At 41.2% G+C, this 144,179-nt stretch overlaps 1 protein-coding gene across 3 annotated transcripts; it reads left to right on the plus strand.

Moving 5' to 3' along the window:
* The first annotated feature begins 2,420 nt into the window (after window positions 1–2,420).
* On the plus strand, window positions 2,421–100,468 carry PRELID2 (PRELI domain containing 2). Of its 3 annotated transcripts, XM_055429930.2 has the most exons (7): window positions 2,421–2,596; window positions 22,656–22,713; window positions 25,282–25,355; window positions 26,874–27,034; window positions 57,909–58,014; window positions 92,036–92,105; window positions 96,069–100,468. In XM_055429930.2, the coding sequence occupies exons 1-6, from the start codon at window positions 2,522–2,524 to the stop codon at window positions 92,093–92,095; spliced, it is 534 nt and encodes a 177-aa protein (XP_055285905.1). In that variant the 5' UTR covers window positions 2,421–2,521; the 3' UTR covers window positions 92,096–92,105; window positions 96,069–100,468. The 3 variants fall into 3 exon arrangements, with proteins under 3 accessions (XP_055285905.1, XP_088694710.1, XP_088694711.1); XM_088838584.1 differs by lacking the exons at window positions 92,036–92,105; window positions 96,069–100,468 and adding an exon at window positions 78,172–80,892; XM_088838585.1 differs by lacking the exons at window positions 57,909–58,014; window positions 92,036–92,105; window positions 96,069–100,468 and adding an exon at window positions 36,576–37,255.
* Window positions 100,469–144,179: the final 43,711 nt, after the last annotated feature.

Consider the following 144,179-nt stretch of genomic DNA (forward strand, 5'->3'; position numbering starts at 1 on the left):
GTATATTGTCACCTTGCTTATTTAACTTATATGCAGAGTACATCATGAGAAACGCTGGGCTGGAAGAAGCACAAGCTGGAATCAAGATTGCCAGGAGAAATATCAATCACCTCAGATCTGCAGATGACACCACCCTTATGGCAGAAAGTGAAGAAGAACTAAAGAGCCTCTTGATGAAAGTGAAAAAGGAGAGTGAAAAAGTTGACTTGAAGCTCAACATTCAGAAAACTAAGATCATGGAACCTGGTCCTGTCACTTCGTGGGAAATATATGGGGAAACGGTGGAAACAGTGACAGAATTTATCTTTGGGGGCTCCAAAATCAGTGCAGATGGTGACTGCAGCCATGAAATTAAAAGACGCTTACTCCTTGGAAGAAAAGTTATGACCCACCTAGATAGCATATTAAAAAGCAGAGACATTACTTTGCCAACAAAGTTCTGTCTAGTCAAGGCTATGGTTTTTCCAGTAGTCATGTATGGATGTGAGAGTTGGACTATAAAGAAAGCTGAGTGCAGAAGAATTGATGCTTTGAACTGCGGTGTTGAAGACTCTTGAGAGTCCCTTCGACTGCAAGGAGATCCAACCAGTCCATCCTAAAGGAGATCAGTCCTGGGTGTTCATAGGAAGGACTGATGCTAAAGCTGAAACTCCAATAGTTTGGCCACCTGATGGGAGGAGCTGACTGATTGGAAAAGACCCTGATGCTGGGAAGGATTGGGGGCAGGAGGAGAAGAGGACAACAGAGGATGAGATGGTCGGATGGCATGCCCTACTCAATGGACATGGGTTTGGGTGGACTCTGGGAGTTGGTGATGGACAGGGAGGCCTGGCGTGCTGTGATTCATGGGGTCGCAAAGAGTCCGATACGACTGAGCGACTGAACTGAAGTGAACTTGCCAGATTAGTGTGACTCTGCGTGTCAGGGGCAAGCGAGATCACACAGTATAATGTAAAAGTCACTACCTCAGAGACCTCTCTGATTCATCCTAGCCTAAAGTATGTCACCTCTACTTTGACCTATTATCTTGTTTCTTTTTCTATTTTGTTTGTTGTTGTTCAGTCACTGAGTGGTATCAGACTCTGCCACCCCATGAACAGAATGCCATGCAGCATGCCAGGCTTTCCTGTCCATTACTGTCTCCTGGAGTTTGCTCACATTCATGTCCATTGAGTCTGTGATGCCATCCAACGATCTGTTTTACTGGGTGTTATATCATCTGGTTGACTCATCCCACATGACAGAAGGGACTGTGCTTTCCTTACTGCACTGTGCTTAGCACATAGTAGGTGATCAGGAATTCGTTTGTTAAATAAGGTATAGGATTAATGGATTCAGTGGCTTGTTTTTGTACAATCTGTACAGTCGAATGAAGACCATTCAAAATTCTTTTTGTATCCCTTGTTTCCTCGTCCCATGGTGTTTAACCTTTTATGAGCGTAGGAATTTCTTCACGGAGTCACACGCAGATACAGGCAATTTTTAAGTGCTTGAGACGCAACCTAGAGCCTCAGCGGCAACTGCCCAGGTCCTGTGAGGAATGCAATTATTGGCCTCTGTCACACTGAACTGGGCAACACTGGGGAGGGTTATATTACAGTCCCTAAACTCGGAGGGAGGGTAGTTTATGTATTTATTACATCTTTTTAATGCTGCCTCCAGTATTCTTGCCTGGAAAATCCCATGGATGGAGGAGCCTGGTGGGCTACAGTCCTTGGGGTTGCAGAGAGTCAGACAGACTGAGCGATTTCACTTCACTTTTAGTGCTGCCAGTAACGGCTTAAGTAAGGCTCCAGGCGAGGTGATGACAAAAGCCCCAGCTGCAAGGTTCAAGTGGAGAAGGCAATGGCAACCCACTCCAGTAGTCTTGCCTGGAAAATCCCATGGATGGAGGAGCCTGGTAGGCTGCAGTTCATGGGGTCGCCAAGTGTCTGACACGACTGAGCGACTTCACTTTCACTTTTCACTTTCACACATTGGAGAAGGAAATGGCAACCCACTCCAGTGTTCTTGCCTAGAGAATCCCAGGGACGGGGGAGCCTGGTGGGCTTCCGTCTATGGGGTCGCACAGAGTCGGACACGACTGAAGCGACTTAGCAGCAGCAGCAAGGTTCAAGACTCCCCAGCTGTGAGGTGGAAACTTGGGTTCGCAGAGGAGCCCGTGGCGAGGCCGTGGGGCGTGGCGAGGCCGTGGGGCGTGGCGTGGGCGAGGTGTGATCAGACCGGGAAAGGAGCCTGAGCCAGGGCGGGGCGGGGCGGGGCCGCGGCTGACGCCGCCAACCGACTCCGCCCCGGGGCCCGGTACCTCCCTCGCCTGCTGCCCAGACTGGCGGAAGGGGACGCGGAAGGGAAGGGGGGCGTGCCAACTGTCTGTTTTTCCGAGTGGACAATAAAGTTTCGAAAGTTTGAAAAGGAGAAAACCCCCACGCCCCTTAGGCTTCCTGGGCTTGTACGCCTGCGGCCCGGCTCAGACGGAGCTCCAGCGGTAGTGTGCTGGCGGAGGCGTGGTCGGCGCGCCGGGATGGGGGTCACGGTTGACGTGCACGAGGTGTTCAAGTACCCCTTCGAGCAGGTGGTCGCCAGCTTCCTCCGAAAGGTATTCTGCCCACTCGGTCTCGGCCGGGGCTCGCGTTCTCCTGCGCTGCCCCGGTGGCCAGGCCATCTGCGATCCGGGCAGCGTCGCCCGAAGTTCCGCTGCCCGGCTCGGCTCCCTACTGCCCGCGCGGAGGTCCGCATCCAGCTGCGGGCTTTGCTCTGGGATGTGCCAGGCGAGGGCGGGGGTGGAGTTCCTCGAAGGCTCCCCCTCCAGGATGAGGAAAAGGCTCGGTGCTTTGCATCACGTACACACCCTGCCGCAGCTGGAGGGAGAGACGCGGGGAGCCCAGGTTCTGGAGCCCGGTTGAGGTTGCACAGGGCTTGTCGACGTCTCCAGTAATTACTGAGTCAAAGCTAGTGGGGGCCGTTGATGCCGCCATCCTAGTTTACTCAGCACTGTCGTTCTACCACTTCACCCCTTTCTCTTTTATTAACAGGTGTGGGACTTTGGGCGCCTCCATGCCTTAGTTTTGTAATCTGTAAAATGGGAAAAATAATAGTACCAACTTACAAGTTGTGAGGATTCAAGTGAAATACTTCCCACAGAGTGCTTAACACAGTGACTGATGCTTGCCTAGTAAGTTCTTTGAAAGGTTATTCGCGCTACTGTAACTGTACACTCTAGTCTCAATAATCAGTGGCCCTCTTTATCTCAAGGGCTTTTCTTGGAACTGTGGCTTGTAAAGGTAGAATAGGAAATTCTTTGAAAAGTCAAGCATCCAGACCTGGGATGTGGGACCCCTGGGTTCTAGTCTGGTTCTACTTTTAGTTAGTTTGCTTGATGACGTTGGTCAAGGGTCATCTCCCTCAAGGCTTCAGTTTCTTCATCTAAAGATGTGGTCTTCTTTTTTTTTTAATTAATTAGTTTATTTTACTTTATAATATTGTATTGGTTTTGCCATACATTGACTTGAATCCGCCATGAATGTACATGTATTCCCCATCCTGAACCCCTCTCCCACTTTCCTCCCCATCCCATCCCTCTGGGTCATCCCAGTGCACCAGCCCCGAGCACCCTGTATCATGCATCAAACCTGGACTGGCAATTCATTTAACATATGATAATATACATGCCATTTCAATGCCATTCTCCCCTATCATCCCGCCCTTGCTCTCTCCCGCAGAGTCCAAAAGACTGTTCAATACATCTGTGTCTCTTTTACTGTCTCGCATACAGGATTATCGTTACATTCTTTCTAAATTCCATATATATGCGTTAGTCTGCTGTATTGGTGTTTTTCTTTCTGGCTTACTTCACTCTGTATAATAGGCTCCAGTTTCATCCACCTCATTAGAACTGATTCAAATGTATTCTTTTTAACCCCTGAGTAATATTCCATTGTGTATATGTACCACAGCTTTCTTATCCATTCATCTGCTGATGGACATCTGGGTTGCTTCCATGTCCTGGCTATTATAAACAGTGCTGCAATGAACATTGGAGTACATGTGTCTCTTTCAATTCTGGTTTCCTCGGTGTGTATGCCCAGCAGTGGGATTGCTGGGTCATATGGCAGTTCTATTTCCAGTTTTTTAAGGAATCTCCACACTGTTTTCCATGGTGGCTGTACTAGTTTGCATTCCCACCAACAGTGTAAGAGGGTTCCCTTTTCTCCACACCCTCTCCAGCATTTATTATTTGCAGACTTTTTGATAACAGCCATTCTGACTGGCATGAAATGGTACCTCATTGTGGTTTTGATTTGCACTTCTCTGATAATGAGTGATGTTGAGCATCTTTTCATGTGTTTGTTAGCCATCTGTATGTCTTCTTTGGAGAAATGTCTGTTTAGTTCTTTGGCCTACTTTTTGATTGGGTCATTTATTTTTCTGGAATTGAGCTGCATGAGCTGCTTGTATATTTTTGAGATTAATTCTTTGTCAGTTGCTTCGTTTTCTATTATTTTCTCCCATTCTGAAGGCTGTCTTTTCACCTTCCTTATAGTTTCCTTTGTTGTGCAGAAGTATTTAATTTTAATTAGATCCCATTTGTTTATTTTTGCTTAGAGGATCCTTCTGTGGTTTATTTTGGAGAGTGTTTTCTCTATGTTTTCCTCTAGGAGTTTAATAGTTTCTTGTCTTACATTTAGATCTTTAATGCATTTTGAGTTTATTTTTGTGTATGGTGTTAGAAAGTATTCTAGTTTCATTCTTTTACGAGTGGTTGACCAGTTTTCCCAGCACCACTTGTTAAAGAGATTGTCTTTTCTCCATTGTATTTTCTTGCCTCTTCTGTCAAAGATAAGGTGTCCATAGGTGCGTGGATTTATCTCTGAGCTTTCTATTTTGTTCCATTGATCTGTATTTCTGTCTTTATGCCAGTACCATACTGTCTTGATGACTGTGGCTTTGTAGTAGAGACTGAAGTCAGGCAGGTTGATTCCTCCAGTTCCATTCTTCTTTCTCAATATGCTTTGGCTATTCAAGGTGTTTTGTATTTCCATACAAACTGTGAAATTATTTGTTCTAGTTCTCTGAAAAATACCATTGATAGCTTGACAGGGATTGCATTGAATCTATAGATTGCCTTGGGTTCAGTTTAGTTCAGTTCAGTTCAGTCGCTCAGTCGTGTCAGACTCTTTGTGACCCCATGAATCACAGCACGCCAGGCCTCCCTGTCCATCACCAACTCCCCGAGTTCACTCAAACTCATGTCCATTGAGTTGGTGATGCCATCCAGCCATCTCATTCTCTGTCGTCCCCTTCTCCTCCCACCCCCAATCCTTCCCAGCATCAGAGTCTTTTCCAGTGAGTCAACTCGTCACATGAAATGGCCAAAGTATTGGAGTTTCAGCTTTAGCATCAGTTCTTCCAATGAACACCCAGGATTGATCTCCTTTAGAATGGACTGGTTGGATCTCCTTGCAGTCCAAGTGACTCTGAAGAGTCTTCTCCAGCACCACAGTTCAAAAGCATCAATTCTTCGGCGATCAGCTTTCTTCACAGTCCAGCTCTCACATCCATACATGACCATGGGAAAAACCATAGCCTTGACTAGGCGGACCTTTGTTGGCAAAGTAGTGTCTCTGCTTTTTAATATACTATCTAGGTTGGTCATAACTTTCTTTCCAAGGAGTAAGCGTCTTTTAATTTCATGGCTTCAATCAGCATCCGCAGTGATTTTGGAGCCCAAGAAATAAAGTCTGGGTAGCTTGATAGGGATTGCATTGAATCTATAGATTGCCTTGGGTAGTATACTCATTTTCACTATTGATTCTTCTGATCCATGAACACAGTATATTTCTTCATCTATTAGTGTCCTCTTTGATTTCTTTCACCAGTGTTTTATAGTTTTCTATATATCGGTCTTTTGTTTCTTTAGGTAGATTTATTCCTAAGTATTTTATTCTTTTCGTTGCAGTGGTGAATGGAAACGTTTCCTTAATTTCTCTTTCTGTTTTCTTATTGTTAGTGTATAGGAATGCAAGGGATTTCTGTGTGTTAATTTTATATCTTGCAACTTTACTATATTCATTGATTAGCTCTAGTAATTTTCTGGTGGAGTCTTTAGGGTTTTCTGTGTAGAGGATCATGTCATCTGCAAACAGTGAGTTTTACTTCTTCTTTTCCAATCTGGATTCCTTTTATTTCTTTTTCTGTTATGATTGCTGTGGCCAAAAATTCCAAAACTATGTTGAATAGTAGTGGTGAGAGTGGGCACCCTTGTCTTATTCCTGACTTTGGGGGAAATGCTTTCAGTTTTTCACCATTGAAGATAATGTTTGCTGAGGGTTTGTCATATATAGCTTTTATTACGTTGAGGTATGTTCCTTCTATTCCTGCTTTCTGGAGGGTTTTTATCATAAATGTATGTTGAATTTTGTCAAAGGCTTTCTTTGCATGTATTGAGATAATCACATGGTTTTTATTTTTCAATTTGTTAATGTGGTGTATTACATAGATTGATTTGCAGATATTGAAGAATCCTTGCATTCCTGGGATAAAGCCCACTTGGTCATGATGTATGATCTTTTTAATATGTTGTTGGATTCTGTTTGCTAGAATTTTGTTAAGGAGTTTTGCATCTATGTTCATCAATGATATTGGCCTGTATTTTTCTTTTTTTGTGGCATCTTTGTCAGGTTTTCGTATTAGGGTGATGGTGGCCTCATAGAATGAGTTTGGAAGTTTACCTTCCTCTGCAATTTTCTGGAAGAGTTTGAGTAGTAAGTTTGAGTAATAAGAGGTGTTATTTCTTCTCTAAATTTTTGGTAGAATTCAGCTGTGAAGCCTTCTGGTCCTGGGCTTTTGTTTGTTGGAAGATTTCTGATTACACTTTCAATTTCCGTGCTTGTGATGGGTCTGTTAAGATTTTCTATTTCTTCCTGGTTCAGTTTTGGAAAGTTGTACTTTTCTAAGAATTTGTCCATTTCTTCCAAGTTGTACATTTTATTTACATATAGTTGCTGATAATAGTCTCCTATGATCCTTTGTATTTCTGTATTGTCTGTTGTGATCTCTCCATTTTCATTTCTAATTTTGTTGATTTGATTTTTCTCCCTTTGTTTCTTGATGAGTCTGGCTAATGGTTTGTCTATTTTATTTATCTTCTCAAGGAACCAGCTTTTGGTTTTGTTAATTTTTGCTATGGTTTCTTTTGTTTCTTTTGCAGTTATTTCTGCCCTAATTTTTAAGATTTCTTTCCTTCTACTAACCCTAGGGTTCATAATTTCTTCCTTTTCAAGTTGCCTTATGTGTATATTTAGGTTATTTATTTGACTTCTTGTTTCTTGTGGTATGCCTGTATTGCTATGAACCTTCCCCTTAGTACTGCTTTTACAGTGTCACATAGGTTTTGTGTTGTTGTGCTTTCATTTTCATTTGTTTCTATGCATATTTTGATTTTAAAGATGTGTTCTATTAAGAAAAAAAAAAAAAGCACAGCCTAAGAGTTGAGAATTAGATTTTTATTGGGCTGACTTGCTGAGGACTTAAGCCTGGATATAGTCTCTCAGATAGCTGTGATGGATTGGCTGGAAGAAGTTAGGGAGGAGCCAGAATATATAAGTTCAAACATACAAGAAGATAGTTGACTGTCCAAAGATTACTGCTATTGAAAAAAAACCAGATATCTCAAGTTAATGGAATTATGAGTCTGGTCTCAATTGAAATTCCTTTGATAAGCTCCTTAACTGTCTAGGGCCTTTATCCTGTTTTTCTCTGTCCTGGATCCCCTCAGGGTGCACCCTCAGGGATGGCCTCAGAGGCTGAAGGATTTATGCCACAACATTGTGTGTTTACTGAAATGGCAGGTGACATTCTTTGTCCACAGATGAGAGTGTTGTATCAGAAGACCTTTCGGCTTACACATCTTAAGGAAGATTTGCAAGAATTCTATTTTATCTTGGGCAGCTACCACTGGCAATACCCTCTGGAAGCCTGGAGAGGGGTTTTTAAATTTATTAAAAAAAAATTATTTGACTGCATTCAGTCATAGTAGTAGCCTGTGGGATCCTTTTCTTTTTAGTTGCAGCATGTGAGGTCTATTTCCCTGACCAAGGATTGAACCCATGGCCCCTGCATTGGGAGCCTGGAGTCTTAGCCACTGGACCACTAGGGAAGTTCTGGGAGATGTATATTTTTTTTGAAAGAGATAAGACCTGACCTCCATTAGAGGAGGTGATACTGTTGGGGGCCCAGGTCACAGGGGAGTGAGTGGGACCCTGGTTATGATGGGGTTGCTATGGAGGCCTTTTGGGGGCGGAATGCCAGCTTGTTGACATTGTTAATTGATCTCATATCTAGACTAGTACCTGGCACTTCTTGGGTACTCAGTATACATCTTATGAGTAATGAATGGATAAACAAATAAATTATTTTTTGATCTGATGTAGACTTTGCCTTAGACTAGGCTTCTGGGCCCTAAAGAGAAAAAGCCACCACCCCATTTTTTCTTAGGACCGGCACTTTGAAATGTGAGTTCTCCAATGCCACTGCTTCTTTGGAAAGCCTTTCTGGGTTGTCCCCATCACAAGGTAATCTCTGCCTTGTCAGAGCTGGAGGGACACTTTGGGCCTCAGTGACCATCTTTGATAATATTGGATAGTTCTGCATGTGTCTTTTTCCTCATTGGACTCTAATAAGCTTCCTTGGGGTAGGAAGCTTATTAGTGGAAGGAAGCTTACTGCAGAAGCACATAGCACAGGGCCAGACTCATTTAGAGAATACTTGGCATGAGTTAGGCTTCTGGGCGAAATGCTTTTCTTGCATTCAGCAGGTGTTTAAAGACACTTTTTTTCTGGGTGGCAGACTCTGTTCTGGGTATGCTGCTGCTGCTGCTAAGTCACTTCAGTTGTGTCCGACTCTGTGTGACCCCATAGACGGCAGCCCACCAGGCTCCCCCGTCCCTGGGATTCTCCAGGCAAGAACACTGGAGTGGGTTGCCATTTCCTTCTCCAATGTGTGAAAGTGAAAAGTGAAAGTGAAGTCGCTCAGTTGTGTCCGACCCTTAGCGACCCCATGGACTGCAGCCTACCAGGCTCCTCCATCTATGGGATTTTCTAGGCAAGAGTACTGGAGTGGCTTGCTATTGCCTTCTCCGGTTCTGGGTATAGGGCACCATAGACAGACCCTCTTCTCAGGGAGCTGATGGTCTCTAGTGGGTGTGACTAACGCGGATAAATGATTAACAAGCGAACAGGTAACTCCAGCTGATGATGTGTGTTTACACAGGGAAAGTACACAGGTGTTTTGACGTTTGGAGAGTGCCATTAGGGAAGGCTTTCTCGAGAAAGTGGCTTTTGTGAAGTTATGGCCAAGGCATGAGAGGAGTTCCCTATTTTCCTAGGGGTAGGGGGAGAAAGTGCTTTCCTACATTATTTTTATTCCTGTTTATTCCTCCAAGATTGCTGGGAGAAATATCAATAACCTCAGATATGCAGATGACACCACCCTTATGGCAGAAAGTGAAGAGGAACTCAAAAGCCTCTTGATGAAAGTGAAAGAGGAGAGTGAAAAGTTTGGCTTGAAGCTCAACATTCAGAAAACAAAGATCATGGCATCTGGCCCCATCACTTCATGGGAAATAGATGGGGAAACAGTGGAAACAGTGTCAGACTTTATTTTTTTGGGCTCCAAAATCACCGCAGTTGCTGATTGCAGCCATGAAATTAAAAGACGCTTACTCCTTGGAAGGAAAGTTATGACCAACCTAGATAGCATATTAAAAAGCAGAGATATTACTTTGCCAACCAAGGTCTGTCTAGTCAAGTCTATGGTTTTTCCCGTGGTCATGTATGGATGTGAGAGTTGGACTGTGAAGAAAGCTGATCACCGAAGAATTGATGCTTTTGAACTGTGGTGCTGGAGAACACTCTTGAGAGTCCCTTGGACTGCAAGGAGATCCAACCAGTCCATTCTAAAGGAGATCAGTCCTGGGTGTTCATTGGAAGGACTGATGCTAAAGCTGAAACTGCAATACTTTGGCCACCTCATGCGACGAGTTGACTCACTGGAAAAGAGTCTGATGCTAGGAAGGATTGGGGGTGGGAGGAGAGGGGGACGACAAAGAATGAGATGGCTGGATGGCATCACCGACTCGATGGACATGAGTTTGAGTGAACTCTAGGAGTTGGTGATGGACAGGGAGGCCTGGCGTGCTGCGATTCATGGGGTCGCAAAGAGTCGGAAACGACTGAGCAACTGAACTGAACTGAGCAGCTTCTGGAAGTAGTTATGGTTGACTTCCATTCCATTGTCTGGAGAAGCTGAGGTTCAGAGAAGTTTAAGTAACTTTTCCAAGTTCTTATAGCTAGCAAGTGGGAGAGCCAGGATTTCAACACATCTGAATCCAAGCCCATACCCCTAATCACTGGTCCCTGCTACCTTGCACATAGTAGGCACTCAGATAGTCACTGAGGGGATACAGTGTTGCACATAGTAGGCACTCAGATAATCACCGAGGGGATACAGTGTTTAAGGGTTTAAGGGTATAGCTTTGAAGATAAGAGGGGGAGAAAATGCGTTGTTTCAGTTATCTCTTTGTTGTTGTTATTCGGTCAATATGTCCTAGTCCTGCTCTTTGTGACCCCATGGACTGCAGCACGCCAGGCTTCCATGTCCTTCACCATCTCCCAGAGTTTGCTCAAACTCATGTCCATCGAATCAGTGATGTCATCCAGCCATCTCATCCTCTGTCGTCCCCTTCCCCTGCTGCCCTCAATCTTTCCCAGCATCAGGGTCTCTTCCAGTGAGTCAGCTCTTCTAATCAGGTGGCCAAAGTATTGGAGCTTCAGCTTCAGCATCAGTCAGTATTCAGGGTTGCTTTCCTTTAGATTGACTGGTTTGATCTTGCTGTCCAAGGGACTCTCAAGAGTCTTCTCCAGAACCACAGGTTGAAAGCATCAATTCTTTGGTGGTCTGCCTTCTTTTTATGGTCCGACTCTCACATCCATACATGACACTGGAAAAAGCATAGCTTTGACCATATGCACTTTTATTGGCAAAGTGATGTCTCTGATTTTTAATATGCTGTCTAGGTTTGTCATAGCTTTTCTTCCAAGGAGCAAGTGTCTTTTAATTTCATGGCTGCAATCATCGTTCACAGTGATTTGGGAGCCCAAGAAAATAAATCTGTCATTGTTTGCATTTTTTCCTCATCTGTTTGCGATGAAGTGATGGAACCGGATGCCATGATCTTAGTTTTTTGAATGTTGAGTTTTAAACCAGCTTTTTTACTCTCCTCTTTTACTTTCAAGAGGCTCTTTAGTTTCTCATTACTTTCTGCCATTAGAATGGTGTCATCTGCATATCTGAGGTTGTTGATATTTCTCCTGGCAACCTTGATTCCAGCTTGTGCTTTATCTAGCTGTCATTTTGCATGATGTACTCTGCGTATAAGTTAAACAAGCAAGGTGACAATATACAGCCTTGTACTTCTTTCCCAATTTTGAACCAGTCAGTTGTTCCATGTCTGGTTTTAACTGTTGCTTCTTGTGATTATCTCTTGCTGTGTAACCAATCACCCTAAAATGATTCAGTGGCCTAAACCAATGGTAAGCTTTTAATTCTCATGTTTCTACGTTTCCGTGGATTGACTGGGCTCAGGTGGGTGGTTTCTAGGTGCCTTGTGTTATAGCTGTGGTCACTTATCTAGCTGGGTTCAGTTAAGATCTGGAAGGATTCTTTTTTAAAATTAATTAATTTGTTTATTTTTGATTGTGCTGGGTTTTCATTGCTGTGCCCAGACTTTCTCTAGTTGCTTTGATGGGCTTCTCATTTGGTGGCTTCTCTTGCTTCGGACCACAACTCAGAGTCTTAACCACTGGACCCCCAGGCAAGTCCTGGAAAGAATTCTTTTAAAATACTTAGCAAAGTGCCTGCTGCTGCTGCTGCTGCTGCTGCTGCTGCTAAGTCGCTTCAGTCGTGTCCGACTCTGTACGACCCCAGAGACAGCAGCCCACCAGGCTCCCCCGTCCCTGGGATTCTCCAGGCAAGAACACTGGAGTGGGTTGCCGTTTCCTTCTCCAGTGCATGAAAGTGAAGAGGGAAAGTGAAGTCGCTCAGTCTTGTCCGACTCTTAGCGACCCCACGGACTGCAGCCTACCAGGCTCCTCCGTCCATGGGATTTTCCAGGCAAGAGTACTGGAGTGGGGCCTGGCGCATAGTAAATAAAGACTGAGGAGGTAAGGTCAGGGAAAGAGGAGGAGAACACCTGTAGAAAAGGTCTAGAGATGGGTCAGTGCTCTTCTCGTGCAATGGACACTGCTCTTCTAGTGTGGACACTACATTCTTCCAGTCACAAAGCAGTCCTTCCAGAGATCCCTGGATGGGGCTAAGTGACTGTCTCTAGGAAGTCAGTGAATTCATTTGCTGTGAGAATTTTCACCTTCATTTAAAGTCATGAGCTGGAAGTCAGTAGACCTGGATTCTAGTCATTGTGCTTCCTTCAATACGAGCAGTTTTGGGGTGGCCTTGGGAAAGAGTTTCCACCTTTCCATACTGTGCCCTGGTGCAGATTAGAAAGAGGCATCATTGAGGTGGTCTACCCCATAAGCTCATAGTAAACGGGACTAGTGGGAAGTCTATGGGGCTGTTAATGCAAGTTCGAAAAAGTGCTCCTTCTTCTATGTGGTTGTAGCCCTGTGCTCACTGGCCTGCTTGGCTGGAAAACCTTGTGCAGTGAGCAACATGCACAGCTGTGTGAGTCAACCCTACCGTCTTAATTTCTTATATGTGAAATGTTATGCTATGTACCCCATCAATCTCCCAGTATTTTTGTGAGAATCAAATGTCTAACAGTTGACAAGAATTTTTCTTTTTTAAGCATAAGGTAGTAAGAGTGATCCTTTTGGCATAATACACTTTTCTATTTTAGTCTTTTTGTATTTTTTTATTCAAAGGAAAGTGCTTTGCAGAAGGGACAATCATCTGAGGATCTCTGGGAAGCATTTAATCTGATTTTGCACAATGGTATGTTTGAAGGCGCTACAGCAGTGAGGAAATTCTATTTTAAACGGAGTCGACTGATCTCTGGCTTTTGGTATGTTAGGGCTTGCCTTCCAAGTTATAATATCCTACTATTTTTAAAACCTTAGGAATGTTTGCTCTTCTTACACCTTGCCTGTTGGATACCACAGGCAATATATTAGCTACATGCTTTCAAAGTTAAGTGGCACCTTGAAAACAAACACCTCAATACTCTTTGTTCGTGGAGTGTAATGTTTCTCAATGAACTCTTCATGGAGGAATGCTGTGAAAACCAAAATGGATTATTCATCAGATGCTAAACTGTACTTTCTGTGAACTACAGTGTCAGTGCTCTTGACAGTGTGTTTTGGTTTGTTTCTTTGTATGACTCTCAGCTTTGTACGTCTCATCATTTACAGCTGCTTCCCTTCTTTTACTTAAAACCACCCAGAAACAGAGCACACTATTGCATAGGTGGATATGGCGGCTGCTAGGCTTCCCCATCTTTGAAAGCTCATGTGGGCTCTTTCAAGGGCTTGCCTTGCATGGTGAACTGAATTCCTATATTTTTTTAAAGGTTTCTTTCTAAACGATGTCCTAAATTTTGTCTACCTGGAATTGAAAGTCATAAAGAAGGACTCAGAGAGCATTGATTGTGCCTGGATTTTTCTTGTTTATTCTCAAATGAAACCAGAGAAGTTACAGTTTTTCTCACCATCGAGTTGTTCAGGTTCATTGTCTTTCTTTCTTTCTTTTTTGTTTAATTGTTTGGCCATGCCATGTGGCATATGCGATCTTAATAGTTCCTGGACCAGGGATGGAACCTTTGCCCCCGTGAATCGGAGGTGTGGAGTCTTAACCACTGAACCACCAAGGAAGCCCTTCAGGTTGATTTTCTTGTTATACTATAGGCAAAAAAGAGCCATTGTGAATAGAGTGTAAGCTTCATGGGTGGAGGTTTTATCATCTGTTCTTGATGTATCTCAAATGTCCAAAGAGATCCTGGAACATAGTAGATAGTCAGTAAATCCTTATTGGATGAATGAATGAAATATTCTCTTCTGGGATTTAGCCTTATGCAATTTCAGGCTGAAGTTGGTGTGGGATGCAGTAGCATGTCCTTACTTTGGGTACTGTAACAAAATGGACAGAGTAAAATAATTTCTTTGCTTCAACACAGTGGCTTCAGGTTTTATTTATTCCAGCCAGGAGCCTGATGTTCTGAACAAAATGGTTTGAATGTTTACCCTTAAACTCATAAAGGAGATTTATGAGTGGCTATTTCCATTTAGAGTAGAAAGTTGATTGGGTAATTAATAATGTTTCCATTTCTGATCCTGTCTTTTCTCCCTTGCAAATCTGGCACTTAAATGTGTGGAACATCTCTCTGTGCAGAGTTCCTGAGATATTTGAGGTGGACCTGTATTTCCAAAAGAAGTGGTCTGACAAATGCTGGGCCTGGGTTAACATGTGGCTATTTATCTTTTTGTTCACACTGTGATAGTCCTTCTTGACTTTTAACTTCCTCTCCTCGATTCTATTAGAAAATCAACCACAACAGGAAGGAGAAGTTACGGAAAGGAAGAGCGTGGGCTCTGACATCAGCCGGGGGTCCGGGAGCTTCTAGCTGTGAGTCGGGCAGGTCTGTTCACTTTTCTACGCCTCAGTTTCCTCATCTGCAAAATGATAATATCTTCTGGAGTCACTGGGAGGAAGTAAGTTGGATAATGAACACAGTACACACAATATTCATAGTTTAATGTAGGCGCATGTTAGGTGCCACACAGTATCTCTGCAGAGATATTTACTAACTTGGAGTAGTAAAGGGGAGAAAGTGAAAGTGTTCAGTCACTCAGTCGTGTCCGACTCTTTGTGACCCCATGGACTGGTGCCCAGCAGGCGCCTCTGTCCATGAAATTCACCAGGCAAGAATACTGGAGTGGGTTGCCATTTCCTTCTCCAGGAGATCTTCCCAACCCAAGGACTGAGCCTGGGTCTCCCACGTTGCAGGCAGACTCTTTACCGAGTGAGCCACCGGGGAAGTCAGTAATGAGCAGGAATAAAGGTGCGCATTTGAATTATGATTAACTTTTTAATTGACATTTAAATAGTACCAAAGCATACTTAGTCAGTCACCTAATAGAGATTATGGCTTAATCAGTGCCTGAAAGATAGGAGATTTTTTAACTGTCAAACAACTAATAGTTTAAACATTCTTTATATGTTTTCTAATAGAAATTCACAATAGATCTGTGTATCATTTGGCCTCGGGGAGATGAAAAGCCAAGTAAAACATAGCCCTGGCCTCAAGGAGCTCACTGTTATGGGAGATAAGTTATTTTGTATTTTTTTGTGATAAGTGCCTTCTTAAGGGTATATCACAGACATACCCTGTAGGGCAAGATTGATGTTTTAATTATAAATCTACAAGAGCTTTTAGAGTGCAGAGTACTCTTTGCTCCAGTGCGGTCCTTTCCTTCATGCCTGTGGGCAGGAAAGTATCTGGGAGTACTCATACAAATTATGAATTGGTTAAAGCATGAGCTTGTAAGGTTTTACTAATCTAGGAATATAAGAAACATCTTCTATTAATTTTTGAATACTCTTTTAAATATATCTGGATTGCAAATGGATACTAATAGTATACTTAATATCACACCACAATAAATTACAAGATAAAGACTGAAGTCTTGAAACTAAGTTTTCAAAAATATTGATTCTTTTTTTAGTAGCAAACCAGTAAGGTGCCCAGTGTTACACTTTACATAAAATTATTTCCTTGAATTCCTATAACAGCTCTTTGAGGTATGGACTTCTTGTTTTGTTTCATTTTCTAATTTCACAGATGAAGAAAAGAAGGCAGACTGAGATAAAGTAATTTTTCTGAGATTCCCATAGGTGAACTTCAACTGAGGTCTCTTGGATTCTAAAATCCTTTCTGTTTTCCAGACTGTCTTTATTTTAATTTTGTTTATTTCTTGAGCTTTCATCAACTTACAAAATGTTGCAGAACCAGAAAATTCCAGTATCCTTAACTTTCCCAAACTACTGTATAGTGTATAAAACGAGGGAGTTACCATTGATGCCATGTTAACTCTTATAACAGACATTATTCAAATTTTGGCACTTGTTTACTAATATGATATTCTTTTTCAGTACAGGATTCAATCCTATGCTGTGGGATCCAGGATCCCACATTGCATTTACTTGTCTCCTCCTCAGTTCCTTAGTGCTTTCCTGAATCATGGTTGCTTTCGAACAGTACCTATCAGTTATTTTGTAGACATTGTATCTCTAAATGCGCTGGGTTTGTGTCCGCCTTTAGTGGGGGTAGGAGGAAATGGGGATGACAGAGATTGAGATGGCTGGATGGCATCACCGACTCGATGGACATGAGTTTGAGTGAACTCCGAGAGTTAGTGATGGACAGGGAGGCCTGGCGTGCTGTGGTTCATGGGGTCGCAAAGAGTCGGACACGACTAAGCGACTGAACTGAACTGAACTGAAACATTAATGTTTAGGGAAGAGGATTTTCCTTTGTACAATTGTATAAAGAATTCTTTTTAAAGAATTTCATTATGTTGTTGCCCATCATTGGGACATTTTGGCATGAATGAGGGTGGCTGGCCATTGTTTAGAATCAGAACTTGTCCTACCAGAAGGGTCTTTGAGGATCATCTGGTGGTCTGTCGCCTGGGGTTCACAGGTGACAGCATCACGGTCTGCAGGTCCTGGCTTCTTGTCCTTTGTTCTTTCTACTTCATCCTCCTACTGAAAAGGCCAGTGAACAACCATTTGAAATGTCTGTTGACTTCACTATGTTTAGTCTTTGATATTGACATTTTGATTAATCACTTGAGCTTGGCATTTTATAATGTTTTATTTTACAATCAACTGTGCTTTTCTTCTAAGATAGACTGTTGCATGTAGCTCGTAAAGGGAGTTTGGCACAGCCCACGGTGATTTCTTTGTGTAACTAAACACCAAATCTCTTTCAGCAGCTCTGTCCCTCTGCATGCAAGCATTTGGCAGCAGCCTGGGTAGCAAAGATTCCCTTAATGCTTATAAAACTAATATGTTTAGGTCTCTGTGGCCTTCTTTGCAGCACTAATACAGATATATCAGTTGACTGCTTCCTTGTGCTTGTGCTCTCTTGGATAATGCTGTTTGCAAGTTGGTAAACAATGGCTCCTTTGGAGGTCATTGACTTTTTTTGGTGTGAGTTTTGTAAAAGGCAGGCACTGACTTCTGACTTTTTTGGGAAGTTGGCATTTTATTTAGATATTTATTAAGAAAATTTTTTTGGCTGCGCTCTTTGTTGCAGCACGTAGGCTTCCTCTAGCTGTGGCCTGCTGGCTTACTTGCCTGGTGCCATGTGGGATCTTAGTCCCCCGGCGAGGGATCAAACTCATGTTCCCTTCATTGGAAGGCGGATTCTTAATTTGGACCACTAGGGAAGTCCCCAAAGTTGATATTGTAATAGTTCCACTCTCTTAAGAGTAAGCTTTATGAAAGCTTATTGTATTTCTCTCTCATGTAAATAAGAAAGGTAAATATACCCAGTCTTCATGAATCTACTCCCAGAAGTATCTGACTGTTGTTCCTGGCATTAGATACTCTTTCTTGGCCTCACTTTTCATAGCTAAGTGTTTGTTTTAACGTTTATTGTGTCTTTTACCTCTTATTTTGCAGTTTCTGGCTTCTTGTCTTTTAATATATAAAAACAAGTGAAAGCAAGGTATGTGACAATGTAGAAGTCTACATTTTACCCTTGTTAGACTTACACACATATAATATAAGCAGTGATATTTGCAATACATTTATATCTTAAGAAAAGGTAGGGGACTAGTTTATATATTCTGTGAAGAAAGTAAAAATTGTAAGTAAATTCAAAATGAGCTCAAATATACCTTGAGAAATCTCTTGTATCACCCAGAAAGTTTGGCAAGTGTGCAAATTTCTGTGTGGTAGTTCTTAGCCCCTGCAGTCTGTGGTCCACTGGATGCACCAGGTCCCAGGACGGCGAGGGTTCTTGGCTGATATCTGGGTCATCAGACCACATTGCTTCCATGAGAGTCATTAGTATGAAGTAGACACCGGAAGATCCCAGGGTTGCCCTGCACATGTTCAGGCTTTATGCCATTATGGTTTTTTGTTTGTTTCTGTTTTATTTTAAAGATTCTTTTTTTTTTTTTAAATGTGAGCCACTATTTTTCAAGTCTTTATTGAATTTGTTACAATACTGCTTCTGTTTTTCTGGCTGTGAGTCATGTGGGATCTTAGTTCCCTGACCAGGGATCGAACCAACACCCCTTGCCTTGGAGAGCGAAGTCTTCGCCGTTGGACTTTCAGAGAAGTCCCATATGCCATTATGTTTTCAACATGAGACTCCTTATCTTCATGCATTTTAATGGATTTACTTGTTTTGAGGAGGATGAAATGAGATATAATACATATGGTGACCTCTTCTATAGCACTCTGCACAGATAGTAGATGCTCAGTAAGTCTTTGATGTGCTCGACAATGATCTGGCCTGATCCTTTCCACTGTCACACTGTGTTTGTAAAGGTGTCCATAGAAACATGGTCACCTGCTTCCTGACTTCCCAAATTGGCATTCCTGGTGGTGACCTTCTCTGAGCAGGCTTCCCTCTCTGGGTCCCTTGTTATCTGACTTCAGATAAATTTTTGTGAATTAAATCATGAACGTTCAAGTTACCACAAGATGGTGTCAGATCATTTCAAGTGATGCCAGGTAGGGGGAGCCTCAGCACAATAAATCTTTAAAGAAACTTAAAATAGATGCCTTTCATGTCACAGTATTTAGCTTTTGTAAATAGACCTCTGATTTCTTTTCCCATTCTTCTATGGAAGGAAACTTGAGGCTCCGTATCTATTCAACTGCAAAAGTAGTTGCACAGGAAAATGACCTGAGTCTTGCAAATGAGTTTACTGAAGTGAATAGTCTAGGATTTCTTGTGTTTGACTGAGACAACTTCCATATTACTTTGTAATTTATAAGAATTGTCTAGTTAGTGACCCTTAAATATTTTACCTGAAGGAGGGCATGGCTACCTACTCCAGTATTTTCACCTGGAGAATCCCTGTGGACAGAGGAGCCTGGCGGGCTACAGTCCATAGGGTTGTATTGAGTTGGACATGACTGAAGCGACTAAGCATAAATATTTTACAATGGCCCCTCTTCACAATTTCCCATCCCGTTATCCCTTATCCCTTATTTTCTCATTATTATATTTTACTTTTTTCCTAACATGTACATTTTCTAAGAATCTACAGTTTTGTTTGTTTAATCCTTTATCCTTAGTGCATGGAACAGTGCCTGTGTAGTCAAGAAAGTTGTTAAATGAAGAATATTTTTGCTATTATTTAAATCTATATCCTTTACCTTAATAAGCGAATATTAAAGTTATAGAAAAGCATAAATACAGCATTTGAGTTTGTGGTTGTTCAATCGCTCAGTCATGTCTGACTCTTTGTGACCCCATGGACTGCAGCACAGCAGGCTTCCCTGTCCTCCACTATCTCCTGGAATTTGCTCAGACTCACGTCTCTTGAGTCAGTGATGCTGTCTAACCATCTCATTGTCTGCTGCCCCTTCTGCTTTTGCCTTCAGTCTTTCCCAGCATCAGGGTCTCAAAGAATACGCTCTCTGAGTTTGTAATCTTTAGGAATTTCACTGCTAATTTTGTGCAATTATCAGAACTTGGGAAATTTTTATAATTACCCTTCTCTGGTGATTACATTTACAGCTTCTTTTGTAATTTAGTTCAGCCATCTTCCTGCTATTTACAGTGTATTTCTAATATTCATCAGTCAGGGTATATTGATGAATATAAGACAATGTGGAAACTAGAATTAGAGTAGAGGCAGTATTCTCATACTCTGATTTTACCTTAGTATAAAAGTTCACACTTAAAAATTAAGGGCATCTGTGTGAGTCTCAGATATCTTGCTAACTTCAAGGGTGTTGTGTGAGGCCCCCTTGTTGAGAAACACAGTAGTTAAACCTGATCCCCTGTGATGAACATTATCTGCAAAAAAACACTGAAAGTTAAACTTCGAGAAAACAGGCATTGCGATTTTGAGCATTTTTTTCCCTGTGGCAAACATGAATGAATGTATGAATAAATAACTATTTAAAAAGCCATGTTGGGGAGTTCCTTGGTTGTCCAGTAGTTACAAGTTGATGCTTTCACTACCAGGGTTGGGTTCGTTCCTTGGTCAGAGAACTAAGATACTGAAAGTCTTGTGGTGTGGCCAAAAAAAAAAACAAAAACGTTGTTGATTAGTTCTCAAGATTGCAGTTGTCCGGATGGAAGTGTGACTGGCAGAACTTACGGCCTGAGGTCTGGTTTGGTGTTGAGGATGCTGAGAATGGAGCCCACTGCCTTCTTCATAAATTGGTGCCCTTGGTCCCTGAAGGGGGTAAGGTTTAGTTTCCACATCGATCCTGGAGGTCAGTGAGGTTTATCTTCTAGATGGTTCATGCATTCAGCAGATATTCATTGAGTGCCTACTACATGCCAGGCACTGCTAGGTGGCGGAGATAGAGAAGCCCTGCTCTTTCAGAGTCTGTATTCTAATCCCTCGTCTTTTGGGGCCACAGATACCTTTAAGAGTGTGTGAAAGCGATGGACCCTTTTCCCTGAAAAATCAGTCAGTCAACCTCTTATACACACACACATACACACATGGATGCTCGCCGGCACACAGCTGCTGCGGGGTTGGGAGAACCCTGCCCACTGCATTTCCTTTACCATTTCCTGGGTTCAGAAGGCTTACAGCTCAAGCTTACCAAGTGGAGGGCCCTGTCTCCTGCCCACGCCCCCACCTGTCCGCTGCTCTGGTCTCCTGCTCAGCACCTTATGCTGCTTTGGATAAGACTTCCCTGTGATTTTCCTTTCAGATTAGATCTCACGATGAAGCAGTATGCCTCTGGGAACAGAACCTGAGGGGCGCTCAGCAGGCCTGGTGAGCAGCCTGCTTGTCCTACAGCTTTGAGGACTTCTACTTTCCGAGTCTCTTTTTTTGCATATGAGACATGGAAAGGGTGGGATTTGAGTGACTGAGATGTTTGAAAATAGGTTAGGTGGGCAGGCCTTGAAGGCAAAGGGAAGTATCTGTGGCTAAATTACAGTCTTGATGCTCATTAACTAAGTGATTTTAAGCAAATTACCTAGTTTATCCAAGCCTTATTTCTCACAGGTGGAAGGGAAAAAAAAAAAACCCAGCATGTAACTCAAGGAATAGTTTTGAAAAGTAAACTGAAATAATGTATTAAGCTGCCTAGGACAAAAATGGTAGCTATTATCAGCTCTTTTAACATCCAAATTGTGTTTCAGGGGAATTTAATCCATAAATAAAGTATTTATTTTGCATTTTTTTCTTTATCGAAATATAGTTGATTTACAGTGCTGTGCCAGTCTCTGCTGTACAGCACAGTGACTCAGCCATGCACATATACACACTTATTTATTGAGGAGCTGGCATAGACTTCAGTGATTATACTCCTGTGATGCTGACCCAGCCCACTAGGCAATAGTAAAGGACAATAGTGAAGGAATGCACTGTGTTTTAGGCCGGGTTTAATTTTGTGACTCTACTATTAACCAGCTGGGTGATCTTAAGTTTTCTGATTTTCTTTAGTTTCCATTTAGTTTCCGAAAGACAATGATATCCCATGACCCAGTCACAACAGAGAGGCTGCTTTTAAAAAAGATCATGCAAATAAAGCGTTTAGCACAGTGCCTCGTGCAAAGAATACTCCTGAGTTGTGTAAGGCTGGTTCAATATTAATAGTATTATTATTGTTGCTGTTTAGTGCTCAGTCATGTCCGATTCTTTGCAACCCCATGGTCTGTCCACGGAATTCTCTAGGCAGGAGTACTGGAGTAGGTTGCCATTCCCTTCTCCAGGGGATCTTCCTGACCCAGGGATTGAACCCTGGTCTCACTTATTGCAGGCTGACTCTTTACTGTCTGCGCTACTAGGGAAGCCCAGTATTATTATTAAGCTTAACCTAACCTTCCCTTCCGGAGAAGGCAATGGCAAGTCACTCCAGTACTATTGCCTAGAAAATCCCATAGATGGAGGAGCCTGGTTGGCTGTAGTCTGTGGGGTCGCTAAGGGTCGGACACAACTGAGCGACTTCACTTTCACTTTTCACTTTCACACATTGGAGAAGGAAATGGCAACCCACTCCAGTGTTCTTGCCTGGAGAATCCCAGGGATGGGGGAGCCTAGTGGGCTTCCGTCTATGGGGTCGCACAGAGTCGGACACAACTGAAGTGACTTAGCAGCAGCAGCAGCAACCTTCCCTTCTCCACCCAGAGCTAGGCTGCGGCCCCATGGACTGTAGCCCACTAGGCTCTTCTGTCCATAGGATTCTTCAGACAAGAATACTGGAATGGGTAGCCATTCACTTCTCCAGGTGATCTTCCCAACCCAGGGATCGAACTTGCATCTCCTGGGTCTCCTGCATTGGCAAGCAGGTTCTTTACCACTAGTGCCACCTGGGAAGCCCCTAGAGATTGCTTGGAAAAGATTTACTGTCCCTGCAAAAAAGTGGTTGCTATAAAGTAATTCATTTTGGCAAAAATGAATGGTAATTTTTCTTCGTGTGTTTTTATTTAGTATCCAAACCCCATGGATAAAAATGTCATCTCCGTAAAAATTGTGGAGGAAAGAAAAGGTAAGTGTTACTGAGTTTTGTAAAGATGTGTGTCTCTGTGTGTATGTGTGTGTGGCCTGTGATATTTTAAACAGATCTATTAACAGGTATAGCTCTGTATTCAAGGTGGCTGATCGGAAAGAGCACCGAACCGTTCCATCAGTAGAAGGCTTGCCTTTCATTCTTGTCGTCTTCTCCAGTAAGAATTGATGACAGCTGTGAGAGTTAATATTTTCAATACTTAATGTGTACCAGGCACTTTTATTTTTATTAACTTAATCCTCAGAACGATATAATTCCTTTTTAATGAATGAAGAAACCAAGGTATAGAGAGGTTAAGTAACTTAACTGAGGTTACATGGCTATGTCCTTTAATATATTCACATATCATTTTATGACAAAATAGGTGTGACTAATAGCATGTATATGAGATGTGACTGTAAAGTGATTGGATTATGGAGTCAGAACTGTACTTAGCAATATGGTTCAGCGTTGACTAGAGCAGGGCTTGACAAATTATCCTTGTGTTGCCTGTTGTAAATAAAGTTTTATTGGCACCCAGCTATGCCCATTTTTTTTATGTGTTATCTGTGCCTCTTTCCTTATCACAGCAGTAGATTTGTAACAGAGACTGTATGGCTCACAAAACCTAACATATTTATTTAGCGTCTGGCACTTTACAGAAGATGTTTATTGGCCGTTGGACTGGAGTGTAGGGGTCTTTCCTGTTCTGTCATTCACATCTCCGGTAGAAGTGTTTTCACTCTCAGTGTTTGAACTCGAGAGTTGGGCAATGAAGGAAGCTATAATGGTGCTCATTGTCAAAGTATAAACCTTTGGAGACAGCCAGGTCCGGTCTACCAGGCTCTTGAACCTCTTCTAGGAAAACATGAGATGCTGCTCTTCATTACGTGACTCTGAGGCCTTCTCTCTGCTTGGTGAAGAGAGAACTGTCTTTGCAAGGGTCTTTTCTGCATTTCTATGGCTCTATAAATATGATGAAAAACGATTTTCTCAGGTACCTGCACTCATGGGAGAAAGGTTTTATATGGTATTAGAGAAGTTTCCCTTGTGGCTTAGCTGGTAAAGAATCTGCATGCAATGTAGGAGACCTGGGTTCGATCCCTGGGTTGGGAAGATCCCCTGGAGAAGGGAAAGGCTACCCACTCCAGTATTCTGGCCTAGAGAATTCCATGGACAGTCCATGGGGTCACAAAGAGTCGGACACGACTGTGTGACTTTCACTTTCACAGAGTAGTTTGATTTCAGGTCCTGATTTTGTTCCTATCTACATGACCTAACTTCTTGGAGGCTCTGTTTCTTCATCTGTCAAATGGGAAAGTAATAACAGCCTGCCTTTAGGTTGTTGAGAAGAATCAAGCAATAGCACAGCATGCTTGTTCCAAAGTGGTTAATTATAATTTCTGCCACTGACAGGGGCATCTTTGCCTCCAGGAGTGGCTCATCCATTTTCTCTATGTGAGCTGCCGACATTGGATGAGATGGCCAAAGGGTGCCAGTGGGCAGAGGAGATGAACCAGTTTCTCATCCTCCCAACTTCAGAGCATTCAGGGTGTTTGCACCAAGGTTCAAGACTGTTATAGTGTTATAGTCCAAGCTTTGAGAAACCGTGAAGGAACTTGGCTGAGTCATGTAATTCACAGAGCAAAAGACAACACTTCAGAGTTTATATTTTTCTCTGATTTGCTTTCCTTTTTTCAACTCAAATTTATCACTTTTTTTTAATGCCCTTAGTGCTATTCTGTAAACTTTTTTCCAGAACAGAATAGTTGCAGCCACAGAGAGTCTGCTTGCCTATGACAGAAGAGTATGCCCGATGTAATTAATAATAGGTTTAAATTCGTAGCCAGAAATTGGTGCTTAAAAACTCATTTGGTGCAGCAGGTGACAGAATTAGATTCTCCATTGTTTTGTTAAAACATTCTTAGCTGGAGCTGAGCAGAAGGCACATTGGCCACGGCCACTGGACTGTTGACATTGATAGTCCAGAGCAGTGAACAATTTGTGAGTCTTTTTAAAAGTCTCATTGGAGACTTCAGAAATAGACTTTCTTATTTTATTATTTTAAAAGCTTTCTTTTGGCTGTACCCTGCGGCATGTTGGACCTTAGTTCCCAGACCAGGGATTGAACCCATGCCGCCTGCATTGGCAGGAGGAGTCATAACACTGGACTGCTGGGGAAGTCCCTATTTGCAATTCTTTTGTCCTTGACTTTAGAATGTGCTTCACTGGTGGCTCAGATGGTAAACAATCCGCCTGCAATGCAGGAGGCCTGGGTTCCATCCCTGGGTTGGGAAGATTGCCTTAGAGGAGAGCATGGCAACCCACTCCAGTGTTCTTGCCTGGAGAATCCCTTGGACAGAGGAGCCTGGTGGGCTCACAGATATTTGGAGGGATTTGGTCCAGGAAAGTGGTCAGGGAAGCTGGGTTTTGAGTTAAACATTTTTCTTTAGGAATGCTCCATATAGAAAATTGAGATTGACATTAAAACTTTTATTGACATTAAAATAAGAGTACATTTCCTTCAGTTTTTTTTTTTTTTTGAGTGTAAACATTTTCTGTTTCTAGATGTGTCAACAGGGATCATCTATAGAAAGAGGATTGCAGTCTGTCAGAATGTGGTTCCAGAAATTTTAAGGAAGGTAAACTCATTTCAAAATTTAATCAGATTTTGTGTAACACTGGGTGATTTTCAAATAGTCATAAAAAGAAATAGTGTTTTCTGATGTAAAGAAGTGTTAGAAATTTCCCTGTTCTCCTGTCTCCTAGCCTTTCAAAGGAAGACATCTGTCTCCTCTCCAACCTCAGTTTTGATAGGTGCTACCAGAGATAGTTTTTTTTTTTTTTTCCTGTATGTTTTGTCTCTCTTTTGTGGAGGGCACTTAGTGTATGTAGAGATGGACTACAATTATTTTAAAAGATACTTTGGATATTTTGCATGAAGTGACCATCTTTTCTGATCTGTCCATGGTTAGATATGACTCTTAAATAAGAATGATCAGAAGTGGGCAGGTGATAAATATTTCATCTGATCTTCAGTAAGGAAGAGAAAAGCTTCAGTTTCCATTTCACTGTCAGAGAATGGTTTTGGTAGTATAATATTCTCAGCACCCTCTGTGAGTCTTTTTGTGTGTGTTTCTGTAAAGTAATGGTGTTGATGATGAAATCTTCATGATAGCAAATTGTTTTTTCTCTTTGAAATCCTTAAGCACTCTGATGATTGCTGGAAAAAGGTGAGTGGAAAATTTTAATCACATTGCATTAACCATAGAGGGATTAGAATCATCAGGGAATAAGAGGAGAACGTCTTGATGCACATTTTAAAACATGTTTCATGTGATCTTTTCAACCCGAAGTGATTGTGTGTGTGCTGTAAAACCCAAGGCTCCTGCCAGGTAGCTTGCAAATTGTTTAGCTGTGCTGTATATAGAAAACATGGCAGCTCCATCACTTTCTAAACATGGATGAAGACTGTCACTTTCTTCTTGGAAAGAAGGCAGATATGACAGGGAAAATGAACTTTCTTTTATTTTCCAGATAGTATATTGTAGTATATGCAGCAAATTATGGCTGGCTTTTTTCACAGAGTGTGTACCCTCCCTTTGCCCTATATACACGCTTTGAATCTATTATTTAAAAAGCATTCAACTTTGTCTTGTATCTCTATTCTTAAATAATTTAAGGACACCTCTGACTTGTACGATTCTGCCTTTGTAGTTTTCCATGTTTCCTCCACCCAGGAAAGCATACATTTCTAGATATTGGACAGAGTTTAAAATGAAGAAAATATTTTATCCTGCATGTGAGTCCATAAGTGAGCCCAGTTAGAATCCGTCAATTTAAGAAGGCCATAACCAGCCCTAGAGGAGACATGAGGGAGGCTGATAATTTGCTTAGTGTTTAGCAGTTAGGGAAATTGGGCCAGAGACTGTACAGCCTGCATAAATTCTAGGCCATTTGCATGTCCTAACCCGCCTTTAGTAAGGTCATTGTATGTTTGGTTATCAGGGACTTACAGCCTTTGGTGAACCAGCATCCATATATCAGGATCGCTTGTCCTCTTAATTCCCCAAGATTGGAAGCAACTCTGGACAGAGTCTTTATATATTAATAGCTTGCTCTTCCTGAATTCAGAAAGCCGTTCTCCCTCTTTTGGACAGGTGAACATTTTAAAGGTACCTAATATCCAGTTAGAAGAGGAATCATGGTTCAATCCTCAGGAAAGGAACATGGCTATAAGGAGTCACTGCCTTACATGGACACAATATGCATCCATGAAAGAAGAGTCTGTCTTCAGGGAAAGTATGGAAAATCCAAATTGGTAAGATCACCTCTGTGTGTGTGTGTGTGTGTGTGTGTGCAGTGCGCACGCACGTGTGCGTTTGTGTGTGTGTGTGCGTTTGTGTGTGTATAGGTAGGGTGCAGGGAAGCACAAATGAGCACACTTATTAGAAAGCTATGATTTTATTCTTACAACCTCTGCTTAAAACTCACATAAATTATATAGTATTGACTTTTAATCACACGAGTAATCAATAAATAGATTTCCCTTTGGGGGGGAAAAAGCTCAACTCCTTTCTGATTGTCCTGTCTAATCCTGGTGCCCTTTTGCCTTCTCCAGAGGAAGTGAATGTTTTCAATGCATTGAGTATTCTTCTAGACCCTTAAGAGATAGCTTTAGATACACATAAAACCTGTATAATATAGTTTTGTTTATCCTTTTTACATACATGCGTTCATTCTGTTCAAATCACTGTGCACTTATCTTTTTCATTTTGTAGAATGTTTCTAAGCCTTATCCATTTGACGTCTGTGAAATCTAGATTTTTCCTTTGAACTGTTGCATATTGTTCAATCCTATCATTGTACTACCTTCTCTTTAGCTTTTTTCCTTTTTGACAGATGTTCAGATGATTTCTAATTACTCTTGATTATAAGCAGTGCTACTCTTCATTATAAACAGTACTATAATATTTGTGAAGTGTATGATCCTTGAATATGCTATATGTCAATGTTTCTCTGAAGGAAAATTGATTTATTTATTGAAATATAGTTGACATACAGTATTATGTTAAAGGAGAATTTTTAATTTTCAGGTTTATTGAGTTATTATTTATAAACAATGAAGTTCTTAGCATATAGTTCAATGAGTTTTGGCAAACACACACATATATATACAGTCACACACATATATAGTTATGTAACCACTGTCACAGTCAAGCTTCAGGTAGATTTTAAAGAGGTATATGCCAGGATAATTTGATGGGGACAGAGTATTCTTGCACAACTAGATATCCACCTTCAAAAGAATGAAGATGGACCTCTACCTCATGTGAAATACAAAGTTAACTCAAAATGGATCAAAGACCTAAATCAAAGAGTTACCACTATAAAACTGAGGAAAAAAGCATAGGGGTAAATCTTTGTGATCTTGAATTAGACAATCGTTTTTTAGTATGGCACCAAAAGCCCAAGCAACAAAAGAAAAAAAAAAATGGTAAAGTTGACTTCATCAAAATTAGAAACTTTTCTGCTTCAAAGGACACCAAGAAGGTTGAAAGGACAGTCCAGAGAATGGGAGAAAGTATTTGCAAAATCTGATAAGGGTTTCAGTTCAGTTCGTATGCAGAATATATAAAGGACTATTATAATTCACTAATAAAAAGACAACTCACTTAATAAATGGCTAAGACATTTGAGTAGATATTTATCCAAAAAGGTATACAGATGGCCAATAAGCATATGAAAAGATATTCAGCATCTTTAGTGTTTAGGAAAATGCAAATTAAAACCACAGCGAGATACCATTTTGAGCCTACTACGAGGGCTATGATAAAAAAGACACAATAACAAGTGCTGGAAAGGATGTAAAGAAACTGGAACCCACACACACTGTTGAAAGGAATGTCAATGGTGTAGCCACTGTGGCAGATGGTTTTCCAGTGCCTCAAACAGTTAAACAGTTATCACTTGACCCAGCAGTTCTGCACTGTATTGTACACAAAGACTTGCAGGAATGTTCACAGCACCATTATTCCTAATAGGCAGAATGTAGAAACAAGTCAAACGTCCACCATCTGATGAATATATAACCAAAAATGGTATATCCATACAGTGGAATATTATTCAGTCATAAAAAGAAATGGAGTAATGATTCATGTTACATGGGTAAAGTTTGAACACACTATTTTCAGTGAAAGAAGCCAGTTACAAAAGGCCATATATTGTTTCAGTCAGTTTATTTTAAACGTCCGCAACAGGCACATTCATAGGGACAGAAAATAAATTTAGTGTTTGCCATAGGCAAGGAGGACAGGAGATGGAATTTTTTTGTGGGATGATAAAAATATTCTGGAACTAGTGTTGATGATTGCGTAACTCTTGAGTATACTAAAACCACTGAACTATATAACTTAAAATGGTACATTATGGTGTATTATTCCTCAATAACAGAAAGTTATGTGACGGGTTTTCAGGGTATGCATATTTTAGGTTTATATAGATTCTGTCACCAGTATGGTTTTTAAAAAATATTTATTTGGCTGAGCTGGGTTTTGGTTGCAGAGTCTTTGTTGAGTTGTGAGGACTCTAGTTGTGACACACAGGCTTAGTTTCCCTGTGGCATGTGGAGTCCTAGTTCCTTGACCTGAGTTTGAACCTGCATCACCTGCATTGCAAAGTGGGTTCTTAACTACTGGACCACAGGAGAAGTTCCTATGACCAATATGTTAATGTATTAGTTTACACTCACATCAACAGCACATGGAAGCTCATTTCCTATAACATTGCCAGGACTTAACATACTTTTTTATTTTTTGCCAGTATAATGGGTGAGAAATGATTAATTCCTTTGAAGTGGGTTTATAAACAAAAACAAATTATACCAAGCACCAAATGTTAATAGTGATTATTGCTGTGAACTGATTTCAGAGGATAATTTACTGCATGTTTTACTATTCCGTATGGTTTGAGTTTTATTATTCACCTATCATTTTAAGGCAAATAAAGTCTCCAAACCCAAATAACTAAAAAACAGAAGTCTAAGATCCATCCAGAACCCCATCACTTGTGCGCATCATTTCTGCTCCCCATAATTTTGGTCCTATAGTGACAATTCTAGAATGCTCCAGCAGCACGCTGAATGCCAAGTCTTATTAGCATCTCAGGTGGGTTTACTCTGAACCACCCACTAGCTTTTTTTTTTTTTTCCTGTCAGTCTCCCTCATGCCAAGAACTTCACACAAGTCATAGATGTTGGAATAGAGCTCCTCCACCTTTTTTTTTTTTTTGGTAGAAGTAGTAAAAGGACAGAGTTCGCTGATTTTATGTAAAAAATACAGAAGTCTTTCATTTCATATATTAGTACCTCATTTCAGCCTCATTTTATCAGCTCTCTGGGTTATTGAGTCTGAAAAACTACTAAAGCTTCATCAGTTCTTTTTTAAAATGAAAATTGGCCCACATAATCCAGGGAGAACATCCTTCAGGACCTTTTTCCTTTGTGTTTTTAAAAATTGTTTTTTTTTTTTTTTAAATAGTCTGATTCTGGAAAAAATGATACATGTATCTTGTAAAAAATACTAAGCAATTCAAGAGAAAAAGAAGCAGTTTTCATTATCTAACAGTTGTGCCTACTTGCATAGTTTTCTTTGTCCAATCCTAATTGGCATTTAGATTGTTTCTGAATTTTTTGCTGTTGTAAACAGTGGTGTGATGAAATTACTTTGTTGTTTACTTGCTAAGTTTTGTCCAACTCTTTGCAACCTTATGGACTGTAGCCTGCCAGGCTCCTCTGTCTATGGCATTTCCAGGCGAGAATACTGGAATTAGTTACCATTTCCTCCTACAGGGGATCTTCCTGACCCAGGGATCGAACCTGAGTTGAGTCTCCTGCATCTTCTGCATTGCAGGCAGATTTTTTTTTTTTTTTTTAACCACTGAGCCACCTAGGAAGCCCTGATGAATTCATTGTAGTTACATGTTTCCTCACTTACTCAATGACCTTTTAGAGTAGATGGAGCAAGTGGGATTTCTGGGTCAAAGGTTATGTACATTTTATATTTTGATACATATTATCAGATTCCTCTCTAAAAAAACTTTGGCCAACTACACTTTCTCCTTTGTTTTTTTATGTTCTTGTCCTCTGCAGAACACTCTCTTTTTGGTTACTGACACAGCAGCCAGTATTTACTGACTCTCACTATGTCAAGGTCAGAGCTAGATCCTTCGCCTATAGTGTTTTGAAGCTCAGGTTACTAACCTACCCAAAGTGATAGCATCACTAAGTCACTGAGGTAAGATATGACCCCAAGTGGTGAGGCAGGAATATGGACAATTATAAAAGGATGGACTTAATTTCAAATTGTAGGTTGCTTTAGGTTCCAGGGTGTGGAGAATGGGTTTTGTTCCTTTGGCAACAAGTGGTCACACAAAGCTTTCCGAGCAGGGGACGGTGTGATGCGAGCTGTGATCCAGGCTCTGGGAAACTTACATTTTCTTTAGGTCTTGATGTGGATTTAGAAGGGTATTTTCGGCAGACATTCTGAATGACTGGATAATCTTGAGGGGGGGACATCAAAGAAAGAAGGACCCACTATTCCATTCCCGTCCTGGGCAGAGAGTGTGAGTAGTGACTAGTCAATGTGCCCAGAGGATGCAATATGGACAGTCCTTTTATAAAGAAAAAAAGAGGCTGTCACGGTGCTAAGTCTAAAATTAGACCTTCAAGCTGTGTGTTAGGTAGCAGGTGTGGGTGTGTGATGGGAAACCAGATGTCACTTTGTCCTGTGCATGGCCTGTCGGCTCAATTCAGAGATGGCCCACAGTGAGTCTCCCGTAGACTCTGGCTAAGCCTTGCTCCGTGTCTTTTTACATAAATCCAGTTTTGGCCTCCTGCTGATGTCTCTGCAGTTGGCATCTTCTGGGGCAAGAGCTCTGTCGGTCTTTCCCTGTCTGTGTATTTACACAGACCCACAACTGGGTGTTTCTAATATGCTTTCTTCCTTTGTTAACTTTGTAAGACATTTTCTTCCTGCAGTTTTTATGGAATGGAATTGGCATCCTTTCCAGAGCCTGGAGTGATGTGATATTTTGCATTCATCTCAGGTTTTCCAGAGTCCAGCTTAGCACTGCATGCCTCAGAGATGTCCTCTTATACTTACTCTCTACGTATTCCGTCCCCTCTTCTAATCAGGCTGCCTTCCACAGTAAATTACAGACACCCTGACTCACCCAGCCATCACTTATATACACTTGTTATATGCCAGGCACTGTTTTAAGTACTTGATGTATGTATGTATTTATGAATTTATATATGTAAATTCATTTAATCCTCAGAGAAACTCCATGAGGTTAGAACTATTCTTATCCCCCTTTACAGCCTGAGGCTTAGAGAAGTTAAGTAATTTATACTAGCTAATATGACCAGTAAGTGTCAGAATCAGCTTCAAATCCAGGCTCTCAAATTTATGCTGCTGACAATGACACTAGCCTTCCTCTCAGTAAGGAGCTCTGTTATCTCGTAACCAGGTGAGCTGCAGTTTCATAGTTGTTCTTTGGGCTCCACCTTTCCCTGTATATCTAACTTTTTTCCAAGTTGGGTTTGCTCTTAGCTGCCAGAAGAAACTAGGGTAGCACACTTATTTGTCCTCATTTAAGTGAGAGAAAGAGACCTGTGAGTGCAAGAGAACCCATCCCAACCGTGGTGAAAAAGGCCTTTCTCTGAGTCTCTGAGTCAGCCTCGGTCACCTGCTCCCTCCCGGACCAATAAGAGTGGTCAGAGGCTGATACGGGCTGACTGGCCCTCATCAATCAGCATCTGCCCCTAGAGCTGCAGTGTGGGTGTCGGGGAGCGGGTGTCCCCTTCCCTCTGAAACACATGAGCTGCACAGAAGACGGAGGGGTGCCTGCACACACACCCCCGGAGTGTGGTAAGCAAGACCATGGCACACCTTTTTTCCTCTTCACATTTCCTCTTCCACATGGTACCCATTGTCTCCGTTATGCTTTGGGAAGTTATGGAAACTTACTTCAGCAAGTGAATACAGAGGTAGCTCTGTACCAGTCATCAGGCTTCCCAAGAGACAGGAACCAGGAGCTGGAAAGCAAGTCCTAGGGCACCCTCACAGCCTCTCATCTTTCTATACCTGGCTCCTTTGTTCATACTATAGATCTGCTTCATTGCACAACCAGCCTGGCTCCTCCAGGCCTGTGCAGGGTCTTTCCTGTCCTGTGTCACAGTAAATGACTAGATTCTGGGGTTAGAAACAACCTTGGAAACAACCTTGGAAATATATGTTCTTGCAAAATGTACTTCACTGCTCTAAGCCTCAGTTTCTTCATCTGTATGTTGGGGATACTATCCTTATCTCAGAGGGCTGTTGTGAGGATCAAATGAGATTATACACACAGAGAGCTTAGAGCAGTGCTTGCCTGTGAAAGTGAAGTGAAAGTGTTACTTGCTGAGTCATGTCTGACTCTTTGTGACCCCATGGACTGTAGCCCTCTGGGCTTCTCTGTCTGAGAGATTTTTCAGGCAAGAATACTAGAGTGGGTCTTCGTTCTGGCATGAGGACTCCAGAGCACACACTCAGTAGCCCCACAGCATGTGGGATCTTAGTTCTCTGATCAGGGATGGAACCTGCATCTACATTGAAGGCAGATTCTTTACCACTGGACCACCAGGAAAGTTCCTCCAGGCAATAATCCTGGAGTGGGTTGCCATTTCCTCCTCCAGGGGATCTTCCTGACCCAGGGATTCAACCTGTGTCTCCTGCATTGCAAGCTGATTCTTTACCGTCTGAGACACCAGGGAAATCCGTGCCTGCCCATAATGGTCAATAAATATTAGTGCTCAACATCATGACTTTTATTGCTGCTATTATCCTCATCTTCTTAAAAATTCATGTAACTTTTGATTCTAATCCTGGGTGTGTACTGTTTTAATGTTGAAACATAATGGTTGTTTCCCATTATGTTTCGGGGAGGTATTCCATGTTGTGATTTTGCATTCTGCAGGCTCACCGTCTCTGGGGCTATAAGTCCCTCAGTTCGACAGTCATGGGAGTAGGAACCCTTCTCTTTTAGCTCCAGCGTGAGATTGAAGCACTGAAGGGCATAACATGCAGGGGTCAGTGTAGGTGTTTGTACGTGTGTGTGCATTCTCTGTCACTTCACTCATGTCCAACTCTTTGTAACCCTGTGGATTGCAACCCACCAGGCTCCTCTGTCCATGGGATTCTCCAGGCAAGAATACTGGAGTAAGTTGCCATGCCCTCCTCCAGGGGATCTTCCTGACCCAGGGATCAAACCTGTGTCCTCTGTGTCACCTGCATTGCAGGCAGATTCTTTATCCACTGAGCCACCTGGGAAGCCCACAGGCGTTTAACTTGGACTGAATTGCCCTGGATTTTGGGTTCTCTTCTTGGCTTACGCTGTGACCCCACCTGCTGTAGATCCAAGGCCGCATGGTGCTCTAAGGAACTGCCCGGATTTTCAGAGTCAGAGATGCTGGGGCAATGCACTGCACAGCTTGTGACACTTGGGCCATATTAGAGAATAGAAAAATGAATCCACCCAAGATAAAAAATATTAAAAGTCAAATTTTTTGGGAATGTACTTTATTATATAGAGTAGGATACAGGCATTTACTGGCTTCCCAGGTGTCACTAGTGGTAAGGAACCCACCTGCCAATGTAGGAGACATGAGAGATGTGAATTTGATCCCTGGGTCGGGACGATCCCATGGAGGAGGGTGTGGCTGCCCACTCTAGTATTCTTATGGAGAATGCCATGGACAGAAGATCCTGGTGGACTATATAGTCCATAGGGTTGCAAAAGAGTTGGATATGACTGAAGTGACCTAGCAAGCAGGCACAGGCATTTATTTACTCTTGGAAGTGGAGAATGGAGTGTTTTGTTTTAGATTTTTTTTAACTTAAAATTTTATTGGCGTATAATTGCTTTGCAGTGCTGTACAGTTTCTGCTGTACAGGAAAGTGAATCAGCTGTACATATACATTGATCCCTCTGTTTTGTATTTCCGTCGCTTTTAGAAGACCACAGAGCACTGAGTAGCATTCCATGTGCTATACAGTAGGTCCTTATTCGTTAGCTGTTTTATACGTGGTAGTGTGTCTGTTTCAACCCCAATTCACCCCACCCTTTCTTTCACCTCCTTGGTGTCCATTACTGTACCATTTTTCTAGATTCCACATATATGCGTTAATATACACTATTTGTTTTTCTCTTTCTGACTTACTTAACTCTGTATGATTTTTCAGAATGAAAAGTCGTGGTTTCTGTCCTCTGAAACCTTCCATTCCAGGATAAACATTAATTTCATGCTAACTTGTGTTTGCTTCTAGACTTTAAAAGGTACTTCTGTCAGTTTCTGGTTCTTATTATTAACAGATTTTTATTGTACCATGTGGAAATGTAATTGATATGCACAAGATTTGGTTTTAATAACATTTACTTTATCCAAGTAATGTAATTCTAAAAGAATCATCTTGTAAAACTGTTTTCTTGGGCTTTGCCCTTTCAGCATAATTGTGTGTGTTGGGTGGTAAATAAAAAGTTCCTGTTATCGTGAAGCAGAATTTAAGTTATCATGGTCAGTGGAGACTCCTGCTGTTCATGATAGTATAGAGTGGGGTTTCTTTTGCTTTTGAGTGACAAGACCATAATCCCATACTCAGCATCAAGCATCGTGATGGCCCATGTCTTCACCTGTCCATGTCTAAGAACTTTGGCTTATCCACTGATGCTTGCAAACCTTATTTCTGAGATACGGAGATTTCAGCCTAGTAGCCTGTCTATTAATAACATTGGTTATGTTGACTCACCATTTGTAAAATATCCAAAATGTCCCTGCTGGAATATAGTAAAAGAACCAAAAAAGCCCAAATCAAAACTTTAAACACAGATTAAATGACTGAGATGAGTAACTGTTCTTAGTTCAGTAAGCTTTTGTTACTATTGAAGTTACTCTTCATGCTGTTAAATAAGGTATATAACATTTTTACTTTTTAAGTTTCTGGATTAAAACATCCCAAGTCTCAAGTATTCATTTGGTGATTCACAAATAGTATAATTAATTTGCATGTTTCTAGGGAGTAATTGTTGGGCATTTCTTGTTGTGTATCTATTTTTTCCCTACTCCGATGTATTTTTTCCCCCCAGGAGAAAATTTGACAGGTTACTTCCTTGTGTTTGTTTGACAGTGGCCTTTTAGTTGACCTCCAAACTTGTTTTCACTGAAATATATTAAAATATTCTGATTTTGTTAACTTTACTTAGGAATTATTTCTAAGCCTTGATTGTGATGATAAAGGGCTTGAGGGTGTTGTTATCTAATAAACAATAAAACAAAAAAACCCACTGTATTCATGCCCCCAAACAAGATGCCTCTGATTATATTGACCTTAATTTCCCGTGTATCAGTGAGTGAGGAGACAATTAGCAGAATAAGCTGCTAGTTATTGAACATGGAAAACCAAGGCCTTTTCTGTAAATATAGCATCTGGGCAGGAGCCTTATTTTTCACTCAGTAAGAGTCCCCTGCAATAGATGTAATTGTCATCAATATAATCAGGGCCTTCTCTGCTTTCCCATCCTGCTGAACCCCCACCTCTGGCACAGTGCAGGGCTCACAGAGATGGCTCTGTGGCCATTTGTTGAATGAATGCCAGATAATCCTTCTTATAAGCTGAAAAGGGGACATGACAGGAGCAAAAAGGGCACTGGCAGGAGGGGCACGTGCAGATCAGGGAAGCCTGAAAGGGTTTGTGGGGAAATTTGGTGTAGAGGGAATCTTGAACCCAATAATACAGAATACTTCTCTTCCTCTTTTTCCTGCTTAGTCATTTACTTGCTGTTGGACTCCAGGAAGAGGACTCAAGCTGGCCTGAGCTCCCTTACAAGAGTGAATGAAAGTCACTCAGTTATGTCCGACTCTTTGCAACCCCATGGACTATACAGTCCATGCAATTCTCCAGGCCAGAATACTGGCGTGGGTAGCCTTTCCCTTCTCCAGGAGATCTTCCCAACCCAAGGATCGAACCCAGGTCTCCTGCATTGAAGGCGATTCTTTACCAGCTGAGCCAACAGGGAAGCCTTCACAAGAGTAGTGTGGAGATTTAATAAGATAATAAATGGGAATGCTCTCCACTTGGAGAGCATAAAGCACTAGATAATGTAGGTTGTAATGGTGAATAAATGCTGTTCTCAGAGTGGTGGTGTCTTAAAGGTACTAACTTTGACAAGTGCAGTAAGCTGTTTTATTGAACGTGGAGGTGATGACCGAACTGGAAACAATGGTGTTTAGCCAGGAGAGCATTTTGTGCCATTTACAAGTAAGGGCTTTTGAAATATCTTCAGTTCAGTTCAGTTCAGTTCAGTCGCTCAGTCGTGTCTGTCTCTTTGCAACCCCATGAATCACAGCACGCCAGGCCTCCCTGTCCATCACCAACTCCCGGAGTTCACTCAGATTCATGTCCATCGAGTTGGTGATGCCATCCAGCCATCTCACTCTCTGTCGTCCCCTTCTCCTCCCACCCCCAATCCTTCCCAGCATCAGAGTCTTTTCCAGTGAGTCAACTCGTCGCATGAGGTGGCCAAAGTATTGCAGTTTCAGCTTTAGCATCAGTCCTTCCAATGAACACCCAGGATTGATCTCCTTTACAATGGACTGGTTGGATCTCCTTGCAGTCCAAGTGACTCTCAAGAGTGTTCTCCAGCACCACAGTTCAAAAGCATCAATTCTTCGGTGATCAGCTTTCTTCACAGTCCAACTCTCACATCCATACATGACCACGGGAAAAACCATAGCCTTGACTAGATGGACCTTTGTTGGCAAAGTAATGTCTCTGCTTTTTAATATGCTATCTAGGTTGGTCATAACTTTCCTTCCAAGGAGCAAGCGTCTTTTAATTTCATGGCTGCAGTCAGCATCTGCCGTGATTTTGGAGCCCCCCAAAATAAAGTCTGACACTGTTTCCACTGTTTTCCCATCTATTTCCCATGAAGTGATAGGACCAGATGCCATGATCTTTGTTTTCTGAATGTTGAACTTCAAGCCAAACTTTTCATTCTCCTCTTTCACTTTCATCAAGAGGCTTTTTAGTTCCTCTTCACTTTCTGCCATAAGGGTGGTGTCATCTGCATATCTGAGGTTACTGAATTTCTCCCAGCAATCTTGATTCCAGCCTGTGCTTCTTCCAGCCCAGCGTTCCTCATGATGTACTCTGCATATACGTTAAATAAGCAGGGTGACAATATACAACCTTGACGTACTACTTTTCCTATTTGGAACCAGTCTGTTGTTCCATGTCCAGTTCTAACTGTTGCTTCCTGACCTGCATACAGGTTTCTCAAGAGGCAGGTCAAGTGGTCTGGTATTCCCAACTCTTTCAGAATATCTTAGTGAATGTCTATTGATTATCTTTCCTCCCCTCCTCCTTTGCCCTTTGGTTTTGTGTTGTATATTAGTGCAGCATTGAGGGGATTCATTGTGGTGATTCTTGTTTGGTCGGCCTGGGCTGGCTCCTGGGAATTAATGTATTTAATGTTTTCCAGGTAAGTCTGTGGGGCCTCTAGATTTAAGAACCCGTAATAGTGAGTCAGTGTCCTGTGGTTCCAGTGGAAAGCAGACATACAGCTGGCACTCCTTTTGCAACTCTGTTTTCTGCAGAGTTCCTGTTAATCTTGTAAAGCAGGACCAGTTGATAATCTGGCTCTCCAGCAGACAGTAAACACTTCTTGGCAGAAACACCCTGTTGAAAAGTTTAGCGAAATTTGAATGAACTCCTCTGGAATCTCTTATGGAACAGAGATGCCAGTTTAATTTCATTCCTCCTCCCTCCTTCCCATCCCTCCTCCCTCCTTCCCATCCCTCCTCCCTTCCTTCATCTCTTTCTCTTCTTTTTATCTTTATCCCTTTCCTTCCTTCCCCTTCCTTTCTTTCTTCCTTTTCCTTCCTTCATTCTTCTCTAGTAAATAAAACGTTTGGGTGTTGAAAATTACAGCATTTTATTAATATCAACCAAGAATTGATGCCATGCAGAACAACCTAAAGGTCTTTTGGGGCTGTAGCCAGGAACCTGATGACAGTCCACCCGGTAGACTTTAGGGATCAGCAGTTTCTTCTTTTCCCATTACTCTGGAGCATTCTGTGGTAGGAGAATACTGTAGTTGCTGTAATTCATTTACTTATTCTGCAGAACAAATGATTTTTACAGACATGTAACATGCTGTACATGGTATTCTGACCTTTACATTAATTTAACATTACCTTTGGGACTGTCTTTCCTTATTAAATGTGTCACTTTAAAAGGATTTTTTAAAATGGCCGTTCAGTTTATTTATTGGATAAAATTATTCTAATGTGTTTAATTATTGGGAATTGTATTATTTGCTCTTATAGATAGTCATGTGATGAGAATCTTGGTAGGCTGGTCTATACCCTCATCTAAGATTTTTTTGCTCAAAGCCCATTGTTAGAGTTAGATATTATGGGTCCAAAGGTTTACATATGTTTGAGGGTTTTATTAGGTATTGCTAAACTAAAGTATGTATGCCTAAGCATCTCGGAAAACTTCCCAGAGACTTGGCAGTGCTGTACAGACCAACATTTGAAGTGGGATCAGGAACAGCTACATAATTCGCAGGAGCCAGTGCAAAATGAAAAGGCAGAGTCCCCTGTTAAAAAATGTGTATCCTCTTTTTGAGTTAACTCTGAAACAGTGACAGTGGCACATTCAGCTAAATGTGTAGCCCTTCTGATGGCGGAGGACTGTGCCACCCTGTAGAGCACACACCCTTGAAGCCTGAATGGGATGCACGCGATGGTGGGCCCAGTATACCAAAACAAGCCTCCAGTTGGACCAGTCCACAGACTTGTATATTGTCAGGCTTTGCCCATCACTCAGGATGCCAGTGAACTTGCACTGAATAGGCACTTTCCTAGATCGCTCGATTGTGGGAAGGGATGTGGGAACAGATGTTAAATGTGTGGATTCAAAAAGTGGCCATGTACTTACTTTTGTGTTACCTTAGCCAGTTCGTCTCTCTGAGCCTCAGTGTTTTCGACTGTAAAATGGGGTTAATATTATCTATGTCCTAAGATAGATGGTGAGAATGCAAAGACATGTGTATCGAAGTTTTAATACAGTGCTTCTCCACAGCAGGCTATTAATAAGATAGATTGTGAAAATTAATGCTGTATTTTAAGAGGCTGAGCCACCCTGCCCTGTAATATATACCCGCTCCTGCTCCTGAGATGCACTGTTACTTACTCCCTGCTGCTGCTCATGGCTAATCACTTAGATAGCAACCCATTGGTTCCTGCTGCTGCTAAGTCACTTCAGTTGTGTCCGACTCTGTGTGACCCCATAGATGGAAGCCCACCAGGCTCCCCTGTCCCTGGGATTCTCCAGGCAAGAACACTGGAGTGGGTTGCCATTTCCTTCTCCAATGTGTGAAAGTGAAAAGTGAAAGTGAAGTCGCTCAGTCGTGTCCGACCCCTAGCGACCCCACGGACTGCAGCCCACCAGGCTCCTCCATCCATGGGATTCTGCAGGCAAGAGTACTGGAGTGGCTTGCCATTGCCTTCTCTGCATTGGTTCCTAGAACAGATTAAAAGAGAGCAGCTCAGGGGGAAGGACTTTAGGAGTGGAGGTTATAGAGGCCAGCAGACTCTTTGGTCTCTGTTACCGCTGGGCTGGCATTTGATATGCAGCAGCAGCATGGGATGGAGAAGGCAATGGCACCCCACTCCAGTACTCTTGCCTGGAAAATCCCATAGATGGAGGAGCCTGGTAGGCTGCAGTCCGTGGGGTTGCTAAGGGTCGGACACAACTGAGCACCTTCACTTTCATTTTTCACTTTCACGCATTGGAGAAGGAAATGGCAACCCACTCCAGTGTTCTTGCCTGGAGAATCCCAGGGACGGGGGAGCCTGGTGGGCTTCCATTTATGGGGTCGCACAGAGTCGGACAAGACTGAAGTGACTTAGCAGCAGCAGCTGCAGCAGCATGGGAGGGCTTCCCTGTGGCTCAGTGGTAAAGAATCTGACCATAACCCGGGGTCGATTCCTGGGTTGAGAAGATTCCCTGGAGGAGGGCATGGCAATCCACTCCAGTATTCTTGCCGGGAGAATTCCGCGAACAGAGGAGCCGGGTAGGCTATAGTCCATAGCGTCACATAGAGTTGGACAGGAATGAAGTGACTCAGCAGCAGCAGCAGCATGGGAGGAAAGGTTGGAAGGATGGAGGGTCTGGAGCTCCGAGGGCCTTGAATGCCAGCACGGAGAGGGAGGGACTCCCTGCCAGGTGGTTTATGAGGATTGAGTGCCACCTAGATGCTAATGGACTGGAAATACTTTGGAGTTTACTGGAGCTGGATTTCTGTTATGGGTATTTACTTTCTAAGACACTGTGCCCCTCTTTCTGCAAAGGTGGTAGAGTTTAATAGCATTATTACTACCAGTGTTAGTGTGATTAACTAACTAACTCGTATCGAATGTTTACCATATTACCTTGAGTATTACCTTACATATTATCTTATTCACCTTTGGGTAGGTATGATTAACAACCTTTGAGTAGGTATGATTAACCCCATTTTATAGAGGAGATGGGGCTTCAGGAACTTACCTACGTGGACGAGTCCCATTCTATGTTAGAGAGGAGATATGAGTCCAAGCCATCTGACTGCAGGAGCCACATGCCTCATCCATGTTCTGTATAAATATATATAAATATACATGTATATATATATATTTAATATATAATTCAAATATAAAATATAAGCAATGTGTATAAAATTATGTGGGTTTGTGGTAAGGTTAAAAGCTGCTTAACACTTATTGAGAACCCTGTAGGTTGAACTGGGGCCCTGAGGAGGCACGATTTTATTGGTGGATTTGGTAAGTCTTTGGGGGGACCACGTGTCCTGGTGTGGTGGAGTGCAGGGCAGTCTCTGCAGCTATGTCGGGCCCAGGGGGTTAGGAGCGCATGGGCAGGCAATCTGACCCTCAGACTCTGCTTGTCCCTTGGGCTACCCCTCTGTGTTGGTTATAGGATGTCAAAAACATCTCACATCTCAGAACTGAGATGTCATCACAGGCATATTCATTGAATCTTTTTTTTTTCCTCATCAAAGACACTTCAATTAAATTCCCATTGTGAAAACAATTAGGCCAGATTTGCTGTACGCAGCCAGTCAGTAACTCAGGGACAAGATCTCATTACGAGTTTTTGCTTTCCTGGAAACAGCCATTTTATGGATTCCTTGTTGGTGGCTGCACACCCTGGGGATTAATTCCTGATCCATATTTCCTCTGAACTGTTTTATTTTCTCCAATTCAGAAGGAACCACATTTTTACATGACCCCAGCCTTTGAGACTGATGGTATAAACTGTCATTCACTGTCACAGAGGAGTTCCAGCCTTTGAGCCGTGTGCTCTCTGTCATGATTCCAGTATGTTCTGTGTAGAATTCTGTTTGCCTGTGGACAGAGCAATAGATGGGACTCAGGTTTGTGCGTGCTTGGTTTCTTAAGTTGTGTTTGTGTCTTTATGACCCCATGGATAGTAGCCCACCAGGGTCCTCAATCCATGGAATTCTCCAGGCAAGAATACTGGAGTGGGTTGCCATTTCCTTCTCCAGTGTGTCTTCCAGACCCAGGGATCCGACCACATCGCCTACATTAGCAGGTGGATTCTGCAACCCACTCCAGTGTTCTTGCCTGGAAAATCCCAGGGATGGCAGAGCCTGGTGGGCTGCTGTCTATGGGGTTGCCCAATGTCGGACGCGACTGAAGCGACTTAGCATAGCATGTGTTTGTCCTATGAGTGAGTGAGCCTCCTTTTTAAGCAAGTTTCCAGATATTGGCCTAGCTTATCTCTTAGCCAGGTAAAGGCTGCCTCCTACTGACAACTACGAGTGAGCTCCTGAGACATTTAGTTCAGTTTCCCTGACCAGAGTGTTGAGATGTATTATAAATCTCTCCTTCTTTTGCTTCTTCCCTACTTCTTCCTTACCCTCCCTCCTTCTCTCCATTCTTCTGTTCCTAATGCATTATTGATGTCCTACCATGTGCTAGTCATTGCAATTGGAAATGATACAATAAAGAAAAAAATGTATATAGGTATTGGGTTGGCCAAAAAGTTCACTTGGATTTTGCCATATCATCATGCAGAAAACCCTGAATGGACTTTTTGACCAACCCAGTCCAACCATTTAGAAATCCGTGGCATTTTTTTTTTTAAAGTTGAAACTGTACATGTCCAGTGACCCAGATATTTGACCACTAGGCAAATAGATGGAAAAGCAGTGGAAATAGTGACATACTTTATTTTCTTGGGCTCCAAAATCACTGTGGACAGTAACTGCAGCCATGAAATTAAAAGAAAATTACTCCTTGGAAGAAAAGCTATGACAAACCTAGACAACATATTAAAAAGCAGAGAGATTTCTTTGCTGACAAAGATCCGTATAGTCAAAGCTATGGTTTTTATAGTAGTCATGTATAGATGTGAGAGTTGGATCATAAAGAAGGCTGAGTACCGAAGAATTGATGCTTTCCAACTGTAGTGTTGGAGAAGACTCCTGACAGTTCCTTGGACTGAAAGGAGATCAAACCAGTCAATCCTAAATAAAATCAGACCCGGCCCTGGGCTGCCCAGGTTTCCAGGTGCTCGGCCTTGAGCTGCTCTAGTTTGTTTAGCTTGGCCTCCAGCTGCTCCCAGTGGGCTGCCCACAGCTGGCGCAGCTGTTTCATGGGAAAGGGGCTCATGTTGTTGAAGGCAATGTGCATCGGCTTCCTGGGGGGAGAGTGGAGTCAGAGTCAGCGGGTGTCCTGGAAGGACTGATACTGAGGCTGAAGCTCAGTCTTTTGGCCATCTGATGTGAGGAGCCAACCCATTGGAAAGGACCCTGATGCTGGGAAAGCTTGAAGGCAGGAGGAGAAAGGAACGACCGAGGCTGAGATGGTTGGATGGCATCACTGGCTCAACAGACATCAGTTTGAGTAAGCTCCAGGAGATGGTTAAGGACAGGGAAGCCTGGCATGTTGTAGTCCATGGAGTCACAAAGTGTCAGACACGACTGAGAGACTGAACCACAGCAAAGACACTCTAGAGACACTTGTGTACATATGTCACTGGATATGTTATAAATGTTTCCTTTACAAAACTCAGACTGAGTCCATATTATATGTCCATCGTTGGGAGAGTGGCTAGATAATCTGGAGTACTTTCAAACAATAGAACAGTATACAGCAGTGAAAACTAACAGCTTCATGTAACAGTATGGGTGCATCTCCACTAAACAAGCAAGTTTTATTCTCTGTGCCTTGGTGAACAGAGACAAGATCAGGAAGTGCTTAGGAAGCTGATGGGGCAGTGTGAATTATGGGGAGCCCATGCTGGAGACATGAACCCCATCGGGAGGCAGTTGTGGTCCTGAAGAGACAGTGCTGTGCTAGACCCAGGCAGTAGCAGCAGCAAGAGAGAGAATGGCATGGACTGTCGAGGGACTTGAGAAGTAAAATAAACACAGTCTGGGGACTGAGTGAATGTTTGGATGGATTGGGAAAAAGAGCCATGTAACCTGTTGCTGGAAACAGTGGAAACAGTGTCAGACTTTATTTTTGGGGGCTCCAAAAAATCACTGCAGATGGTGATTGCAGCCATGAAATTAAAGGATGCTTACTCCTTGGAACCAGTCTGTTGTTCCATGTCCAGTTCTAACTGTTGCTTCCTGACCTGCATACAGGTTTCTCAAGAGGCAGGTCAGGTGGTCTGGGATTCCCATCTCTTTCAGAATGTTCCACAGTTTATTGTGATCCACACAGTCAAAGGCTTTGGCATAGTCAATGAAGCAGAAATAGATGTTTTTCTGGAACTCTCTTGCTTTCTCCATGATCCAGCGGATGTTGGCAATTTGATCTCTGGTGCCTCTGCCTTTTCTAAAACCTGCTTGAACATCTGGGAGTTCACGGTTTACATACTGCTGAAGCCTGGCTTGGAGAATTTTGAGCATGACTTTACTAGCGTGTGAGATGAGTGCAATTGTGCGGTAGTTTGAGCATTCTTTGGCATTGCCTTTCTTTGGGATTGGAATGAAGACTGACCTCTTCCAGTCCTGTGGCCAACGCTGAGTTTTCCAAATTTGCTGGCATATTGAGTGCAGCACTTTCACAGCATCATCTTTCAAGACTTGAAATAGCTCAACTGGAATTCCATCACCTCCACTAGCTTTGCTAGTAGTGATGCTTTCTAAGGCCCACTTGACTTCACATTCCAAGATGTCTGGCTCTAGGTCAGTGATCACGTTATCGTGACTATCTTGGTCGTGAAGATCTTTTTTGTACAGTTCTTCTGTGTATTCCTGCCACCTCTTCTTAATATCTTCTGCTTCTGTTAGGTCCATACCAGACTGGTTCCAAGTAGGAAAAGGTGTACGTCAAGGTTGTATATTGTCACCTTGCTTATTTAACTTATATGCAGAGTACATCATGAGGAATGCTGGGCTGGAAGAAGCACAAGCTGGAATCAAGATTGCTGGGAGAAATTTCAATAACCTCAGATATGCAGATGACACTACCCTTATGGCAGAAAGTGAAGAGGAACTCAAAAGCCTCTTGATGAAAGTGAAAGAGGAGAGTGAAAAGGTTGGCCTGAAGCTCAACATTCGGAAAACAAAGATCATTGCATCCCATCACTTCATGGGAAATAGATGGAAAAACAGTGGAAACAGTGTCAGACTTTATTTTTTTGGGCTCCAAAATCACTGCAGATGCTGATTGCAGCCATGAAATTAAAAGACGCTTGCTCCTTGGAAGGAAAGTTATGACCAACCTTGATAGTACATTAAAAAGCAGAGACATTACTTTGCCAACCAAGGTCCGTCTAGTCAAGGCAATGGTTTTTCCCGTGGTCATGTATGGATGTGAGAGTTGGACTGTGAAGAAAGCTGATCGCCGAAGAATCGATGCTTTTGAACTGTGGTGTTGGAGAAGACTCTTGAGAGTCCCTTATACTGCAAGGAGATCCAACCAGTCCATTCTAAAGGAGATCAGTCCTGGATGTTCATTGGAGGGACTGATGCTAAAGCTGAAGCTGCAATACTTTGGCCACCTCATGCGACGAGTTGACTCACTGGAAAAGACTCTGATGCTGGGAAAGGTTGGGGGCGGGAGGAGAAGGGGACGACGGAGAATGAGATGGCTGGATGCCATCACCGACTCTGTGGACATGAGTTTGAGTGTACTCCGGGAGTTGGTGATGGACAGGGAGGCCTGGCGTGCTGTGATTCATGGGGTCACGGAGAGTCGGACACGACTGAGCGACTGAACTGAACTGAACTGAACTGCTTGGAAAGAAAGTTATGACCAACCTAGATAGCATATTAAGAACCAGAGACATTACTTTGCCAACAAAGGTCCGTCTAGTCAAGGTTATAGTTTTTCCAGTGGTCATGTAAAGATGTGAGAGTTGGACTGTGAAGAAAGCTGAGGGCAGAAGAATTGATGCTTTTGAACTGTGGTGCTGGAGAAGACTCTTGAGAGTCCCTTGGACTGCAAGGAGATCCAACCAGTCCATCCTAAAGGAGATCAGTCCTGGTAGTTCATTGGAAGGACTGATGCTAAAGCTGAAACTCCAATACTTTGGCCACCTCATGCGAAGAGTTGACTCATTGGAAAAGACCCTGATGCTGGGAAAGATTGAGGGCAGGAGGAGAAGGGGACGACAGAGAATGAGATGGCTGGATGGCATCACCGACTCAATGGACATGAGTTTGAGTGAACTTGGGGAGTTGGTAATGGACAGGGAGGCCTGGTGTGCTACGATTCATGGGGTCGCAAAGAGTCGGACACAGCTGAGTGACTGAACTGAACTGAACCTATTGCTGAGATTTCTAATCTCATAGCCTGGGACAATGGTTGTCTCCTTCACTGAGATAAGGGCAAGGCTAGGGTTTGGAGCCCGTAGATATGTGTCTGCATGGTGCCAGGCTATGACCTCAGGCAAATTATTTAACTTCTACCACTGTTTCCTCATGTGTAAAAGAAAGAAAACACATTAAGAGTGACAACTGTGTGTGATATATAATAACACAATTTTACTGTACAGTTTTTTGAAGAGTGCATGTGACCCTGAGTATATAACATCGTGCATGGATGCAGTCATTCCTTTAGGCTGAATAGAGACAGGGGTAGGAAAACTTGAATCATCTTTATATCTCCTGAGTCAAACATCAGATGCTTAAAGCTTGGGGTCAAGGAGAAAGTCATAGGACAAAAAGCACAAAGAACTGGAGTTATGTAGTGTGGGAAAAGGAAAGCTGAGAGGTGACTTTATGGGACTTTAAATGAAGGAGTTAAGTCAGAAGTTAGCATGTCCCTATGCTGAAAATGGTTCATGGTCGCACAGAGCCTGTTAAAGATGACTGTTTATATGAAAATGATGCTTAAGGATTTATTAGTAATATTTTTGGTGATTGCCGAGTAATGCATCTTTATTACAGAAAATTAGTAAAAAGAACAAAGTAAATACATAGCACCTATAAAGCAAGAGAGTTCCAGAAAAACATCTATTTCTGCTTTATTGACTATGCCAAAGCCTTTGACTGTGTGGATCACAATAAACTGTGGAACATTCTGAAAGAGATGGGAATACCAGAACACCTGACCTGCCTCTTGAGAAACCTGTATGCAGGTCAGGAAGCAACAGTCAGAACTGTACATGGAACAACAGACTGGTTCCAAATAGGAAAAGGAGTACGTCAAGGCTTTATATTGTCACCTTGCTTATTTAACTTATATACAGAGTACATTATGAGGAACGCTGGGCTGGAAGAAGCACAGGCTGGAATCAAGATTGCTGGGAGAAATATTAATAACCTCAGATATGCAGATGACACTACCCTTATGGCAGAAAGCGAAGAGGAACTAAAAGGTCTCTTGATGAAAGTGAAAGAGGAGAGTGAAAATGTTGGCTTTGGCCACCTCATGCGACGAGTTGACTCACTGGAAAAGACTCTGATGCTGGGAAAGGTTGGGGGCGGGAGGAGAAGGGGATTACAGAGAATGAGATGGCTGGATGGCATCACCGACTCTGTGGACATGAGTTTGAGTGAACTTCGGGAGTTGATGATGGACAGGGAGGCCTGGCATGCTGTGATTCGTGAGGTCGCAAAGAGTCGGAAACGACTGAGCGACTGAACTGAACTGAACTGATAATTCTAATGCCCAGAGAGTCTGTTCATATTTTAGCTCTGTCTACTTGTCTATCTGTTCATATACTCATCCATCCATCTTGTCTTTCTCTCTTCTTTTTTTAAAGAGCTGAAATTAAACCATAAGTTGTTGTGTAAGCTACTGTGTTTTGTGCTGGAACTTAAATGGAGGCTTACCTAACATGAGGGATTTAGATTAGCTATGTGTATTAAGAAGACAGTGTCTGATGTGCTTTGTCAATGATTTATTGAGAGAAAATACAGCAGTTCCTTCTATGAAAGTCTTAAAATATAGTAGGATAAACTCTCATCTCACTGATGGCAAGGGCATGACCCTGCTTTACTGCCCTGTTATTCTCTGATATGTGGGTAAGCCTGAGAGTGCTTTTCTGAGCATTTACTTCTCCCAAAAGTGGTGGAAAGAAATATTGGTTAGAATATGACGTAAGTGAGACTTTTATTAATCCATCACCTACATTTTCCTTGCAGACTGAAGAGTACATTTCTCCCTAGAGTGTAGGACTGCTCAACTTTTCATTTTTAAAAATCACTAAAATCCTACTCTGACTTAATCTGGAACAAAGACGGGAAAGATTAATGTCAGTAGGATATAGTTTTACATGGGCAAATCATTTTAAATAGGCTTAGATCTAAGAGGTGGAAGCTGCTTTGCCTAGACTGTTTGTGAGATTGACTAGGATAACTGTGTATATATGTGAGAGAGAGAGGGAGGGAGGGAGGGAGAGAGTGTTCTGAAGGTATCCTTTTAGTCTTTGCATCATCTAAATGTGGAGGCTACTGCTATTAGAGATTTCAGTTCAGTTCAGTTCAGTCGCTCAGTCGATCCGACTCTCCGCGACCCCATGAATCACAGCATGCCAGGCCTCCCTGTCCATCACCAACTCCCGGAGTTCACTCAAACTAATGTCTATTGAGTTGGTGATGCCATCCAGCCATCTCATTCTCTGTCGTCCCCTTCTCCTCCCGCCCCCAACCTTTCCTAGCATCAGAGTCTTTTCTAGTGAGTCAACTCATCGCATGAGGTGGCCAAAGTATTGAAGTTTCAGCTTTAGCATCAGTCCTTCCGATGAACATCCAGGATTGATCTCCTTTAGAATGGACTGGTTGGATCTCCTTGCAGTCCAAGGGACTCTCAAGAATCTTCTCCAATCAAAAGCATCAATTCTTCGGCGATCAGCTTTCTTCACAGTCCAACTTTCACATCCATACATGACCACGGGAAAAACCATAGCCTTGACTAGACTGACCTTTGTTGGCAAAGTAATGTCTCTGCTTTTTAATATACTATCAAGGTTGGTCATAACTTTCCTTCCAAGGGGTAAGCGTCTTTTAATTTCATGGCTGCAATCAGCATCCGCAGTGATTTTGGAGCCCAAAAAAATAAAGTCTGACACTGTTTCCACTGTTTTTCCATCTATTTCCCATGAAGTGATGGGACCAGATGCCATGATCTTTGTTTTCTGAATGTTGAGCTTCAAGCCAACCTTTTCACTCTCCTCTTTCACTTTCATCAAGAGGCTTTTGAGTTCCTCTTCACTTTCTGCCATAAGGGTGGTGTCATCTGCGTATCTGAGGTTATTGATATTTCTCCCAGCAATCTTGATTCCAGATTGTGCTTCTTCCAGCCCAGCATTCCTCATGATGTACTCTGCATATAAGTTAAATAAGCAAGGTGACAATATACAGCCTTGACATACTCCTCTTCCTATTTGGAACCAGTCTGTTGTTCCATGTACAGTTCTGACTGTTGCTTCCTGACCTGCATACAGGTTTCTCAAGAGGCAGGTCAGGTGTTCTGGTATTCCCATCTCTTTCAGAATTTTCTACAGTTTATTGTGATCCACACAGTCAAAGGCTTTGGCATAGTCAATGAAGCAGAAATAGATGCTCTTCTTGAACTCTCTTGCTTTCTCCATGATCCAGCGGATGTTGGCAATTTGATCTCTGGTTCCTCTGCCTTTTCTAAAACCTGCTTGAACATCTGGGAGTTCACAGTTCACATATTGCTGAAGCCTGGCTTGGAGAATTTTGAGCATGACTTTACTAGCATGTGAGATGAGTGCAACTGTGCGGTAGTTTGAGCATTCTTTGGCATTGCCTTTCTTTGGGATTGGAATGAAGACTGACCTTTTCCAGTCCTGTGGCCACTGCTGAGTTTTCCAAATTTGCTGGCATATTGAGTGCAGCACTTTTACAGCACCATCTTTCAAGATTTGAAATAGCTCAACTGGAATTCCATCACCTCCACTAGCTTTGTTCGTAGTGATGCTCTCTAAGGCCCACTTGACTTCACATTCCAAGATGTCTGGCTCTAGGTCAGTGATCACATTATCATGACTATCTTGGTCATGAAGATCTTTTTTGTACAGTTCTTCTGTGTATTCTTGCCACCTCTTCTTAATATCTTCTGCTTCTGTTAGGTCCATACCATTTCTGTCCTTTATCGAGCCCATCTTTGCATGAAATGTTCCCTTGGAATCTCTGATTTTCTTGAAGAGATCTCTTGGCTTTCCCATTCTGTTGTTTGCCTCTATTTCTTTGCATTGATCACTGAGGAAGGCTTTCTTATCTCTCCTTGCTATTCTTTGGAACTCTGCATTCAGATGCTTATATATTTCCTTTTCTCCTTTGCTTTCGCTTCTCTTCTTTTCATAGCTATTTGTAAGGCCTCCTCAGACAGCCATTTTGCTTTTTTGCATTTCATTTCCATGGGGATGATCTTGGTCCCTGTCTCCTGTACAATGTTATGAACCTCCGTCCAGAGTTCATCAGGCACTCTATCTATCAGATCTAGTCCCTTAAATCTATTTCTCACTTCCATTGTATAATCATAAGGGATTTGATTGAGGTCATATCTGAATGGTCTAGTGGTTTTCCCTACTTTCTTCAATTAAAGTCTGAATTTGGCAATAAGGAGTTCATGATCTGAGCCACAGTCATTCCTGGTCTTGTTTTTGCTAACTGTATAGAGCTTCTCCATCTTTGGCTGCAAAGAATATAATCAATCTGATTTCGGTGTTGACCATCTGGTGATGTCCATGTGTAGATTCTTCTCTTGTGTTTTTGGAAGAGGGTGTTTGCTATGACCAGTGCGTTCTCTTGGCAAAACTCTATTAGCCTTTGCCCTGCTTCATTTCGTGCTCCAAGGCCAAATTTGCCTGTTACTCCAGGTGTTTCTTGACTTCCTATTTTTGCATTCCAGTCCCCTATAATGAAAAGGACATCTTTTTTTGGGTGTTAGTTCTAAAAGGTCTTGTAGGTCTTCATAGAACTGTTCAACTTCGGCTGCTTCAGCGTTACTGGTTGGGGCATAGGCCTGGATTACTGTAACATTGAATGGTTTGCCTTGGAAACGAACAGAAATCATTCTGTCTTTTTTAAGATTGCATCCAAGTACTGCATTTCGGACTCTTTTGTTGACCATGATGGCTACTCCATTTCTTCTAAGGCATTCCTGCCCACAGTAGTAGATATAATGGTCATCTGAGTTAAATTCACCCATTCCAGTCCATTTTAATTCACTGATTCCTAGAATGTCTATGTTCACTCTTGCCATCTCCTGTTTGACCACTTCTAATTTGCCTTGATTCATGGGCCTAACATTCCAGGTTCCTATGCAATATTGCTCTTTACAGCACTGGACCTTGCTGCTATCACTGGTCACATCCACAACTGGGTATTGGTTTTGCTTTTGCTCCATCCCTTCATTCCTTCTAGAGTTATTTCTCCACTGATCTCCAGTAGCATACTGGGCACCTACTGACCTGGGGAATTCCTCATTCAGTATCCTATCATTTTGCCCTTTGTTACTGTTCATGGGGTTCTCAAGGCAAGTATACTGAAGTGGTTTGCCATTCCCTTCTCCAGTGGACCACATTTGGCTGTGGTCCATGTGATCAGATCGACTAGTTTCCTCTGATTATGATTTCAGTGTGTCTGCCCTCTGATGCCCCCTCGCAATACCTACCGTCTTATTTGGGTTTCTTTTACCTTGGGCGTGGGATATCTCTTCACAGCTGCTCCAAGAAAGCGCAGCCGCTGCACCTTACCTTTAATGAGGGGTATCTCCTCAAGGCCGCCCCTCCTGACCTTGAACGTGGAGTAGCTCCTCTCTGCCCTCCTGCGCCCGCTCAGCCACCGCCTATTGGACGTGGGGTAGCTCCTCTCGGCTGCCGGCCCTGGCCTCAGGCGTGGGGTAGCTCCTCACGGCTGCGCCTCTTTAGAGATCTAATTAAGGGTTATAGTAACTATTTTTACCCAAATCACGGCTTTTTGGTTTTGTAATTTTCTTAATGTGTTTCCTAGTGAATATGCTCATATATACATATACACACACTCCCAAGTACACCTATGGGAGATGCGGCTCCCATTTCCGTTTCTTAGAGATATAGGAAAGTAGGGGCAATGTTTTTTTAGTGTTTATTTTTATTTATTTATTTGACTGGTCTTAGTTGTGACACACAAGATCTTTCCTCTTTGTTGCAGCATATGGGATCTAGTTCCCTGACCAGGGATTGGGAAGCATGGAATCGTAGCCACTGGACCACCAGGGAAATCCCTGAATATTTTTGATTGTAAGGAAATTAAATGTTAGTTTATCCATTTAGCAAATACTCATTGAACTCATTGAGTGTAGGCAGTGTGCTGAAAATGGAGGATATGGGCTCATGCAATACTTTGGCCACCTCATGCGACGAGTTGACTCACTGGAAAAGACTCTGATGCTGGGAAGGGTTGGGGGCGGGAGGAGAAGGGGACGACCGAGAATGAGATGGCTGGATGGCATCACCGACTCTGTGGACATGAGTTTGAGTGAACTCCGGGAGTCGGTGATGGACAGGGGGGCCTGGCGTGCTGTGATTCATGGGGTCGCAAAGAGTGGGACACAACTGAGTGACTGAACTGAACTGAACTGAACTGAAAAGCATTAAGGAAAGGCAGCAAGCCTTTTAGTTAATGGTGCACGTGTAACTGTTAATCTGTATCTATTATTTGGTGGCCTCAGATAAGTCCTTGTCTTCAGTATAAAGTCTAAACTCCTCAATCTGGGAAGACCATTTGCAATCTGGTCTCCATCTGCCCTGATAGCCTTATCTCCTGGCATCTCCCATGCCTACCTTATACTTTTTTATGGAAAGAGTTTATCAGCCCCTTACTCAGTATTGGGTGTTTTCAGATAACTAGCTCTTCAGACATTCTCTGCTCCTTCACACCTTGTCTGGGTCCTTGTGGTTTTCCTCTGGTGGAACTCTTTGCCTCCATTTGCTGGGTGACGCTCACCATCTTGTCTCTCTTTCCCACTAGTCAGTGGGATTCTGGAGGGCAGATCCTGTCCTTCCCTGTGGGACTCTTGCACCCAGTAAGGTGCTCAGCGTGTTGTAACCACACTGTCAGTGTGTGTTGAACAAATGAATGAATGAGGCAGAGTCCAATCTCATGTGGACTCTGAGGTGAACTCCCTCAGCTTTTGTTTGTGTGGAAAACCGTAATTTCACCTTCGCTTTTGAAGGATAATTTTACCAAATATGATATTCTTGGTTTTCAGGTGTTTTTTATCTTTTTTTCCTTTAGCCCTTTGTATCTTTCTCCCTGTAGTCATTAAGTTGTATCTGACTCTTGCAACCCCATGGATTGTAGCCTGCCAGGCTCCTCTGTCCATGGGATTCTCTAGGCAAGAATACTGGAGTGGGTTGTCATTTCCTTCACCAGGGAGCCCTTTGAATATATCATCCCAATTTCTTCTGGCCTACTTAGTGTCTCCCGAGAAATCATTGAAAACTTTATAGGGGCTCCTTTGTTTTATTTTTCTTGCTGCTTTTAAGATTCTCTCTCATTGTCTGTGACTTGATAATTTGATTATAAAAGTCTTGATGTGAGTCTCTTTAGGATTTATCCTCTTTGGAATAATTGAGTTTCCTAAATTTAGATGTCCATTTTCTCCCTCAGATTTGGAAAGTTTTCTGTCATTGTTTCTTTAAATAGGCTCCTTGCTCCTTTCTCTCTTTCTTCTCCTTCTGGCACTTCCATAATGTGTACATTGACCACTCAGTGGTGTCCCATAAGTCCACAAGGCTGTCTTTACTTCCTCTTTTCCCCATTCTCTCTCTTCTGATTTAGTAATTTCAAATGACATATCCTCAAGTTCACTAATTCTTCTGCTTGATCAAATCTGGTGTTAACTGTGCTAGTGAATTTTTCAAGTATTTTATTCTTTAGCTCCTGATTCCCGACCGCCCTCCCCCTTTTTTTCTTTTCTAGTTTCTGTCTGTTTTTTGATAGTCTCATTTTGTTCATGCCTCATCTCCTGATTTCATTTAGTTGTCTACTTCTATTCTCTTTTAGCTTATCAAGCATCTTTAAGGTGGTTGTTTTGAATTTGTCAGGTAATTCATAGATTTCTGTTTTTATAGGATTGGTTTCTAGAGATTTATTTTGTTATTTTGGTTGAGCCTATTTCCTTGTTTGTTTACTTTGTGACCTTTTGTTGAGACTTGGGCATTTGAAGAGACAGCCAACTCTCACAACCCCTGCATGTTTGCTTTGTGCAGGGGAACACTTTCACTCATCAGCCTGGATAGAGACTTGGGGCTGGGGGGCCCTCTCAAGTCTTAGGATGTTTCTTTTTTGGGCTTGTGTGTTTAATTTCCTAGTTAGAAGGTCTGCCCCTGTTTTCAAGAGCTCATATTCTCTTGGTCCCCAGTGTCTGTCTGTGGTACGACAGATTCTCTGGTGCTATAAGAGGCCACCTTGCTTTTATTCTTAGCTGCCCCCTGATATCCAGAATGTGCTGCTGTTCCCTTCAGCATTCTGAGTCAGGCAAGACAGAAACCAGTTCCACAGACAGCACACCCATAAAGCCAGAATGTTAGCTGTACATTCCACTCTTTTCTTTTCTCCCAGAGAAGCCAGGAGTTAAGAGTTTTCCTCTGATTTTGCTGCACTGTGCTGGATGCATGGGGCTATGAGCAGGTCAATGCAACACATTATTATTCACTCTGATGTGGCTCTGCTTGGCTTTATATTCATGTGGGTGCTGAAGTCTTTTAACTGGTCTATGGACTTCTTACAAAGGAAAATTCACTAGTATGTTGTTAAGTTGGGTTCTTGATGAGGAAATGGGGGCCTGGGGCTTACTATTCTGTCATCTTTCTGATATTACTCTCCAGTGTTGTTTAGATCTTTATTTTATGAAATGGAGATAATATTGGTAGAACTTTAAATAGGTCAGTGGCACATATAATCTGTCTCACCTCCTTTTTTTTATAATTTTTTTTTGACTCTGCTCGGTCTCAGTTGTGGCACGTGGGTCTTTGATCTTTGTCATGGCATGTGGGATCTTTAGGTGTAGCATGTGCAATCTAGTTCCCTAACCAGGGACTGAACCCAGGCCTCCTGCATTGGGAGCACAGAATGTTAGCTGCTGGACCTCTAGGGAAGTCCCTCACCTCCTTTTCTAATCAAAGATTAAAGAAATCATTCCAGGCTTCTTTCCTATTTCTGTCTGTCTCTTGTTAGTAGTGGTGGCTGCCTAACATTTAATAAGTTCCTTACTGTGTGTCAGGAGCTGTTCATGTTCCTGTTGTATATATGTATTTATTTCTTTCTGGCACTGGTTGTAAAAGTAAGATGCTATAATTATTTCCAACTTATGTAGGGAGAAAACTGAGTTAAGAAAATCTAAGTAATCTACTCAAGCTGATGATCGTCTCAGACTTAATTTTAACAAGACATTTTGTAGCATGGGATGAGGATATAGTATATATTTACTTCAGTCTGTTCAGTTCAGTCACTCAGTTGTGTCAGACTCTTTGTGACCCCATGAACTGCAGCACGCCTTTCCTCCCCTGTCCATCACCAACTCCTGGAGTTTACTCAAACTCATGTCCATTGAGTCGGTGATGCCATCCAACCATCTCATCCTCTGTCATCCCCTTCTCCTCCCACCTTCAGTCTTTCCCAGCATCAGGGTCTTTTCCAGTGAGTCAATTCTTTTCATCAGGTGGCCAAAGTTTTTGAGTTTCACCTTCAGCGTCAGTCCTTCCAATGAATATTTAGGACTGATTTCCTTTAGGATGGACTGGATGGATCTCCTTGCTGTCCAAGGGACTCTCAAGAGTCTTCTCCAACACCACAGTTCAAAAACATCAGTTCTTCGGAGCTCAGCTTTCTTTATGGTCCAACTCTCACATCCATATATGACTACTGGAAAAACCATAGCCTTGACTAGATGGACCTTTGTTGGTAAAGTAATGTCTTTGCTTTTTAATAAGCTGTCTAGGTTGGCCATAACTTTTCTTCCAAGGAGCAAGTGTCTTTTAATTTCATGGCCACAGTCACCGTTTACAGTGATTTTGGAGCCCCCCCCCAAAAATAAAGCCTCTCACTATTTCCATTGTTTCCCCATCTATTTGCCATGAAGTGATGGGACTAGATGCCATGATCTTTGTTTTCTGAATGTTGAGCTTCAAGTGAACTTTTTCACTCTTCTCTTTCACTTTCATCAAGGGGCTCTTTAGTTCTTCTTTGCTTTCTGCCATAAGGGTGGTGTCATCTGCATATCTGAGGTTATTGATATTTCTCCTGGCAATCTTGATTCCAGCTTGTGCTTCATCCAGCTCAGCATTTCGCATGATGTACTCTGCATATAAGTTAAATAAACAGGATGATGAAATACAGTCTTGATGTACTCCTTTCCCAATTTGGAACCAGTCTGTTGTTCCATGTCCAGTTCTAACTGTTGCTTCTTGACCTGCATACAGATTTCTCAGGAGGCAGGTCAGGTGGTCTGGTATTCCCATCTCTTCAAGAATTTTCCAGTTTATTGTGATCCACACAGTCAAAGGCTTTGGCATAGTCAATAAAACAAAGGTAGATGTTTTTTTGGAACTCTCTTGCTTTTTCGATGATCCACTGGATGTTGGCAATTTTATCTCTGGTTCCTCTGCCTTTTCTAAATCCAGATTTAACATCTGGAAGTTCATGGTTCACGTATTGCTGAAGCCTGGCTTGGAGATTTTTGAGCATTACTTTGTTAGCGTGTGAGGTGAGTCCCGTTGTGCGGTAGTTTGAGCATTTTTTGGCATTGCCTTTCTTTGGGATTTGAATGAAAACTGACCTTTTCCAGTCCTGTGAACACTGCTGAGTTTCCCAAATTTTCTGGCATTTTGAGTGCAGCACTTTCACAGCATCATCTTTTAGGATTTGAAATAACTGAACTGGAATTCCATCACCTCCACTAGCTTTGTTCGTAGTGTTGCTTCCTAAGGCCCACTTGACTTTGCATTCCAGGATATATTTACTTAGAATCAGTCAAATTTATTGTGGTAGAGATTCTTAAAGCTTTTTGACTGTCCTATCACATTTTGATCATTAAATGATTTGTTAGGTATAAATAAAACTTGTGTTTTATATAGGTTTTATAATCAGAATAATGTACCCATTTATTTTCTTTCCAGCTTTATTGAGATACAATTGGCATGTAATATTGTGTAAGTTTAAGATGTACGGTGTAATGATTTGAAATATGTATATATTACAAAATAATCACAATAAGGTTAGTTGGACAGGGAGGCCTGGCGTGCTGTGATTCATGGGGTCACAGAGAGTCAGACATGAGCAAGCGACTGAACTGAACTGAAGACAGCCATTACCTCACATAGTGACAGTTTTTGAGTGCATGGTGAGGACTTTAAAGATATACTTTCTTAGCGATTTGAAATGAGTAGCTTTTAATTTGAATATCATACATTGCTTATGTTATATAAACCGGAAGTCTCTTTTTAATAAAATCTTTTGTCCTAATATGCAATTATTGAATTACTATGTATATTATTTTGTGTTGATTATAAATGGTAATTATGCTGTTGGAAATCCCTGTAATTTAAATATTCAAATATAGAAATTACACCAAGAGTGTATATTTTTGTTTTTTGCAGGACAGAGTTCATTCAGAAAGGCAGGATTTCAATCACAGGGGCTGGTTTTCTCAACTGCATGTTGGAGACTTTTGCTAGTACATTTTTAAGACAGGGTGTCCAGAAGGTAAGCTTCCTTTCACTCTTAATCAATATTAATTTTAAGAAATTATGGAGTTTCCCATTGGGTTCTTGAACAAGATTCCTGAACAGATATAACAAGAAAAAATATAGTTAATAAACAAATATATACAAAGATAATTACCCTCACTAATTATTACATGAATCCAAATCAAAGTGAAGTTAAAGTGCCATTTGTGTCTCATTAAATTAAAAATATGCCAATGAAGAATATGTAATAATATGGGAATACTTACAGTCTAATGAAGAGAAATAAATCACAGTGAATAATTATGTTTACAGTATATGTAATGTGATGACAACTGTTTAGTAAAAAAGACAATAATACCTAATATTTTTGGGGTGCTTCCCATGTGCTACTCACTAAAAAGAATATTTAATCATTAGTTCACTTAATGCTTGCAAATTTTGGAAATAGCTTTTATTCTTGTCCTGATGTTGTGGATGAAGAAGACGTATGTCTGGAGCTCCTGATTATCTTTTATTATGGTTTTCAAGCCCTATACCTATGGGAACTTAGGTGTCCATGAATGGTGTTCAGAGGCCACCTTGGAGTTCTGTGGTCCTGTGTTGCCCTGTTTTAAGTAGAACAATTTAAGGGACTAGATCTGATAGATAGAGTGCCTGATGAACTCTGGATGGAGGTTCGTGACATTGTACAGGAGACATCGACCAAGACCATCCCCATGGAAAAGAAATGCAAAAAAGCAAAATGGCTGTCTGAGGAGGCCTTACAAATAGCTGTGAAAAGAAGAGAAGCAAAAAGCAAGGAGAAAAGGGAAGATATAAGCATCTGAATGCAGAGTTCCAAAGAATAGCAAGGAGAGATAAGAAAGCCTTCCTCAGTGATCAATGCAAAGAAATAGAGGCAAACAACAGAATGGGAAAGCCAAGAGATCTCTTCAAGAAAATCAGAGATTCCAAGGGAACATTTCATGCAAAGATGGGCTCGATAAAGGACAGAAATGGTATGGACCTAACAGAAGCAGAAGATATTAAGAAGAGGTGGCAAGAATACACAGAAGAACTGTACAAAAAAGATCTTCACGACCAAGATAGTCATGATAATGTGATCACTGACCTAGAGCCAGACATCTTGGAATGTGAAGTCAAGTGGGCCTTAGAGAGCATCAGTACGAACAAAGCTAGTGGAGGTGATGGAATTCCAGTTGAGCTATTTCAAATCTTGAAAGATGATGATGTGAAAGTGCTGCACTCAATATGCCAGCAAATTTGGAAAACTCAGCAGTGGCCACAGGACTGGAAAAGGTCAGTCTTCATTCCAATCCCAAAGAAAGGCAATGCCAAAGAATGCTCAAACTACCGCACAGTTGCACTCATCTCACATGCTAGTAAAGTCATGCTCAAAATTCTCCAAGCCAGGCTTCAGCAATATGTGAACTGTGAACTCCTAGATGTTCAAGCAGGTTTTAGAAAAGGCAGAGGCACCAGAGATCAAATTGCCAACATCCGCTGGATCATGGAGAAAGCAAGAGAGTTCCAGAAAAACATCTATTTCTGCTTCATTGACTATGCCAAAGCCTTTGACTGTGTGGATCACAATAAACTGTAGAAAATTCTGAAAGAGATGGGAATACCAGACCACCTGACCTGCCTCTTGAGAAACCTGTATGCAGGTCAGGAAGCAACAGTCAGAACTGTACATGGAACAACAGACTGGTTCCAAATAGGAAGAGGAGTACGTCAAGGCTGTATATTGTCTCCTTGCTTATTTAACTTATATGCAGAGTACATCATGAGGAATGCTGGGCTGGAAGAAGCACAAGCTGGAATCAAGATTGCTGGGAGAAATATCAATAACCTCAGATATGCAGATGACACCACCCTTATGGCAGAAAGTGAAGAGGAACTCAAAAGCCTCTTGATGAAAGTGAAAGAGGAGAGTGAAAAGGTTGACTTGAAGCTCAACATTCAGAAAACAAAGATCATGGCATCTGGTCCCATCACTTCATGGGAAATAAATGGAAAAACAGTGGAAACAGTGTCAGACTTTATTTTGGGGGGCTCCAAAATTGCTGCAGATGCTGATTGCAGCCATGAAATTAAAAGACGCTTACTCCTTGGAAGGAAAGTTATGACCAACCTTGATAGCATATTAAAAAGCAGAGACATTACTTTGCCAACAAAGGTCAGTCTAGTCAAGGCTATGGTTTTTCCTGTGGTCATGTAAAGATGTGAGAGTTGGACTGTGAAGAAGGCTGATCGCCGAAGAATTGATGCTTTTGAACTGTGGTGTTGGAGAAGACTCTTGAGAGTCCCTTGGACTGCAAGGAGATCCAACCAGTCCATTGTAAAGGAGATCAATCCTGGGTGTTCATTGTAAGGACTGATGCTAAAGCTGAAACTGCAATACTTTGGCCACCTCATGCGACAAGTTGACTCACTGGAAAAGACTCTGATGCTGGGAAGGATTGGGGGTGGGAGGAGAAGGGGACGACAGAGAGCGAGATGGCTGGATGGCATCACCACTCTGTGGAGATCAGTTTGAGTGTACTCTGGGAGTTGGTGATGGACAGGGAGGCCTGGCGTGCTGTGATTCATGGGGTCACGGAGAGTCGGACACGACTGAGTGACTGAACTGAACTGAATTCTGTTTTTAATTTTTTTGATTGATTTGCAGTGTTGTATTCATGTATTTATTTATATTTTAATTTTTCGCCACACCCTGCTGCATGGGGTCTCAATTCCGCAGTCAGGGATCAAACCCACACCCCTTGCATTGGAAGGCAAAGTCTTAACACTGGACCACCAGGGAAGTCCCAAACTATTCTGTTTTTCACCTGTTTTCTATATCATTACATCTAAGATTGCTATATCCTATTTTCTTGCCTAGGAAAGTCCATTTCTCATGCATCTTTACATGCCTACTGCAGGTATAAATATTTTAGAATTGTTTTATTATTATTTAGCCCACTAGGCTCCTCTGTTCATGAAATTTTCCAGGCAAAGATATTTTGGTGGGTAGCTATTCTCTCCTCCAGGAGATCTTCCTGACCCAGGGGTCGAATCTGGGTCTCCTGCATTGCAAGTGGACTCTGCCATCTGAGCCACCAGGGAAGCCCTTATTATATTAAAAATTGTTTAATTGTCATTCTTATTGTTATTAATTATGATGATGGACATAAATACTTACTTCCAGGGTTTGCTCAGTTCTGATGCATATATTACCTAGTTTTGTTTTTGGGGCAGACTTAATGGCTGGTCTACAGATCTGTCATTATGACTCCAGAGAATTTCTGGGTAATGAACCTTTGTTTTTGTTTTGCAGATCTAGGTTCAGTAATGAACCTGGACCACAACGTGTTAGTCTGGGAGGCCGAGAGTGATGAATGAGTATTTGGTACTGTACTGTACTGAACAGACATACTGTTGAGATTAATGATGTGTTCCTAACCCTGGTGAGCACATAGCCAGACTGGCCCTGCCTTTTTAAGCCTGGGCTTGAAGCAGGTACTTGAGCTTCTGGCAGGTCTGTTGTGATTATTATGACATTATGGCATTTTGGCAGACATTATGGCAGATTTTTCCTGTTATACTGCAAAATAAAGCATTTGTAAACAGCCCCATGTTCTGCAAAATTACTCTCTAAGAATAATAGTGCTGATGAGAAAAATAACTTTGTTCACGTGTCCCTGACTGAGTTGACTTCTTAGACGTTGTTTAGATTAGAAGTAGCAGACTTTTTCTGTAAAGTGCATGTGTGCTCAGTTGTGTCCAACTCTATGCAACCCTAAGCACTGTAGCCTGCCAAGCTCCTCTGGCCATGGAATTTTCCAGGCAAGAAGACTAGAGTGGGTTGCCTTTTCCTAATTCATTTCTATAGAGAGCCGGATAGTCAACATGTTAAGACTTTGTGGGCCAAGAGGCAACATCAAAATACTGTACAGGTGCTTTGTAACAAGAGAAATAAATTCGCACATATTTTTAATTGAAAAAATTAAAATATAATGATAGTAATTGAGTATAGTTTTTATAATACAAGTCTACTAAGCATGTAATTCTTAAAAGAATGGAATTATTTTGGGGACAGTTAATATTTACCTGTTCAGTTCAGTCACTCAGTTATGTCTGACTCTTTGCTACCCCATGGACTGCAGCATGCCAGGCTTCCCTGTCCATCACCAACTCCCAGAGCTTACTCAAACTCATGTCTGTAGAGTCGGAGATGCCATGCAACCATCACATCCTCTGTTGTCCCCTTCTCTTCCCGCCTTCAATCTTTCCTAGCAGCAGGGTCTTTTCCAATGAGTCAGTTCTTCGCTTCAGGTGGCCAAAGTATTGGAGTTTCAGCTTCAGCATCAGTCCTTCCAATGAATATTCAGGACTGATTTCCTTTAGGATGGACTGGTTGGATCTCCTTGCTGTCCTAGGGACTCTCAAGAGTCTTCTCTAATACCACAATTCAAAAGCATCAGTTCTTTGGAGCTCAACTTTCTTTATATTCCAACTCTCACATCTGTACATGACTACTGGAAAAACCATAGCTTTAACTAGACGGATCTTTGTTGGCAAAGTAATATCTCTGCTTTTAATATGCTGTCTAGGTTTGTCTTAGCTTTTCTTCCAAAGAGCAAGCGTCTTTTAATTTCATGGCTGCAGTCACCACTTGCAGTGATTTTAGAGCCCAAGAAAATAAAGTCTCTCACTGTTTCCATTGTTTCCCATCTATTTGCCATGAAGCGATGGGACCAGTTTTTCACTTTCCTCTTTCACTTTCATCAAGGGGCTCTCTAGTTCTTTGCTTTCTGCCATAAGAGTGGTGTCATCTGCCTATCTGAAGTTATTGATATTTCTCCCAGAAATCTTGATTCCAGTTTGTGCTTCACTCAACCCAGCATTTTGCATGATGTACTCTGCATATACGGAGAAGGAAAGGGCAACCCACTCCAGTAATCTTGCCTAGAGAATTTCATGGACAGAAGAGCCTGGCCGGCTATAGTCCATGGGGTTGCAAAGAGTCAGGCATGACTGAGCAACTCACCCACTCTGCATATAAGTTAAATAAGCGGGGTGACAATATACTCCTTGATGTACTCCTTTCCCGATTTGGAACCAGTCTGTTTACCTGAGTTGGGGTTTAAAATTAGTGTTCCCTATAATGAAATTGGTTGCAAATGTTCATGTATAAAAACCATTCTTACTTTTGTGGATCATGCAAGCACAGGGCATGACTGGGTTTGGCCTGTGGGCTATAGTTTACCAGCTCTTGCTTTAGATAAATAAATATTGTTTGGTTATTCTAAGTGGGTCTCTATTTGACCCACCCATCATTCTGAGCCTATTAAAAATTTAATCATACAGTGAGGAGAGTGAAAAGCTTGGCTTAAAACTCAACATTCAGAAAACGAAGATCATGGCATCTGTTCCCATCACTTCATGGCAAATAGATGGGGAAACAGTGACAGACTTTATTTTTTTGGGCTCCAAAATCACTGTAGATGGTGACTGCCACCATGAAATTAAAAGACACTTGCTCCTTGAAAGAAAAGCTAAGACCAGCTTAGATAGAATATTAAAAAGCAGAGACATTACTTTGCCAGCAAAGTTCCATATGGTCAAAGCTATGGTTTTTCCAGTAGTCATGTACAGATGTGAGAGTTGGAATATAAAGAAAGCTTAGTGCCAAAGAATTGATGCTTTTGAACTGTGGTATTGGAGAAGACTCTTGAGGGTCCCTTGGATGGCAAGGAGATCCAAACAGTCCATCCTAAAGGAAATCAGTCCTGAATATTCATTGGAAGGACTGATGCTGAAGCTGAAACTCCAATACTTTGGCCACCTGAAGCGAAGAACTGACTCATTGGAAAAGACCCTGATGCTGGGAAAGATTGAAGGCAGGAGGAGAAGGGGACAACAGAGGATGAAATGGTTGGATGGCATCACCAACTCGATGGACATGAGTTTGAGCAAACTTTGGGAGTTGGTGATGGACAGAGAAGCCTGGTGTGCTGCAGTCCATGGGGTCCCAAAACGTCGGACTCAACTGAGCAACTAAACTGACTGATACAGTGATTGCATACATTGTAATCCTGTGAGACACATAAAGTAGACATTATTAATCCCACTTTATTGATGAGAATTATGTTGGAGAGATAAGTGCACCCAGCATGTAGGTGGCTACTGCTTACTTTTGTATATATATATATATATATGTGTGTGTGTGTGTGTGTGTGTATATGTATATATATGTATGGAGCACCTGTTTTGTGGCAGAAACTGTGCTGAGTGTGGGTTGAATGAACTTACTCAGGTCATGAAACTAGCAAAGGGTGGAGTGTGCTGTGCTCAGTTGATCAGTCATGTCCAACTCTTTGAGACCCCATGGACTGTGGCCCAACCAGGCTCCTCTGTCCATGGAGTTTTCCAGGCAGAAATTATGGAGCAGGTTGCCATTTCCTCCTCCAGGGGATCTTCCCGACCCAGGGATTGAACCCGTGTCTCATGGATCTCCTTCATTGGCAGGCAGATTGTTTACCACTGCACCTCTTGACTGGGACTCAAATTTCCATCTTGTATCAACAAGTCTTACTCCTTGCCACTTACTATATAAGATGTGTTCAGATGAATGAAGCAGAATATGGCCTCCTCAGCACTGTGTTGTGTATTAGATGAACTTGTGTTGTTGTCTTATTCCCTGTGTATTTATTAGAGCTCCTTGGTTTTGAATAATGGAAAATATGTTAGGCTAGCTCAATATAGAGCAACAAGGGTGGTGAGGCTGGCAGACTTCAGAATGGTCTGCACTGGAACTGAGAGCTGCCAGGAACCAGGTGATATTCCTTCTTTAGCTCTTGCCCTTAAGTCTACGCATCTGTTTGATTCTCTTCCTTTGTAGTCTGGCTTTCTCTGCTTCACAGGCTGTTTAGGGTGACATGGGCCTCCACAGTCCAAGTGTACCACTTATGTAGATTTCTGGCTTAATAGAAAGGCTATCTGCTTATTTCTTCATTTCCAGATTCTCTGGAAGAGATGCTCATTGGCCTTCCGTGGGTCGTGCATGGCCAGGAGGGTAGAAGCCAGGTTGTGTAATTATGGCTGATCCTCTGTAATGACTACATGGATCATGGTTGGAGAGTCATTTCCCAGGGAAAGGGATGGTAGAATGGGTGGGTGAATACTCCCAAGGCTTCTGCCATTTGATGGTAGTACTCACAGTAGTACTAGACACTTGGCAGAGTGACTGTTTCATTCATCTTAAACCCAGTCCTCCCTGACCATGATATGTTGGCCAGTGCTCAGTGCATTTGTATGTAAAGGAGTGAAAAGGCAATAGAATGCACTGGGAGGTCCACAGCTGGCTTCTGGACTGTTATCTGAAAGTCAAGTGACTTTAAATTTTTAAAGTGAGGAACCAAGTGGTTCCTCTGAATTCCCTCTCATTATGCCCAAAAGTAAAAATGTATTTTTCCTGCTAGCTTTTGCCTTTTTGGACTTTTTAAAAGAGGCTTAGTTTAATTAGTTAGCTTTTTCAGTTCTAGGATCCACTCATGCTTAAATGTCTTTTATCCAAGTAGTGATGTTTTCTGGTATCAGCCTGACTTCCTGATAAACCTTCACAGCTTAGCCAGCATAAAAGGCTTCTGTAGAAGTCATCATTAGAGTGTTTTAGGTAACTACTTTTCCCTTTAGAACTTTATTCCTGAGGCTGTTTCGTGGTGGTGTTACCAAATTGGTTGTATGGACTCCCAGTTGGACCCTCAGTTCAGTTCAGTTCAGTCGCTCAGTCGTGTCCGACTCTCCGCGACCCCATGAATCACAGCACGCCATGCCTCCCTGTCCATCACCATGGACCCTAGCTTGTTGGAAATCCCCTGCCTCAGCGGTGAAGGGTCTTTTTCCATTTGGATTCACACAGCCAATAACGAAACTGATGCTGAGACTGAAACAGCACAAACTCTTTGATGGCCAGAGTATGGAGAACCTGGAAATTAGTTCACAAATCAACTCCCGGGAGTGGAGGGTGATCAAAGCAAGATTTTTAAAGGCAGCGTTACTGGTAGAGGGAGCATATCCATTGGTTTTTTTGGAAAAGGTGGATTTCTTCCTGCAACTGGGGTGTCACTTCTTTTTCTTCCCTCTGTGGTCTGGTAATTCCTGTCATGGCACTGGTAGGTGTATCGTTGAGCATGCTAATGTTACCATGAGCATATCATGAGGCCCGGGATCTACTGGAGGGCTGGTCTTCTGCCATCTTGAGTTTGGCTGATTCCAACCAATTCTGTTGGCCTCTTGTTTTTCTGTTCTGGTGGTTTCCTGTAAGACAAAGATAGCATTTCTTTCTTCAAGGAAGAGGGTGGGTTAGAGCTTGAGGCCATGGTAACAATGGTAGCCATGGTAACAATGGTGAAGGTGGGATTTTTTTTTTCCCCCAGAAAGAGAAAACCTAGGTGCTCACGAAGTATATATTTCTGTGTATGTAAATTAAAACCTAGTCCTAGATATGCACCCACAAGGGTGGTCTCTTTTTTTTTTCTTTCTGCCTCTGGGTACTTGTTTGATTGCTTTTCTCTCTTCCCTTCACCACCTTGAGATTTTCAATTGGGGGGTGCCTTTCTGACACAAATGCTGCTGTGAACAAAGGCAAGTGAATATTTGTTCAAATCTGTTTTCAATTCTTTGCCAGAGTATATGGTAATTCTGGATTTAGTTTGTCAAGAAACTGCTTGAAAGTTTCTTTTTGAGATAGCAGTCTATCTTTATCCATGACAGCAGTAGCCTGCACCATTACTGTGTGTTTTTCTCAGGAAAGTGAGTGCTCTCTATATTGCATTCTTGGCCGATGACACTAGCGAGCATGCCATGCAGGTACTTTCTTCATTCTGGAGGGCACTCACCTGTCTCTTGACTCTCCCATTGTTTCTGTCTCTTTGCCCTGATTTCATGTTCTGGTGGAGAGTTTTGGCCCAAGATGGCCAACAGAGGATGGGCCGGAAGTGTTGAAAAAGTGCCATGGACAGGCAATATGCTGTATGCCAAATACATACGCCTCCAGGGAAGCAAGCACACTCAAAAAACAAAGAAAACAAGAAGATGTGAGGGAAAGTAGGGGTTGGTGGAAATCTGGGACACTTGTAAGGCTTCACAGACATTTCTGCTGCATAGGGGAATGGCCAGCAACTGTGACACAGAGCTGGAAGTAACCCAGGCCAGTCAAGTTCAATCTTAGGAATCCTGAGAACAGGAAGCAGAGATCAGGATATTCCCTGGAGCAGGCATGGCTCGGCAGGTGATCCTCAGCCCTGGGAAGGCATCCCTCCGCCAGTGTTGCTCAGTCTTCATTCTACTGTCAGCCCCCAACTAATCCTTTTGAGGCACTTTTTTTCCTAGTTGTCCCTCACTTCATCAAATGTTACTACAATAGATATCCTAATGATCTGTGTATGTACTTTGCTAGATATGTGATAAGTGTAAGATAGTTTTTATTCACTCCCATGAACAAATTATTTCAGTATTGTCCCCATTGAGAAAACATACTTTGTACTGCAATGAGTGTAACTATCTTTTGTAGTTTTTGCCTGCATCTCTCCAAATCAAAACAAAACAATCACCAGTTCTCCCCACTCCCACTTCCCCCAAGGCCCCCCTCCCCACAAACCCCTCCAATTCCAAACAAAGATCAAAGGAACTTTTTGGTGAACTCCCACGTGGTTCTTGGAGAAGGCAATGGCAACCCACTCCAGTGTTCTTGCCTGGAGAATCCCAGGGATGGGGAAGCTGCCATCCATGGGGTCGCATAGAGTCGGACACGACTGAAGCGACTTAGCAGCAACAGCAGCAGCAGCACGTGGTTCTTGTAAATCCCACTCTTTTCTGGGAGAGGTGCAGGAGATAACACAGGAGATGACAGTCTTGTCATGCAGGTGTTCTTTTTTAGTCCAGTTGTCTGAGTACTTTAGGATGATGCAAATACTGTGAATTGCAGGGCCCTCATTATGCACCTGCACAGAGGTGTTTTTTTTTTTTAAGTTTGTGAAATACATTTTCACTGCGTGATAAAATAATTTGTTATTTCAGCCACTCTCCTGGCAAAGCCCCATTATTGGTTCCATCATTATTCTTATTGTGTTGATCGGGAGGCTGAAGCAGAGAGAGGTAGAATTCAAAAACCTGTGAAATATTTGTCACTGAAACAATGTGGGCAAGTCAAACAATTTGTGCATCATTTTGAAGAAGGTCTGGACTAGGCATGCTACAGCTGAAGATATCTGAATATGTGGCTTCCTCAGGCTGTGAGCTTATTTGAGCCTTACAAAATCCATTTCAGTAGTGGAAGATAATTCTCTGAGACCACAGATACTGTTCTTGTATACTGTATACACTGGTGTGTATATATATATTTTGTTTTATATATGGATACATATACAATCTGTGTATACACACACACTATACACTGTACACTGTGTGGATGTGGTTAGTCACTCAGTCCTGTCCGACTCTCTGCAGCCCCATGGACTGTAGCCCACCAGGCTTCTCTGTCCATGGAATTTTCCAGGCAAGAATACTGGAGTGGGTTGTCATTTCCTACTCCAGGGGATCTTCCCAACCCAGGAATTGAACTTGCATCTCTTGTGTCTCCTGCATTGGCAAATGGATTCTTTACCACTTGAGCCACCTGGGAAGCCTGCTGTATATTATATACAAGTGTGTATGTATATATATATATACGTGTGTGTGTGTGTGTACATACATATATACAGATGCAAACCACACACATGTGTGTATATATATATATACACACATATATACAGATACAAACCACACACTTATATGTGTGTGTGTATGTATATAGTATAGTATACTGAGGTACTATATATGTAGTCCAGATGGGCATTTGAAAAGTCAGTTCAGTGATTTGTATGTACAGTTAAGGTCTCTTTGGTACGTATTGGGAATAGATTGGTGAGGGTCAGCTGCACCCTCACAGTTGTGCTCCCAGCTTATAAAAAAGTTCTGTAATACGTGCAGACCCTCTGTTAATCATTTATAAGTAAGCTCAAAGTAACTTTACCTGTTCTGTAAGTTGTATTACATCTCTGTCCTTCTGGGTGCTTCGTTCTCTGAAGATGGAGCTGATGATATTCCTAAGGCAAGATTCAGCTGTTTTACAGATAACATCAGGTAACCAGAATCTTTAATCCAGTGTCTGGCTACAGGGCCATTTAGACATAAACTGTGGGTGCCATCCCTAAGGTTGGCTGGTGAAGGCATTGCTAAATAGTCTCAAATCCTCATTTCAACATTGAGTGTCTCTCTAGAATTTTGAGCTAATCCGCACATCTCAAGTTCTATTAATTGAGTTAATGAAGTCCGTTTCTAACATCCATCATGCTAGTTAGTAAGCCAATAACGTTAACAGTGAAAATTCACAGTTGAAACATTTCATTTGCTAATTATCACAGCCTCTGGTGTTTCCAGATAAAGGTAACTGAGGCTTCTGTAGAGTGAGGTTGCTGATTAGAACACTCATAGGCAACGCCTGGAGGGTGAAGCCTGTGTTAGGGCAACTTACTACCTGGTGTGTAACTTGAATAACACATGCACCATAATATTATGCTGCACATGCTGAAATATTTTGAAGCAATGAAATATCAATAACCTCATATATGCAGATGACACCACCTTTACAGCAGAAAGTGAAGAGGAACTCAAAAGCCTCTTGATGAAAGTGAAAGAGGAAAGTGAAAAGGTTGGCTTGAAGCTCAACATTCAGAAAGCAAAGATCATGGCATCTGGTCCCATCACTTCATGGGAAATAGATGGGGAAACAGTATCAGACTTTATTTTTTTGGGCTCCAAAATCACTGTGGATGCTGACTGCAGCCATGAAATTAAAAGATGCTTACTCCTTGGAAGGAAAGTTATGACCAACCTAGATAGTATATTAAAAAGCAGAGACATTAGTTTGCCAACCAAGGTCCGTCTAGTCAAGGCTATGGTTTTTCCCATGGTCATGTATGGATGTGAGAGTTGGACTGTGAAGAAAGCTGGTCACTGAAGAATTGATGCTTTTGAACTGTGGTGCTGGAGAAGACTCTTGAGAGTCCCTTGGACTGCAAGGAGATCCAACCAGTCCATTCTAAAGGAGATCAGTTCTTGGTGTTCATTGGAAGGACTGATGCTAAAGCTGAAACTCCAATACTTTGGCCACCTCATGCGAAGAGCTGACTCTGGAAAAGACTCTGATGCTGGAAGGGATTGGGGGGTGGGAGGAGGAGGGGACAACAGAGAATGAGATGGCTGGATGGCATCACCGACTTGATGGACATGAGTTTGAGTGTACTCCGGGAGTTGGTGATGGACAGGGAGGCCTGGCGTGCTGTGATTCATGGGGTTGCCAAATGTCGGACACAACTGAGCGACTGAACTGAACTGATAGACATCCTAATAATCGTTTTCCAGATGCCAACTCCATAACTAAAAATTAGTATGTTCTGCCTTTAGAAAGATTATTTGGTGTGAAACAAGGTTTTGCCAGTGTGTGTAACAAATGTTAAGCTTTAGAGAATTGCCCCTTAGTAAATGGTTTTCTCATTTCTCAGATGTCACATTTGACACCTTGGATGTTCAATTTTCTCACCTCTAAAATGGAGTGATAGTAGTCCTACACGGGGTTATTTCAAGGTTTGAGTGCAAATATAGAAAACATGCCTGCCACATAGAAAAGCTTAAATAATTACTAGCATTAAGAGAAATTCTCTGATAAGAAGTATATTTTTATAAGTAAATAGCCTTTTACATATTTTTTAGAATTTTATTTATTCGTTTTTGGCTGCACTGGATGTTTATTTTGGGCATGGGCTTTCTCAAGTTGCAGCGAGTGGAGGCTATTCTTTGTTGCAGTTCAAGGGCTTCTCATTGCACTGGTGTCTTTTGTTGAGGAGCCTGGGCTATAGGGCATGCATGGCTTGATAGTTACAGCTCTCGGGTTCTAGAGCACGAGCTGAGTTATAGTGCACTGACTTAGTTGTGTTGCAGCATGTGAAACCTTCCCAGACTAGGGATCGAACCCGTGTCCCCTGCATTGGCAAGTAGACTCCTATCCACTGCACCACTAGGAAAGTCCTTAAATAGTTATCCTAACAAAAATTTTAGATAGCAGCAGTATGGGTAAGGTTTTGTTTCTTTAAATACTATTTTGCAGTCATTTTTTTGGTATGTAAATTTATATATTTTTTATGGTAAACTCCCAGGAAAGTTTTTCCTTATGTGTGTCTTCATTTGAGTTTTTAAAATTTTTATTTTGTAATGGAGTATAGTTGATTTACAGTGTTGTGTTCAGTTAAGTTCAGTCACTCAGTTGTGTCCGACTCTTTGCGACCCCATGAATCACAGCACGCCAGGCCTCCCTGTCCATCACCAACTCCCGGAGTTCACTCAAACTCACCTCCATCGAGTCGGTGATGCCATCCAGCCATCTCATTCTCTGTCGTCCCCTTCTCCTGCCCCCAATCCCTCCCAGCATCAGAGTCTTGCATAATAGCCCTTATTGTTGGTTTCTGTTTTTTTCCAGTGTTGTTAATAATATTGTTATGAATCCATGAATGTAAATGCTTGTATTTATTTCTGGTCACTTTCTCTGCTAATGAGTGTGGACAACTTAAAGACTTTTGATGTGTATCACCAATTTGCTTCCAGAAGAACTCTTCCTATTTTTATCTTCCACTATGAGCTGGCTGTGGTTATTATCAGTTTTCTTTCTGTATGACTTGAATGAAGGACAACCTCTTAGAATTTCCATTTGTTAGTAGGAAAGCAGGCGTAATTGGTCCACCCTCATAGGATTGTTGTGAAGAAGAAATGAAATTGTTAGTTCCAGTCTTTTAATTCTTACTCTAAAGACAGTGAGAGTTAATGCTTCTGTCATTAACTAGTTGTGTGACCTCAGTTCTCCTCCAAGGTTTGAATTGTGTCTTTGGGTGAGTTCCCTGAACTGCTCAATTCCTATCCACACATACATGGTAGTGACAATCCTAAATATGAATGACCATTTCCAAACCCAATAATGATTCCAAGATAGAAGAGAGCAAATAAAACTGTCATTCTAAAGTATAAACAAACAAGACACAAGAACACTAGTGTAATGTTCTGCTGACTATATGGGAGACATGTATTTCCCACTTGGTTTTGTGAATTCCTTTAAGAATCTTTGCATTACTGGAATCACTTGAAGAATTGATGAAATATATTCTGTCCATCTTATTTCCCAGCTTTCAATTTAAATCTGTTGATAATACTTTTTAATCCCACTCTTGAGTGCTCAGATAGATTGATTTACTTGATATTTATTCATTAGATGGTGTGAGAATATTACCAGGATTCTGATTTTTAACAGCTTATTTCTAGATCAGTTAAATAATGGTAGCTGCACTCTCCTTGTATACCCCGCTCCCCACCAACTCCTCTCAGCCTGCTCTTACCTTTGGTGTTTTAGTTCCAAGAACTGTAACCTTCTCAGTGAAAACATCTTAGTGAAAATGAGTATTCTGTCAGTGATGCAATATTTGTTCCTTCTATGGCGTTTAAATCCATGCCTCTACCTTGACTGTGAGATTAAGGATTTCAGAAATCCCTCCATGGCTCATTTGAATTCACTGGGGTTGTAATAGACTACTCAGTGGTAAAGCTTTTGGGAATCCCTTGAATCAGCCAGCTGGAATTCTGGGGTTTTACCGTCTGTGAAACTAAATGAAACCTGGGAAGTTAAGCTCTTTCCTGAAATGATAGAAAGTGGGTTCTCGAGCTCAGGATGCTCAGGATGCTTCACTGTGTCATTATTTGCATAGTGATTGGAAGTCATGTCTCTGCACAGCGCAGTATGGAGCCCAAGGGCCAGGAATCAGGAACTTGGGCTCCAGCCCTTCCTTTACTGCCTTTTCTTGGTCACAGTGCTTAGACTAGTTCCTCTGAACTTCACTATCTTTTTTTCTTTTTTGTAAAATCAGGATTAGACTAGGAGGTTGTTTTCAATTCTGACATTGTATGTTTTTTTTTTTTTGAGAACTCCCTCCTTTTCCCTGGTCTCCCTGGTAGCTCAGATGATAAAGAATTGACCTGCAATGCAAAAGACCTGGGTTTGATCCCTGAGTTGGGAACATCCCTTGGAGAAGGGAATGGCAACCCACTCCAGTATTCTTGCCTGGAGAATTTCATGGACAGACCATGGGGTCACAAAGAGTTGGACACGACTGAGTGACTAACACTTTCACACTTCCTTTTCCCCCCAGTGTGTAAATACCAAGAATTTAAAATTTGTCTGACAAATAGTCCTGAAGTCTGCATAAAAATTCAGGAGTTGAAGCCAAGTAGAGATCTAAGAACATCAGAGATGATTCATGCAATGAGTAGATAGTCAAGGGTTGAGGTGACAGCAATAAAATATTTAAAGATAAAACACTTAACAATTTTTTAAACATTTTTATTTATTGATTTTATTTTTGGCTGTGCTGGGTCTTCGTTGCTGCACAGGCTTTTCCGTAGTTGTGAGCAGGGGCTACTGGTGTATGGGCAATCATTGAGTGGCTTCTCTTGTTGCTGAGCATAGGCTCTAGGGTACACAGGCTTCAGTGTGTGGCATATGGGCTCAGTAGTTGCAGCTCCAGAGCTTTAGAGCGCAGGCTTAATTGTTGGAGTGCACAGACTTAGTCGTTCTGCAGCATGTGGGATCTTCTTGGACCTGTGTCCCTTGCATGACAGCAGATTCTTCACCACTGAGCCACCAGGGAAGCCCTTAAAATAAGGCACTTTTTAGAAATACTAATTAGCAAGAGAGGGTGGTAAGCTTGTGGTAGGGATGTTGCAATGTCATTTTATAATCTTATTCATGTGAGCTAAATGCACTGCATATTATAAGTATTTGTAAGTTTTGTAGGTATCTTTTTAAGAATATTTGTTTTAGGTATTTTTTTAAGAATATTTGTTTATTTGGTTGTGTCAGGTCTTAGCTGCGGTATGCAAGGCATCTGTTGTGTCTGTCATGTGGCATCTTTTGTTGCAGTGCGTGGACTCTTTAGTTGTGGCACGCTTGCTCAGTAGTTGCAGTGCTTGGGTTTAATTGCTGCACAGCATGTGGGATCTTAGTTCCCTATCCAGGGATCAAACTCATGTCCCCTGCATTGCAAGGCAGATTCTTAAACCACTGAACCACCAAGCAAGTCCCCTTGTAACTGTCGTTGAGTATTGGTATCCAGTGATAGATATGCTGGCTTGTGTTCAGTCCATGCCTCTATAAACACAGACTTTTCTGGAAAATTTGGGGAAAGCCAGATACAATAATAATACTAGTAACTGTAATTAGTTGAGTGTTTACCAGGAGGCAGGTCCTGCCCTGTCTTATGAACATTGAGTTCTCCCAGTGATCCTGTAAGAGAGAGATGTTGTTATTGCCAGTTATCCATTTTACAGATGAAGGAACAGAGGCACATGGAGATTAAATTACATGCACAGTGTCATCAGCCAGTATCCAGAGCTTGGTACACACCTGACTTTGAACTAGAAACTTAAACCTTAAACTGTACACTACAGCACTTGTTTTTCTGTTGCTCTTTAATGCTCACACCCAACCAGAATCTTTGGAGATTTTGAAGTTTTGCTGTCCTCACTGTTCTGGTTGGAATTTCCAACCAATGTATTACTTTTCTGAGTTTGTTCTCAGACTCTGTTGTGGTGAGTTCAGAGACAGTGAGAAAATAGGAATTGGTGGCCACTGTCAATCTTCACATACATTGTGTACACCTAAAATAGGCACAGAATTGAAAACTGAAACAGCTCTGACCGGGCTGTGTTGAAATACCAAAAACTCAGGGCTGCCCCCACAGCATGTGTGGACTAAGTACATTTTAGTCACAGATCTTTGGTGGATCAAGTCTGTTGTAGAATTGGGATTGGATTCAGCTAAATTCTTGGTGCTAAATTAAGCCTCTCTGACCAACAAGGCCAGGAAAAGGTCACTCAGGCATCTCAGATCAGGGCTTAATACAGAATTCTCTGTAGAGCAACTTGAATTGCAAAGGTAAGTTAATTTCTTGAAGGTACATCTAATAGTGAAGCTTCAGTTTTGTGCTCAAGTCCTGGAGTGTGATAATTGAATGCCCCTTGAGTGTTCCAGCGTGTCCAGCTGTTTGTCTTGATCATTCTCTACCCTGCTGTTGGTGTTCATTTCTTATTTTATCTCACTCTGCAGTAGAACGTCATGTCTTGCTGAAGGGTCCCTCTGGTGTGCCCACCCTTTGTGGGCCTGGGGACATCAGGCAGAACCCGAGGTAGGTGCTGGGGGACAGGCTGGGGTGTCTGCCTCTTAAGGAGAAAAGGAACCTTGTATCTCAGGAACCCAGGTTTGTTGTGGTGATATTTCTTTCTGTTGCTTGGCATTGCTTTGCTGCTTGGGATTTGCTGCCTTATTCTTTGTCTAGCTTTCTTCCTTAGATTCCAGCTAAACAGCTTTTCTCTGAATTTTCTTGGTACAGAAAAATGGTGGGTTTTTGAGAGTTAATTAACTCCTTTCATGTTGACACCTGGTTTAAGAAGAATTTGAAAGACTATAATTAAAATTTTTCTCGATCACTGGCCTTTGGTGAGGATGTGGCTTTTATTACTTTTAAGACATGAATGTTTGTGAAAGCCCACTCGTTTTTCTACTCTCTGCACTTCTTGATATGTTTGAAATATTTCATAATTTAAAAAATTGCTGCACTCCTTCCAGAAGACTCTTTCAGTTTTTAAACACAATTTTAAAAAACATTTTATTTAAAATGTTTTGAGTAGGTATTACCTGCACATAAATGTTTTAAGCCATATTTCCAGCAGAGGCATTTATGTTCTTTTGCCCTGGCTTTCTTTGAAGGCAGCAGCATACCTTATACTGACCAGCTGTGTGACCTTAGGCACATCACTTAATTTTCTGAGTCTCATTTTTGTCATCTGTAAAATGAGGATAATGTTGGAACCTACTTCAGATACTACTTGTGAGAGGTGAATGAGTTACGTACATAAAATGCTTAGGAGAGGACTTGGTGTACAGTAGATGATCAGTTGTTCAGTTCAGTTCAGTTCAGTTCAGTCGCTCAGTTGTGTCTGACTCTCCGCGACCCCATGAATCACAGCATGCCAGGCCTCCCTGTCCATCACCAACTCCCAGAGTTCACTCAAACTCATGTCCACAGAGTCGGTGATGCCATCCAGCCATCTCATTCTCGGCCGTCCCCTTCTCCTCCTGCCCCCAACCTTTCCTAGCATCAGAGTCTTTTCCAGTGAGTCAACTCGTCGCATGAGGTGGCCAAAGTATTGCAGTTGTTACTACTATTTAAAAAGAAAAATGCAAGGATATTACAGGCAAAAACTGAATTTTTCATTATGACATGATAGACAAATGTTTAATGGTTACGATGAGCCTGTTTTTGCTGTCAGCTCAAGTTGTGTTTAAATCTCTGTGCCCTCCCTTATAGGGTGGATATGAATTTAACCTCTCTGTAGATAAAGTATGAAAGTAGTACCTACCTTGTGAGTATGAGAATTAAGGGAAATACCATAAACAGGTGCTTAAAATACCTTGCCACACAATAAATATTCCATAAATGATAACTGTTATCTTTCCATTATAACCCAAATTGGCATGTTTCCTTCCAGTCTTTTATGTGCAGATTTCAAGCACTCATAATTGTAGTATAAGTACAATTTTATGTCTTGCTTTTTTTCAAGTACTGTTTTATCACAAATGCATTTCACAGTAACTACACAAACTTTGAAGCCATCATTATATATATATATATATATATATATATATTTTGCTTATAGCAATTTTAATTTATCCTCTGACCTTTATCAGAAACATTTCTTTTCAGTGAATTCTAGAGTATTACATTTCATGGTCTCATAACATAGCCTCATTGGACAATATAATGCAGTCTTTATATCTTATAGGCTGATTTATTTACATTTGGCTACTCTGAGTCTTTGTTGCTTCGCATGGGCTTTCTCTAGTTGCGGCAAGCGGTGGCTGCTTTCCGGTTGCGGTGCGTGGGCTTCTCATCGAGGTGGCTTCTCTTGTGAAGCACGGGCTTTAGGTTGCCAGGGCTTCAGTAGTTGCAGTGCACAGCTTAGAGCTCTCAGTGAAGCCATCATTTTAACGACTGCATTCAGTTCAGTTCAGTTGCTCAGTCGTGTCTGATTCTTTGTGACCCCATGGACTGCAGCACGCCAGGCCTCCCTGTCCACCACCAACTCCCGGAGGTTACTCAAACTCATATCCATTGAGTCATCCAACCAATGGATGGTTGATGCCATCCAACCATCTCATCCTCTGTTGTCCCCTTCTCCTCCTGCCTTCACTCTTTCCCAGCATCAGGGTCTTTTCAGATAGTATTGGAGCGTCAGCTTCAGCATCAGTCCTTCTAGTGAATATTCAGAAATGATTTCCTTTAGGATGGACTGGTTGGATCTCCTTGCTGTCCAAGGGACTCTCAAGAGTCTTCTCCCACACTACAGTTCAAAAGCATCAGATCATCGGCACTCAGCTTTCTTTATAGTCCAACTCTCATATCCATACATGACTACTAGAAAAACCATAGCTTTGACTAGAGGGACCTTTGTTGGCAAAGTAATGTCTGCTTTTTAATATGCTGTCTAGGTTGGTCATAACTTTTCTTCTAAGGAGCAATATTTTTTTAATTTCATGGCTACAGTCACCATCTGCAGTGATTTTGGAGCCCCCAAAAATGACTGCATAGTATTTCATTAAGTAGTTATATAACAATTGATGTCACCATTTCTTTAGTATTGAACACTAAAGTTCTTTCTGAGTCCTACCATTGTAAACAAGGCCATGTGAAACATCTTTATATACAGAGTCCTTCCTATTTTATGTCATTACCTTAGAAAAATTCCCTAAATGTTACTGGTATGTAAGTATTTTTTTTTTCTTTTTATGAAACCATTAGAATAAGGTTTATTATTGAATTGTACAGTTGAAAGATCAGGGTATCATCTCCTGCATTCACTTTTTTTTAAAGTTAATTTTTATTGGCGTATAGTTGCTTTACAATGTTGTGTTAATGTCTGCTGTACAGCAAAGTGAATCAGATGTGTTTACATTTATCACCTGTTTTTTGGATTTCCTTCCCACATCCAGGGAGAAGGAAATGGCAACCCACTCCACTATACTTTCCTTGGAAAGTCCCTGGACAGAAGAGCCTGGCGGGCCACAGTCCATGGGGTCTCAAAAGAGTTGGACATGACTGAACGATTACACAGACAACAAAATAGTTGCTTTACAGTCTTGAGTTAGTAGTCTCTGCTGTACAGCAAAGCGAATAAATATGTTTACATATATCGCCCCTTTTGGATTTCTTTCCCGTTTAGGTCACCACGAACATTGAGTAGAGTTCTCTGTGCTATATAGTAGATTCTCGTAGTTATCCAGTTTTTACATAGTATCGATAGTCCGTGTCTGTATATGTCAGTCCAAGTCTCCCAGTTCATCCCGTGCCCTCCTCTTCCCCCTTGGTGTCCATGCGTTTGTTCTCTGTGTTTCTGCGTCTCTATTTCTGCTTTGGCAAATAGGTTCATCTATAGTATTTTTCTAATTCTATATATATGTGCTAATATTTGTCTTTCTGACTTAATTCACTCTGTATAATAGTCTCTGGGTCCCTCCACATCTCTGCAAGTGGCACAATTTCATTCCTTTTTATGGCTGAGTAATATCAGTATATATGTGCCACATATAATATCTGTATATATGTGCCACATTTTCTTTATCCATATTGGTTTGTATTTTCATGACTCTTTGAATGTATTTCTTGTCTCCCTCACTGAACGACAGGCTTCTGAGTGGATCTTAACACATTATCTTCAGTATCTAGCACACAGTTAGTGCCCAATAAATATTTAGTGAATTAGTGAACAAATGTGTATCCTAGTATATTATTTTCCAAAAGTAATAAGACTGCTTAATATTTCCACTGTATTATCTTTTAAAAAATCTTAAAAGCAGAGAAGCTTTTTATCTCTTAGGGCAACAGGAAAGAAAACAGTAGCAAGTAATATTTTGTTGAACATGTTCTTGCCAGAGGCATCATACTTAATATTTACATGCATTCAGTTCAGTTCAGTCTCTCAGTGGTGTCCGACTCTTTGTGACCCCATGAATCACAGCACGCCAGGCCTCCCTGTCCATCACCAACTCCCGGAGTTCACTCAAACTCATGTACATCAAGTCGGTGATGCCATCCAGCATCTCACTCTCAGTCGTCCCCTTCTCCTCCCACCCCCAATCCCTCCCAGCATCAGAGTCTTTTCCAGTGAGTCAACTGGTCACATGAGGTGGCCAAAGTATTGGAGTTTCAGCTTTAGCATCAGTCCTTCCAATGAACACCTAGCATCAGTCCTTCCAATGAACACCCAGGATTGATCTCCTTTAGAATGGACTGGTTGGATCTCCTTGCAGTCCAAGGGACTCTCAAGAGTCTTCTCCAGCACCACAGTTCAGAAGCATCAATTTTTTGGCGATCAGCTTTCTTCACAGTCCAACTCTCACATCCATACATGACCACTGGAAAAACCATAACCTTGACGAGACGGACCTTTGTTGGCAAAGTAATGTCTCTGCTTTTTAATATGCAGATGATACCACCCTTATGGCAGAAAGTAAAGAGGAACTAAAAAGCCTCTTGATGAAAATGAAAGAGGAGAGTGAAAAAGTTGGCTTGAAGCTCAACATTCAGAAAACAAAGATCGTGACATCTGGTCCCATCACTTCATGGGAAATAAATGGGGAAGCAGTGGAAACAGTGTCAGACTTTATTTTTTTGGGCTCAAAAATCACTGCGGATGCTGATTGCAGCCATGAAATTAAAAGATGCTTACATGCATTAGCTCCTCCCAATTGCTGAACAGTTCTCTGAGATAAGTGTGATTTTTATACATGAGCAGGCTCAGAGAAGTGAGTTGACTTGCCGAAGATCACACAGCTAGTGAGTGGTGGAATCCTTGTTCAAAGCAGTCAGTCGGACCCTGAGTCTGAACACTTGATGACTAGGCTGCATATTCCCGCTAATCTTACTTTTCCCACAGTGTACCCTTTTACACTCCAGCCAGTCTAACAAATGATTTCCCAAGGAGCCTGACTTTGTTGACCGAATCTCAAACAAGGTGTGAATCAGAGTTGTCCCTCAGCCCTGAGCATTTTGCATCAGCCTCAGAACAAGAGGCAGAATTACTTACCACCCTGCTTATTTAAGAGGAATTCTACCCTTGCAGTTCACCGAGTGAAGGGTGTTTGAATATACTTTTTACAAGCCTCAGATTTTTTAATTGAAGGGAAGAATTTTATTAGATTTTATTAACATTCAAGACAGCTGTTAGAACATTATCCACATGGGGGTTATTAATCCACACAGGAGTATCTGGGACCGAACAGTACAAAGGGTATGAGCCTAAGGATTAACCAATAATGCCCCATTTAGTTAACAGTTGAAATATTAGAGCAACTTTTAAAAGTATCAGCTATGTTATTACTCCCATTTCTTCAGTCTCTCCTTTCCCCACGTTAGTTCATTACAGGGCTTGGGAATTTTAAAGAACTTTTGCATCTGTAAGTGCTACCCAGTATTTTTTTTCCCCCGTCTGCAAATGATTGATGCTTAAGAAACAGCAGGTGGTTTATCTTTAGATTGTTTTTTGTGCATAGAGATTTTTCTCTTTTAGGCATGTATATGTAGCTTTTAGGAGAAGGCAATGGCACCCCACTCCAGTACTCTCACCTGGAAAATCCCATGGATAGAGGAGTAGGCTGCAGTCCATGGGGTCGCTAAGAATCAGACACAGCTGAGCGACTTCACTTTCACTTTTCACTTTCATGCATTGGAGAAGGAAATGGCAACCCACTCCAGTGTTCTTGCCTGGAGAATGCCAGGGGCGGGGGAGCCTGGTGGGCTGCCATTTATGGGGTCGTACAGAGTCGGACACGACTGAAGCGACTTAGCAGCAGCAGCAACATGTAGCTTTTGTCCTGGCTGCTCTTGTTTTATGAAATTAAATCATTTAATAAAAAAGCATCTCTTCTTAAATGTGCTGTGGACTTACGGTTCTGCCACTCCCCAGGGCAGTGAAGGTGAGCTGTTATATTTCTGTTGCTCATGTTCCCTTAGACGCTGGCCAGGTTGTAACCTGATTCCTCATTTGCCCTCCTCCGGTTCTGTCCCCAAGAGACAGTGATCATGCTTAGCACTGAAAGGCCTTTCAGGGGAAGTAAGGGCTCTCTGGACTGGCATTTGACGATCAAGCAAGGAGTTCTAATCAGCAGATACTGTGCTGAAACAGAAGTGCTTCCAGTGCCCAAGCGTGTCCTCTGATTTCTGCAGGGTGCACGAGGGAGCTTCACTTGCTATCAACAGAACACGAAATGGATTTGGAGCTGTGGTGAGGTGCTTTTATTCTTAGGACAGTTCCAAGAACTGTGTGTAGTTTGGTTTCACCTGCCTCCCCTAAATTTGTAAGACTAAAACCACCCAGATTTAGATAGAAATAACTTTGTGCCAGCAGAAAGGACTATGCCCAAGGTGAAAAAAATGACAAACAGAAAACCTAACAAATCTCCTTAGGGAGGTGGTGTGTTTAGGGCTTAGAGTCACAGAAAACCTGGACGTGAATCTGAACTCTGCACTTACTAGCTGAGAGCCTTTGATCAAGTTTCTTCCCCTACCTGAATTTCGCTTTCCTCGGGGCTTCCCAGGTGGCTCAGCAGTAAAGAATCTGCCTGCCAATGCAGGTGATGTGGGTTCGATCCCTGGTTCAGGAAGATCCCCTGAAAAGGAAATGGCAACCCACTCCAATATTTTTACCTGAAAAATCACGTGGACAGAGGAGCCTGGTGGGCTACATTCCATGGGGTCAAAAAGAGTCGGTCATGATGGAGGAACTGAGCACAAGTACACGTTTCTGTTTCATAGGTTGGGTTTGAGGGTTAAATAAGACAAGGCCTGTAAAGTGCTCAGCACAGCCCGTTGGGGCCCCAGCCTCTCACTGATCAGTTCTGTCAAAGGTCTTAGATTTTGCCTAGTTCTGTCTCTATTGCAGATGACTTCTGTGACCTAGGAAGGCTGGTTTACCCTGCTGAGCTCAGTGTTATCAGGCAGCAGTATTACTAACTCTTAGAGGTGATGTTGAGAGCAAGTGAAATATGCCCTGTGTTCATAAAATACGAACAAGCACAAGGTGAGCCCCTGTTTATGTTTCTTCCAGGTCACTGACCACCAACTGAAGGAGGGTCCCTTGTTGTGGGCGTGCCACAATACCTGATAGCACATACAGATGCAAAAGTTCTTTAAGTTTGTGAGGCCCCCCAGTCAGATTTAGGTCCATAAAGAAATCGGTAGCTACTTTCTAGGCCCTAGGGGGAATGGAAGACAGTGGTTAACGACACTCTGTCCTGTGTCAGCAGCTTTGTGTCTTGCCTCTTTGAATCCTCACAGTGATCCTACAAGAATGTGTGTGTGTGTGTTCTCCTCCCTCCTCCCATTTCACAGACACAGATGCACTATGAGTACCCACTGTGGAAAAAGTGGGAGAGATCCAGGTTTCAATTCCAGGTTGGCTGCTTACTAGCCATGTGACCTTGAGCAGCCTATTCAGGCCCAGTTTCCTTTCCTGTAATGGTGAGAGTAACAATATCACCTTGTAGGACTGTTGAGAAGATTAAATGTGATAATGTAGGCAAAGCCCCGCAGCATTGAGTAAGCCCTAGAAAAATTGTTAGCCTCAGTATTGTTGAAATCTGGTGGGATGGGCTGATTGGTTGTTGTTTTTTTTTTTTTTGGCTGCATCAAGTCTTAGCTGCAGTGCAAGGGGTCTTCATTATGTCATGGGGATCTTCCATTGGGGTGCACGGGTTCAATAGTTGCAGTGAGTGGGCTTAGTCACTCCACAGTTTGTGGGATCTTAGTTACCCAACCAGAGATGGAACCCATGTACCCTGCATTGCAAGGTGGATTCTTAACCAGTGGACCACCAGGGAAGTCACAGGCTTTGGTGGGATATGGTTTTGACGAAAATAAGGCTTTGGGAAATTATATTTTGTTCAAAGAAAATACATAATTCAAAGTCAACAGACTGGCCCTGCTTGTAAAAAAGGCTGTTATAGAAATTTGAGAATTTAGGGGAAGGAGAAGAATAGAGATAAAAGATTAAAAGAAAATTGTCTGGGCATCCATTGGATTTATCTGTTATCTAGGCGACGGTTGGATTTATTTATTCTTTTAGAGACAGTTCATTGATTAAATGTACAAGCATGCTGTTAGCCATTATCTCAGAATGGAGAAAAAACAAGGGGAAATTATGACTGAGCATAAAAATCTGATGAATACCAAAAAAAAAAAGACTAATAAAGGGAATTGATAGGAACCCTGTTGTCTTTTAGTTTGGTAGGATAAGAGTTGGCACAAGACTTGGTACTGGAACCCTTTGGTGCCAGGCATCAAACCATTGCTGCTTCAATGTAAGGAAGATTGTGTTGTAATAAGGCCTAAGATAGAAGGAATGAGTACAGAGCATCCCATCAATGGAAGTTTCTAAGCAAGATGATCAGTTGTCAGAAATGTCATAGGTGGATGTGGCTCTGGATGGGAGGGTAGCCTGATGTTTAAAAAAGTCACTGGGCTTCCCTGATGTCTCAGCGGGTAAAGAATCCACCTGCAATGCTGGCGACACAGGAGATGCAGGTTTGATCCCTGGGTCTGGAAAATCCCCTAGAGGAGGAAATGGTAACCCGCTCCAGTATTCTTGCCTGAAAAATCCTGTGAACAGAGGACCCTGGTGGGCTACAGTCCATGGGGTCTCAAGGAGTCAGACACAACTAAGTAAAAAAATTACTGCTAATTATATCTGACAGATACATATGAGCAAGGCATATTTTGCACGAAGTCTGAGGAAAACTGAAATTATATACAAGTCACATTTATAAAAATTAAAAAAGAAAATATACTTAGTGAGTCACACTGGAGTGTGGGAGACTGATGACTAAAGGCCTTTAGCCACTAAAAGGTTGATTTCAAGTCAAGTATCATTTGCAAATTGGCAGTATGGAAAAGGCTCTGTCATCTTTCATTGTGATATTTGATCCCAGGACAACTCCCTAAACTGGATGGGCCACTTTCATTTCTTTGCGGAGAGTTTCTTATCTGGACTAAATAATATAGTGTCCTTTGCAAGTTTTTAGATTTTTATTATTTGGGGATATATTCTTTTCCTTTACAAATCTGAGATTAAATATTTTCCTGAAGAAGAGAGGAAGATTTATAATGTGAAGCAGAGACATCTGAATTATTGAATCAATTTAATGTTCTGCCGTTACACCTAAGAATTTTGAGTTACTTATCAAAATAAAAATGAATCTTACTCAAGAGGTTATTAGCCCCTGTGGGAAAATGATACTGAAGTCATACAGTCTTTTAGGATATTCCTACTTGAAAAGCATTGTATTTAAAATAATTTGTAGATGTGATTAAATATTGATTTGTGTATTAAGAATCTTGTCATTTAGTTTGGGTGCAGGGCTGAAATATATATATATATATATATATATATATAAATCAGGTTTTTTGAGTAGGATCGATAGGGAAAGGAAGAAAAACTCTTGCTGTATACCCAACATCATACTAGGTGCCTTAATGCATGCAGTCTCATTAAAACCCTACAGCCCTCCAGTGTTCTAGGATCCTGAATCCTGGACTCTAAATTCTGATTGTTGTTTAGTCACTAAGTCGTGTCTGACTCTTTACATCCCAATGGACTGCAGCTCACCAGGTTTCCCTGTCCTTCACTATCTCCCGGAGTTTAGTCAAACTCATGTCCATTGAAGCAGTGATGCCATCCACCCATCTCATCCTCTGTCGACCCCTTCTCCTACTGCCCTCAACCTTTCCAAGCATCAGGGTCTTTTCCAGTTCTTCACAGCAGGTGGCCAAAGTATTGCACTTCTAATGAATAATTAGAGTTAATCCTGATTGTCTTGGGTGAAATCAAGATGAGCTTTTGGGCTCATCCAAAAAAAAATCATCTCTAAGGCAGATAGGAAGGTAAAATAAGCCAATGCAGATAAAACATTCAGCACAGTGCCTGGCACACAGTATGTGCCAGGACATTTTAACTCTTACTATAGTCTGGTGTCGGAGAAGGCAATGGCAAGCCACTCCAGTACTCTTGCCTGGAAAAATCCCATGGATGGAGGAGCCTGGTAGGCTGCAGTCCGTGGGGTGCTAAGGGTCGGACATGACTGAGCAACTTCACTTTCACTTTTCACTTTCACACATTGGAGAAGGAAATGGCAACCCACTCCAGTGTTCTTGCCTGGAGAATCCCAGGGACGGGGGAGCCTGGTGGGCTTCCGTCTATGGGGTCACACAGAGTCGGACACGACTGAAGTGACTTAGCAGCAGCAGCAGCATAGTCTGGTGTTATCCCAGATATCTGGTGTTATCTTAATAAATGAGAAATGCCAAATATAAAAGCCTCAGAATAAAAGACACTTTATTGTGGAAAAGATCTTTTCCGGGAGAAGCGTTGAGCAGTGCTTCTCTTACTGAGTGTGGATTCCTCCCTTCTTGTCTGTCCCTCCCTCCCCATTCCCCTTCCTCATTCCTTCCTTCCTTTCTGCGGTTGAAGTGGGCTACAGGCAGATCACCTGCAGCCTTCTAACCATGGTAAGGAAGGTGAATTTTATTATAAAAGCAGTGGAACACTGAAGCAGGGAAAGCAACATTTTCATATTCTGCCTTTTATTGGTACTGTTATTATTCTACATAAAGTAAATAAAAAGATTCTGGGAAAGTTTTATGTAAACCAACTTAAAAAAGTTGAGAATCAAAAGAGAAGTGAGGTTTTTAAAGTAAAGTTGCTGCATACATTCTTATCAGGAGGTGAGTGGTTTTATAATGTACACTCAGCACCTGGGATGACCTCGCTTTCTAGCTCCTCTTGGCTCTGGATGCTTTAGATCCCATTTTCAGCCCCCCTACTCTACTGTCAGCTTTGTCCACAACATTCCCTCCGTTTTATCGTTCATACTTCTATTCTTTCCTTGTTTTTCTGTTTTCATTTTCTATGGCAACTCGTATTATCCTGACCTTTTACCACATTTTCTAGGATGCTAACTACTGGGCCGATCGCACTATAATTCCAAAACTAACACTCATCAGCCTGACATTCATAACTAATCAGTTGATCAGCCTTATGATTCATAAATATTGAGCATGTGTTTTGTGCCAAATTCTGCACTAGACAGTAAAGATTCAAATGTAAGTAACTGTTGTTCCCTATCTCTGAGCAGCCTTGTAAACCAATGAGTAATTGGTTGAATGATAGATTCATTCATCCAGTAGACATTCACTGCAGGCCTTCTGTGTACTGGGCATTGTTCTTCTAGGAGTCACAACTTGTCAAGACAGACAGGGCTCCCAGCCTTATGGAATTTGCATTCTAGTGAGATTAGATGATCACAAAAGAGATTTAGATGAACAACTATTTATTTGTTGAGTATTTACCAGAAGGTGGGTACTCTGGTAACCAGATCAAACATTATTATTTTGCCTAATTCTTACTACAAGCCTATGTTACTGCATCATCTCCCTTCAAAGATGAGACAGTTGATTAGAGAATCTAAGTAAAATGCCCAAAGTTTCACAGTTAAATTGGACTCGGCCCTAAACTGAGTGTTGTTGCATAATTACAGGGCTATTTGAGGGATGTTGTATGCGCTTTTGTCTCTTCTAGGAAAGAGCAGAGCTGAGGTGGGAGGAAGGGTGTGTGTGAGCAGGTGGTGGTGGGGGGGCGTGGAAACATGGGAAGTGTAACACTGTCATTCCTGCTGCGTCCAGTCCACTTACTCCCCTTCAGGAAGGCGCACGCCTAACCGCACCAGCACTGATGCTCCCACCCCCATGCCTGTTAGTCCCCGCTCTGCTTGAGGTCACCCTCGCTCTCTCTGTCCCTCTCACAGCCAGGCTTGGGTCTTGTTCAAACCGTTCACCTTCCAGCAGCTTCTCTAGGTCCTCCCTTCGTGCAGGATCAGTCTCTACTTCCCTTCTTCCATTGAACTCCTTTCTTTTCAAACATGGTGATGCTTCTCAGAGGCCGTCTTGTTTTTCAGTTGTTGTGCATTCCTCCTAACTCCTCCCGAGAACGCGAGAACCCCTTGAACAGAAGCGTCATGCCTTCCATGTGTCTCACTCCTCACAGCGTCAGTGCAGGCTTTTATACGCAGTGGGCGCTCATTCTGTCCCTGGTACGTATTCCAAAGCCATGATGCACAGGAAAGCTTTCTTTTCAGCAGTGGGAGGAGGAATCTTCCAGTGCTTAATCTGGTTATCGCCGTACCTAGCTTCTGGTTAAACACTAAGTACACAAATAGTTATTCTTCATCTAATTATGACCAATCTTTTATTATTGTGATCATTAGGTGAGCAGCTCTTTTGTTAAGAGCGCCCTACAGATGTGTCTTTTAGAACTGCTTTGGAACTTTGTAATTTTTTTTTTAGCTGGTGGGATCTTAGTTCCCTGACCAGGGATCAAACCCAGGCCTCTGTCAATGAAAGTGCAGAATCCTAAACACTGGACCACCAGGGAATTCCCTAAGGACTTTGTAAATTTTGTAAGATCTGATATTCCTCTCTTCTCCTCTGCTTGGACCTTCCCTTCACTCTGAATGTCACAGTCACAGCCAGGCTTGGGTCTTACTGAAACTGCAGCTTCTGCAGTCCTCCTTCATGCCAGCCTCTTCAGGACCACCTGGATTTAAGTCAAAGCTTCTTAAGGAAGCATCTGTTTGATAATAAAATAAATCTACTGTCTGGATCTAGCCACCTTTAGTAACTTTCTCTACCTCCTCTTCAGGCAAGCTTTTCATTTTCTGTAATAATCAGCTTTCTCAAATGCTCTGAGAATGGGGGAATTTGTGAAGTGTTTTGAATTTGAAAAATGTGACTCTGGGTCTCCTCACTGGGGACCCATCTGGCCAGCTTGGCCCTGGAATGAAGGAGATGAGAGTGGGAGGGCTCCCATGTCTGTGCATTGGCAAATAGAGAAAGATGGCTTGGAAACAGAGGGAAAAAAAATGCTCAGAGGGGAAGGAAATAATAAAATCAAGCTGCTTTATGGCTTATCAGTCCAAAAAGCTTTTAAGTTAAGCTCTGTCTATAAAGGTGGGTCCAAATAATGTTTGTTTTGCATTTCAGGCATCATTGTGTGATAAGTGGTGCAAATTTAGCCCCATTAAACCTGATCTCTTGGGAGCTGGATTTTAAGAGACTTTATTTGAAAGGACTCTATCGATTGGGTTTTGATTTGGTCCCTCCTTACCAAAGAGACATACTAACTAATGGCTGGGCCTCCCTGGTAGGCCTTTTTTGTTTTTAATTCATTTTATGTGTCTCTCTATTTGCCCTTGTCTCCACCTTCTATTTCTAACTGTTCAACTTTAAAAGACTGAAGTGATGTGAAAGAGGCGGTAAAAGGGAAAGAAAATCAACTGTCACATTGTAAGCTTAATTGATTCAATAAATAATGTCTTTCAATTCCCACGGCAAGCCCCTAAGTCTTCACTTACATCAGCTAGCTCTCGGCTCAGTAAATGGTGGCGTTCTTAATTTAGACAGATGGGAAGAGTTCACTGGTCATCACTTCTAAGGAAGGAGTCTGCTTTTCTGGTTTTAAAGACATACGGACTAGACTTTGGGGCCCACTCTAAAGAAGCTTGCAACGGAATTAACATGGCCGTTTTTATTCATCCTGAAAAGAGAAGGAAGGCATTTAATTATTGCCCAGGGGTTTGTTGAACCAAAGGGGGAAAAAAAAAAAACAAGACAAGGGGAATGAAATCTACTAGTCCATATGTTGCACGCAGGCAGGAACTTAGATTTGTTCACCAGTTACTCTCCAGGGCACATGGGAGGTGCCCAGTTAATATCTGTGAACTGATTCTGTTGTTGAATGAGTGAGAGCAGAAATGAGCACAATTCAGATCTTAGGTTAAGAATGAGTTTAAATGTCATTCCACTTGTTGTTTCATCCCCGACCCCTCCCTCTAGTTAAAAAGGTAAATAGCTCTAAGGGTATATTCTGTATCTTTAGAAATGATTAAGGACAATTGTTTCATCAGTGTCTAGAGGTGGTATCCAGCTGCTTTTTTTTTTTTTACAAATTGTTGTATTTGAATGAGTCGTGCTTCAGAACCACAAGAGGACTGTCTGCAGACTCCATGCTCCAGCCTTGGAGGTTCTGATTGTGGGGATCTGGGTAGGGCTGGGAATCTGTGTTTGCTTTTGTGGGCTCCCCTAGTAATTCTGGTTGTGCAGTTGCACTGTTTAGTCAGCCTCTGGGTGCCCTGAACTCTCTGGTCTAAGTGATGCCTTGGTAAAAGTGAGGAGCCTGAGGTACCCAGCAGGATATTCAGCAGGGCTCCTGGCCCTATAGTCTGATGTTTTGGTTCACCCCATACTGCATGCTTCTTGGCATCAACAAGATCCTTTAGTTAATATTTCTTCCTTCCAAAATAGTGGCTATATTTGTGGTGCTGGAGAAGACTCCTGAGAGTCCCTTGGACAGCACGGAGATGAAATCAGTCAATCTTAAGGGAAATCAACCCTGAATGCTCATTGGAAGCACTGATGCTGAAGCTGAAACTCCAGCATTTTGATCATCTGAGACAAACAGCTGAGTCATTGGAGAAGTCCCTGATGCTGGGAAAGATTGAGAGCAGAAGGAGAAGAGGGCGTCAGAGGATGAGATGGCTGGACGGCATCACTGATGCAATGAACATGAACTTGGGCAAACTCTGGGAGATGGTGAGGGACAGGGAGGCCTGGCGTGCTGCAGTCCATGGGATTGCAAAGAGTCGAACGTGACTGGGTGACTGAACAACAATAGCAGCTAGAAATCTAAAGGACCTTTGGGAACCTCAAGGAACCTCAGGGAAATGTTAACTTTTGTTTAGTGTACTTTTGGTGGTCATTAAGTTGTGTCCTACTCTTTGGCAACTGCATGGACTGTAGCCAGGTTCCTCTGTTCATGGGATTTCCCAAACAAGAATACTGGAGTGGGTTGCCGTTTCCTTCTCCAGGGGATCTTCTTGACCCAAGGATCGAACTCATGTCTCCTTCCTTGCAGGCAGGCTCTTTACCATTGAGCCACCAGGGAAGCCCTCAGGGTACTTCAGTACTCAGTGTATTGTGTTGTCTCTTCTAGACAAGCATTCCCCTCCTGTGGCTCAGAACAAACCCCGAGTGGGAAGTCCCTATCTGTCTCCTGTGGGTCCACTCAGTGTTTTCCAGCCCTGCTTGACTGTGGGAAGCACCAGTTAAAGATACATTACTCTGGGTTCTGCTAGAGTCCTCTGAAATCAAAGCCTTACTGTGTGGGGCCTGAGGCCTGCAATTTAAGTTAACGATGCTCATTGTTATCCTCTGTCCTGTCCCTGAGTGCAGTGTGTCCTATTTCTGATAACCCAGCTTTGAATTCCTTAACACTCCAGTTCATAATTACATCACAACCCTGCCTTTCCATCTGAAGGTTTAGCATCTGATCTATAGAACTTGTCCTTTAAGAAGGAAAGAGGGAGTATCTGTCCTCTTCTTTCCTTCGGGTAGAACTTGACCAGCTGAGGTGGGTCGCAGCCAATTTGATGTGTTCAGCCTTGGTGGGAGCCTTGTGATGTTAAGGGGTGCCCCTGAAACCAGAATTCAGCGTCTGTGTTCTTCATCTGGCTTTATTATTTAATAGCTGTATAATGTGGGGAAAATTACTAAACCCTCTTTGAATTTCTGTTTTCTTCGTGAGTAAAATGAGGATGTCTGTTCAGGAATTTTGTGTGTATTAAACAAGGTTGGGCTCTCGGACACAAGCTCAGATGGAGATTTTTGTGCAGAGGCTTGTTGGAGTGGGCTCTTGGAAACAACTCTTGTGAGGGAGTGAGGGAAGTGGGCAGAAGGTAACCGTGAACTGCAGTGCAGTTGTGATGAAGGTCTCAGCTATCCCATGGGGAACTGTGGCAATGGGATGCCCTTCCGATTTGTCCCAAATTTACACGGGGGGCTGGGTCTTTCTACCTTATATCAGCCAGCCATCCGATGAGGGCCACTCCTGGAGAGGGGCATGACCTCAGGTACCGGAGCTCCCTTTGGCTGAGGGTGGCTTGTGCTGGCAGCAGCCTGTGGTGCTGGCAGAAGCGGGAGGATCTCTGTAATGCACCTTTTACCCACCACCAGATGACGGTGCACCAGATAACACCCATGCACACCTTAGCAGCGAGTCTAGCACTTGCGTAAGTATTGAGTAAACACAGGCATAGCTCCTTTTATCACACCTCACAGATATTGCACATTTTACAGACTGAATGTTTGTGGCCACCCTACATCAAGCAGGTCTTTTTTTTTTTGGCTGTGCTGGGTCTTTGTTGCGGCATGCAGACTTCTCTGGTTGTGGCTTGTGGGATCCTAGTTCTCTGACCAGGGATCAAACCCATGTCCCCTGCATCCCCAGGCAAGACTTTTGGCATCATTTTCCCAACAGCATCTGCTCATTCCGTGTCTCTGTGTCACATTTCAGCAATTTCTGACTTGTCCGTTGTCATTATACCTGTTAAACGGTGATCTGTGATCTCTGATGTCACTAGTGTAGTGTTAACTATCAACATGATTATTCCAGCTCTGGCAGTGCCATTGCGTAGCTGGATCACTTTCAGTAAGTCGCGTGAATTGCTTTCTTATGTTTAAAATGGGAGATTCACAGCTCTGCTCTGCCTGTTTCCCCAAGTAGTTCCAAGCACATAATATATGTAAAATTGCTGAATGAAATATTATAAAAATATGAGATATGACTACAAGCCTACTTTTCTGAAATGAATACATGGCCATTGCTTGGATTCCTTGAAGGGAAAGGTTGTGATAAATGTGAAAGTACTTGTCCGTGAAATGTGGCATTTTGATGTTTCTTTCTTCTCTCCATAGGGAATTAGAATAATGGAGGTGCTGCTAAAGGAACAGTGTGGTGCCCCCTTAGCTGAATAAAGAATCACCAGTGAGTACCACAAGCAAAATCAGAATTATTTACTCAAGCCGTGTCTTCATGCTTATAAGCCTAAGTATTATGCTTCAGCCTCCCTGGGCTATTCTTGCTGTACGTTTCCCAGTTATACTCACAGGATGCTTCTTGCAAGTGTTTTTGTTATCTCTTCTATATACCTTTATTTGCTTGGTTCTTTGATTTTCAGAGCAGTTTTGTACTACGTGCTGGGTTATAACTGCTCTTAGATTGTTTAAACTGCTCAATACAATCCGCCGTGATTGCCACCCTCAAGATAGCATAGGTTGTAGAGACTGCAGTTAAGAATTAACTGAAGCTTAATTTTATTGTCCCAAGAACAGTGAAAGCAGGGGTTTAAAGCTGTATTTGGAGCAGGAAAAAAAATAAGAAAGGGGCATGTTGATTGACCAGTGAAATACAGACATTTCATCAGTATTCCTGCCGATTGAGGGTGGCTGTCTGAAATGCTATTGAGGAGGATTCCAAGGCCTGGAGAATAACGCTCGGGCTCTGGATAAGAGTGTTATGATTGATTAGCAATGCCTGCCATGGGCAGAGGATGGAAGAGATAGTACTTGTGCTGGAGCACATGCCACTTTCGGGGCAAGTGATGTAAGGTTAACAGATAAGCAGGGGGATTCCAGAAGTACTTCCTTAAGTTTTTATTATCTACATCAAGAAGAATGGCATGCTTGTGGGGAAGGGCAGAACAAAGTTATCTGAGAGACTAAAAGCCTAATATAAGTTAGTGGATTTGCATCTTATATGATTTATCTGACTTCGATTTTTAACATCTAAGAGAAGGTAAAACCTTTGAGTAGAGCAAACATTGTCATGGGTAATTCAGAATTACGTCAAAGTTCCTTATGTTGGCTTTAAATTAGAGTATACATGGTCTTATGTAAATGGCCTGGTCTCTAACTTTGATATCCAAAAATGTTTGAGAACAGTTAACCAAAGAAGAAGCAAAAGGAACATTTGTATACAGGAAGCTCAGCATTCAAAGCGTGCTGGCCAGGCCTGTGCATGAGGATTGGAGAATTATAAAGGGTTTCTGCTTGTTTGCAAGTTTGACTGCATTCTGATGAATAGTAAACCTCTGTATACTTAACACATACTGATACATCTGTTTATTACTGGAAGGACTAAGCAAGATAATTTCATCTAGTGAAAGCCTGGCACATGGCAGGTGCTCAAAAAATGTTGGCATGAAATCGACATGTGGTATGCTCCCACATCTGCTCTGTTCTTGGGAAAGTTGTGGAGAATAACTTGGCCACACCCCCCTGTTTTTCCAGACTGGCCTCTTTGTGAGGCTTACCAAGGCCCTCTGGTGCTTGTGCACTTGGGCACAGAGCCCATCTTACCCTGCAGGGTGGAATCTAAAATCAGGTTAATTAGAGAATGAGAAACTCCACCTACAAGTATATATTGGTTTTCAGACTTTAAATCAGTGATTTGGAAACTTTAGTGAGTGTCAGAATCACGTGGAGAATTTGGTAAACACAGAGTGGTGAGTCCCACTCTGAGTTCCTGATTCAGGAGGTCTGGGCGGAGCCTGGGGCTTTGTGCTTCTGACCAGAGTCCAGGGGATGCTGGTGAGGCTGGTTCAGGGACCACACTTTAAGAACGATTGCTTTAAATAAGTTCATGGAGTTGGAGACAGATGAAATGCAAGGATCCTGAAAAAGCTGATAGCTGGCGTTTTGAAATTATTGTGTACATCTTCCATCAACTTTAATCAGAGGAGGAGTAATTTTCTGTGTGTGGCTTTCCCCTGATTTTAGCATCTCAGCCTCTTCTTGTTTGCCACTTTTATCTTTTCTTCCCCCTCCTTGAATGTTGACAGGCTTCATAGTGGAGCAGAGATGACTGAATAGGGTTGAGACTCAACAACACCTCATGTTTGAAATCGCCAGCTTGTGGTTTTGATTTAAAGGGTTATAGTGAAAAAGGGGAAATTTAATAAGCATTACCTCCCATCTTAAATGATCCATGTTCTAATTTTTTGGTTTTGGTTTTACTGTGGTGGAAAGCTAAGTCATGATCCTGAGGCTTTTCATTGTTTCTAAAAAGCAACCAGTTCTCCTCCCTGAAGTGAAGAAGTTGAGGTCTGGATGTTATGAGGAGTTGAGTGCAGGAGAGCTGCATTTACTGCCTTTAATGCAACAGAGTTCCTGAAGGATTTACATAGTTCAGACTGTCATCATTCATGACCGGTTCTCTCAGGAGCAAATATGAATTAAGGACTGTATACTCTTACCACAGGGCTCCACAGTCACTGCAAATTAGGGGCTATGGCCAAGGCTTTACAATTTTTTAAAAATTGGCTTCATTGCTCAGTTAAATTGCCTTCATCAGCACAATTAAATTGACTAATTTCAGGGTATGACTCGGTAAGTTTTGACAAATGTATACAACTATGTAAGCATCATGAAGAACACGATATGGAACATTTTGAGGCATTGCTGTTCCTGTAGTGCTGTTGCCAGCTTTTTGCTCCCACCTTTTAGCTCATTTTTTGGGACTGTTTTTACAAAATTTTGGCAAGTTTGAAATATGCCTATCTTAATGGAACTTTTTATTTTCTCAAAATTAGATTTACCAGAGTGGGGGAATGTAGGTAGGGAAACTTCCTTTTATGTTCAATAAAATGCTACATTAAAAGGAAGGGCTGAAGTGGGAGGTGAGCAGTAGGGATTAGCTCCACAGTTAAAGAGCAGAAGTCAGCCAGCTGTAACCCAGAGGTCAAATCTAACCTGTGGCCTCTTTTGTAAATAAAGTTTTATTGAAACACAGCTATGTTCCTGGTCATGTTCCAGCTACAGCAGAAGCATAGAGCTGTGACATATCTTTTACCATCTGGCCCTTTAAAAAAAGTTGTCTCTCCCAGGGAATAGAGTTTGATGGCTCCTAAGTTAGCATGAGGTGGCCTCATGCTGGTGGTATGGTCTTTGTTTTGTTTTAAATGTATCATTGATCACATCTTGCCTCTAGTCCAAAGTTAATAATAGCATGAGAGTTAACTCTGACCACCAGTTGGAGGGTGTTATTTTAAGGCATGGAAAACATTAAAATGATCACAACGATGAAGCTAAGACACCAGCAATAGTGATCATTAAAATTGCTTCATAAGGTTCTAGCGCACATGCATGGTGGGGTAGAAGTATAGGCGTTTTGTTTAGCAGGTGCAGGAGCACTCTGATGTGGCGATAGTGTGGGTGCTATGCACAGTGTACTCAGATCTTGAGCTGTGGAATGTTGCAGTTCTTAAAGTGTTTTAAAAAGGCATTCCATGGGGTCTGTACAAATGTGTCCAAGGAGATGTTGCTTAATATTTTTATATTCTACTATACATTTCAAATGTGCATAATTTAAAACCACACATAGAACTGACCACACTCTGTAGGGGACCATCTCACACTAACGACACTTCCATATCTTAGTGGCATGTGGGTTCTAGTTGGTGGTGATAGAAAGCTTAGAAGGTGATTTTGTCCTGAGCCAAGAGGGAGGTGCATAAATCTCACTAACCAGTCTGCTTGTGGTGTGCTGCTGACACATCCATCTGACAGATTTTTGATTTCCTGTCATTTTTGAAGAAAACAAATAGCCCTGACATCTGTTTGTTCTTGCTTCTGGCAGTTGGGAGGCCGGGCCTGGTGAGGTTTGATAACATAGTCACCTTCTTTCACATCGGAATGATTAAGACCTCAGTTTTCGCTATATCTTAACTTCCCTTTGAACCAGCTCCTCTGGGTAGCTGGACTTAATAAAATGAAGTGCTTGCTTTGTTCGAAGATCATTAGGAGGCAGAAATGCAATTTCTTCAAGAATTATCCATAGTAATAGAATTCAAGTGACTCTTAAGAGTTGCTTCAGAAAAAGCGGGCAAATAAGTATTGACTGTTGAGACATGTTTATTAGGTGATAAAGCCTGTTTGCTTTCTCTTGCAGGGAAGCGATGTTGTGTCTACTTCTGCTCAAGAATCTTTCCTCGGACACAACACATTCAAAGACACGGGTTTGGAGATACAGGTTTAAGGATGTGGTGTTGGCAGCTTACAGAAGAGGAGACCTTCCTGGTGGCACTTGACATGATCCATGCCCCTGGGAGTCGGCCCCAGAGAGAGGCTCTTGTGGAGCTGACACTTTCTGGCTGATTCTTATGGCACAAGCTCTGCAATTTTACAAATAAAGAAAAAATCCTGGAGAAGGTGATGTCCAAAGAAAAACTCCTGGAGAAGCTGATGTCTGTCCTTCATCAGGACATCCTGCTGATTGCCTGGTGAGGGTGTCAGGGCAGCTAAGGATGGGCCAGAGGCCTGAAAAGTGCTGAGTGTTTCTGCTTGTTCTCTGCATCATGGCTCATAGAATTCACAAGAGGATGCTGGGGCAAATAAAGGAGTTAAATCCGATGCCTGATTCTTGGGTGGCCTGAAACAGACAGAAATACACCAGACCTGTGTTGAAGTTAAGCCATATTCATAATAATGTTGAAGAATCTCAGAAGTCAGGAGCACTTGATTTTTTCTACCCAGCAATACAACGTACCTGCCACCAGCATAGCTTTTATAATGTGAACTGTGATTGGTCCTTAACACAACCTGGAGTGGGCAGAGGGGCTGTGGGCTATCATCTTGGCTCCTTCTAACTCATTCTGGGATGTGGAGCAGATCACGTGACCTCTTGGTTTTTTTTTTTCCTTTTTATTGGGCAAATGGGGATAATTGGGCACAGATCTTTCTACTTGTGATGATCAAACCAGGGTGTTTGGTGTAAAAAGTGCAGGTCTGGGAGCCAAACGGACAGAAGTGGGTTTGAACATACGCACAGCTCCCAGCAGCTCCATGATCATGTACATAAAGTCTTTCTGATACTCATTTTTAAAATTGTAAAATGGGGTTATAGAGTTAGCCTTATGAGGTTGTTGGAACAATTGGACAACATGTGATTAAGTGCCTAACATGCTTTTTGGTACCTAGAAATAAACAGAAGCCATTATTATTATGTGATACCGGAAATGTGCTTTTCCAGTGTAATGTAACATAGTATTACTGTTTGAAAATTAGATGATGGTAGTTTGAATTTCCTATGATCGGAAGTCAAAATTTAAATACACACTACCTAAATGAAAGCTTAAAGAGGCAATAATTTGCAATTGATTTTAAGATAAAAATTGGGCCATTACTGGAAAGTCTTGGGGAAATCATTTTTTTAATATTTTAAAATTTTCCATTTAGTGCACTGATGAATTTCAGAGGAATTGTATTTTTCTTTCTTCTTTTTTTAAAAAATACAAGCCAGCCACTGTGAGCTCCTCTTATGGTATTTGAGCTGTTTGTGCTGCCTGAGTTTTGTGTTTCAGGATAATTTCCCTTCGTTTCCTTAATGTTTCATTCTTTGGTTGGGTTCAGAGGGAAAATGAATGGTGGAAATCAGAAAATGCTTTAATCTCCTTTTATAGTTTGTAAATGCAGGTTTTTGGAATGCACATTTCTAAAAGTAAAAGGTGATGTGAGTTATCATGGAGGTGAGAGGTGGGAAACCAGTATTTGGAAGTTGATGTTAGAATAATCTTTATTTTGGGAGTTCCCTAGTGGTCAGGTGGTTAGGATTCCACGCTTTCACTGCCATGGCTTGGGTTCAGTCTCTGGGCTTGGGTTCAGTCTCTGGTCAGGGAACTGAGGTCCTGCAAGCTGCACGGTTTGGCCAGAAAAAAAAAGAGAATAAATGTAACCCTTCACATTCAACAACTTGCATTCCCTGAAGGTAGGAGCTCTCAGCCTTGGCTATCCATTAGAACCACGTGGGAGCTTTCTGCAATCCTATCGCTGGGGTTTTATCCCAGACCAATCAGTCAGAGTCTCCAGGGGTGGATCCAAAACATCAACTTTTTTTTTTTTATAAAGCTCCCTAGGTGATTCCAATGAGCAGCTAAGCACATGAACTCTACAGTGATTTCTAGGTGATTTGCAGGTATTATCTGATTCCCTTTTTAACACCTCCAAGGTAGGAAAGCATCTTTGTAGCAGGACTTACTGTTAGAGTAAAGCACAGAGAGACTGACTTTTGGCCTTAATTCCTTAAAGCTGGGGCGGCCGATGCAAATGCCTGCAGGGTCTGGCAAGTGATCTGGTGCATGAAGCAGGCTGGTGGACCCTAGGGAGATCCCAGGAATATGTGGCTGGCCAAAGGTGGGCAGCTGCCACCCAGGTCAGCACAGTGCTGGCAAGTGGCTGGTTTTTCTTGTTCTTCCATTTTCCAATTTTCTGGGAAAAGATAGAATTAAAAAGAAAAAACACTCTCAATTTTTATGTGTTGGCAACGAATTCAGGATTGTTTAAAAGATTGTGCCGGCCAAACAAAACATGTTTGCTGGTAGTTTCCAGCCTTTGCTTCAAGAGTGTTAAGGACCAGCTTAAACATCTCAGCCAATTTTTGAGAGATTTGCGTTTCCCGATTCTGGATGTAAGCCGCTCTCTGCCTCTTCTCCAAGACTGCTTTCACATGTATTTTCCTCCCCTTTCATGAGCAGTCCTCTGAACTCGCATCAGACACTTTTCTTCACTATTTTTTTCCCCTGTGGGCACCCATTACCTCAAGCTTATGTATATGGCTTAGAAATCTTATGCTCCTTTTAAAATTAATTAGGGCTTGCTAGTTTTTTTTTTTAATTATATGTCAGAACCCTTTTCCTGTGATACAACATTTAGAAGTCCACATCTAACTCGACTATCTATAAAATGTCAAAACCAGGAGTATAGCCTTGTGGGCACATTGGGAACATGAATGGGCAGGGTTAACTCCCAGACCTGGCCAGTTTGCTCCTCGCCTGGTTGCTGAACCTACAAAGTGAAGGTGAGGCTGTATCAGAGTGATTCTCAGGCTTCTGCTTGTACCAGAAAGCCTTGAGGAGGTGGGCTCAACTGCAGGTTCTGAGGGTCTGCCCCAGTGATTCATGAAATTTCATTTGGGACTCAGGGATCTGCATTTTAAAACAAGTTCACCAAGAGATTTGGTTGTGCTGTTTTATAGACCAGATTTTGAGAAACGGTGATCTAGGGGAAGTGTTTGTGGCTTGTGTGTCTATCATGTAAGAAGGCTTTATAGTCAATTGAGCCCACTGATTAATACAGGTGATCACTCAGGACACAGTATCAAGCTCTCAGGCACAGAGAGGCTGACTTAGGCTATCCCTACATGATTGAGTTGCTTTCACCATGCATGAGCTTTTGTGGTTTCAGTCATGTGGATACAAAAGGTGCTATATTCTTTCGATGTAAACTGCTTTGTGTATTTTATAAGCAGTATTGTGTAGTAATATCTTATTTATCAGACATGGGCACATGGTATAGCCAACTCAAGGTTATTCTTTGTTTTTTATTGACTTTGATTGCTTTACAATGTTGCGTGAGTTTCTGCTGTACAGCATTGCGAATCGGCCATATGTATACTTATATCCCCCCCTGCTGAGCCTCCCTTCCATTCCACCCTCTAGGTCATCACAGAACACTTGGTTGAACTCCTTGTGTTCCATAGCACTTCCAGCTAGCTGGCTGTTTGACACGTGGTAGTGTTTATGTCAATGCTACTCTCTCAGTAAGGTTATTCTTTTAAGTCCCACATCTTTTTTGCTCTAATTCAGCCATTTATGTGGAACTCTTAATTTAGTATCTATTTTCCTGCTTTTGCAAACAGAATCTACTGAAGATAAGAATTTCATTTCAGGGTGGTCATTTATGTTTTGACTTCTTTCAGGTTCTGTTCAGGTTTGTTAAAGCCCCTCTGCTGAACAGCTCTGCTCCTTGAGTTTTACCATGGTTTTCCTAGTTTCTTCTTTTCTGTCACTGTTCCCTGTCATGTCTATCTGCCTTAACCTTGCGTATCTCTCTGAACTTCCCTCTCCATTGCTACCTGGGGTTGGGTAATGCTGTTAATTGCATACTGTGTCAAGTAACAGTAAACAGGAGCCAAGCGAGTCTTTGGGAGGCTTTTCTAACAGTGAAATGGATCAATGTTGCTATGTAATTTTAGTGGCTCTGCTACTTCCTCTGACTAACTTCCTGATCCTCAACTGCAGTTGTCAAATCTGTGACCACAGATAACTGAGATATTGCTACCAATGATGTCCTTAGATTTGTACTCTGTTGTCTCCCAACTGTGTTAGTGTTCTGATATATACAGTTTTATAATGTGAAACGTAAGTAGATTACAAATGAACATTTCTGTGCCAACTGTCTGTTTGGGATAAAGTGTTTTTGATTCAGTGTTACTGTGATTTAGAGATACAAATTGGTTGTATCCCTTTGAAATTTGATCCTGTCATCCTTCTGAAATAAAGGTGTCACAACTAATATTTATGTGTGAATTTTAATTTCTTGAGGGAATCACACCACACGGCAGAGCTTGTGTATATCATTTGTAGCAATGATAATCTGATGTAGTAATCTAGTCCTTTTTAGCAATCCCAGAGAAAGGTTTTAGGCCATCAGATATGTTAGTTCCCTGCCTCTCCCAAGCTGAGCCATTGTTTCTCCCAGAAGCAAGCAGAGGCTGCTCTTACCAGACGAGAAAATGGGTCCTGTGCTAATGGAACAAAGGATGAGGTTCTGCAGGGCAAGAAGGCATGAGGAACAGACATGAAGTCACGTGGTCCTAAAGGGGAGGCAGAGACAGAGCAGCTGCTTGTTGACCTGTTTGTGAGGCTCAGCTGCACTTTCTGTACTTTGTTTACATGAGATTTGCTTTTGTCCTTGTATTCGTCCACCTTTTACTTGAATGTATGCAAGTAGATTTCAGTGCCTTGTTTCCAAAGTACCCTGTCCAGGTCCTGTTGATGCCTTTCCTTTGTTGAAGCCTGGGGGCCTTGAGGGGTAGAGTCCTTGGTTGGTTCATCCAGCACTTATTGAACAGCTACTGTGTGCAGTAGAAGGGCAGGATTTGTCTTCTCTTTTGACTTGATCCAGTGGGTTTCCAAGAGGCTTACCACTTCCTTGTACTAAGAGAGGACAATAGTGGGCACCGATTGATGGTAAGACCAGATACACTTTTCACTTGGGTTAATCACACCATGATTGCTTATTTAATTAAAAGATGCTGAAAATAGCACAGGATGCATAGTGGAGAGCTCAGCACAAAATGTATAGCTTGATGGTCCCATAGCCTGACCAGCAGCTTTGCACGGTTGTGTAATCGTGTCTGAATTAGTGCGGGACACATCATATGTTTTGGAAGATGAGTTCTCTCCAGGCTCAGCCTTATACACAGAAAGGTGGAGCTGCCCTGTGTGGGACCACTTCCTACCCTGGTCAGGAGTGCACCATAACTGCAGGGAGCAATATGCAGCATAAAAGGTTTTTACTTTCAGACCTTTCTAACTGCTACAACCTGCTCTGAGGACAGCCCTGAATTCAGGGCTGCAGTTTCAGTGTGTGGTTTCCCTGATGTCTGGGCATGTCATACTAATTCTGGCTCATCTTGAAAACCCTGGAGGCTTCACACAAGCCTTGGGGAGATTGAGGCAGGTAAAGAGGTAGAGTCCTAAGAAGGACAGACCCTGTGCGATGAGGACTCCGAATAAAAATTAACTTATAGAAACACTTGAGAGATTTAACTTAAAATGCGAAGGAGTTTGCAATATAAAATTTTTTTACAATATAAAAAATTCCTAATATTTTGCCTGTGTGTGTGCTTAGTCATGTCTGACTCTTTGTAATCCCATGGACTTTATAGCCTACCAGGCTTCTCTGTCCATTGACTTCCAGGCAAGAAACTGGAGTTGGTTGCCATTTCCTCCTCTAGGGCATTTTCCCTACTCAGGGATTGAACCCGTGTCTCTTGTGTCTCCTGCATGGGCAGGCAGATTCTTTACGACTATGCCACCAGTCGTAAAAAAATCCCACTAAAGGGATTTTAGTCCTTCAGAAAAATATAATTCGTTGTCTAAGAAAAAGATGATCCAGTGTCTCTTAAATGCTAATAGAAGAAAAGAGAGCCTAAAAATATGCCACCACGCACAGGCTGCTTTGTTAACTCAAAACTTTGGGTTGTATTTGGTGGAACAGAATCCCATGCAGAAAAAGGATCCCCTAACAACTCAAGACCCTTACTTGTCCTAAAGGGTTAAACTGAGTGACTGCACTGCCGGACCTTAAGATGTAGCTCTCTAAGCTATGGACAGTCATGCTGTGCAGGAGACAGCAGAGAGAAAATAGCAGTCACCATCCTGTTAAATTAAACTCCACGGAGCTATTCTCCAGCATTCTATGAGAAGGTTAGAGCCATTTCGTGCCTGCCATCTGTTAAGCTGCTGATGGAATCATTACTGCTTTGTGTTGGTGCCAGGATGAACTTTTAGATCCAATGACAAAGGAGAAAATGCTAACTGTTCAGTTGCATGCTTTTGTTTTCCTGTTTTGAGTTTAGGTGTCTTCCTAAATTCAGGAGTCCATCAATTATTCAGAGTTTGAAATGATTGCATTGCCAGTTTCTTTAGAGGTTTAGGGGAAATTATTTTTTGGGCTGAAGCTCCTCTGTTATTTGTGTAGTTTAAGGATGGAGTCATTAGTCAAAACCAAAGTCATTCTTGTCAATCGGTCAAAAAATTTTTTTTCTGTGGCCCTCAGGACATGAAGTCTCCAAAAAGCAGCCAGAAAAAATTCAATAAGTGAATTATCCCAGTGTAACATGGTAAATGGAAACGGGATTTGGGGCAAGGAGGGGAGAAATGTGCAAGGTCGTACCAGTCACTGATTAGGTTAGGGTGACTACAAGGAAAACTTTACTGTCTTAATTTCTTTCCCAAATGACATTTCAGAGCTGGGGAATATAGCATGGAGGTTTATAGCCTTAATTCATTTGTTTAAAAATATTTCTGAACATATCCACAGATACAGCAGAAAAAAGTTCAATACTGCCCTTCTGGTGTCTTGGTGGTTGGATCTAAAGCTTTGAAACTAGATGGCTACGATTTTTAATTACAGTTTTAAATTGGATTAAACTATGCATCAGATTACAGTTGGAACCATTCCAGTATGGAGAGTAGTCTTTTTGTATGTGTGAAGTTAGAGCCAGCATTATAACTTGTTTCCTTAGGTGTTAATTGTTTTGTGAAGTGCTATGAGAACCATTTTGTCCTGAAACAGTAAATGGTAACAATGGTTTGGGGGCTTATTAAAGGCAAAGATTTTGCAGCGAAGAAATGGGGAATAGCAAAGTTCCAGCCAGTCCCTCTAATCTACCTCCGAAACCTCTTCCTAGGGGTATCACCAGCAATTCTCAAAGCAGTGTATGTATTTGTACTGGGAAAATATGGCCATCTCTCTAAAGGATGTGTGGAGCTGAAAGATAGTTGGGCAAAATGCTCCTCTTAGCAAATTTCTCTCAAAGATTTGCAGGAAAAACATTTTTCTTAAATGTATAACTTCATGGAGTGTGAGATTGCAATAGATTCTTAATTTTAACAAAAGGAGACATAAAAGACATCTTGCTTGGGACCCTGCTTCACAAGCTGCATTGTACATAGCAGGTGTTATATTAGGTTGAATATAATGGAAATACTGAAGGATGGCAGCTATATATGCTCAGCTTACAGAAACACTTGCAATCAGTACATCCTCAAAGCTTGGTGGCCCAGTGGTAAAGAAACTGCTTGTGAATACAGGAGACGTGGGTTCGATCTCTGACTCTGGAAGATCCCCTAGAGAAGTAAGTGTCTACCTACTCCAGTATTCTTGCCTGGGAAATCCCACAGACACAGGAGCCTGATGGGCTACAGTACATGGAGTGGCAATAGAGTTGGACACGACTTAGCGACTAAACAACAACAAATCCTGCAGGGCCCTGTTCTGCTGGTTAGAGGTCCCTTTCTGGAAAAGTTGGAGAAACCTGGTGGGAGCCACCTCCGACCCCCAAAACTGCCAGAACCGCTGTGCCCCTGAGTCGGCCTTCCCTCCCAGCAGCATGGCCTTTGCCTGCCAATGTCTTGTAATAGAAAACGTGTCAAATACCCAGGAAACTTGGGCAAGACTTGCCTTCAGGGGCATCACAGATTATTTTGAAAACTGAGTTAATGTAGAGCTCTTAGTTGTTGAGAAGGAAGTACGTAAGTAGAAAGAGCCTTTACTATTAAAATTTAAATTATTTTTCACTACATTTGTTTTGAGGGGAGCATTCATGTTTCCACTTTTGTTCAGAGAAAACATAAGTCAAGAAAATTTTATTTGCCAATATAATGCTTTACACATACTGTTTTCTTCTAAACAGAGCCAGTTCAGATGCAGCTATAAACCACAGCTTTCTCTAAGTGGGCTGTCTGTAGTGTTTAACCCAGGGTGCTTGTTAAAATCAAGGGAAGGGGTGTAATTAGTCTGATGGAGTAAAATAACAAACACAGGGAAAAACTAATGAAGCAGTGTTTTGATTCTTGTAATTATAGTGGTGCGGCTGTTTCTGCTATCATGAAGCTCTTATCATTTCCAATAAGAAAGCTCTTTTCTGGTTTATAGATATATTTTAACTGTCATGTAGATGGAAATTGTATGGCAGCTGCTAGCAGGAATAACCTTTATTTTTGTTTAAAAACCACATGTTTCTATTGAGAATGCCAGCTTTGGTATTACCCCAACTTCTTTGTTGAAATAACACATCCTGGTCAGATCTGAATTTCCCTTCACAAAAGTGAAATCTGACAATAAATTTGGCATTAGATTAAAATACAAGAAATCTGATTGGCTTCAAATAGAGCCCAGTGGTTTAAACTAGAATCCTAGATATGCTCTGTGATAGCTGTGTGCCTAATAAGCCCTCTGGACTCCATTTTCCTCATATAGGATGGAGTACTAACAGGGCCTATTTTATAGGGTTGTTGAAAGGATTAAATGAGTTTAAGACATGTAAAAACAGTTGGAATGGAAGAGTGCCTGGCACATAGTAAACACTCAAGCAATCTCTAGAAGAGACTGTGGTATTAATTCTTTAAATATTTGGTAGAATTTGCCAGTGAAAGTATCCAGGCCTGAAGATCTTTGTTTTAGGGAGATTTTTAATTACAAATGTGATCTATGTTTTGGGGCTCTTCAAATGTTCTATTTCATACTGGGTGAATTGTTGTAGCTTGTGTTTTTTGAGGAATTGCTGCATATTGTATAAATTGTCAAATTTTTGTGTGTAGAGTTGTTCATAGTATTTTCATATTATCTTTTTGATGTCTGCCTGGTCTTTAATCATATGCTCTGTTTGTCAATTTTATTGATCTTTCCAAAGAGCCAGCTCTTTATTTCACTGATTTTTCTGTATTGCTTTTCTGGTGTGTTTTATGGACTTCTGTTTTCATTATTTCTGTCTCCTGCTTGCTTTGGGATTATTTTGCTTTTCTTTTGTAGGTCTTAAGGTAGGAATGTTAGATTATTCATTTGAGACTTTTCCACTTTTCTAATGTATGGATGTGAGAGTTGGACTGTGAAGAAAGCTGATCGCCGAAGAATTGATGCTTTTGAACTGTGGTGCTGGAGACGACTCTTGAGAGTCCCTTGGACTGCAAGGAGATCCAACCAGTCCATTCTAAAGGAGATCAATCCTGGGTGTTCATTGGAAGGACTGATGCTAAAGCTGAAACTCCAATACTTTGGCCACCTCATGCGACGAGTTGACTCACTGGAAAAGAGTCTGATGCTAGGAGGGATTGGGGGTGGGAGGAGACGGGGACGACAGAGAGTGAGATGGCTGGATGGCATCACCAACTCGATGGACATGAGTTTGAGTGAACTCCGGGAGTTGGTGACGGACAGGGAGGCCTGGCGTGCTGTGATTCATGGGGTTGCAGAGAGTCGGACACGACTGAGCGACCGAACTGAACTGAACTGAATGTATACATTTAGTGCTATAAATTTCCCTCCAAGCACTGCTTTAACTGTGTTCCACAAATTTTAATATGGTGTATTTTCATTTTTATTCAGTTCAATATATTTAAAAAAAAAATATCTCTCAAGACTTTCTTTTTGACCCATGGATTATTTAGAAGTGTGTTGTTTAGTCTTCCAGTTGGGAATTTTGTAGATATCTTTTTGCTTTTGATTTTAATCTCATTACACTATAGTTGGAGAACACACTCAAATGGTTTCAATTCTTTAAATTTACTGTTTTGTTTTTTTTTCTGGCCCAGAATGTATAAACGATCTTGGTATATGTTTCATGGGAACTTGAAAAGAATGGATATTCTGCTATTGTTGGGGGAAGTGTTCTACAAATACTGATTATATCCTAATGGTTGATGGTGTTGTTGAGTTGTTCTATATTCTATCTGATGTTTCATGTAGCTGTACTATCAATTGTTGAGAGAACGGTATTGAACTCTTCAACTACAATTGTTGGATTTGTCTGTTCCTCATTTTATGTCTGTAGATATTTGCTTTACATGTTTTATAGCTCTGTTCTTTGGTACATATACTTTTAGGATTGATATGTCTTATTTTTGGATTAATCTTTTATCATTTTATAATTTTCTTTGCCTTGAAGTTTCTTCTAGCTGGAGTACCTCTAATAGGAGTGCCTACATTTTTTTTTTTTTATTAATGTTACATTTTAAGTGCATTTCTTATAAATAACATACAGTTGGGCCATGTTTTTAAATCTGTTTTGCATTCTCTGACTTTTAATTGGTGATTTAGATCATTTATATTTAATACAATTATTGACTTATTAGGGAATCCCAGGGACAAGGGAGCCTGGTGGGCTTCCGTCTATGGGGTCACACAGAGTCGGACATGACTGAAGTGACTTAGCAGCAGCAGCAGGGCTTAAGTCTTCCTTTTTTTAAAAAAAAACAAACTGTTTTTTTTAGGGGGGATGCCTTCCTTGGGTCATTCAAACACATTTTAGAAAATTTGTTTGGTTTATCATGTGGTGTTTTTGAGTGACTCTCTCTGTGTAACCTTTTCTTTTAGTGAATACTAGGCTGCCCCTTTCCTGGTCCTCTGCCAAGAGAGAGAGGGCTTTTATTGTTTTTGTTTGCTTTTTTTTTGGACTGTGCCTGTTGGCATTTCTGGGTTGCTGGTTTCTTCAGCACTCAGTCTGAAATATGTGAGTTACAAGGAAATCACTGTCGTATTGTTGTCTGGGCCTCAGGTTTCCTAGTTGATCTGTCTCCTTTCCTTCGCTTGGCGTGGTATTCTTGTTTTGTTTTTCTGTAATGTTGAGGGATTTTAGTTTCACTGACTTTTTTTTTAATAAGTCCAAAGTCATTGCGCTCCTTCCTCTACTCCAGTCTTCCTATCTGTCAAGTCTCAGCTGGAGTGTGATTTCTGGGAAGCTCCTTCAGAGCCTAAGCTAGCTCCGGGGGAGCCCAAGCTCACCACGCGGGGTCTCCACTACCCTTTCACATAGCACACTGCACTTCCTTAACTCTCTCAGGTCTGTCTCTTCCATCTGACAGTTCTGACGGAAGGGACTTGGTCCTGTCTGGAATAAATGACTGACATCATCATCTGTAAAATGAGGGAGTTGGGATAAATGAACTTGGAGGTCCTCCATCTCTGCTTTTCCTTTTCTTTCCCTATTTTCTCTCTCTTTTCTTTTCACCCCACTCCTCCTCCCAAATTGTTTCCAAGATAAAATCACACCTGAAATCTTCTCCTTCTGTGCTTTGTCAACACTGTTTTGTTTTTCATGAAAAGCAAAATGAAAATTTTGGTCATCTGTTAGATGAATAATGACATCTTCCTATGATTTTAGTTCGCATTTACTTATTTGAATACCAGGGAAGTTCATCCATCCTGTCAGTAAATATCAAACATCTCCTGTGTTCCAGACTCAGTGGAAGAAGGTGTTGGAGATAGAATAATTCACAAAATAAAGACTTTGCTCTCATGCAGCTTGCAGTTGGAATTTTTTCATATTATTATTATTTACATATCTTTTGTGAATTGCATCTCCAGATTAGTTGGTCATCCCCATGCCACCCTCTCCTCTTTTTCAGCATTGACTTAACAAATATTTTGCTCAGGAGTATGAGAAATGTAAAGTTAAGATAGTCCATTTCACAATTCACTTAGCTTCTATTCTGCCCCACCAGTTCATACATTCAAACAAAAGTGTTTTTCTCAAAATACAGGTCTGAGAAGCTCACTTGTCACTATATTGTACACTCAGTAAAAGGTTTTTTTTTTTTTTAAATAAAGGCCAAAATGGTTGTGATTTTAGGCATTTTATTTTTATAATAAATGTGTGGCCTCACTGTGTAGCAGCAGTTTAATACCATACATTGCAAGAGGGAATTGAGCAGTTGGATTTAATGAAACCATTTTAAACAAGGGCCAGTTGCAGTGGTAGGTTGTAATTGCAAAGGACCCTGCCTGGGTTTTAATTTGTCATCTCACTTTACTTAAGAATGATTATTCGATTTGGCATTTCTCAGATGTCAGAGGCAGTGATGGAAGGTCCTGGATGACAAAGCCTGTAACATCAACAAGGTTTTAAACAAAATCCAGCATTTCTCTGAGCTAAAGTTCTACTCATTTCAGAGGGAGCATGAGTTAGCACGCATTAGTCTAATGACACAGTTGGTCACGCTGATCATCCACTTCATTTATTTCACGTTGCAATCATCTGTCATATCTGTAGAGGGCATGTCAGTTTATTTACTAAGCACTTCTGTATCCATTATCATGTGTAATCCCTGAAGCAGCCATGTGGATGTGGTAGAAGGTGACATTCAGATGAGAACCAGAGGCTCACAGTAGGTAAGTGACTTGTCTGAGAGCACATAGATAGTAAGCAGCTAAATCGGAATCATTGTTTGGCTACGTATTTATCATATTTCAAATGAAATTTTTTCATAATGCCATGTGATGCTAGAAACATCAAAGAGAAATGTCTATATATCCCTTGATATTTCTTAATCACAAACTATTATTTGCATTTTGTCATGTCATTTTCATGTGAATTTTATTTGCCTTCTTTCCTTGATGTGGAATAAACTTCCACTTTGACTCAGTCGATGGTTTCTGAGTGTGTATAAAAACACATCTTGTGAAAAGGCCTTTTTTCAGTTCCTTTCGAATTACCCCGTTTGACTATTGTTTCTTGATGTGATTTTGACTACTATGGTGATAGAGCCAGACTTACTTATACTAATTGCAGTTTTTTTCACCAGTAAAATAAGCTGTTTGGGTTAGCATCTGGGGAATGTAAAAACTCATGTTTAGAAGGGACTTTAAGAGCCTAAACTTTCAAGCTGGATGAATCATGGATCAAGTGTTGGCTAGTAAGTCTTCTATTTACTAACTGCGTAGTCTGAGATAATTTATTTAAGCACTCTAAATTTTTTTCTCATTGGTGAAATGTAATTGGAAAGTATATTTTCTGACAGAAATGTTGTAATAAGCACAGTGCATGGTATTTAGCGACCAATCAAAAAAAGTGAGCTTTCTTTCTAGATTAGGAGGTTGGTTGGCTGGATTAATGAATGCTCTCTGTTTTCTCCTAAAACCTGGTGACTGATGTCCACAGCATCCTGAATAATCACTGCTAGTATACCTCACTCATTTACTTCGAGAATTCTGTTCTCAAAAATTGAACTACATGTTTTGTAAGACTTGTATTTATTCCCCAAGTAGTTTATGCTCATTGCAGTTATGACCATTTAATTAAATATTATGTGACTGTGGCTCAGATCATGAACTCCTTATTGCGAAATTCAGACTTAAATTGAAGAAAGTAGGGGAAACCACTAGACCATTCAGATATGATCTCAATCAAATCCCTTATGATTATACAGTGGAAGTGAGAAATAGATTTAAGGGACTAGATCTGATTGATAGAGTGCCTGATGAACTCTGGACGGAGGTTTGTGACATTGTACAGGAGACAGGGACCAAGACCATCCCCATGGAAAAGAAATGCAAAAGAGCGAAATGGCTGTCTGAGGAGGCCTTACAAATAGCTGTGAAAAGAAGAGAGGCGAAAAGCAAAGGAGAAAAGGAGAGATATAAGCATCTGAATGCAGAGTTCCAAAGAATAGCAAGGAGAGATAAGAAAGACTTCCTCAGTGATCAATGCAAAGAAATAGAGGAAAACAACAGAATGGGAAAAACAAGAGACCTCTTCAAGAAAATTAGAGATTCCAAGGGAACATTTCATGCAAAGATGGGCTCGATAAAGGACAGAAATGGTATGGACCTAACAGAAGAAGAAGATATTAAGAAGAGGTGGCAGGAATACACAGAAGAACTGTACAAAAAAGATCTTCACGACCAAGATAGTCACGATAACGTGATCACTGACCTAGAGCCAGACATCTTGGAATGTGAAGTCAAGTGGGCCTTAGAAAGCATCATTACTAACAAAGCTAGTGGAGGTGATGGAATTCCAGTTGAGCTATTTCAAGTCTTGAAAGATGATGCTGTGAAAGTGCTGCACTCAATATGCCAGCAGATATGGAAAACTCAGCAGTGGCCACAGGACTGGAAGAGGTCAGTCTTCATTCCAATCCCAAAGAAAGACAATACCAAAGAATGCTCAAACTACCGGACAATTGCACTCATCTCACACGCTAGTAAAGTCATGCTCAAAATTCTCCAAGCCAGGCTTCAGCAGTATGTAAACCGTGAACTCCCAGATGTTCAAACAGGTTTTAGAAAAGGCAGAGGCACCAGAGATCAAATTGCCAACATCCGCTGGATCATGGAGAAAGCAAGAGAGTTCCAGAAAAACATCTATTTCTGCTTCATTGACTATGCCAAAGCCTTTGACTGTGTGGATCACAATAAACTGTGGAACATTCTGAAAGAGATGGGAATCCCAGACCACCTGACCTGCCTCTTGAGAAACCTGTATGCAGGTCAGGAAGCAGCAGTTAGAACTGGACATGGAACAACAGACTGGTTCCAAATAGGAAAAGGTGTACGTCAAGGTTGTATATTGTCACCTTGCTTATTTAACTTATATGCAGAGTACATCATGAGGAACGCTGGGCTGGAAGAAGCACAAGCTGGAATCAAGATTGCTGGGAGAAATATCAATAACCTCAGATATGCAGATGACACTACCCTTATGGCAGAAAGTGAAGAGGAACTCAAAAGCCTCTTGATGAAAGTGAAAGAGGAGAGTGAAAAGGTTGGCTTGAAGCTCAACATTCAGAAAACGAAGATCATGGCATCTGGTCCCATCACTTCATGGGAAATAGATGGAAAAACAGTGGAAACAGTGTCAGACTTTATATTTTTGGGCTCCAAAATCACTGCGGATGCTGATTGCAGCCATGAAATTAAAAGACGCTTGCTCTTTGGAAGGAAAGTTATGACCAACCTTGATAGTATATTAAAAAGCAGAGACATTACTTTGCCAACCAACGTCCGTCTAGTCAAGGCAATGGTTTTTCCCGTGGTCATGTATGGATGTGAGAGTTGGACTGTGAAGAAAGCTGATCGCCGAAGTATCGATGCTTTTGAACTGTGGTGTTGGAGAAGACTCTTGAGAGTTCCTTATACTGCAAGGAGATCCAACCAGTCCATTCTAAAGGAGATCAATCCTGGATGTTCATTGGAGGGACTGATGCTAAAGCTGAAACTGCAATACTTTGGCCACCTCATGCGACGAGTTGACTCACTGGAAAAGACTCTGATGCTGTGAAAGGTTGGGGGCGGGAGGAGAAGGGGATGACCAAGAATGAGATGGCTGGATGGCATCACCGACTCTGTGGACATGAGTTTGAGTGTACTCCGGGAGTTGGTGATGGACAGGGAGGCCTGGCGTGCTGTGATTTATGGGGTCGCGGAGAGTCGGACACGACTGAGCGACTGAACTGAACTGAACTGAACTGAAATAAGTGTATTCATTTCCCATTGCTGCTTTAACAAATAACCATAGATCTAGTGGCTTCAGTTCAGTTTTGTTGCTCAGTTGTGTCTGACTCTTTGTGATCCCATGGACTGCAGCACGCCAGGCCTCTGTCCATCACCACCTCCTGGAGTTTACTCAAACTCAAACTCATGTCCATTGAGTAGGTGATGCCATCCAACCATCTCATCCTCTGTTGCCCCCTTCTCCTCCTGCCTTCAATCTTTACCAGCATCAGGGTCTTTTCCAGTGAGTCAGTTCTTTGCATCAGGTGGCCAAAATGTTGGAGTTTCAGCTTCAGCATCAGTCCTTCCAATGAATATTCAGGACTGATTTCCTTTAGGATGGATTGGCTGGATCTCCTTGCAGTCCAAAGGACTCTCAAGAGTCTTCTCCAATATTACAGTTCAAAAGCATCAATTTTTCTGCGCTCAGCCTTCTTTATAGTCCAGCTCTCAAATCTATACATGACTACTGGAAAAACCATAGCTTTGACTAGATGGACCTTTGTTGGCAAAGTAAAGCAATAAAAATTTATTATCTTATTACAGGTCAAGCTGAAATGAGTTTCACTGGCTTAAGTTAAGATGTCAGCGGGACTCCATTCCTTCCTGAGGCCCAAAGGGAGAACCTGTTCCCTTGCCTTTTCCAATTTCCAAATATCTTCTACATTCCTTGACTTGTGACTGGCTCCTTCCTCCATTGTAGCCACCAGTACAGTATTTTCAAATTTCTCTCTGCCTTATCACCTTGCTCTTTCACAAGGAACATTATGATTACACTGGGTTCACTGGGTAACCTGACATATCTCCCCAGTTTGAGAACTTTGATTTAATCACATCTGCTATCATCTTTTGCCAAAAAGTATTATATTCATGGGTTCTGAGAATTAGAGCATGGTCATTTTTTGTTGTTGTTGCTAAGTCATGTCCTACTCCTTTGCTTCGCTATGGTATCCTGCCAGGCTCCTCTGCCCATGGGATTTCCAGGCAAGAATACTGGAATGGGTTGCTGTTTCTTACTTCAGGGGGTCATCCCCACGTAGGGACTGAACCCACATATTCTGCATTGGCAGGCAGATTCTTTACCACTGAGCCACCAGAGAAGCTCATGTTCATCTTTGGGGGATCATTATTCTGCATACCATGGCTATCAACATTAGGGAGCAGAGAGGGGGTGTTTTTATGAAACTTAATTTCTTCCATTGGAAAGACTTATTGCATTAAATTGAAAAAAGATTGCTTTTGAGTTAGATGTGGGCTAGATACTACAGAAAGTCAAGAAGGATTCTGGACTCAGGTTGCTTCTGAAGTGTCCTTATGCTCTTGCTCCATTTAGAGAAACAGTGGGAATCAGAAAATGCATTATGTTTATTTATGGGAGAAATGTAATATAGAAATCTAGTCAATGGATACATTCACGAAAAGTCCTTGGTTCCACACAAGAAGACTGGCAAAGGCACTTACATGTAATTTATATAAGTTGAAGTGAGATACTTAAAATGTTTGCTGGTGCTAAGTCGCTTCAGTCGTGTCCGACTCTGTGTGACTCCATAGACGGCAGCCCACCAGGCTCCCCATCCCTGGGATTCTCCAGTAAAGAAGACTGGAGTGGGTTGCCATTTCCCTCTCCAATGCATGAAAGGAAAAGTGAAAGTGAAGTCGCTCAGTCGCTCTTAGCGACCCCATGGACTGCAGCCTATTAGGCTCCTCTGTCCATGGGATTATCCAGGCAAGAATACTGGAGTGGGTTGCCATTGCCTTCTCCTTAAAATGTTTGAGTACTATTTTTTAATGTTTTCCCACTGTAAGATAAAATGTCTCACTTTGTTGGTTAACCAGAGAACTGACAACCACATGGTCAGGTAAAAGATTGTCTTTTTATTATTTAATCAGTCCACATTCCATTCCTGTCCCATCTGTTTGGAGGATATTCTCCCCTAGCTCAGAGATTCTTGACATTTTGGTGGTAGTCTTCAGCCTTTTTGAGAATTTGGTGAATGCTAGAACTGAACTGAACTGAAGTCTGACCTTGAAAAACATCCATACAGACATTTTTTGTTTTTCTTCCGTTCTAGTACTTTGCATACAGAGAGTTACTAAATCCTTCAGTTTGTGTTCAACTGTCATTTTTGTGTGCAAAACTATCTTCTTGCTTTTACCTTCACCTCTCATCACCATTTTCATTCCCATCCCTATACCATCCTCCCTGTAGATACCCTTCCTATTTTATTTAATACTTACTCTTGGATAGCTGTGTTACTGGAAGATAGTGTTGTTTTGCAAACTCAATATTTCACATATAATTTTAGAATAATTTATGCATCTTCTGAGGGCTGTTCTCAAAATTCAAATTTAGATTAAGATTCTGTGCAATTGAAAATTTCTCAGTTGTTCTAGCCACATTTTAAGTGCTCCATAGCCGTATGTGGCTAGAGGCTGCACCTGTATAGCACAGTGCAGATATAGAACATATCCATCATTGTATAGAGAGGACAGCATTTTCCTAAATGATCTATAAGAACTCTCCCAGTTGTAATGCTGTGGATTGTTCTAGTTGGAGACATTTTCTATATCAAGCGTGCCTTTGTGCTTGTGTAGAATAACTCATTCCTCAAATGAGAGTCCTTGACAAAGAGAAGACAAAAGAAAGGCTCCGAATATGAAAACTTTAAGTAATGGTTCTAGATCCAGCATGTTAAAGGACTTCAAATATGCCCCTACCCAGTTCCCTCTGGAGGAATTCCGTACTGACACACACTATAATCCTTGAGCTCAAAATTATCATCTCTCATATTTACACGTATGGGTGTCCCTGGTAGCACAGTTGGTAAAGAATCTGCTTGCAGTGCAGGAGACCCTGGTTCGATTCCTGGGTTGGGAAGATCCGCTGGAGAAGGGATAGGCTACCCACTCCAGTATTCTTGTGCTTCCCTTGTAGCTCAGTGTTATATTTACATGTAACACTTTATAATTTGAAAGGCTATTGGTTTACAGCTCCCTTGAGCAACAGTTATTATTGTACCCATTGGTCATACATGGAGTATCCACTCAGACACGCAGGTAAGAAAACAGAGAAGGTGACATACAGTAGGTTTTGTATCTTTTGTACATCATTGAACCACCTTTCCTTCAGGTCATTCAGAGGCTTCTACTTTCTTGGATCTCCTTCTCTGTTTGCTCCTCCCCTGGGTTGTAGCTCCATCCTGGCAGCAGGGACCTGGGGTCTTTTGCTGAGATGAGGAAGGAAGACCCTTAGAATCTTTGCCTCCTTTTATAGAAGGAGGCTCAGGTATTTATAATCTTTCCAGTGGAATCAAGCAAGCCCTTCTCTGCTAAATTTGAGTTTCTCACAGTATAATTTCAACAGAAGGGAGGGGTAGAAGGAAAAAAAAGTGATGCAAGGAAGAAAGTCATATTTTCTGTATTATAGCCTCATTTTCTAATAAAGACAATTAAGTTAAGAATGATTCAATCACATGGCTGTGATTTCACAGCTAGTGAGCCTCTGTGCTCCAAATCTTGTGCTCTTTCCAAAGTCCCACTCCACATTTTGGAATCAAAGCTCCACTGTACCCAGACCACTTTGAGGCATGACTGTCTCTCTCTGATAACACTGGACTCACTGAATTCCAGTCAGTATACATCTTAGTCACTGTGACTCTTATAAGTGGGGAGGCATTATGACCGAGAACAGTAGTTGATATGAACATTTGCTGGATTAACAGACATGATCGACAAATCGGTGAAGGGACCTGTCTCAAGGTACACGTGTGCTAAGGCACATGTGTGTACATGTGTGCTAAGGCACTTCAGTTGTGTCCAACTCTTTTGACCCCATGGACTGTAGCCCACCAGGATCCTCTGTCCATGGGATTCCCTAGGCAAGAATACTGGAGTGGGTTGCCATTTCCTTCTCCAGGTGATCTTCCTGACCCTGGGGTCAAACCTGCATCTCTCACATCTCCTGCACTGGCAAGCGGGTTCTTTACTACTAGTGCCACCAGGGAAGCCCCTCCAGCACTTTGGTAGTCCCCAAATGTACAGCAGTTAGAGTCTCCTATGAAACCTAAGTGTACGTTAAGCATTAGTGCATTTGCAACAACAGCACAATGAAGTTGCAGTGTGATGTGATATGGATGGTGGGACGTTAGCTTGATTCATTTGCGGATAAGAAACTTGCTTTGGTGCTCTCTCCAACCAACCTCCAACCCTCATTAACATGTGATTCAAATCATGGCTCAGTAAAACTGCAAATGACTGCTTGTCATGGGTCTTCATGTCATTCAATAAGAGTCAAAACCCAAAAAAACCCCACAAAGACTAGCCAACCACCTTAGTTGGGCATTTAGAGAGTGTGCTAGTCCTTAGTTCTACTCATAGGTGTTACTTGCTCTCCACCTTTGAGGAATATGGTAGAATTGTACTTCTTTGAAATTGATCATGACCAAGTGAATTTCTTTGGCCAGTGGAATATAATTGGAAGAGACCTGAGTCACTTCCAGACAAACGCCAATGCACACTATGTGGGTGGAGTAATTCCTACTGTTTGGGAGAAAACCTGCCTAAAATAGGTGGAAGGGTGAAAGATGTCAGTGTGAAAAGCGATAGCTGGTGTGAAAACTCGGCTAAGGGCATATGGTGCAGAATGATTGCTAAATAAGTGTGTGTGTGTATGCCATAGGTGACCTATCCATTCTTGGGTATTACATTGGGTTCCAACTCCCTGATCCTAAATATAATCTCCAGTAGACATACTCATACATATCTGCTTGTCTGTCTGTCTATCCATCTTTCTGTCAATCAGTCAACTATCTGCTGGTGTGGAGTTGCTGATAGGTGTTGATCAAGACTGCCCAAACACTCCCTTTAACGTCACTAAAATTGAGGCAAGTTTGTTCATGATTGTAGGCCCCCTCCTCCCTTTCCTTAGGGCATCAGTTTTAGAAAACTAGCACGTGTGAAATTTCTACTACCCAGAAACATCTTTCTCTAGGACCTGAGAGTCATCTCTTTGAAATGTAATCATGGAAGGCTACCAGTGGGATGGCAGGAGCCTCACTGTGAAAAGCGACAGCAGACATGGGTAGCCCAGTCATGTCAACCAGCCTCCTCATAATGTTCTTTAGTACCTTTCCATTAGTTCACATCAGCATTTGAAGATTCGTCTGCCTTTTATTTCAGCAGAGTTGAGTGCAGTCTCCCTCCTCTATTGTAATAAAGTCAGCCTTGACACTTTTAACAAGTGTCCAGTAAAGTTTTAAGGAGTGCCATTCTATTCCAAGGGGTGGAATGACCATGTCATTTATATTTCCATATTTGAAACTGTAGCAATTTCTAAGGGTTCCTACATCCCCACATTTCTACCAACCCTTAGATTTGTTTAGAACTCTAACATTTGTGAATTGCTAGGGTTAAATGCTATCTCCTTTTTTTTTTTTTAATTTGTATATCTCAAACTATGCATGATTCTGAGCCCTTTATTTATTATATGTTTGACGGGTTTGGGGATTTCCTCCTCTGTAAATTATCTGGTCAGAAAGCCTTTGTATTGCTTTCTGTTGGAGTTTCTGACTTTTCTCGTTGCTTTGCAGGAATTCCTTTCATTCAGTCAAGGCCTTGTGAGTTTTAGACATTCCAAATATCTTTTCCCATGCTTGCAACCACAAGTGACCTTTGTCATTGTTGTCACTTACTCACTACCAAACAGAATTCCAGATTAAAAACACTATTTTGAACTTCAATCTTGCAGAAAAGTTGCAAAAGTAATACATACAAACTTCAATATATTATTTGCTCAGATGCACTAATTTTAACATTTTGCTTCATTAGCTTATTATTCTTTCTTATTCCTTTGTATGTTTTATGTGTGTATATATGTGTATATATATATATATATACACACGCACACACACACAAACACAATCCATAGTTTATGTTTTTAATGAACCAGTTACAAGTGAATTGCAAACATCTATTTGTTTACCTTAGTTATTTACGTGGCGCTGTGGTAAAGAACTCACCTGCCAATGTAGGAAATGCAAAAGATGTGGATTTGATCCCTGAGTTGGGGATATCCCCTGGAGGAGGGCACTCTAGTATTCTTGCTTGCAGAATGTCATGAACAGAGATGGTGGGCTAGTCCATGGGTCTCAAACAGTCAGATAGCACTGAGCACACACGCATTCCTAAAAACAGGAATAAACTATAACCAGAGTACAGTCATTAAATCAGGAAGTTGAACACTGACTAATCCACTCTCCAACTTCAAATTTTGCCAGTGTTCTCAAAGTTGAGTTTTTTATAACTAGTCCAGGATTCTGTTTCATCATCTCTTTTATTTCCTTTCTTTCTTTCTTTCTTCCTTTTTCCTTCCTTCTCTTTCTCTCCTCCTCCACTCCCTCCTTTCTTTCCTTCTCTGACTCAGAATTCTTTACCTTCCTGGCTTTAACATTTTATTTTGTAGGCTGTTGCCAAGTTTGTGTGATTTTTTTTTTATTATAATTTTCTTTTGTAGAAATACTACAAAGGTGATATTGTGTCTCAGGGCATCATGTCAGAAGGTACATGATACCAATTTTTACCATTACTGAAAATGTTAACTCTGGTCACTTACTTAAGGTGAGTCTATCAATGACCATTCTCCTCCTTTATAATTAAGTTTTATGTAGACACTTTGTGACTATGGATATATAAATATATGTGCACTATGACTTTGTCATTGATCAAGTATGCTGAGCTCACTTAGTCTAACTCATATAGGGATCTCTTATTTATTACAAAGCATACCATTGTGTGTATCATTTCTTCTACCAGTCTCCTGAATATAGATACTTAGGTTGTTTCCAGTGATTTTGTATTTACAAATAATGCTGCAATGGATAACCTAATGTGGTTGTATTTTCTTGTTAGCTTCAGGCTAAATTCCTAGAACTGAGATTGCTAAATTAAAAGGAAATGCATATGTAATTTTGTTAGAGATTGCCAAATTCCCCAGCATAAGGGTTATATTATCTGCATTCCCATCAGCAGTGAAAGAGACTGCCTTGTAGCCTTGCCAGCAGAAAGTGTTGCCAAGATTTTTTACTTTTTTGCCAACCTGATAGAAGAGAAATGGTATTCAGTGTAATTTTAATTGCTTTTATTCTTATTATGGGTAAAGTTGAAATAGTTGTGTATGACTAAGAACCATTGTATATCTTTTTCATGAATTATTTGCTCAGGCCTTTAATTCATTGTTCTTTTGAAGTTTTGGTCATTTCCCCATTTATTTTAACAGTTTTAAAGTATATTAAGAATAATATCTCCTTATCGGTGGTACATTTTGCAAATTTTTTCCCCCACTTTGTCTTCTGCCATTTTACTTTGATTGTGGTATTTTTATTTCTGTGAGAAACATTAAAAATTTTTATATAGTAAAATTTATCTTAAAATTTTTTCAACTTTTGTCCTATTTAGAAATTCTCTTTATACCCATGTTATGGATTAATTCAACAATGTTTTCTTCTAGTATTTGTATAGTTTTATGTTTCACATTTAAATCCCTGGATACATTTAGAGCTTATTTTTACAAATGATATGAATAATGCATTTAATTGCATCTTTTTCCAAAAGACTACCCAGTTATCTGAGTACCTTTTTAAAAAAATTGCTCATCTTTGTCCAGGAGTTGGAGCACCATCTTTATTATGTATTAAATTTCCATATGTACTTGGTTCTCTATCTGGGCATCTTACCCTATCCTATTGCACCAGTCTGTCTGCCTCTTCATGTGCCAGTATTATACTGTTTTAATTATAGACGTTTGCTACGATGTTTTAGTATCTAGTAGGATTAGTCCCTTTTCATAACTTTGCTTTTTCAGTGTTTTTCCTAGCTGTTCATGCATGTTTATTTTTTCAGATGAACTTTCATTCCAACTTACCCAGCTTCATGAAAAAAAGCTTAGTGGCACTTTTGTTATTGCCTTAAATTTATGAATTAGTGTAAGAAGAAGTAATCTTTCTTTTGACACTTAGTTTTCGTAAGAACAAGGGCTCTTCTTAATTTTTGATGCATGATACAGGATGCTTGGGGTTGGTGCATTGGGATGAACCAGAAGGATGGGATGGGGAGGGAGGTGGGAGGGGGGTTCAAGATGGGGAACACATGTACACCTGGGGCAGATTCATGTCAATGTATGGCAAAACCAATACAATAATGTGATTAGCCTCCAATTAAATAAATACAAAAAAAGAATCTAACATTTTGCCTTTCAGTGGTGTTTTTAAGGTTTCACATACAGACAGTACTAGTTATCTATTGCTGCATAACAAATTATCTCTAAACTTAATAGCTTGAAACCATCATCCTCATTTGTTATCTCACACATTTTCTGTAGGTCAAGAATTCAAGAGCGGTCTAGCAGGGTGATTCTGGCTTGAAGGTCCCTCTTGAAGTAGTAGTCAAGATGGTGGCTGTGGAGCTGCAGATATCTGAGGCTTCATTGGTGTTCCTAAAATGGCTTGTTCATGTGGCTGACAAGTTGGGGTTGGCTGTTAGCTGCAGGCTGTAGTTTCTCACCACTCGGTCCTTTCCTTACAACGTGGTAACTGGCTTCCACTGGACAAAAGATTCCACAGAGAGAATGAGGTAGGAACTATATTTTTTAAATATAGTATTGGATATTACACATCATTTCCATAATTTGTATACTTGGGCAAACAGATCAGTGTTATTCAATGTGGTGGGGTCTATTCAAAGAAGTGAATATGTGGAGATGGGGATTGTTGGGGCCATTTCAGAAGTACAAGTCTTGAACATCTCAGAGGTACACATCCGTAGTGTTTTTACAGTAAGTAGGATTGGGGCTTCAGAATCATGATGTGTGTGTGTGTGTGTGTGTGTGTGTGTGTGAATTTACTGGGAATAGATGTTCAATTTTTTAAAAGTTTCTAGGATTCATCAAAGTAACAACAGTAATTTTCTTTCCAGATTTATGGTATTTTATGGTAATGGGTTTCCTACATTGAGTGTACATGGTATTCCTAGAACAAATCCTGCTTGGTTATTGTATATTATTTTCATAGCATAGTGATGAATAATAAATATATTTTGTGCTAATTTTGATAAATTATGTGTTTGTAATTTGATTTTTAAAAATGTTGAACTATTTCATATTTGGGCATCAATATTATATTTGCTTTATAAAATGATTTGAAAGTTGTTTTCCTTCATTTTCTATGTTTTGGAGCAGTTTTTATAGCACTGGGCCTATCTGGTTATTGACAGTTTGGTAAAATTTCCTTTCCTTTTAAAACCATCTGGGCCTGTTGAACTTTTCTGTGAGCTTTTCTTTTCTCAATTTTTTTTTTTTTCCTGTGAGTATTGGTCCATTTAAAATGCTTCCTGGGAATTTCCTGGTGGTTCAGTGGTTAGGGCTTAGCACTTACACTGCCAAGACCCATGTTCAGTCCCTGGTTGGAGAACTAAGATCCTGCAAGCCACTTAGTGTGACAAAAAAAAAAAAAGTGCTTTCTAACTCTACTTGAGTCAGTTTTGATAAACTTTATCTCATCAAAAGTTTTTCATTTAGTACAAGTTTTCAAATTTATTTGCATAAAATATGTAAATTAATCTCATGATTTGAAAGCTTTTTTTATCTCATTGGTAATTTCTTATCATTTCTCCACATATTTGTGCCTTCTTTTTTCTTAATCAGTTGAATTAGTGATGAAGTGAAGTGAAGTGAAGTCGCTCAGTTGTGTCCGACTCTTTGCGACCCTATGGACTGTAGCCTACCAAGTTCCTCTATCCTTGGGATTCTCCATGCAAGAATACTGGAGTGGGTTGCCATTTCCTTCTCCAGGGGATCTTCCCAACCCAGGGATTGAACCCAGGTCTCCCGCATTGTAGGCAGATGCTTTACCATCTGAGCCACCCTAGTTTATTAATCATTAAAAAAACAGTTTTATTTATTAATCAGATTTCTTGTATTTTTTTCTCTACTGTATTAATTTTTACTTTTTTGTTTTCTTCCTGGTGCTTTCTTTAAAAAATTTATTTATTTTAATTGGAGGCTAATTACTTTACATTATTGTATTGGTTTTGCAATACATTGACATGAATCCACCCCAGGTGTACATGTGTTCCACATCTTGAACCCCCCTCCCACCTCCATCCCCATCCCATCCCTCTGGTTCATCCCAGTGCACCAGCCCCGAGCATCCTGTATCATGCATCGAACCTGGACTGGCGATTTGTTTCACATATGATAATATGCATGTTTCAATTTCATTCTCCCAAATCATCCTGCCCTCACCCTCTCCCACAGAGTCCAAAAGACTGTTCTTTACATCTGTGTCTCTTTTGCTGTATGAAAGAGATGGGAATACCAGACCACCTGACCTGCCTCTTGAGAAACCTGTATGCAGGTCAGGAAGCAACAGTTAGAACTGGACATGGAACAACAGACTGGTTCCAAATAGGAAAAGGAGTACGTCAAGGCTGTATATTGTCACCTTGCTTATTTAACTTATATGCAGAGTACATCATGAGGAATGCTGGGCTGGAAGAAGCAGAAGCTGGAATCAAGAGTGCTGGGAGAAATATGAATAACCTCAGATATGCAGATGACACTACCCTTATGGCAGAAAGTGAAGAGGAACTGAAAAGCCTCTTGATGAAAGTGAAAGAGGAGAGTGAAAAGGTTGGCTTGAAGCTCAACATTCAGAAAACAAAGATCATGGCATCTGGTCCCATCACTTCATGGGGAATAGATGGAAAAACGGTGGAAACAGTGTCATACTTTATTTTTTTGGGCTCCAAAATCACTGCAGATGCTGATTGCAGCCATGAAATTAAAAGACACTTACTCCTTGGAAGGAAAGTTATGACCAACCTAGATAGTATATTAAAAAGCAGAGACATTACTTTGCCAATAAAGGTCTGTCTGGAGAAGGCAATGGCAAGCCACTCCAGTACTATTGCCTAGAAAATCCCATGGATGGAGGAGCCTGGTAGGCTGCAGTCCGTGGGGTCGCTAAGGGTCAGACACGACTGAGCGACTTCACTTTCACTTTTCACTTTCCACTTCCACACATTGGAGAAGGAAATGGCAACCCACTCCAGTGTTCTTGCCTGGAGAATCCCAGGGACGGGGGAGCCTGGTGGGCTTCCGTCTATGGGGTCACACAGAGTCGGACACGACTGAAGTGACTTAGCAGCAGCAGCAGCAGTCAAGGCTGTGGTTTTTCCCGTGGTCATGTATGGATGTGAGGGTTGGACTGTGAAGAAAGCTGATCGCCAAAGAATTGATGCTTTTGAGGTGGAGAAGACTCTTGAGAGTCCCTTGGACTGCAAGGAGATCCAACCAGTCCATTCTAAAGGAGATCAATCCTGGGTGTTCATTGGAAGGACTGATGCTAAAGCTGAAACTGCAATACTTTGTCCACCTCATGCGATGAGTTGACTCACTGGAAAAGACTCTGATGCTGGGAAGGATTGGGGGTGGGAGGAGAAGGGGATGACAGAGAATGAGATGGCTGTATGGCATCACCAACTTGATGGACATGAATTTGAGTGAACTCCGGGAGTTGGTGATGGACAGGGAGGGCTGGCGTGCTGTAATTCATGGGGTCGCAGAGAGTCGGACATGACTGAGCAACTGAACTGAACTGATACAGGGTTATTGTTACCATCTTTCTAAATTCCATATATGCATGGAATTTACAGCTTTAGTATACTGTTTTGGTGTTTTTCTTTCTGGCTTACTCCATTCTGTATAATAGGCTCCAATTTCATCCAACTCATTAGAACTGATTCAAATGCATTCTTTTTAATGGCTGAGTAATACTCCATTGTGTGTATGTACCAAAGCTTTCTTATCCATTCATCTGCTGATGGACATCTAGGTTGCTTCCACGTCCTTGCTATCTAAAGAGTGCTGCGATGAACATTGGAGTACATGTGTCTCTTTCACTTCTGGTTTCCTCAGTGTGTATGCCCAGGAGTGCGATTGCTGGATCATATGGCAGTTCTATTTCCAGTGTTTTGAGGAATCTCCACACTGTTCTCCATAGTGGCTGTACTAGTTTGCATTCCCACCAACAGTGTAAGAGGGTTCCCTTTTCTCCACACCCTCTCCAGCATTTATTGCTTGTAGACTTTTGGATAGCAGCCATTCTGACTGGAGTGAAATGGTACCTCATTGTGGTTTTGATTTGCACTTCTCTGATAATGAGTGATGTTGAGCATCTTTTCATGTGTTTGTTAGCCTTCTGTATGTCTTCTTTGAAGAAATGTCTGTTTAGTTCTTTGGCCTACTTTTTGATTGGGTCGTTTATTTTTTCTGGAATTGAGCTACAGGAGTTGCTTGTATATTTTTGAGATTAATTCTTTGTCAGTTGCTTCATTTGCTATTATTTTCTCCCATTCTGAAGGCTGTCTTTTCACCTTGCTTATAGTTTCCTTTGCTGTGCAGAAGCCTTTAATTTTAATTAGGTCCCATTTGTTTATTTTTGCTTTTATTTCCAATATTCTGGGAGGTGGGTCATGGAGGATCCTGCTGTGATTTATATCAGACAGTGTTTTGCCTATGTTCTCCTCTAGGAGTTTTATAGTTTCTGGTTTTACATTTAGATCTTTCATCCATTTTGAGTTTATTTTTGTGTATGGTGTTAGGGAGTGTTCTAATTTCATTCTCTTACAAGTGGTTGACCAGTTTTCCCAGCACCACTTGTTAAAGAGATTGTCTTTTCTCCATTGAATATTCTTGCCTCCTTTGTCAAAGATAAGGTGTCCATAGGTGCGTGGATTTATCTCTGAGCTTTCTATTTTGTTTCATTGATCTTTATTTCTGTCTTTATGCCAGAAATATAAATGTCTTTATTTTCGTTAACTTTTTTGTTCTTTTAAAAAATAACTTTTGAAAGTAAGCCTCAGAATATTGTGGAGGGTTCTGGGTTCACTTAAAGTTAAAAAGATGTATTTTTAGCTTGCAATAGTGTGTAAATCGATTATTCTTTTCTGATTAGTGCTTGAATGTATCCCATAGATTCTAATTTGTAGTAGTTTCATCATTATTACATTTGAAATTTGGGGTTGTATTTCCTCTATCACTTAGTATTTTTTTACAAAAAAAAAATTTAATTTCAGGAGTTTTCTTATTTTTAGATATTGTTATTTATTGCTTATTTTATTGCAAATATAATTAAGGAGTGTTGTTTGTAATATTTTTTCTCCATACCACTTACTCATGCTTTTTTTTGGTGACTTAAGTTGATTAGTTTTGTAAATGTCCCACGTTTCTTGAGAGGAAAATGTATGTTCCATTATCAGGGTTTAATGTTTGATGATTCCATAAGATCTACTGTATTTTACTGAAAATGCTGTTTAGGTATTCTGCAGCCTTGATAATTTTTGTATACTTACTCATTTTATAATTAGAGTGGTTTGATGAAATCTATTATCAGAATGTTTTGTGTATTTTTACTTGCCTCTCCTGTAGTTTCTGCTGTATATAAAGAAGATTGCTTTGTTATTGGTGCATAGATATTTCTGAATGTTATATCTCTATTTTGAATTGCAGCTTTTAGCATTAATAGTGTCCTTTTAGTCACATTAATTTCTTTTTGGCTTGCATCCTAATGTGATGTCAGGTGCAAACACTGTTTTTGTATTGATTTCATTTGCCTGTTATGCCTGGATCTAATCCTTTTATGTTTAGCCTTTCAGAATCACTTTTTTCCCCTAGATGCAGCTCTTGTATAGCAAAGATTCGTTATTTCTTTGAGACACTTTGGAAATATTTTTAAAAGATGAGTTAAGCTGACTCACATATATTAATGTACTTTTTATGTTGGGTCTCTGTCATTTCAAGTATAATTACTGTCTCATTTTATTAAAATTTCTTTTTCTCTAGGGATGCATTTTCTTTGGTCTTTAATTGAAAAAACTTTTGATATTAGGATTAGGTATGTATTGAAAACCTCTGTACTTATGCCTTTTAAGCTGCCATTCTCTGCTCTTTTCTTAGTTAACCTTATTAACTAGCATGTCAGTTTCCAATGTACCTTTGACTCCTCCTTTTTATCTGTACGACAGATGTTCTCAAAGTGTGATCCACTGAAGACTCTGAAACCTTCAGAGAGTCTGTGATGTCAAAACCATTTTCATAATAATACTAAGTAAGACTTTACATGACTTTTTTACTTTCTTATGAATGCACACAAACATTATCCAGAGGCTACATGATACTTGATGATGCTCTCCCTTTGTTGTTTCAAGTTGCTGAGTCATGTCGGACTCTTTTACAACCCCATGGACTGTAGTCTGCCAGGGTCCTCTGTCCATGCAATTTTCTAGGCATGAGTACAGGAGTGGGTTGCGATTTCCTTCTCCAGGGGAATCTTCCTGACCCAGGGATTAAACCTGTGTTTCCTGCATTGCAGATGAGTTATTTACCAATGAGCCGCCAAGGAAGCCTGTTATCCCTTTAATAGCTACCAAAATGTGTGGAACACATGTAAGGGAAGCCCAAGAATACTAGAGCAGGTAGCCTATCCCTTCTCCAGAGGATCTTCCCGACCCAGGACTTGAACCAGGGTCTCCTGCATTGCAGGTGGATTCTTTACCAACTGAGCTATGAGGGAAGCCCTATGAAAGTCCAGGTGTGGAATTGAACCAGGGTCTCCTGCATTGCAGGTGAATTCTTTACCAACTGAGCTATGAGGCAAGCCCTATGAAAGTCCAGGTGTTGGTTAATAAACCAACTTTATTAAGCCAGACCTTGGGATTTGCAAAAATGTGAAAGGTACTACTCTTCTCACTATATTTTTTGGGAAAAGTATTATTTTCATAAAAAATGTTATCTATGTTTCCATGATAGGCTTATTTTTATTATTTTTAAATAAATACCTTCTCAGTTTTAATTTGTAAAGTGGAATAAGTTGATTCCTATAACTTAATAAATAAAAACTTTCTGAGAGTCTAAAAAATTTTACAAGTGCAAGGACTTGGGAGGTCAAAAGATTTGAGGACACCTTTGTGCCATATCAATGAATTTATTCTTCTTTCCATTACTCCTCTCCCTTCCCTTGTAGTTTTTATTCATATTATATTTACTTTGTCAAAACATATAGCATTTTATATTATTCTGATTAAATTAAGTATATTAAATCCTTACCATTACTCGTTTTGCCCAGATTTCCTCAGTCACAACTTGGCTGGATGAAATTTATCCTTTAGCAGGTTAAGGACTTGTGAATACAGTATTCCCCAAGTTCTTAAGAGTGTAAAACTGTTTTGTGGGTGTATGTGTGTGTTACTTTTTATTTATGTCTTGAAATTGAACAACAAGCTTAGCTGGATATAAAATCCTTGGTTCACCTTTCCCTCCCTTTAGTTTCTTGCACATCCTGTTTCCTTCTTGCCTTGATTTGTATGGCACTCTTAGAAATTTTGATACCAGCTTAATTTTCTTACTGTTTAAAAACTTTCGGTCTACTTGGGATCTGAGATTTCTTTCTGTATCTGGAAAATCTTAACACTTTTACTAGGATATATCTGAGGGTTGATGATTTTGGGTAAGTTTTCCCAGATTCTTACTGAGCCTATTTAGTATATGGATTTAGATATTCTATAATTTCCTGAACCTTTTCATGGATTATATTTTAAAATATTAGTTCTATTCCATTGCTTTTTTTCCCCTGAAAGTCCAGTTGTGTGTAATTGGACCTCCCTTGTGTAGCTTCCATTTAAACTACTTTATTTTTTACCCTTTTAAAAAATGTTCTTATCATCTTGGTTGTTTCTCTACTTTATTTCCTCTTATTAATTGTTCATTTGAATATAATCTTTCTAGGACAACTTGTAATTTAATTGTTCATTTCTGAGACAGTTATTTTTTCCCATTTCTTTCCATATTTCTTCCAGCTTTATGGTCATTTCTCATCCTTAGATTTTGGTTATCTGCTTAAAGGTATTTTTTTTTTTCATATTTCCACATGCTTGCTGGAAAATACTGGATTTAGTTTGATGCATTATACTATAGATTTTTCTACTTGTTTATTGCTTTTAGGGTGGTGTGGGAGAATTTTCACCAGTTTGTTTCCATTTTAAGTTTCAGTTTTATTCTTCCAAGTTTGTAAAGATGTACATCATTTAGAATTTTTTTTAATTTTTAAAGTTTTATTTTATATTGGAGTATAGTTGATTTATAATGTGTTAATTTTAGATGTATAGTAAAGTAATTCAGTTATACAAGTACATATATTCATTTTTTTCAGGTTCTTTTCCCATATAGGTTATTATAGAATATTGAGTAGAATTCCTGTGCTTATATAGTAGGTCTTTGTTGATTATCAATTTTATATATAGCAGTGTGTATCGAATCTTTATTTTGTAGACCTACTTGGCAATTCAGATTGTATAAATGTTTAATTCACAAGCTTCCTCTTCTGTCTGTGAAGTGAAATACAGTTTCTCTAATGTCTGTTTATCAAAGTGGCCAAGTTGCAGTGTATTTCCCTGCACTGCAATTTAAAATATTTAAAAAATTTACTTTGTCATTTAGGATGCCAAATTTCTTTGACATGCTTTTATCCTTACTACCCCAGACTATAAAGTGATTTTTTCTTCCTCTTCAAATTTTGTGCCTTTCTGAGGCTGCTATCTTTGGTCCTTGTTGCCTTTAAGTCTCTTCCCTGTAATCATCCCTATTATTAAGTTTTGTCACAATTAGTATAGATTTTCTCTTTCTGGGACAGTGGTAAATAATCTGCCTGCAATACAGGAGACCTGGATTTTGATCCCTGAGTCAGGAAGATCCCCTGGAGAAAGAAATGGCAACCCACTCCAGTATTCTTGTCTGGAAAGTCCCATGGACAGAGGAGCATGGTGGGCTACTGTCCATGACATCGCAAAAGAGTCAGACACAACTTAATGACTAAACAACAACAACAACAACAAAATTCTTTTTCTGGAGGTGATCTTCATTCACTTTTAGGGAATTTCACCCTTGTAAGAGGATGAGGCTCCAGCTTAATGATCAGTTGGACTTGCCCCTCCACTGTCCTTGGAATATACTTTTCACTATGTGGAGAACATCTGGATGGTACACATGACCGAACCCAGTTAAGCCTCTGTATACACTTATAAGCTTCTGGCAGGTGGGTGTGCAGATCTTGTCATGTCAACTGCCCAGGAGAGCCTCATGTGTTAAGTTCTGTACCCAGAGACACTTTTGAATTTCAGGGGAACTCTCAAGAATGTGGACAAACACCCCCTTTTCTCTCCTCCACATTTTCCCTGAACTTTTCTCTCTCTCCACTAATGCTTTCTCCTTGGAAGGAAAGTTAAGACCAACCTATACAGCATATTAAAAAGGAGAGACATTACTTTGTCAGCAAAGGTCCATCTAGTCAAGGCTATGGTTTTTCCAGTAGTTGGACTATAAAGAAAGCTGAGCACCAAAGAATTGATGCTTTTGAACTGTGGTGATGGAGAAGACTCTTCAGAGTCCCTTGGACAGCAAGGAGATCCAACCAGTCCATCCTGGGGGACATCAGTCCTGGGTGTTCGTTGAAGGGACTGATGCTGAAGCTGAAACTCCGATACTTTGGCCACCTGATGCCAAGAGCTGACTCATTTGAAAAGACCCTGATGTTGGGAAAGATTGAAGGCAGGAGGAGAAGGGGACAACAGAGGACAAGATTGTTTGATGGCATCACTGACTCAATGGATATGAGTTTGGGTAAACTCTGGGAGTTGGTGATGGACAGGGAGGCCTGGCATGTTGTGATTCATAGAGTCACAAAGAGTTGGACATGACTGAGCAACTGAACTGAACTAATGCTTTCAGTGGGCACTTCTAGTTTTGCTGAATGGATGGGTTTTCTGTTGTTGTACTTGTTCTTCTGGTGAATCTGTGTCATTTGTTTAGGGGAATTGCAGAGTGAGTGAGCAGTGGAGTTCAGTCATCCCTCTGTCGTCCCCATATCCTGCCTTCATTCTTTCCCAGCATCAGGGTCTTTACAAATGAGTCAGCTCTTCTCATCAGGTGGCCAAAGTATTGGCGTTTCAGCTTCAGCATCAGTCCTTCCAATGAATATTCAGGACTGATTTCCTTTAGGATGGACTGGATGGATCTCCTTGGAGTCCAAGGGACTCTCAAGAGTCTTCTCCAACACCACAGTTGAAAAGCATCAATTCTTCGGCGCTCAGCTTTCTTTATAGTTCAACTGTCACATCCATACATGACCACTGGAAAAACCCAAGCTTTGACTAGACAAACTTTTGTCGGCAAAGAAATGTCTCTGCTTTTTAATATGCTCTCTAGCTTTTATTTCAAGGAGTAAGAGTCTTTTAATTTCATGGCTGCAGTCACCATCTGCAGTGATTCTGAAGCCCAGAAAAATAAAGTTAGCCACTGTTTCCATTGTTTTCCCATCTATTTGCCATGAAGTGATGGAACCAGATGCCATGATCTTAGAAAAAGTTGAGTTTTAAGTCAACTTTTTCACTCTCCTCTTTCACTTTCATCAAGAGGTTGTTTAGTTCTTTGCTTTCTGCCATAGGGGTGGTGTCATCTGTGTATCTGAGATTTTTGATATTTCTCCTGGCAATCTTGATTCCAGTTTGTGCTTCATCCAGCCCTGCATTTTGCATGATATGCTCTGTATATAAGTTAAATAAGCAGTGTGACCATATACAACCTTGTTGTACCCCTTTCCTGATTTGGAATCAGTCTGTTGTTCCATGTCCAGTTTTAACTGTTGCTTCTTGACCTGTGTACATATTTCTCAGGAGGCAGGTCAGGTGATCTGGTATTCTCATCTCTTTAAGAATTTTCCACAATTTGTTGTGATCCACACAAAGGCTTTGGCGTAGTCAATAAAGCAGAAGAAGGTGTTTTTCTGGAACTCTCTTGGTTTCTCAATGATCCAGCAGATGTTGGCAATTTGATCTCTTGTTCCTCTACCTTTTTTAAATCCAGCTTGAACACCTGGAAGTTCACGGTTCATGTACTGTTGAAGCCTGGCTTGCAGAATTTTGAGCATTACTTTACTAGCATGTGAGATGAGTGCAATTGTGTGTTAGTTTGAGCGTTCTTTGGCATTGCCTTTCTTTGGGATTGGAATAAAAAACACCTTTTCCAGTCCTGCAGCCACTGTTCAGTTTTCCAAATTTGCTGGCATATTGAGTGCAGCACTTTCACAACATCATCTTTTAGGATTTGAAATAGCTCAACTGGAATTCCATCACCTCCACTAGCTTTGTTCGTAGTGATGCTTCCTAAGGCCCACTTGACTTCACATTCTAGGATGTCTCGCTCTGGGTGAGTCATCATACCATCATGGTTGTCTGGGTCATAAAAATCTTTTTTGTATAGTTCTTTGTATTCTTGTCACCTCTTCTTAATATCTTCTGCTTCTGTTAAGTCCATACCATTTCTGACCTTTATTGAGTCCATCTTTGCATGAAATGTTCCCTTGGTATTACTAATTTTCTTGAAGATAGATCTAGTCTTTTCCATTGTTTTCCTTTATTTCTTTGCATTAATCACTGAGGAAAGGCTTTCTTATCTCTCCATGCTATTCTTTGGAACTCTTCATTCACATGGGTATATCTTTCCTTTTCTCCTTTGCCTTTACCTCCTTTTCTTTTCTCAGCTATTTGTAAGCCCTCCTCAGATAACCATTTTGCTTTTTTTGCATTTCTTTTTCCTGGGGATGGCCTTTTTCTTGGGGAGAACCCCATGTGATTGAGTAAGGTGCCACTAATTTCCTCAAACCACTCAGGAACAGAAATCCTTAAATGTGCAGCAACCAAAATAAATCACTTCCCCCTTTCATAATACAGCCCTTAATTTAATTTCTGTTATTAATTTGTAAAATCCAATACATTTTCTTCAGTTAGCCTAATGGCTCTGTTGCTTTTATATCTTTTTAAAACTGTGGTATAGTTGATTTACAATATTAGTTTCGGGTTTCCAGCTTAGCGATTCAGTGTTTTTGCAGATTATACTCCATTTGTTGCCTTTTCTTTGTAAACCTATCAAGATTCTCCCTTTTTATTTGGTGTTATGAAGGATTTTTGTTTTACTTTTCTCCGTGTAGTGAATAAGTTTTCCTTATACTCTTTCTGTTTTTTTAAAAAAATTGATTGATTTATTTTACTTTTGGCTGTTCTGGGCCTTTGTTGCTTTGCATGGGCTTTCGCTAGCTGTGGCAAGGAGGGCTACTGCTTGCTGTGGTGTGCGGGCTTCTCATTTCGGTGGCTTCTTGTTGTGGAGCACAGGTTCCAGGGCTCGCAGGCTTCAGTAGCTACAGCACGTGGGCTTGATGGCGCTGGCTCAGAAGTTGAGGTGCATGGGCTTGTTTACTCCTCGGCATGTGAGATCTTCCCCCAGTCACAGAGCACACCTGTGTCCCCTGCATTGGCAGGCAGATTCCTATCCTTGTGCCACCAGAGAAGTTCTCCTTATATTCTCTCTTGAACAATTGTTTTCTTTTTTTTTTTGCATTTTTGTCATATATGAGGTATTCATGTACAGAATACTGTGTTTGTGAGATACGTTTATTCTGTTCCATTGGTCTATTTTTCTGGTATCATGGCTTTATATACAGTGGACAGCTTTTTAATTTTCTGTTTTACAATTGACTTAGCTATGAACTGACCTTTCCTATTTTACAGTAAATGTGATGAATTTCTTAAAGGTGTTTAAGTTGAAATTTTATTGTGAATTTATAGATTAGTAATGGGAAAGTTTAAATTTGAAGATTTTTATAATTGTCATTTATTCTGATCACCTTTTATGTTCTTTATTAGATTTTAAAATTATATTTTAGAGCAGTATTAAGATTTGTTGCTTAGCTGAATTCATAAATATTTAATGTTTCTTGCTTATCTCATTATATTCTCTGTTGGTTATTACTGATATTGGGAAATACTATTGATTTTTGTAGGTCAATCAATATTAACAGCATGACTAAACTCTGATTTTTTTCTAGTAGTTTGTCTTCAGGTTATGCTTGTTTTTCCAAGCAGATAATTATATATGATCTATAAGTAGTGCTTCTACTTTCTCACTGTTACATTTTGAGCATTTTATTTTGTACTTGGGTGAAATAAAAATAAGAAAATATAATAATGTCAGATTTATTCTTTGTTGTCCATGAACTCCAATTGTTCTTACTTGCACTGTGAGATATATATATATATGTATTTGTGTATAAATATTTATTGGTGCTGCCTATACATATACATATATATGTGTAGCATTATGTTAAAACTCATTATGAATCCAAAAACGTCATTCTTTGTAACATGGAAGAGAAAATATTCAGCCTCTGAAGGTCACATGTACTGAGGAGCAGAAACATTTCTCTGAAATCCTTTCATTTGTATGATATCTGTTGATCTTTTTTAAAAATTAATTTTTTGGAGTATAGTTGATTTACTGAAAGGTCTAGTGGTTTTCTGTGTTGGAGAAGACTCTTGAGAGTCCCTTGGACAGCAAGAAGATCCAACCAGTCCATCCTAAAGGAAATCAATCCTGAATATTCATTGGAAGGACTGATGTTGAAGCTGAAACTCCAATACTTTGGCCACCTGATGTGAGGAACTGACTCATTTGAAAAGACCCTGATGCTGGGAAAGATTGAAGGAAGGAGGAGAAGGGGATTACAGAGGATGAGATGGTTGGATGGCATCACCAACTCAATGGACATGAGTTTGAGTAAACTCTGGGAGTTGTTGATGGACAGGGATGCCTGGCATGCTGCAGTCCATGGGGTCACAAAGAGTCAGACACGACTAAGCGACTGAACTGAACTGAACTGATAGTTGATTTACAGTGTTGTGTTAGTTTTGATATATAAAGTGATTCAGTTATAGTCAAGTGAAAGTCACTCAGTTATGTCCGACTCTTGTGACCCCATGGACTGTAGCCTGCAAGGTTCCTCTGTCCATGGGATTCTCCAGGCATTAATACTGGAGTGGGTTGCCATATACATAGGTTCATACTTTTTCAGATTCTTTTCCCATATAGGTTGCTGCTGCTACTGCTGCTAAGTCACTTCAGTCGTGTCCGACTCTGTGTGACCCCATAGACGGAAGCCCACCAGGCTCCCCCGTCCCTGGGATTCTCCAGGCAAGAACACTGGAGTGGGTGGCCATTTCCTTCTCCAATGTGTGAAAGTGAAAAGTGAAAGTGAAGTTGCTCAGTTGTGTCCGACCCTTAGCGACCCCACGGACTGCAGCCCACCAGGCTCCTCCATCCATGGGATTTTCTAGGCAAGAGCACTGGAGTGGCTTGCCATTGCCTTCTCCTCCCATATAGGTTACTATAGAATATTTAACATAGTTCACTGTGCTATGCAGTAGGTCCTTGTTGGTTATTCATCTTATATATAGTAGCGTGTATGTTAATCCCAAGCTCCTAATTTGTCTCCCACACTTATATTTCCCCTTTAGTAACTATTAAGTTTGTTTTCAAAATCTGTGAGTCTGTTTCTGTTTCGTAAGTTCATTTATATCATTTAAAAAAAATTAGATTCCATAAATGAATGATATATGATATTTGTCTTTGACTTACTTCACTTAGTATGATAATCTTTAGATCCATCCATGTTGCTGCAAATGGCATTATTTTGTTCTTTTTTTATGACTGAATGATACTCCATTGAGTATATGTTCCACGTCTTTATCCATTCTTCTGTTGATGGACATTTAGTTTGTTTCTATGTTTTGGCTAGTGTAATAGTGCTACAATGAACATTGAGGTGCATGCTAAGTCACTTCAGTCGTGTCTGACTCTGTGTGACCCCATAGAGGGCAGCCCATCAGGCTCCCCCGTCCCTGGGATTCTCCAGGCAAGAACACTGGAGTGGGTTGCCATTTCCTTCTCCAATATGTGAAAGTCCTTAGGGGAAAGTGAAGTCGCTCAGTCATGTCCGACTCGTAGCGACCCCACGGACTGCAGCCTACCAGGCTCTTCCGTCCATGGGATTTTCTAGGCAAGAGTACTGGAGTGGCTTGCCATTGCCTTCTGCATATATCTTTTCAAACCATGTTTTTAATCCATTTATATGCCCATAAGTGGGATTCCTGGATGATATGGTAGTTCCATTTTTAGGTTTTTTAGATATCTGTTGATCTCAATAACTTGGTGAGTTGACTAACAAAAGACAAACATCTATTTTACTAACTTGAATTTTTAAATTTAATTCTTGTTTTTATTATGCTATTTATTTTAAATTAAGTAATAAATTAAAACATTTAATTATAAATTATTCAAATTGTATGATTCAAATGATGTAGATAGAAAGACCCTGCTTTTATCTTATTTCTAAGTCTACCTGCCCTTCCTTTTACCATTATCAACAGTTTTCTATGCATTCTCCATCCCTTCTTTATATTTAAATGTTTATCTATTAAATAACATTTTCCTTCAGTTGCTTTTAAAATGTTTATTGAAACAAAATTCACATGCCATAAAATCCACCAGTTTAAAGTGTACAATGAAGTGGTTTTTAGTATATTCACAAAATTATGCAACTATTGTCACTCTCTACTTCCAGATCACTTTTATCACCCCACAAGAAAACCCATATCTGCTAATAGTAACTTGCCATTTTTCTCTTTCCTCAGCCTTGCACAGTCACTAATATATTTTCAGTCATTGGACTTGTATAGTTTGATATTTCATGTATGTGAATCAAACAGTATGTGATCTCCTTTTACTTAGCTACATATGACTTTTTAAAGTAAGTATTAATGGGATCATAATAAACCTGTGAAGAAAGCTGATTGCTAAAGAATTGAGGCTTTTGAACTGTGGTGTTGGAGAAGACTCTTGAGAGTCCCTTGGACTGCAAGGAGATCCCACCAGTCCATTCTAAAGGAGATCAGTCCTGGGTGTTCACTGGAAGGACTGATGCTAAAGCTGAAACTCCAATACTTTGGCCGCCTCATGTGACGAGTTGACTCACTGGAAAAGACTCTGATGCTGGGAGGGATTGGGGGCAGGAGGAGAAGGGGACGACAGAGAATGAGATGGCTGGATGGCTTCACCAACTCGATGGACATGAGTTTGAGTGAACTCCGGGGGTTGTTGATGGACAGCCTGCCTGCGTGCTGTGATTCATGGGGTCGCAAAGAGTCAGACACGACTGAGCGACTGAACTGAACTGAATAAACATATCTTTCAGATTCTTTTATCTTTTAATATTTCTTCCATATCATCTTACATATTTCTATGTAATTATTTTTAATAGCAATATAGCATACACAGACCAGATGCATCCTAGTTTATTTAAGCGTCGCCGATTGATGGATATATAGTTGCAGCCAGTCAGCATTATCAACACTCTCAATCTGTTCATTCAGTAGATACTTGAGAGCCCACTGTGTATTAGACACTGTTCCAGGTACTAGATGGACATTAGTGAACTATGGTGAGCACTGGTGCAGTTCTTGAGTTCTATATTAGAAAACAAGTCTTAGACTTATGCCAACAAATAAATAAGAAAATATCCATCATAAGTGCTCTCCAGATAATTAAAATACAATCTGTGGTGATCTTTGACATGGGGACTACTTTGGACTGATAGTGAAGAAAGACTTCTCTACAGAGAGGTTTACTGTTGAGAACTAAATGACAGGAAGGAGGCACCTGTGAGGAGACCCTGGGGAAGAACATTTCAGGAGAGTCAATGACAATGCCTGAAGGCTCTAGGGCAGAAAACATCTTGGTGGGTGGGAAGTATAGAAAATGAGTCGGGATGTGACGGGATAGTGATGCATGAAGTGGGAGCAGAGTGAAGTAAGAGAGGCAGGCAGGCATCAGGTTGCATGGGGCTTGGTAAGCTGGGCAGGGAGTTTGGGTTTTATTCTAAGTGTGTATCACTGGATGGTTTTAAGTAGGAGAGTGACTTCATTGTATCTGTGTTTCAAAAAATATGACTGTTCTTTGGGAAATGGATTTTAGGGAGAATGGAATCAGGGTGATCAGTTGGGAGGTATAGCAACAGTCTAGACAAGAGATGGTAATGGCTCAGGCTAGGGTAGGAGCAGAGGAGAAGAAATGGTCATTGCAATTCTTTTGAAGATAGGATTACCTGGATCTGCCACTGAATTGTGGGGCATGAAGGAAGTAAAAGAGCCAAGAATAACTCATAGATTTTGTCTTGAGTTAACTGGTAAATAGTGATGCTATTCACTTTGAAGAAAACTGAGGACTGTCTGGGGAAAAAAATTCTTTTGATTGTTGTAAAGATTCCTATTAAATATGCAAATAGAGATGACAAATGGAGACTTGATTATATGAGAGTAGATTTCCAGGAGAGATACAGAAGTCCTCAACACAGAGAAAGTGAAAGAAAGTGAAGTTGCTCAGTCGTGTCCGACTCTTTGCGACCCCATGGACTATATCCTACTAGGCTCCTCCGTCCGTGGGATTTTCCAGGCAAGAATACTGGAGTGGGTTGCCATTTCCTTCTCCAGAGGATCTTCCTGACCCAGGGATCCAACCTGGGTCTCCTGCATTGCAGGCAGACGCTTTACCGTCTGAGCCACCAGGGAAGTCAGTCCTCAATACAAAGGTGGTATTTAAAACCAGGGGATTGGAGACTTCCCTGGTAGTCCAGTGGTTAAGAATCTGCCTTACAACGCAGGGGACGTGAGTTCAAACTCTGGTTGGGGAGCTAAGATCCCACATGGTGTGGAGAAACTAGGTCCATGTGCCACAACTAGAGAAAGAGCCCACATGAAGCAATGAAAATCCTGTGTGCGACAACTGAGACCTGATGCAGCCAAATAAATAAATATTAAAACAACAACAGAGCAAACAAAAACCCAGGGGTTTGGATGGGCTCCACTAGAGTGAGTACGTAGCTAAAGAAGAAAAGGAAGCCACGTCTTGTACTTTCAGAGTGAGGCAGTTCTGACGTGGGACCCAGAAGCTCCCCCTGCTCCTGGTGATGACAGGAAGACACATCATTTTATTTTTGAATGATGGTGACTAGAGTCCATTCTGGAGTAAGATGTTAATGAGGAAGGAGGAGAGAGTGTTCACGATACATCCCTGGGGAAGTAGAACTGACCTCTGCGAAGGTTCACAGTGGGTGGGAAGGCAAGGGAGCAGAGTATTCTTGGGCCAGAAGACACCAAAAACATGGAGACTGCAGGTATAAAATCAGACCTGTCCCACACCAGTTATGCTCAGGATGGCCTTGTAGTCAACTTGGAAGGTGTCAGCTATGTTTATTCCATGGGGCCCGAGACAGAGCAACTTTGTCACTCAGGCACTTGCCCCAGCAGAGCTCATGGCATCTCACTACCTTTGTGTGGTTTTCTGGCCATACCCGGAGGCAGCTGTAGACAGTCTCCTTGATGCCAGTTTGCTGGGGAATTTTCCACAAAAGCACACAAGGATTTGTCCCACCCGACTGAGAGGGCTGTTTTTCTGGATGGATCTCTATTTATGCATGAGGAAACTTGGCAATGGTGAAGCAGTAGCTTATTTTTCTTTTTTGTTTGGTTTCATTTTGTGCTTCAGAAATAGAACAGATTAAGCATTACTTGCTTTTGAAGGCTCCAGCTCTCCCTGCAGCATGACTTTAAATTCTGTTCTCCCCAGGCGAACACGTGGAAAACATCTCTTCTAGCTTTTGTTAAAAGCAAATGCAAATGCAGGGAATACTGGGGAGGGATTTTTTTTTTAAGTCTAATTTAATTTATATGTCTTTGAAAATAAATCTTTTCTTCTGACAAAAGAATACATGCTCATTGTAAAGAAATAAGAACAGATCGGGAAAAATAAAAAGAAAGAAAAAAAATTGGTTCATAATGAAATGATGAACTAAGATTACATTAGAGCTGGAAGGAACCTTAGAAATAAAATAACCAAACTCGACCAACTATTTTATAAATGATGAAACTGGTGTTCATAAAAGTTCATAAAAGCAACACAGTCAAGGTCACATGGCTAATAATGATAAGACTCAGAATCTTTTTCTTTCTTGATTAATATGACTATTGTACTGGGAATTTTTACATTTCTTTTTTTTTTTTTCCCTTTAAGTCATGAGACTGTTAAGTCAGATTTTTATTTAGAAGCCCAACATATAAAACAAGAATATCCTTGTTGGATGGGAGCATGTGGAGAGGGGAGGTCTATTCTCCCCATTTTCAATGACCCCCAGAATTCTTTGGAGACACCCCGAGAGAATGTCTCAGATCTTCTGGGACAACATTTGATACATGTCATAATAAAACTTTGATTATTATAATTCATTCATGTATTTTTTCACCAACTATTTAGTGAGTATTTTCTATTAATACGTGCCAGGTACCTTTTGAGGTGAAAGGAATACTTACAGTCTTGAACATAAGAAGAAAGACAGGATGTGTGTAGGGGAAACAGAGTGGTATGATGTACAGGCTGTCTCTCCTGGGCTCTGTCTCATGCTGGTCCATGGCAGCCTTTTCTATTCCTCTGTGTAGTTTTAGATACCCCCAATCATTGAATCAGGGCCAACACTTGATCTAAAACACCCTGAAAGTCATATAATTTTTTCTGACTTGATTTGAATAACTGTTTGGTCTTTCTTCTAAGAATATCCAACATTCCTCATTGTTGACTCAGTCATCCATTTCTCTGACAGTGGGCTTAGAAGTTGCCTTGAGACTCATTTCTCTTATACTTTTATTAATATTAGAGGTGAGGAACTTGTCAGTTCCTAAGGCTGCCATTTCAGCATTTTGGGGACAAACTTTGTAAGAAAACCACATATCTCAATTTAACAGAAGTTAAAAAATACTCATTTCTGGCAGAAATTGTCCCCTAACCTAGCTTATTAGAAAATCCCCCTCTTTTCAATATTAGCAGTAACCTCCAGTCCCAAAGGTTAATGGAGCCTTTTGAAAGCTGGCTATGTGATCCTCTACCTCTCTTTAGCATCCAACACAAAGCAAAAGCTGCAGACAGAGCTGTGTTCAGGTCATTGGGGTCAAATTTGTCCTGCACTGACTGTGGATCTTGGGCAAGTGATTCAACTTTCTTGAGCCTCAGTCTCCTCACCTATATATTAACACGATGGGCTTGAAATCAGGGTTATTGTGTGATTAAAAGGCAAAGAATCCTGTTAAAATGGCATAGAGCCTGGCCCACAGATGCTTGCATAATATGTCTTGTTTCCTTCCTCTGTTTCCTTCAAATCTGAAGAATAAATTTTGTAGGACAGTAACTTTATTGGGAACCTGAGTTGCTTGGGGATTATGTCAAAATGTGAAACCAAAATCAGGATTGAAAGTCTGCATTTCCAGCAGATGTCTGTGTAGTAGCTGCAAACAAAGCCATGGGACATGGATGCTTTATTACTTTGGAGTCAGTCCTGTGATTGAATCCTTACTTTGCCAGTCCCTGCCTAGGTGGTCTTGGGCAAGTCACTTCAACTTTTTGGGCATCAGTTTATCAACTGGAGTGATTATGCATGACAGGTACAGCGAAGATTTAAAATGAGATAGTGGGTCCCAGGACTATAGTACCAATTTTTGCTATTTTTATTTTAAATATATTAAAATAAAGTCTAATAACACGGACATTGAAAACATGACCTGTAGCTATAGGTGGAAGGAGCGTGTCTTTTGAATAGAACCTAGCCCACTGCCTGGCACTTGGGAGGTAAAGCACAGATGTCGACTTGTACTGCACGTGTGATATTCCTGTTGGCAGAGACAAGCTGAAAACCGGGAAGAGTTGCTACGTGGAGGCATTCAGGCTCTGGTGAGCGTTTGAGTGGATGGTCCCTTGGGCTCCCTTCTGTAAGCGAAATCAACTACTCATTCATCATGTGGGTCTAAAAAGCAGGGGTGATACTCAATAGTTTTTGTTTCATTTCTTCTGGAAAACACTGTGATTCCAGGCTGTGGGCTTCTTCTTATAACTTCTGAAATCGGAGGCCAGGATAGCTGAGGCTGGTGTGGTTGGTAAGATGGCTCTGTGATGATGTGGGGGAATTCTTCCCACACAGGATGCTCTGCTCTGTGCCAGCGGTCATGCTTCACAGAGAGGCGTGTGTCCAGTTTAACTCCCAGGGAGACTGCTGGGGCTCCAGGGAGCCTCCGACCTTGCCATTCTCCAACCTCCTTCTTTGCCTATATTTCATGAACTGTATTTTATGACTCCATTTTCTATTTTTAAGAATTAATTAAAGTTAATTTTATAAGTCATGTATGTTTATGCTGGAAAAATAGAAAATATAGGTGATCACAAAGAAGAAAATAAGTAACTCTGAAACTCAAAATCTTAAGATAAATTCTATCAATATTTTTTTCTATTAGCAGCTTAAAGTAGTGCTTTATTTAAAAAATTTTTATTTTACATTGGAGCATAGTTGATTAATAATGTTGTGTTAATCCCAGGGACGGGGGAGCCTGGTGGGCTGCCGTCTATGGGGTCATGCAGTGTCGGACACGACTGAAGTGACTTAGCAGGAGCAGCAGCAGTAGCAGCAGCAGCAGCAGTTTCAGTTGTATAGCAAAGTGATTCAGTTATACATATACATGTGTATTATTGTTTTTTGTATATTTTTCAAATTCTTTTCCCATTTAGGTTATTACAGAACATTGAGCAGAGTTCCCTGTGGTATACAGTAGGTCCTTATTGGTTATCTACTTTAAATATAGCAGTGTGTACCTGTCAAGATCATGGCATCTGGTCCCATCACTTCATGGGAAATAGATGGAAAAACAGTGGAAACAGTGTCAGACTTTGTTTTTTTGGGCTCCAAAATCACTGCAGATGCTGATTGCAGCCATGAAATTAAAAGACGCTTGCTCCTTGGAAGGAAAGTTATGACCAACCTTGATAGTATATTAAAAAGCAGAGACATTACTTTGCCGACCAAGGTCCGTCTAGTCAAGGCAATGGTTTTTCCCGTGGTCATGTATGGATGTGAGAGTTGGACTGTGAAGAAAGCTGATCGCCGAAGAATCGATGCTTTTGAACTGTGGTGTTGGAGAAGACTCTTGAGAGTCCCTTATACTGCAAGGAGATCCAACCAGTCCATTCTAAAGGAGATCAATCCTGGATGTTCATTGGAGGGACTGATGCTAAAGCTGAAACTCCAATACTTTGGCCACCTCATGAGACAAGTTGACTCACTGGAAAAGACTCTGATGCTGGGAAAGGTTGGGGGCGGGAGGAGAAGGGGACGACGGAGAATGAGATGGCTGGATGGCATCACCGACTCTGTGGACATGAGTTTGAGTGTACTCCGGGAGTTGGTGATGGACAGGGAGGCCTGGCGTGCTGTGATTCATGGGGTCGCGGAGAGTCGGACACGACTGAGCGACTGAACTGAACTGAACTGAACCTGTCAATTCCAAACTTCCAATCTATCCTTCCCCTCTGGTAATCCTAACTTTGTTCGAGGTCTATGAGTCTGTTTCTATTTTGTAAATAAATTAATTTATATCATTTTATTTAGATTCTTCATATAAGTGATATCATATGATATTTGTCTTTCTCTGTTTGACTTAGTTCACTCATTAGACAATCTCCAAGTCCATCTATGTTTTTGCAAATGGCATTACTTCATTCTTTTTAATGTCTGAGTAATATCCCAACGTATTTGCTGTGCTGTGGTTAGTCTCTCAGTCGTGTCCAACTCTTTGCGACCCATGGACTGTAACCTGTCAGGCTCCTCTGTCCACAGGGATTCTCCAGACAAGAATACTGGAGTGGGTTGCCATGCCCTCCTCCAGGGGATTTTCCCAACCCAGGGATTGAACCCAGGTCTCCCGCATTGCAGATGGATTCTTTACCAGCTGAGCCACCAGGGAACATCTTAATTTTACTTTTTGGCTGTGCTATGGCCTGGTGGGATTTTATTTCCCAGACTAGGGATCAAACCTTGTACCCCCTGCCTTGGAAGCAGAGTCTTAACCACTGGACCACCAGGGAAGTCCTGTATTGAATCATATAGTAGCTCTATTTTTAGTTTTTAAAGAAAGCTTCGTACTGTTCTCCATAGTAGTTTTGCCAATTTATATTCCCACCAACAGTGTAAGAGGTTTCCCTTTCTCCACACCCTTTCCATCATTTATTGTTTGTAGATTTTTTGATGATGGCCGTTCTGACTGGTGTGAGGTGATATCTCACTGTAGTTTTGATTTGCATCTTTTCATGTGATATTGAGCATCTTTTCATGTGCCTCTTGACCATCTCTATACGTTCTTTGGGGAAATGTCTATTTAGGTCTTCTGCCCTTTTTTTTTGATTAGGTCTTTTTTTTTTTTTTTTTTTATATTGAGCTGCAAGAACTGTTTGTAAATTTTGGAGACTAACCCCATTCTGTAGCTTGTCTTTTTGTTTTGTGTATGGTTTCCTTTGCTACACGAAAGCTTTTGAGTTTAATTGGGTCCCATTTTGCTTGTTTTGCTTTTATTGAAGTGATATATACAAAGTTGTGTATATGTGTGTGTACAGTGCACAGCTAAAAGTATATTTTACACTTCATAATTTTTAAGGATTAAAAAAATCAGAAGAAAAATATGACTGTGATGTGAAGTTTATATGAAATTCACATTTCAGCATTCACGAAAAAATCATATTAGAACACAGTCACACTCAGCTGTTAGCATAATATTTATGTCTGCTTCCTTTATCTCCAATAGTGGTAAGGTGACAGAGATTATATAGCTTCCAGAGCATAAAGTATTTACTATCTGCCATTTTATCATAAGTTTGCTTGCCTCTGATATAAATAATTTCTATGTTGGTAACCTGATCACCTGTTTAATGATATATCTCTTTATTTTATTTTTTAAAATTTTGTATCAGAGTATATTTGATTTATAGTTTGTGTTAGATTCAGGGGTACAGCAAAGTAATTTAGCTACATATATATTTGTTCTTTTTCAGATTCTTTTCCCATATAGGTTATTACAGAGTACTGAGTAATGATATATCTCAAACATCTTTCCATGTCAGGAAATTCCCCTCTCCAAAATAATTTTAGTTTTTCACTAAAAAAACAGTATATTTGTTTTGTGCAGATCTGTGTCTTGTTAGTCACCAAATTTATTGTCCTTACCAGTTTTCATAAGTACTTTCCATTTACAAAGCATTCTTATCTCATTTAATTCTCACCGCTGCCCAGTGAAATAGACATTATGAGTTCATTAAAATCACTTGCTTGCAAGTAATAGAAACTAACTTAAATGTTTTAAACAAGGAAAAGGGATT

The sequence above is a fragment of the Moschus berezovskii genome, chromosome 8, assembly GCF_049115385.1.
Source record: "Moschus berezovskii isolate FMDL1 chromosome 8, NW_MosBer_1.0, whole genome shotgun sequence".
Taxonomy (NCBI): Eukaryota; Metazoa; Chordata; class Mammalia; order Artiodactyla; family Moschidae; genus Moschus; species Moschus berezovskii.

Excerpts from the sequence above, each read along its gene's own strand:
- PRELID2 (XM_088838584.1), top strand. The coding sequence starts at position 2,522 with ATGGGGGTCACGGTTGACGTGCACGAGGTGTTCAAGTACCCCTTCGAG. Across the intron at positions 22,714-25,281 it reads AATTGTGGAGGAAAGAAAAG|ATGTGTCAACAGGGATCATC; the intron begins GTAAGTGTTACT and ends TTCTGTTTCTAG. Across the intron at positions 27,035-57,908 it reads AGTATGGAAAATCCAAATTG|GACAGAGTTCATTCAGAAAG; the intron begins GTAAGATCACCT and ends TGTTTTTTGCAG.